This window comes from Hetaerina americana, unplaced genomic scaffold (genome assembly GCF_022747635.1).
Source record: "Hetaerina americana unplaced genomic scaffold, ioHetAmer1.1.p SCAF_20, whole genome shotgun sequence".
Classification (NCBI taxonomy): domain Eukaryota; kingdom Metazoa; phylum Arthropoda; class Insecta; order Odonata; family Calopterygidae; genus Hetaerina; species Hetaerina americana.
The window spans coordinates 7,500,908-7,618,548 of NW_027286764.1; the positions used below are offsets into that span (position 1 = coordinate 7,500,908).

A 117,641-nucleotide genomic window follows, 5' to 3' on the forward strand; every position below is an offset into this window, starting at 1 on the left:
AATCTACTGGAATCTACTCTACCTCTGCAACTTTCCTTGAAGGTTTTTACCAATGTTGATTCAAGTAAAGTGAAAACAGTTGTAAATACATCACACATCTCTGATCACTTTCTGTCGCTTTCCTCAATCGTCACTGTTTCTTAACATAAATTCAATATTCATCAATATAAGGAATTCTTATCCAATGCAAACATAAGTAATTTTAGTGAGCTTCTGAATTCCCATGACTAGTCCAAAGTTTAATGCTCATGCATCTTTGATGGCACTTTTAATTGATTTAATAATGCCTGACTATATTATTTCAAAGCTTGTTTTCCCACTGTGCTCAGGAAAATTAAAATAATAATCCAAACCACTCAAGTGTAAGCACTGAGTTTCAGATGACACTGGGCATTATAAAGACTGATGAAAAATGAGCTGCATATTAATCAAAACAAACAAGACCCTTCCAATCTGCAGGAATTATCTACATCTACATCTACTTAATACCCCGCAAGCCACCGCAAGGGCGTGTGGCGGGGGGTGTTAGGACACCACCCGTAATTTAGAAAGGGAAAAAAAACCGCATGCAAGAACCACAAAATCATATATCCACAAAAAAACATGCCATTCATTCATGCAAGAACACTTACACCCCACACACATGCAAACACTCAATCTACATCTTACATACACATGCACCTGAAAGTATACCTACAGCTTTGCAGTGTTTAACTTTGCTCCGACTAGTAAATTCAGTGTTTTCAATATTTCTAAAGTTACTTCGGTTTCTTACTATTGTGATTTCTGATTGTTCGGGGAAAGAATGAGTATTTGTACCTATCTGTCCTGGAATCTATCTCCCTTAGTTTATCTTTGTGGTCTGATCTACCTAAGTAGTGTGGGGCCATTATAATTCCTTCAGTGTCATGGTTAAACTCGTTTGTTCTGAACCTTTCTAAAAGTCTAAGCCTCGCTTGTTCTCTCCGTACTTCAAGTGGTTCCCAGCCTAAATCCCCTAAGAGACCTGTCACCCTTGTGTTCTTATCATAACAATTTTTAACGAATCTAGCGGATTTTCTCTGGACTTTATCTAATTCTTTTTGCCAAATTTTCTCCCACTTTTTTCCCACAATTTTCTCCCAATTATGATCAATCAAAAGCGACTAAAGATGTGCCCGACTAAATGCAGAAAAAGTATTCAGAAATCGGAGAATTTTGAATGCAGACAACAAAACTAAAGAAATATGAATCATTATTATTAATCAACAAACAAAGTATTACGAAAGTTTGAAATCTGATTTCAAAGTAACGGATGTGAATGGTAATACTATTACTGATGATTTACAAATGGCTCCTACCTTGAGTGACTTTAATCTTACCATACAAGCATATCGTGATTCTAGGTCTAATAAATGACATTTTACTTCATAGACGAGCAGTTCATCATTTCTTTATCCCTACAGTGATCTAGAATTGAAGGACATCATTCATAAATTGGTTAAAAGTTCACCTCTGGTCTGAATGACCAATCTTAGTCATAAAAAAAATCTTTTAATCCGGTTGAGCTCCCTCCGCTTTTCTTAATTAATGAATCTCACAGATTTTGCAAGTTTCCTTCTCCACTCTAAATAGCTCAAGTCTTACCGATGAGGAGAGCGTGTAGGACACTGTCCCACACCTCAGGGTAGGGGGGGACAGTTCCTTTCCCTGAGCCAGCTAAGGTTTCCCAGGAAGACCTGGGACCTGAAAATTCACAAAGCTTGGGTAGAGCAGAGGGTTCCCAGATAGGCTTGCCCGGGAACTGAACCCGGGCCCTCCAAACCAGGTCAGCAGTCCAATGCTCTACCACTGGACTACCGTGACCCCACCATTGCATAGAAATAATAATAATCATTATTTGTAAACCTCAACATAAGTTTAAAGTTTCTCAAATAAAAACACCTTTTCTTCCATAATTATTATTATGTTTGTGAATTCTCAGGGTTTTTCCCTCCTCCATGAAGCCCTAAATGCCTCTTGCCAATTCTATACGCTCACCTTCCATTTCATCTTCCTAAAGCATTCAATCCATCTGAATATCCTCCTTCTTCATCACTTATTTTCAAAGCAGCTTTCTCTTTTCACTCATACCTCACTATTATTTAATTGACAATCCATTTTTCCATAATTCTACCATGATAAATATTCCTAAAAGAATCAAAGACAAGTTAATAGCCAATTCAAATTTATCTACTTTTCCCTCCTTTTCTCTCCACATAGTGGACTAATTTCTCTACCCAGCTAAATTGGCCATCACCCTTCCATTTTCTAATAAATCTCTGATATAGAAGCAATTTTTACTCGTACACTTGTCATGTTCTTCTCAAATTCTTGGGAAGAAGCTGTTCTTCAAATTAGTACTGTAGTAAGACTGCTCAACAGCATATTACAAAAAATTCTTTTCCCTGGACGAAATTGATTCCATTATATACCCATGTCCATTTAAGCAATTGCCTTGAAAACTATATTATATAATTTATGTTTAGAAAAGGAGAAGTAATACAATTAACATTACAGTTTAAAGGTAACATATGTTTTGGCAAATGCATCAGTTCAAGCTTAAAGTAAATATCTTTTGATTTAATTTTAAATACTTATCTTTAATTAATTTTATTAAAAAAATTCGTTTCATCGAAAGAAACAAACTGGAATATTTTTCACTTCTTTGCGAGCGAGTTGGGCGTGGGCGAGTTACCGATTAGAGGAAAGAAATTCAAAATATTGATGCATAGAAGTCATAAAGAATAAAAGTGCCTTGCAGGATTAAAACTGCTCCTGTGGGATGAGATAATTGGGGGCAAAGATCATACACTATTAAGTAAAAGTGGGAGATAAAGGCTATAGGAATGTTAATTATGCAAGGTGTACTAATGCCAGCTGCCCCTTGACTGAGAAAGCTGAAGAAACTAGATTTGGATGCCATGGCTATGTATTGAGAAAATATGAAAACTATGAAGTAGTGTAGAGTAAAGAGTGCCCAAGGTCAGAAAGATTACAGGAAGAGCAAGAAAGAACAGGTTAAAATGCATGAGAAATGATATGGAAGAGTGAAGAGTAAAGAAAGAAAAAACCCAGCAGGGAAGAAGTAATTCCAGCATACTAACCCCCAGTGAAGTTGGGATGGAGCCAGGAAGAAGATAATGGTCAGAGAAACTTAAATAGGAAGGCAGCGGGTTTATTTTTCAGATTGCTACTTGAAATTAATTTACATAGGAATGTAAAATATGCAGGAACAATCAGAACAACTGAAAATCAAGTTCTGCTGAAAGGCAAAGGAGACAACATTACGTTTTCCTCTCTTGAAGAGGTGACATGATGTTGGAATAAAACTCACCTAATATCATTGTGGTTTTTTATAGGCATTTGAAATCAATTTAGAGAATATAGCCTTATATTTTTGAAAGAAATGACACCAAAATAACATTATTTAATGTTCATTTATAGTCAAGCTGCTTGGAAAATGTCATAGTGCTGGTTTTATAAATATATGCATGGGAATGAACTGCTTCTTTCTGTACCAGAATTCATCCTGCTCCCAACGTGGAAGTGAGGGCTCATGAGTCATCATACATTCTCACCCTCTAGGCCTAACAACCCCCAGGGCTTGACAAAATACACCTGAATTTTACATCTACCCCCACCACACCCTTTCTCCTACTCCATCAATCCTTTTCCTTCGTTCAACCTCAATTTTTATTCTGTTGTCAAATTTCACCACAAAATCAGTCCAACTTTGATAGTGCTAGTATTCTTATCTGTACACTGAGAGAATAGATCATATCAACCATTGATAAGAGAGATATCAGGGAGATTGGAGTGCAAGAATGCTTGTTTTTTACTTCTGGATCCTCAAGAGGGATGTCAAAGATGTTAAACACCGAAGAAAATCAACAATTCTCAATTTTAGATAGGACAAATAGCATAATGTGTCTAACAAAACAGGAAATTTCTTTCACATTTAACCTGGATGTCAAAAAAAAGCACGTGGGGTGAAGAAGAATTGACAGATTTTGCAAATTCTTATCAAGGCTGAGTTGAGCATGATATGGCCACCGTGGGAGGTAAACGTGTTGAAGGGGATGAGAGTGACCAAAGGGTCAAATGGAAAGGAGAGACACTAATACATGACAGGGCCATGATGGTCTTGAATTGCATCCCACGGTGCCATAACATAGCTGCAGACAAAAGGAGGTGTATAGCCTAGTCTACCACTAAATCACATGTTTGGGGTTACCATCAACACTCGCACACAGCCACTATCCTAGATCCTGCAGGGACAGCACTAAGAAAAAACACAGATTCTTATGGTACCGCAATGATTCAATGTGCAGTGCTCTCCACCTTGGCAAGAACCGTGAATTTTGTGATAACTAAGGGCACTCATATGACTCATATCCCCATTTATCAGATAGAAATCAAATTGTTGATGACCTGCTGATGATGTGATGAAATCAGAAAATAGGTTAGTGCATGCCCTTGAAAAACACCACAATTCACTTCTTGGCTTTTGTGAGATTCATTGGTATTTTGGAGAGTAAATGAGGGAAGGAATTTCTGAAAAATAGTAAAAAAAACCACTCTTTAAATAATATTTCATATTTTTCTATACTTTTGTTACAAATTCTCAAGATTCTTTTACCACTTAAAACCTTAGCTCATGCACAATGGAATTGTGTGAGCAAAAGTAGAAAGACGGGAAATTTACAATTTTGCATCTCAGAAGAGGAAGGACAGGTCTCCACATCCCCTCATAGTTTTGACATCATATTCAAAAACTACAATTATTATTTATCTTCACTTAGGATTGTCACAGCTGACGCAGAACACGCTTGGAAATACTAATTATTATATGTATGTACCTTCAATATAAATCCATTAATATTCCTACTTTTAGACACTTTATAACACACAGACAAACATTGTAAGTTTTGCTGTTTTTCACTTGCACTTACAATAACTTACTTAAGCATACAGACTTTCCTGTTTTGAAAACTTAGCCAGAATATTTTTGCAGATACTGCAAAAAAATAGATATCATGATGAGGCAGCTAACACCGAGTTTAATGGTATCATAATTAACTTCCGTATGGCCCTTCAAGATGTGTAAAGGAAATAATTCCATAACTACATCAATTTACATGAAGACACTGGAAATGATAACAAATGTTAACTCCAAGGCGGAGACAGTCCATCAAATTAAGAAAATCATGCTCTCCATGTGTTGCATTTGAAAAGTCAGCAGTCTTAAAAAAGATTGATACTTTGCTCATCACATCTCATTCCTGCAAAGAAACTAGTGTCCACCTTTAAAGAGCCAACTCTACCAAGTCCTGTTTCAAGAAATTTTACACTGAATATAATTAAGACAAAGAGCATACTTATCACATAAAAAGCCTACACAGTCAAATATGCAAATGAAGTTGTAAATCCTTTTTAAAGTGCTTCTGTCACCAGCGTGTTTCAAATAGTTTTACATTTTTATGCATTCACCCCTACATTTTGCCATTCCACCAAAATATAATTTTCACATTTCCTTCAGACATATCAACCATTTCTAGAAAAATCAAAACAGTAGTAACACGACAGGCATTCATTCATAGGTAAACATCTTGTCAACTAGTTCATGGTGGTTATTCCTCAACAGATAGAAAAAAAATGAGGTTGATTGGTTTGGCTAGATTTAAACGGTGAAAAATGTCACGGTCAGTCACCAACTGCGGCAGAACCATAATTCAACATGCTGGAAACATAATAAAACACATCACAAATGGTTCCTTAATTACAGTTTAACGCATTGGCTACATCAAAGCTCTCACTAGAAACACATCAGGCACAGAGCAAGGAGTGTGCACTAGGTCACCAGAATGGACTAATATCTATGAATTAACAGCTGATCACATTACAATACACATTAACGACTCTCTTCTAAACAATACGACTTAAGTCTCTTTCTCATCATATGATACCTTTTTCCTTATTTATGTATATATATATAATTATATGTATTTATATATAATTTTTTTGATAGCAGTCCAAACTTCACCATCTTCTCTCTCTCTCTCTTTCGCTTCCCATTTACTCAGAACATATAAAAATATTTATATCTTACAAAAAACTCATCTGCCTTTTTATAAATTACTTCATTTGTACAAGGCACCAATATAAAAAAATTTACTCATGTGCAATCATTTATGGAATTACAATACACATATGGATATACATACATGCACAATCGCATATATGCATATACATAAATATATTTCTTTCCTTTCTCACATTTTTCCTTCTCTTGACAATTGGAATTCTCTCCCACCGCTCTCTTGGCACATTCAAAAAACACAAGCTGTGAGCACTACATTCAACGCACCATACTAGTTCGCGTGACACCTAATAATAACAAAAGGAAAACATTGAGGATGTAGAGAAAACTTACAACAATGCTGATTGTTGGATAAGGCAAATGCAATTTCCAAAATCCCTCACAGAGGGAACTCTCCAGCAATGGGGACATTTTAAGATTTACGCAATCCATGATTCAGGACATTTATCTTGCTTTTCCCAGCGCATTCTCGAGAATGGAAGTTCAAAACATTAAAATGCTGCTGAATGGAAAGGGGCGTGGCTCAACCCTTAGGGTTAATGGTAAAAGAAGCTTCAACACCTTTGCGTAGTGCTGCTTCAACATTACACATAGCCATTTGATTTCATTGCAAAAGCAGTAACGGTGGCATCTTTATTTGAAAGTGATTCAAATGGCCCAAATATTTGGAGCTAATACAGCCCATTTGGGTGCATTTCTTTGGCGTGTCTCCGATAAACACCTGTATCACAAGATATTTGGATTTACACTCCTTAATTTTCACCCACTTTATTTGGATTCTTGAAGGAAACAAAAATATCTCATCCTGATGAAGTCAGGAAATTAAATGCAAACAAATTATTAGCTATTCATGACAGCAACAGAGGCAGCCAAAGCAAATGCAACCCTTGAAGAGACAGAAACTTGGATTTAAGGGGTAGCAGGAAGGATGTCATTGATGCAGTTGATTTAGATTGAAAACTCATAGGATGGCACAATTGAGAGGTGCTCTTCAGGAGTGAGTGTGAATGTGCCAAGCATTTTTTCAGGGACAGGTTTTAATTTTTGAGTCAACCAAACAATCACAATTCTGAGATCTCATTACACCCATTGCTTTCCCTCCCCCACTCTCTCCCTCCCTCCCTCCCTACCATACCTTCACCCCCTACACACTAAAGTCATACGTACTCACTGCATTCAGCCTGTAAATGCATGTTCAATGGTTGAATGCTCAAACAAAAAAAATCAAAGCTCCCAAACTGGAGCTGGAAAAATTTGTTTAATGGTTTAAAGAGTAATATACAATCCAACAGAGAACTATGAGCATCTGCCCAAGGCAGCAGCTACACACACTTCTTTTCTGAGGAGAAGAATCACATCATGCCGGAGCATCAAAAGAAATGTTCAAGAAAAACATTTAAAAAAAAAAGTAACAAAAAAGAAGAGCAATAAGGCTCCTAGGAAAGCATTAGTAAAAACAATAACAATGATATAAAAATAATAGGATTTGAGTTTGCAATAGAAATCAAAGAAGAGGAAAGCTTGGAAGGATGGCTTTGATTCACCAAGCTAAGGCCAAGGTGAAACCTCTTGCCAACAGTCTTTAAAAAAGCCATGCATGCGCCCTGCAATACAGACAGAAAGATTTGAATGGATACCTGAGTCCTTTACTTCTTAAGCAAAATATTTCAAATTTTCTTGCCAGTCTCTAAAGCAAAAAATTCTTTTTATTTTCCCGAATAGAAGAATTTCTTTCATTTTGCTTCTCTGAAATGTCTATTTATATATTAATATCATTTTATATTAATATTATCTTTTTATATATATATATATATATCTTTTTTTTACTTTTATACATACATATGTATGAATTCCATTTGAGTAGGCAATGGCTTGAACAGTAAGGGATTTAGAGGTCATCCGAAAAGACCCATGGGAAATATTCGTACCAAGACCAAATTAAGGAGTGAACAGAAGAGTTGAATTACAGAGAGAGAGCAGTAGTTACTCAAGGTCAATGACACAGGAGCGGGGTCAGGGTGGGGGGGGGGTGCACAAGCTGGGAAAGGATGCTGGGGGCAATAAGGCTCTCACAGACCACTGACTGTGCCTCTTCTAGACATCACCACCCTGTTCAGGACAATGTGGCCTTCAACAGTTTGAGTGCACGGCACGTTTGATGCCAGTTACAATTGCTCACACACATGGACATTTAACAGCCAGATTGTTTGAAGAAGAGTCCTGGAGTGGTGGCCTTCTGATTAAAGGATTGATTACAGTTAAAATGACCAAATGGTGGAATTTAAATGCTGTTTATCTTTATGATATACAGACCAATTTATTACATATGATTACTTCAAGTCTCAAAATGAATATGCTTTCTTTTTTCAGCCATTTGGGAAAATCTGATAGCACAATGGCAGTCGCTTTCTCATATTATCTTCTGCAATTAATTATAATCAAATTTGAATAGGGTTCACATTCTGAAGAAGAGAATAGCCAACAAAGGAAGACTATCTGTTTTTAACTTGGAGAATTTCATGCTTTTATTTAAATTTGGAATTCCAAATTTAGAAAATCTTAGATGGACAAGGCTTTTTCACGTAAATGTTCAAGTGGGGATGTACATGGACGGGGCTTGGGTTGAGGACTGTGAAAAGACAAGAAAGCCATTAACTCTAGGACACTTGAAGGGGGATCGTCCTTGCGTGAGCATGTGTGTGTGTGTGTACATATGAATGTACTTATCATTATGTGCCAACACCCATTCTCCACACCCTGGCACTCAAATCTTCTGAAGACTGACAATACACTCTGAACAATGGTTATCCATTGGGCTCTCAATGGCACAACAAGCTGCCTAATTATGCATCACGGAAGGGCTGAGATCACTGATGCTAAGATGAAGCTGGTCGCTCTGTTGCTCCCTCGGGTGTGGAGTGCACCGCGGCGCTGTGTGGGTCGAGGCGTTGCTGCTGTCTCCCGGCTGATTCCATCGCGGGTGCTTCTTCCCCCCCCGCGCTGCCTCCCTCCTGCTCCCCCCAACTTCCTCCCTCCTGCTCCGGTTGCTCCTTGGCCCCAGCCCTCGTGGCCCCCCACTGGAACTCTGGGAAGGTGTGCGTGGGGGGGTAGTCTTCCTCGGAGACCAAGTCGTCACCCTTGGTGGGCTGCTTCATTTTTGCGATGCGGGCCTGGACGATCTTGAGGTGCCGCAGGACGTAGTCTTCGCCCGGGGCAAGGCGGTGCGCCTGCTGGAGGCAGGACTCTGCACGCTGAAGGTTCCCCCGCTCCACGTACACCACGCAGAGGTTGTGGAGGCCCTGCACATTGTGGGGGTCTTGTTGGAGGATGCGCTTGTAGCACTGTGGAAGGCAGAGAGAGATGAGGCTCAGATATGGTTGGGTGCGGGCATCTGGAATTACTGGAGGGGGTTGATTTGATTTCCATAAATGCTAATGATACATGAAGCCAGATTACAATTGCTCTTTGAAATGAATCAGACGATATTTAATTGAGCTGAAGGAGGTCAAAAATGATTTCTCAACTGAAACTGAGGTTGCACAATTAGCTACTTACTCCCTGGTCTTGACTCTTGAAATACCGTTCTCGACAGATTTGTGCAACAATGTATAAAATTACACTTCAGGGTGATACAATGCCAGAATATTCTCCTCCTTTGGTTGTAGGCTTCACTTTGTGGAATTATTTGATTTGAGGTTCCCTGATGATGCCACGAGTCAATGAAATGCATTTATTATTATTATTAGGTAATCTACCGGTCAAGGTAGGTTTTCGGATGGACAAAGCTACTAAATAAAACATTTTGTGACTCCTAACAAAACACAAAATCCAGCATCCTACTCTATATCAGGTCCCTCTTCATCTCTGTGAAATGCATTAAGTATCTTAAATTAAAGTCTCTGGAAAAATACAAAATCTATTCATAGGGATACCAGATTATCAAGTTAATAATTTTTCTCCCTTCTATTGCTGCTTGTATACACGAAAAATGTTCCAATAATTTTGAATTTTCTTTCCTCAAGCCTGTTTAAAACAAGGACATTATATGCTGTCATATTTTTGCATTAAATCATTTTACAGTGATGAATGTTGGTGTTTGCTGTGGTTATATAAACATTCTAGTCATTAATGTGTTATGATTCATCAATGAGTCCTTAAAAGAGTGTGAATTCAAACCACCATGTGGCTCGGTTAATTATAAAGTAGGATTCTGTGAGAATACAAGGTCTATTCAAAAAGTATAGCAAATTTATGAATTTTCGCACGTTATGTATATTTGATTTTCGATCTTTTGGTGGCGTTATGTTTGTACTTATACCTTTCACTTATGCCAAAAAGTTTGGCCATTTTGAATGTTCTGTTAATCGTTGACAGATGATTTGCTTGAACATGTTTTGGCTTGTCTTCGATTTTGCCTGTTCCAAAGAATGGATCAAAGAATCAGTATCAAATTTTGTGTGCAAAACGAAATTAAATGCGCGGACGCATTTCGAATGTTGACTGTGGAGACTATGGAGAAGCTACCTTGGACCGAAGCAACGTTTATCGGTGGTACAAAATGTTCTCAGAGGGCCGAGAGGATGTGAACGACGAAGAGCATGCCGGATGCCTAAGCATGTCAACAACAGACGAAAACATTGATGAAGTGAAGAAAATAGTATTGGCCAATCTTTGAATCACCGTGAGAGAAGTTGCCGAGGACCTAAACATATCGATTGGCTCGTGCCATTCAATTTTTACCAATGATTTGGGTATGACACGGGTCGCTGCGAAATTCTTATCAAAATTACTCAATTTCTATCAAAAACAGCAATGCATTAACACTGCTAATGACCCCGCCTGGGACAACCCAAATTTGCTCCAGAAGATCATAACTGGTGTCTAATCATGGGTTTATGGTTATGATGTGGAAACTAAAGCTCAATCATCCCAATGGAAGCTGCAGCACGAGACAAGATGAAAAAAAGCTCTCAAAGTTCGGTCGAATGTGAAAGTTTTGCTTACAGTTTTCTTTGATTGCAGAGGCATGGGGCCTTATGAGTTCTTGCCAGGAGGTATAATGGTAAATACGGAATATTACCTGTAAGTTATGCACAATTTGCACTTGGCAATCCGCCACAAATGCCAGGATTTGTGGAAGAACAAAAATTGGCCTTTGCACCATGACAATGGCCCTGTTCACACATTGTTACTTGTGCATGAATTTTTGGCTAAAAACAACACACTAATGATGCTGCAGCCACCGTATTCCCCAGATCTGGCCCCCGGAGACTTTTTCTTGTTCCCGAAACTGAAGAGGACCATGAAAGGACGACGCTACACTATGATTGACGAGATAAAGATTTCATCGAAGGAGGAGCCGAACAAGATCACAAAAAATGAATTTTTCGAGGATTGGAAAAAATGTTGGCACAAGTGTATAATATCTAATGGCGATTACTTTGAAGGGGACGAAATAGATATACATGAATAAATAAATAACTTTGGGAAAAATACAAAAGCCGTGATACTTTTTGAACAGACGTTGTATGTTGTGAAGTTATTTGTACATTGATTTATAAAGTATCCCATGTGTTTTGTGTAAGAATTTACACAAAATGAACAGCAGAAATTCCTTAATAATGAAGAAATGAATGATTTTATGAAGTGTTAAGTAACTGCTAAATAAATTAACAACTCTTTAAGCTTCACTACTTGCATTAGAATTTCAACTTCCTGTAGTAGGCGAAACCTGGGTTTGCATGCTTTCCTGGTCAGTAAGTTTGTTCAAAATTCTGGGTGTCTTTGAAAACTTGCTCTCTAGAGTCCATTGATGTCATGGTGGAAATGAATATAAGATACTCATGTGGCCAGCACATTACTTGTGCCATATTGTTCTTAATGAAAGAGACAAGGAGAGCTATAAAAACTGACAGCAATGCATTCCATTACTCAGGGAATGTATGGGCATTTGCACTAATTCCCACCATACAGGGTTCGTCCGGAAAATAAGTGTACTGACTCCTGGGCTGGGCGCGCCGCTCCAGGCGCGCCCAGCACCGCTCTGACGGGCTGCGATTGGAGGGGGGTATGTTGGCAAGCGACGCTGAAAAAGGCAGTCGGCTCTGGGCTGTGGTGTAGTGAGGAGCTCTGTTAACGCGAACCTCCACGCTCGACCCACGTCACGGAACGCGATGCCGAAGTTTTTGGAGCAGCGTTATTCCATCAAATTTGTGGTAAAGCTTGGGAAATCGTCTACCGAAACTGTCGGTATGATTAACCAGGCTTACGGGGAGTCAGCCATGTCCAGAAACATGATCTTTCGGTGGCACAAGATGTTCGTGGAGGGCAGAGAAGAGGTCGACGATGAGTCTTTGAGAGGTTCCCGATGATGCCTTCGCGGGAGCGTTCCAGGAATGGGAACGCCGCTGGAACAAGTGCATCGACTCACAAGGGTCCTATTTTGAGGAATATTAGCTTAAGATATGTAAAAGTGTAATAAATTTTTTTTCCTGAGCTCAGTACACTTATTTTCCGGACGAACCCTGTATTATCTGAGTTCTCTGTTGGAGAGCAAACGTTGAGAACTTTTCAGTTTTCTGGGTAGTCCTGAGTTCCAAGTTTGGCAGACACAAACAGATGGGTGTGGCATCTCGTGCATATGCAAAACACTTACGCTTTCCGCTGCATCAAGGTCCTTTATGTTGTTGATGTAAATCTCGCCGAGTAGAATGAGGCCCTTGACGTGATCTGGGTGGAACTTGACGAGGGTATTGAGGAAGGGTGCGGCCTGCAGGGGGCGGTGGTCATCTGCCAGTAGCAGGGCCAGGTTGAAGAGGGCACTGCGGAAGTCCTCCTTGAGCTCAACCGCACGCCGGAACCAGTGCTCAGCACCCTCGACATCTCGGTCATCCATCGCCAGCATCCCCAGGTTGAAGTGCACCCGCTCATTCTGGGCATCCTTCTGCAGGAGCTTGAGCAGCCGCTCGCGAGCGACCTTCCGCAGCTCCACCCTCCCGAGCTCCTGCAGCAGGATGGCTGAGTTGAAGAGCGCCTGCTCATGCTCGGGGTCAAACTCGAGCGCCTTGTCCAAGTAGGCCAGTGCCTGCGATGCTTTTCCCTGCTCCAGGAACACCACTCCAAGCTGCAGGGACAATTATATTTAAAAAACTGCATTAGGAAAAGTTATGGGATTGAATTTATGAAAAATACTTGGATCAGATGAAAAGGATCAAATTATTTTGATCTTAACAATTAAAATGAAGAAAACTGAATTTACAATTTTACATTTTACAATAAAAAATAAGCAGTTACATATACATACGGACACCTACCTGTATGCCAATGTTTATTCATTATATAATTACAGAAATTTGACAGTGCTGGACCGAAATGTCTTTAAGCTGCCTTGCTTTCATGTTCCGAAGCATAATTCATGAATTCAAGTTTAAAAGCAATACTGTTCAATGACAATCATCTCTCTTAAGATCCTGTTACCACTTTAACTTTTTATGGGACACATTGAAATGAAATAAATAACTTTGTAATTCCATAAATACTTTATTTAGAACAGGACCTAGGCTTTGACATCATCTTCAATTTGTCCTTCGTCATTACTTCATTTCAATATGTTTGGTAAATTCCATAAAGTTATGCCAAACAACAAATTTTTATGTGATGTTAATAGTCTGTTATTAATATGATATTGTCATAATTTGTGCTAAACGCAACCATTTACTGTGGCTTTACAACAGTCTCATACTACTTCAGGTTGAATGCATGCAGACTCCCAGTTTATCGTGAGAGATGTTTGTACAACATGTACGTATGTATTAGCAGAGGGGCAACATCCCCATTGACCCAATAAGTGTTAAGTTTTGCAGCAGCACCACATCTGAGATCAAACTAAACACACTGCAGTGTATATACTTAAGATTTATTCATGATTTTTTTAGGAAGTACTTTCAATGAAATATTAAAACTCTGTTGCTTCCTACTGACTCAAAACAGTGATACTATCTAAATACTTAAAGAATGAGTATTTTTCTGGTGAATTGGCTTACGCTCATATGCCGAAGTTATACCAGCATACCCATAAGAGGCAGGCGGAGTTTAGAGCACATTTGGAGTAAAGAAAGAGCGTCTTATGGGTCCAGAAATATGGTGTCTGAAAGTGATGTGGTAGAATGGAATGCAAATCTCTAATTTGACACCCACAACATGGTCTGGACTCATGTTTTGGGAATCCTAAGGCAGCTTTTTCTGATTTAAGATTGATTTAAAGAATATGCACTCCAAAAAGCAGCAGAAATTATATTCATTTACGTGAACTGCACCTTGCAAAATGCAGGATAGTGTACCAGATTTATATCCATCCGAAAACGAACCTTATCATGAAAATTAAACATGAATGCACGTACATCACTGTCAGCTGTCGTATGACATTCCTCAACAACCTCAATGCATAAAAGGTGACCTCTCCAGCTTTGGAAAGCAGAAGTAATGTGAAACATATTTAGGCTTTAATATAAAAATAAGTGATGAATCTATTCACTTCTTTTGCCCCAGGTTCCACCAGTTTTGATTTTAAAAGGTGAATTGAAACGAACAACATCAATTCCAGAACTGATATTTATACAAAGTTCTGCAGTTTTCACTCAGTTTAACTTCCAATAAAATTGTAATATCCAATATACATAGAAATAAAGATGACGTGAAATACTTTCAGACGGAAGTATTATAACATGCGACCCTTGCACCCATGCTCGGGTTATATATAATAGTTTGAAAAATAATAGGAATAATATAGCAGCTCCCGCTTATGCTGTAGTTGCATGAGTGGCACTTTATGACGTGAAGAAATATGATGTAAAAGCTGCAAGACACACTCTAATGGATGAAGTTTTAACATGGCACATGACATACAACTCGATACATTTTAAACTATCTAGATTCATAAAGGGAACTTTGGTGAAATCTGCCAAATTAATAGTTTAGGGGAAGTTTCATATCATCTTAAAGATAAAAGGCATAATTAAGATGCTTAAGTTTAAAAAATATATAATAAAAGATTAAATGCTAAGTAAATAGAATAAAAGCTGAATGGCAAAACATTTTCTGGAAGAGCAGCTCCTTTTGTGCAATTTTTTCCATTTTGATAAGTTAATTAGTTTAACAGAATGTGTATTCTCTTAATTTTCACATTGGAATTTAGAAACATGGTTAAAGGAAGTCAAGAAGTTCAATTTCATAATGCAATTAAAATCTTTAAACCATTGTAATGTGCCTAACAGCTAGCCAATGTATTTCTTCACACTGTAAGACATCATTCATGTAGCTGCTGACATAATAAGCAGGAGTGAAACATTATTCCTCATATTTATAAAAACATTTAAAAACTACTGGCTGGGTTAGGTGCTCCCTTGCCAACCCAAAATCTGTGGGTTCAACTCCTGCCTCAGACAAGAATTATGTGTCGATCAACTCTGGTGGCCCAGCCTCTGGGAAATCTGGTGACAAGCCTACACGAGGGTCAACAGAGTCCCTAAGGGCATACTGACCACCAGAGGTATCTGGAGAGTAAAAAGAGCTTGAACTACAATAGAATCTGACTAATCATACAAAATGAAGGACTACATATATGCACAATAGATTAAAAAGGGAAATATAGTAGTTGAACCAGTTAATAAAACTTCTGGTTAGAAAACTCCTCACATTCAAAATGTTGATATTAAGCATAGAAACCAGCTCTGAATGCCAATGAAGTCCACACATCCACACCAACATATATTGAGATGAATAAGATGAACCAAAATAAAGATAGTTCAAAACTATATCAAGTAAAATTAGCTTCTGCTTATTTGTTTTTCAGAAGCTCCCTTCTAAGATTCCTAATTATTTAAGTGCCCATCCAAGATGTGCTTTTATTATTGAAACAAATTCATTGCACACTGGAAAAATGAATTGGCTTTTATGAATCATGTTTTCAAGGGCTTACTTCTTATTCAAATTCCAAAGAAACTGCGGGAGATGCCGCAACATTCTGAAATTGTTGCATTGGCTTACTTCTTCTCCAAATCCAATGAATCAATAGTTTTGTGAGATACGCTTTTTCCAGGGCATCCTCATTCATCCACATCCAGGATTATCATTTATCTACTCGATATACATATTAAGGGTAACATAATATATTACTTTGAGCTAAAAGTGTTTGAAGGGATACTAATTACTCTGCGGCAGACATTATGAGCTTATACGATGTTTTACCCTAGCGTGTTCCCCTAGCACATGACCAAACTTAGTGTAAATAGCAGTTCTGGAGCCTAAGTTTTTCAATTGATTCTGATTTCAGTCTCAGGAACTGGTGGAATAAGGAAGTGATTAAATACACACATCAATAATTTAACAAATTACACGGAGAAATATCACATAAATTTGGAACCAAAATAGGCCAAATTTTCACTTACATTGTAGTATATGTCAGGGTTATTACTGTCATAGAAGAGAGCTCTTTCATAAACCTCCTGGGCCTCCTTTGTCCTGTAAGTAAATAGAAAAAAGTCCAACTGCCATCAAAATACACAGATGAAATAGAACATAACACATGGTACTTTATGGGCTTTTGGGAGCTTCATTTAAGCATAATAATTACATAAAGAAATAAAATTACATGCAGTATTTATGCCAAGTCTTAAATCACCGAGGAGGTGAAATAACTTCACAATGATAAAAAATACAATCTTGGTTATGCTTGTTTTACACTTTGTCGATTGCGATGACTTAGTTAAAGAGGACACAACCCTTGGCCAAGCAGTGGCCAGCTTAGACTATGGACAGAGGTAGTAAGTATTACGTCAATTGTGACCACATCAATTGACTCTATTAATAACTACAATATTTTTATTGCCCACTGACCATACATATCATGTAGATATAAGAGTAGTTAAATACAAAGAAAAGCACAAAATACAGGTAGATTTCGACACTACGAACATGCTTAAAAAAGAGCATATAAATTAAAGTATGTAATTGAACACAATGCATTACAACTGCTCATCATTTAAAAATGCATTCAATGAATAATAACCCTCCATTGGAAGGAAGTTCTTGAGTTTCAATTTGAAACTTCAAAATTTATCACTCGTTTTCAGTGGGTGTGTTAATGTGCCATAAATTCTGACACCCATTGCTATTAGGCTTTTATTTGAAAATTTGGATTTATGTTAACTTTGATTATCCCAGTCAAGTACAATAAAAAACAGAGTTGCAACCCAAATTACATATACAAGTAATAATGTTAATAATATAAACCTGAATTTCCATAGAATTCTCCGAGCACATTGTGCATGTGAACATGTACATCCTACATCTTGGATGTCACACCATAAGTGATACATCTTTTAATATTTATCAAAATGATTTTTTCCCCCTCATTCATCATTAAATTTGTATCAACTGTACACTAACAGGATAGCATTAGACAAAATGGAATGAGGAATATTTTGCTCACGCTAAATGAGAATGGTTTTTTGACATGTTGCAAGGAGCAGTATATAATTGATGATGAAGTTAAGAGGTTCACTTACGAAATGCTCTCATAAATGCCAATTAATCTTATGCTTGCTCCTTCGCCTTTAATTTGAGAATTCATGTCACTTGTAGTTTAAACCTTAACTAAGAGAATCTCTTATTTACCTTTCAATACCAGAAGAATACTTCTATTATATACCTGTGCCGTTGTAATGTTGACACATAACCTGGCACTGCTACCCCAGCCCAACTGAACTCAAGTGAATCAATAATACAATTGGAGATCGTGCTAGCATAGTGGCTAGTGTACTGGCTTTCTATCCAGAGGGCTAGGGTTCAGTTCCCAGTGGCAGTAGGAATTTTCGGCAATAACCCAATCTCTACTTGGGATGCTAAGTGGAGAACCATCAGATGGGACATTAAATTGCAGACCCCTTTGCCTTCCATTGAGTGGCCGGCTGATGCTAAAATGGGTGCTCCCCACCCTCCTCCCCCAGTCCCTAATTCGCCCACCTCTACTCTAAAATAAGTACCAAACTAACAACCCAATGGCACAAATTACCTTAACTGTTTGTCGCCTTTGCTAATAACTAAAAAATACTCAATAATGAAATTACTTTTGCTTACTCACAGGATAAAAATGGGTCTACAGCATAAGGCTAGGTACACTTATACTTCAGTAGCAAGCTTAAAGCAGCTTGCTTGATTATGGGCAAAGGTGCCCCATCCCTACCAGCAGATGATATATGCATCGGCAGGAGATCGCGTGGTATTTTCTACCTCAATGGAGCCAGATGGTGAGGGAAATATTGAGACAAGATTGCTTACCATACTATATGCCGGTTGCAATGTCTACGGGCTTGGAAATTGGAGTACCATTGAAATTAAGGAAAGGTGGCTGTTGCCGGTCTGGACTGTTGTTTGTCCGTTTTTTAATGACATTCAATGCAGCTTAAGAGAGGTTATATGATGAAAAGTCATATTGATTATAATTATCTTCCTTAAGTCCTTCATTATCACTTTTGATTGACTCAGGGGTACTTTATATTATTCATGAAGGGATGAATTGGAAAATTTACATTGTGAGCATAGCCCCCTCCTACTCTCGCACCTATATTTATCAGCTCAGGATTGAATCTGACATTCTTCTTTCCACAATATGATTTTATGGTTTTTACAGGAAAAAGATGAGTAAAAAGTATTAAGAACTTCATCAAATGAAAGTGAGAGAGCACTTATTCCAGATGTATTTGGTTTGCAGCAAATGACCTGATGGTGCAGTGCCACGGTGAAGTGCATTTGTACCAAACCAAATAAATTCTACACAAAAAGTGTGTTCTCACTTTCATTTGATGGACATGAAAAAACTTTCATGAAGGGAAGCCTGACCCTGTTAGGTTTATTAACAACCTGTTAAGGGAAGTGTTGAATTTAGCGTCAACATTGAGAACATTATCATGTTCTATTCAGATTTCTCGAGCCAAACTACTGAGAAATTCACCATCTGTTGGCACTATAAACATATTTGGTTGCATAACAATGCTCAATGGAATGAGAGCCATTAAATTTCATCTCGATATCAATCACAGATTGATCAGATTGGCTTAATATAGTTTCACACGATAATCATTTGTTTGGTAGGTTGGATACAACAAAATCTAGGAGAGTAGAGGAGTGAGGGGTTACTCTTGCGGGAATATTATTGATTGCTACTAAGACCAAACGAATGAAATGAGACACCTAATTCCATAAACTGAGATGGTGACGCCACCTCCTCTTCCGTCCGTTCAACAAAATGATATGGCTAGGTCCAAGTCGATGACTGCATGACATTTGATTTCATCACACAATGGCCAGAGTTTAGTTAATATGAGATTGTCACTTTGCTTTTCTTGGAGAATTACCTTTAAGTCAAAAACCTTGTTCGTTAAAGATTGAACGTTAAAATAAAGGAACCTGAGCAAAATTCCACTTACTCCTAGTCACTTGGTTTGAGATCTGGTGTTGCATAAATCAGTTTTCACAGAGCCGTGATGAGTATTTGCATTTTCAATACTTGCACTAGTATTATCTTGAGGGTAACATTGAGTGAGGAGGGCTTACCAACACTCGATGTTGAATTAGTTAACAGTGGAGTGACCTTTTGCCAAGTTTACTTAAAACAGTCTCTTAGGAGGACCAAATTAACCTTTGTCAAAGTTTTCCAGCCAAGATTGGGCATTGGAAAGTTCTTTGGATCTGGGTTCTTTTCTTTGGAGGATTAAAAAGTTAGTTAAAGAGGGTATTAACTTTAAAGAGTTACTAGTATTACCCTGACCTAACAAGATGATAGTAAAAACCCCCACTAGAGAATTTATCAGCTAAGTAGTCCTCTATATCCACTGAAGTTCTTGAGGCTGTATTAACATGAACACCACCCACACATACAGTTGATGAATTCATGTCTCTTTCTCTAGGTAAATGATTTTCTTCATAAATAACTCTACGAAATTACTCTTGTTACTACTCCAGATTGCTTTTGGTTTATGCTCTGTACGCTTCCTTATATTTTTGTTTTGAGATAAACGCTGACTCTGTAATATCCACTCTTGTGATGTCTGCAAAGAATATGAGCAGAAAATGTGACGTGTTCTGTATTGTTACAAACATGTCCAACAGGAACCAATAAACACAATTATAATAATTTAGTTGGATATGATGTGGTGTACCAGCAAATTTGCTCTTCTTAGTAGACTGTGAATCACTGCCTAATACCACTTTTCGATTCTTCCTGTCTCTCCTATGCCAAACTTCTTGGTGACCATTGGCATCAGTTAGGCATTCTCCATGGTACATAATTTGGGTTGCTTGGAGTTGGAGAAAATTGGCACAGAAACTAACTTTGCTTCTGCCATTGTCATCATAGGCTTCACACACACACACACGTGATTAGGCAAGCTAAGAGAGACCAGGTTTCATGGCATTTTTATGACTTTCAACTTTGAGAACATATGTATATACACATATATGCGTACATTTAAACCATAAACATAGTAATAAACCCAAAGGCTGGTTTGGTATGTGATGGCAGAGTTCATCAAGTACTAAGCCCTAAACGGTATAAGAAATTCACTCACCAGAGTAATAAGGAGGATTAGATCCCGTCGCTGTGCCGACTACGGTTTTCCAGCAAGTTCTGGTACCCAAAAAGATCACACAGCTTGGGTAGAGCTGAGTGTGTTTAGATAGTATTGCCTAGGAGTCGAACCTGGCCCTCCATTCAGTTGTCCAATCTCAAATATACATTAATTTCCTAATCTCAATAATACATAACTCAGAAAATCAATTTATTTGTTCGAGGATCAATCTGGCCAAGATGCTATGGAGTATGGGTTTTCAAATTCTTAACCATGGTAAAAATTCACAAATAGGCTAGGTCCAATATGGATACACTTTTTCGGGAAATTTCTGAGATTGAAAAAATCAAATAAAATTTTTGTTAAAAAAACATCTTAAACTCAGAATTAAGATTTCCATTCATTCACTAAAATGAAGAGCAAAAATTAAATTGTTGCATCATTTATCTAGCTATTACGTCATATACAAAAAAGTATATCATTGAGAGAAGAAGTGGTGAATATGCAAGGTGTCTTTGACGGCTGTCAGACAGACGATCCTCTGATAGTAGACTAACGAAGGGTGATTAAGCTCTCATTGCATGCATTATGTAAAGAGAGCTTAATCTATTACATTGAGGCCACAGTGGCGTTAAGTCCTCGCCTGCCAACCAGTTGCAGGTTCGATTCCCACCTAGGCGGGTTTCTCTCCATCTAGGGCTTCGGTGTTGGTAATTGTTTATATTGTTATACCATTGTAAAAAGGTCTGAGTAAAGGCCAAAGTGTTGTTTCCGGATTAATGTGAAAAAACATAAACTCACCTGTTCAACTTGAGCAATATGTCACCTCGGTTGATGTAGGCCTGTGTGTAATCAGCCCTCATGCTGATTGCCTGCCTGTACAGGAGGTCCGCTTCCTCCAGCCTCGTCTCGTTGCGAGCAATCAGATTTGCCAAGTTGAGGAAGACGTGAAGGTGGTTGGGGGCAATTCTCGCTTGGTATGACTCCCCAGGCTTAACTTTTGGAAGAAGGGATTTTGCCTACGGCAAGAAAGGTGGAGGAGGAGAAGTGGTCTCATTAATAATCAAGGAATTAAAAGGATAAAAATCAGACAAATCAAAAATCCTTACTTAGAATAGTGAATACTGAAATATGAACAGTACTAGAACATGTTACAGCACACACCATTCCACATAGATACATGCGCTGCAACAAACACCTCTTGCTGCTGAAATATTGATGCCAACTCAGTATCTACCTTGCCAATGGATTGGTGTATTTCTTCTACATATTGCCATTAATTAAGAGAGTATTCAATAAAGTTTTTCAAAGAATGGTAGAAATCACCAAGAAAGTTACAGAGCACATAATCGTCCCGGGAAAAGCGAATGATTATTACATTGTGGTGTTCCCCACATGTTGATGCACATCAGAAAATGACTCCATCGAAGTAATTGTCCCGATATTTCCCACAGTTCTTTCAATTTGTCAAAGGGAAACACCTATTTGAAAAATTATGTGAAAAGGGAAAAACCTATTGGCTTAAACCCCATGGACTTTGGAACAATTAGCATTGCTACACTACTTTGCGAAATTGTATACGTACCATGATTTGTTGCAGCACCATGTTCCTTTAAATTTATGTAAAAAAATACCTAAAACTTTCTGAAATAAATTACCCCGATCTGACCCCACTCCCACCGACTCAAGTCAAGCTTAAGTGCTGTAAACCAATCATTTCAAGTGGTACAATATTTGATAGTACATAGCTTCTCCTTTTGTTAAAAACATTTTAGTTGCACATAATTTTGACGATTCATGCCTCGTGTTGTATCACCTCCTCCCAGGCATCCTAAAGGTGGCCTTTGAGTTAACAGATCTGTGTACAAGGACACCTTAGTTGCTAAATTGGTTAAAGCACTCAAATGAAGTTTTGTTTTAAATAGATGAGAGTATAACTTCAGAAAAACAACACTAGTTTTAATGGGTACTCCAGAATTGAAATGATGGGAGAAACATGGAGGGAGAAAATATATACATATATATATATTAGTAATAAACAAGGTGAGATGGAAGGATTGTGAGGAGGACCGGAGTGATATTTATAGAGTAATATACAGCGGAGGGGACAACAGCCCTCAAGGAATGGCAATAATATTGAATAAAATGGTAGCAAGAAGTGTAGTAAACACAGAACAAGTGACTGATGGCATACTACGAGGGTCATCCGGAAAGTAGTACCCGTTCGTGAAATAGACACAAAAGTAAATATTAACAAACATAAAAAATTTTATTTGAAAGAGGATACTTTAAACTACTTCTCAACATAATCTCCAAGCAAATTAAGGCATTTGTCATAACGTGTGACAAGTTTCTGTATTCCTGCTGCATAGTCCTTCGCCGCCAGCTCATTGAGATACGCGAGGGACCCATCTTGCACAAATTTTTGCATAATGCAGATGGTGTTTAACAATTTCATGAACAATTGTTCGAGAAACATTGGGAAAATGCTCACAGATGTCATCAATTGTGACGCGCCGATCGTTCCTCACGAATTCGTCAACTGAGCTCACCAGTTGGTCTGTAATGACAGACGGTCTCCCCGAACGCTCATCGTCGTGTGTGTTCCCCCTCCCCATGTTGAAGTTGCGACACCACCGCCGAACAGACGACTCGTCCATTACATTGTCTCCATACACCTCCTTTAATTGGCGATGAATATCACATGGGCGAACGTTTCTTGCATTGAGGAATTTAATCACTGCCCTCACTTCACAACTGGCGGCGTTCTCAATTTTTTTAAACATTGTAAACAATCACAGAAACAACACAGGCAATGCTAGCGTCACGCAACTTGGCTCAGAGAAGGCAGACAAGCCACTGAAGCTATCTGACCTCGTCCAGCGGCTACTCGCGTCGTCAGCACTTCATGCGGCACGAACGGGTACTACTTTCCGGATGACCCTCGTATTAGTAGAAATAAAAGCTGAACCAATGAACTTTGACATTGTTCAGGTATACACACCACCAAGCAATCATGAGGAGGAAGAAGTCCATATTGATGGGGGATTGGAACACGTTGGTAGGCAAAGGAAGAGATATTAGTGAGGTTGAAGACTAAAGTTTAGGAAAAAGAAATGACCATGGGGAGAAAGCCATTGAGTTCTGCAAAAGACAGGGGTTTATCATAATAAACACTTGGTTTAGACACAACATAAGGCATAAGCATACATGGAAAATGCCCAAGTTTCAAGAAGCTATCAGTTTATATTATGGTTAGGCACAGATATAGGAATTGGTTTATTAAAGCGAACAGTTTCCCGGGAGTAGGTGCAGATTCAGATGATAATCTAAGACTAATGAGGTAAAACATCAGATTAAATAAGATAAAATAGGGAAGAAAGTTGAGGAAATGGAATGTATATGAATTAACATGAACGATAAGAATGGAGAATCAGCAGGATGTAGAGAAAATAATGAATGAGGAAAGTGAAATGAATACAAGAGAAGAAAAATGGAAACATACTAGAGAAGGGTTAGTCAAAGCAGCAAACAGAACTAAAGGAAAAGCAAATTAGATAAGGGCAAGAAAACCATGGATTACACACAAGGCTATTAGAAATATAGGCGAGAAAAGGAAATGGAAGAATAAACTCTATGTACACAGAGTTCAGTAGATGAAAGGGTGAAAGACTGAATAATAACATGAGATGGGAGACTAATAATGCAAAAGAAATGGGATAGAAGATGAAGTTTGAGGACATGGAAAACTTACAAGAGTATGGCAAAATTGATGCACTGCAAGGAAGTAAGAAGGGAAAATCTAGGCATATTATCAAAGGTAAACCAGGAAAATTATTGACTAAAACAGGAAGGATTCAAGAGAGATGGAAAAATATGTATAACATTTTTATGGCATAGAATTTAGGCCAGCTTGCTAAGAAATAGAAAGAAAATATATATAGAAGGAAAATAAACATAGAAAGAAAAGAGACATAGATATAGATGATAATAGCTCGGGCCCAGCTATATTTGATGGCAAGATAGAAAGGGCAGTTAAGGACTTGAAATAAGGCCATGGGGGTAAATAACACTGCCAAGTAACTACTAAAGGGTCTAGGAAAACACGGAAAGAAGAGTTTTCATGCGTTACTTCACAGCATTTATGAGATAGGAATATGGCTGGGAGATTTTATTAGGTCAGTGTTAGCTCCCATTCCTAAAAAGAAAAAGGCAGGAAAAGATTAGGGCTATAGTACAATTAAGTTTGTTTTTGAACACAGATAATAAGGTACATAGGCGCATTGATAAGAGGATGAAGAGCAGGGCAAACCATTAGTTGGGAGATGATTAGATTGGAATCATAAAGGGGAGAGGGACATGTGATGCCAAAGCAGTCATTGGGCAAGCAGGGAAGGGATAGGAGTGGAATAGGCATGTTGAACAGAATTAAGTGAGGAAAGAAGCATACAGAATTGAACAAATGTTTATCAGTCTCAGATGTCAGGTTGTGCTTTGCCGGGAAAGGAAAGGAAATGTATTATTGTGCCATTTTGTAGGCTTTTGTGTCCATTGAAAACATACCTGAACTGGTAAAATACAAATAATAATAATCCCTCAGACTGAAGGAGATCCCTCTAAGAGTTGCCAAAGGGCTTGTTAGATACATTGCTTTTTTCTTGATTACATGTATATTTAGTGAGTTGGTTTTAGAAGGCATTGTCCCCCAGGACTGGAAGATATAGAATGCCTTACTTAATTTTCAAGGTAGATATAAACAAGACCCTATCAATTTTCCTTACATTAATTACAGTCTATTCAATGCATGAATCACACAAATATGCCTCTGCATTGGTTCTCATTCATGACTTTGTCAATTGAAACATAAAATCTCTTGAACCGCACTATATTTTAACAGCCAAAAAGCGAAAATTAACCATTAAACTCAATGAAATTGATCGTAAGCATGTTAACTTCGTTGTTTTCATAATTATAAACAAAAAATAGCATTTTAAAATTGTGAAACATTTCAACCACGTTATAATGATGCATTTACCTTATAACCAGCCAGACCACTACATTAACTTGCCTGGCACATTAAAAATTGTTTATATTTATTTTTTTAACTTAATTCATTAACTTAAATTTATTTCAACATATTCCAAAGGGTCCTCCCCGGACTACAACCTTGACCTAGTGGAAGGGCTTGTGCGTTCCGCTGACCCCTAGAGCTGTACTGGCGGGAGTAATAATATTTGCTCCTGGTAGGGTCACCCATGCCAGATAGGTCGAAAGGTTAGGAGCCAGACTAAAGGTAGTCCACGCAGCGTCTGTTCCTCAGTGAGGCGGTTGCAAAGACCCCAGAGGGGCGCCCGTCTGACCCCAGAGGGGCGGCCAATAAGTGATGGTGTCACTTTAAAAACACTATTGAGGAAGGCAATGGGAAACCACCTCAATTATCATTCCCAAGATAAATATGATGGTCACTACAGAGATTTTGAGTCCTGGCAACTAAGGGGCTAGGCCCAATCCGCCGCGTGTCGTGCCCAGCAGTGGGGGGAGGCAAGGCTTCCGCAGTTGTCATCCTATGAAACCCTTGAAGGGGAAAACCAGCAGCAGCAAGACAGAAGATGCAGGTAAAGAAGACCAAATTAGTTAGAATAGGTAGGCGAAGGAAGAGATGGTGACGAGGTCGGGGACTACGGTTTAGGCACGAGGAATGACCGCGGGGAGAAAGCAGTTGAGTTCTGCAGGAGACAAGGGTTAGTCATCACCAACACTTGGTTTAGACACCACAAAAGATGCAGGTATACATGGAAAATGCTAGGTGACTCAGAGAGTTATCAGCTAGATTATATTCTGGTTAGACACAGGTTTAGGAACAATGTGAAAAATCGCACAGCTTCCCGGGAGCGGATGCGGACTCTGACCACAATTAAGTTGTTATGAAATGCAGCATCCGTTTCAAAAAGATAAGGCAGGGGCGGTGGGTTAGAAAATGGAATGTAAAAGCATTAAATGAATCAAAAAGGAAGGAGTACCAACAGGGTGTAGAGGAAATTATGGAGGATGGTAAAGGGCAAAGAACTATTGAAGAAAAATGTGAAAATATCAAGAAAGGATTATCTAAAGCCGCAAAAGACACAATTGGAACCGTTAACACAAAAAGGACTTGGAAACCATGGATCACGGATGAGATGATTACAAAGATGGATGAGCGGCGAAAATGGAAGAATATAAATACAGCATTAGGCAAAATGAAGTACAAAGAATTGAACAATAAATTGAGGCGGGCAACAAATAAAGCAAAAGAAGCATGGTGGAAGACGTTGTGTGAGGATATGGAAAGTTTGCAGAGAAAGGGCAAAATTGGTGCACTATACACCATTCATTTCACCTTCTCCATTCTTCTCCACACCCACATTTCAAAAGCCTCCAATCTACGTCCATCCTCCTGCTTCAATGACCACGTTTCCCCACTGTACATAGCTACGCTCCATATCAAAGTTTTTACAAGTCTTTTCTTAACATCCTTACTCAAAGTCCCTGTCATCAACTCCCTCCTCCTTGTGAAAGCCTCTTTGCCTAGTGCAATTCTTCTCCTTACGTCCCTACTACTTTGACTGTGTTGATCCAAAACACTACCGAGATACGTAAACTGTTCTACCTGCTCTAGTTTTTCCCCTCCTATTTTAATGTTAAGCTTGGCCTTTTTCTTTCTAGAAAATCGCATAACCTTTGTTTTATTAATATTGATTCTCATCCCATACCTGTCGCACTGAATTTCCAATTCACTCAGCAATGCTTGCAACCCCTTGCTTGACTGACAAACTAAAGCTTGGTCATCAGCAAACCTAACTGATTTTATGTATTCCCCGCCCACTTTCATTCCTACCTCGAGTTCTTCCCATGCCTCTTTGATCATTTCCTCTGCATACAGGTTGAACAGCAACGGTGATAATGGGCAACCCTGCCTTACACCCATTCCTAACACTGCCCATCCTGACTCCCCGTTTCCCACCCGCACCTAAGCAGTCTGAGACATGTACAGGTTGCGGATTAGCCTCCTTTCCCGCCAATCTATTCCTATTTCTGCAGAATACTCATTAGTTTTTCCCAATTCACTCTATCAAACGCTTTTTCGAAATCTATGAAACAGGCAAATACCTCCTGGTTGTGTTCTATATTCCTCTCGATTAATAATCTCAATACTACGATGGCATCACGCGTACCTCTCCCCTTCCTAAACCCCAACTGATCATCCCCTAAGTAATCATTTGCCCTACTCTCTATCCTTTTGTTTATGATCCTGAGAACAACTTTAGCTGCGTGGGATATCAAACTAATTGTCCTATAGTCCTCACATGACGTGGCCTTTACCTTTTTCGGAATAGGAACTAAAACTGATCTCACAAAGTCTTCCGGCCAGATTCCCTCCTCATAAATGCTACGGATCAGCCCATATAGCCTCTTCCTCCCACATTTTCCTGAGCATTTTCAAAGTTCCACGGGAATGTTATCTACCCCCACGGCCTTATTTAGTTTCATCTCCCTTAATGCCCTTTCTATCTCATATGCCTGGATCTAAGCTATCTTCCTCCACGTCATATTCTTTTTCAATGTCTAACTTTGTTGGTCTAAGATCTTTACTATACAGTTCTTCTATATACTCTTTCCATCTCTCTTGGATCTTTCCTGCGTCAACTATTACCTTACCCGCCTTATCTCTAACTGTTAGCATAGCTCTTCCTTTCTTACTTCCCGATAACGATTTAACTTTGCTGTACAGCGCACCGATTTCACCCTTCCTCTGCAGACTTTCCATATCCTCGCACTGCGTCTTCCACCATGCTTCCTTTGCTTTATTTGTTGCCCGCCTCAATTTATTGTTCAATTCTTTGTACTTCATTTTGTCTAATTCTGTATTGACATTCTTCCATTTTCGCCGCTCATCCATCTTTGTAATCATCTCATCCGTGATCCATGGTTTCCTAGTCCTTTTAGTGTTAACGGTTCCAATAGAGTCTTTTGCGGCTTTAGACAACCCCTTCTTGATCATTTCCCATTTTTCTTCGATAGTACTAAGCCCTTTACCATCCTCCATGATTTCCTCTGCCGCCGGTTTGTATTCCTTCCTTTTCAATTCAATTAATGCTTCTAAATTCCATTTTCTAACTTGCAGGCCCTTGCCTTATCTTTTTGAAACGTACGCTACATTTCATTACAACTAAATTGTGGTCTGAGTCCGCATCCGCTCCCGGGAAGCTGTGGGAATTTATCACACCGTTCCTAAACCTGTGTCTCACCAGGATATAATCTAGCTGATATCTTCCTGAGTCACCTGGCATTTTCGATGTATACCTGCGTCTTTTGTGGTGTCTAAACCAAGTGTTGGTGATGACTAACCCCTGTCTCCTGCAGAACTCAACTGCTTTCTCCCCGCGGTCATTCCTCGTGCCTAAACCGTAGTCCCCGACCTCATCAACATCTCTTCCTTCGCCTACCGTCGCATTCCAATCCCCCATCACTATCAAATGTTTCCCTGCAGGAACACACGCGATCATGTCCTCTAACTGATCGTATATCCTATCGACCTCTTCTTCCTTATGGTTGCTCGGTGGCATGTATACCTGAATAATAACCAAGTTCGTCGGTTCTGCTTTTATCTCCACTAGAAGTATTCTATCCGTTACCTGCTCTATGTTGACTACGCTTCTTCCTACCTCTTCATTTAATACCATGGCAACCCCTCGTTGGCTCTCGTCCCCACCGCTGTATATTATTCTATACTTATCACTCCAGTAATCCCTGCTATCTTTCCATCTCACCTCGCATAGACCTAAAATATCTATATTTCCCCTTTCCATCTCTCGCTTAACATTCTCCAATTTCCCTGTCCTCATCATTGTCCTAACATTCCACGTTCCTATTCTAACTAATGTGGTCTTCTTCTCCTGCGTCTTCTGTCCTGCTGCTGCTGGTTTTCCCTTGCAAGGGTTTCGCGGGATGACGACCGTGGAAGCCTTGCCTCCCCCGCTCCCGGGCACGACACACAGCCGATTGGGCCAAGCCCCGTGGTTGCCAGGACTCAAAATATCTCTATTGTCCATCATATTTTTCTTGGGAATGATAATTGAGGTGGTTTCCCCATTTCCTTCCTCAATAGTGTTTTGAACGTGACACCATCACTCAATGACAGTCCCACTAGGGTCAGACGCCATTGCAGCCGCCTCACTGAGGAACAGACGCTGCGTGGACTACCTTTCGTCTGGCTCCTAAACTTTGACCTATCTGGCATGGGTGACCCTACCAGCAGCAATAATTGTTACTCCTGCCAGTACAGCTCTAGGGGTCATCGGAACGCACAAGCCCTTCCACCACGTCAAGGTTGTAGTCCGGGGAGGGAATTTTATTAAATCTAAAGGAAATCTGCCCTTAAAATGCTTAGCATTATAAAGTTTGATAATTTTATTTTACCTTAAGGTATGCCTCTTCTGCTTCCTTGTAAAGTTTCAAGTGGTTGAATGTCCTCCCAACATTTATGTGTGCGCCAATGTCATCTTCTTGTACTCTGCAAATATTGAAGGAAAGAATTGTTGAAGAGGAGAAAAGAAGCACTAATGGAAAACAAAATGAATGTGGGCCATTCAATAACTCCTCGTAAAATCCAAGACATAGTATTGGACAAGGTTTGCTTTGTTAAGCCTTATCTCTCACGGGAGTGTTGTTAAAGTTTCAAACATATACATCAGGTGGTTTCATTTAACGAGTGTATTGAGGGAAAAAGCTTTTGATTACTTAGAAAAATGAAAAAAAATGAGTTTCGGTCGGTGATTAAACATTTCTATTCAAATAGCATCGCATTGAAAGCGATCAAAGCCGAGATGGTTAAAGTTCATGGCACATCTGTACCTGTGTTCGCAACTGTTTACAACTGGGTAGATGGATTTAAACTTGCCTGTGCATCCACAAATGATGAGCATTGTTCGGCATGTTCCGTGGAAGTGACTTTCTTAGAAACTACTGACAAAATCCACAATATTGCTTTCAATGATTTACAAATCAAAGTTCTCAAAACAAATGAGGCCACAGGCATATCACAGGGTAGAGCGGTTTCAATTTTGCACAAAAAATTGGATGTGAAAAGAATCTTAGCACAATATGTACCTGCCTACAAGAAAGGATTCATTTACATTGCTTACAAAGAGGACAAATGATAAATGGAGAGCACATATTATGCATTGCTATTGCACCAGTTGACCAAGGATCTCAAGAGAAACCAATGAGTTTTCATGGTGAAAATTATAGAATTAAAGTTTGAATTATGCATTAAACCACGGTATTTACCAGAATTGCCCCCCAATGACTTTCCTTTACTTGCAAACCAGAAAAAATGGCTGGGCAAAAAATGATTACCCCCAAACAGGGAGGTCACCACTAACACAGATGCCTATTTTTGAGGACCTTGCCAAACCCTACTTTTTTGGATGGCTTGGAAAAGTATAACAAGCTCAAAGAAAATTACGTTGAAAAAATAAGAATAAATCTGCTCAGAGTAAATTGTTATTCAATGTTTTCCTAAGGTCTTATTGAATGACCAATGTAATATATGTCAGGGGACAATGGGCAGGCTCATTTATATGGACTCACCTTACGGCTTTTTGAAAGTAATCCAGGGCTTCTGGGAACCTCCCCTCTTTTTCCAGAGCATGGCCAACATTGTTGAAAAGCTTGGCGTTCCTCTGGTTTACTTTCAGTCCAGACATGAATATGGTGTACTCAGACTCCCAATCCAAATTTCTCAAATAAGTTTTACTCCCATGGACTATTAAAAGAAATCCAATACCTAACCATGCAAACTTTCTGAATCTGTAAGAGAAACAAAATTTAATAATTAAGATTTCTTTGTGATTATAACTTACAAAAAAAAATACTAAAATGGGCTTTTCATAGTATTCCATTCTATTCCCTCTCTTATAACAGTCATTCATGCTCATGTGAGTCCTGTGAAACCTATTAGTGGTGCCCTTCAGGGAAAAATATTCAGCTCATGATATGTGAACACCAGATAAATAGTCTTTTCTCAATAGTGATTCAGAATAGGGATCACTCACTACAACCTGAGTACACTATGAAAGTACTGCTTAGGTTTGAATAGGTGAAGTACATATGTTGCTCTGGGGTAGAAGCATATTATTTCACAGAGAAATCTTCAATTACCAACCTCTTCTCCGCTAAAAGATTCCATCCATATGCAACAAGCATGCACCAACCCATCGATGGCATGTAAAGGACCCTCTCTGCTACGACAAATCCAACAGGGAAAAACAAGTTGGAAGCTGGCAGGAATGGCAATACCATGAATGCAAGGCTCTGAAATATAAAATTCACATTTGTTATCGATGGCCCATACAATTATTTCCTAATGTGTGTAATTTCATGGATTATTATTTTAACTGTACACTCTTTGGACTGTACCATATATCACTAAATTAATGAATAGTGAAAAAGGGTATAGCTGAAAGCAAACAGTTCCTCAATGAATGCAGTTGAATTTTAATTCTAAATATACCGATTAACGTTAGATACAGATCTAAATCATTTATTGGCACTACAAATGAATTCTCAAGCAAACATGTTCAACAGTGCTAACATTTCAATTGTTCAATACTGGAGTTAAATCATTTAAACTTGTAAAATATTTGAAAATACACACTAAGCTAACAATATAACATAAAATTAATTTTTGCACAAAAAATTATTCAAATAAATAAATATAGGACTCTTCATTGACCAGTCCTCGCACATAAAATGTAATATCGCTGATAATGTAAGAATATTAATGAAGTCAGTATCAATGGTATTTCTAACCTTTCTCACACTCTTTCTCACTCTATTTTGTATTGTGTTCCATAATTTTGTTTAGTATTGTGTATTGTGTCGTAGAAGATGAAACAGTTCTGTATCGCGTCAAAGAAGATCAAACAAACATTTCTCCCAGCTATTTTTCTTGAATTCCCTTACCTTCCCAGGTCTCCAAATTAATGCCATGATTTTTCCATTGGGCCAGATAGGTGGCAACAGCCCTACCCACTAATGCCTTCCACACTAACACGCACATTCACTTCAATATTTCTTCCACCCTTCACATATTCACTAATGGTTTCATACAAGCTCTTGTTCTTTATAAAGTGCCTCACCTTGAGTCACCCCAACCACACTCACCTCGACATTTGCTTTGATCTCCACCCCTTCCTTTCACATTCACTATCCTTTCATATGTCTGTTGATGTTATTTTTCAATGAAAAATTATGAAAATTTTCATGACCATTTTTAATTTTGTATACAACGGTATGGTAAAACATGGCTCATATTTATGTAATATTCTAAACTCATGAGGGAAGACAATTTATGTTGTTCTGCTGATTGGTATGTTTGCGATACATATTATTTTCGAATGGAACAATAGTGAAAACGGTCAAGATGATTACTAACGAGTTATTCAAGATGAGTCATAAATCTGCATTGTCACGGTTATTCACTTTTGTAAAAACAGCATGTCTAATTAAAACAATTGAAGATTTTTGCAATTGATAAGGATTACAAGGAAATTTATTCCAATAATTTCGTTAATGCACAAGAAGTTTGGCTCATATCCCATAATGTATGTGGCCATGAAGTGGATTTTATAAGATTTAACTTAATTATGTGCATGAGACAAGTAGTGAATATCGCATTTGATCTATATTTAAAATTCAAACCACAAAATAGAATTTCTGAGGACGCTCCATTTTATTTCCATTTGCAGTTTTTCGAGATCAGATGTTTTGGACGCAATGCTGAAATCGCACCCTTTGTGATGCTTGATAAGGTGATTATGAGATGGAGCCAAATGACAGAGGGGAGAGAAGAATGGCGAACACTAAACAGTGAGCCAATCATGTTTATTTTACAATGAATTTTGGCCAATTGCTTTTGATTTAGTTTTATAAAACAATACTGGATGCAGGTGGTTTAGGAGAATACAATGGACTGACATTTAGGGTGTCCTAGTTATCATGGTTTACTCGTTAGTCCATCCATTGCGATGGATCCTGGTCCTAATATATGTAAATAACTAAGGTCAGCATGTTTTGGTCACATCTTTTGTATGTTTGGCAAAAGATCACAAATTTGTTCGTACCGAGACAAGGGTGCAATGCATATCCTTAAAGCTTTAGTAAAAAGTTCCTTGCATAAAATGATTAAACCTAACAATATTTCTTTAAGCAAAGAGTTATAACAAATTTAGCTAAAAGGAATAATCATGAGCATAATTTCCTATTTTGTTTTCCATGATGTCAAATCAACATACATTCAAAGAAATGTTTGTTTTGGAATTCTGGAAGCCGTGCTATCATTAAAGTGCATAAGTGGACGTGCTGTGTTTTGCTGTAATATCAACCAGGGCGAAATGTGCTTCATCCCCTTTACATCAGCTCTCCCACTCTCCTTGAATTTTTGGACAAGAAAAAATCACCATTTTAATTATTTGAGTTGAACTTCTTATTTGGTGATGTAAAACGTAATCAGCAAATTGAATATTTACACTTACTGATTGCTTTAATTGGCTATTATTGTAGTGCAAGCATGTAACCCCTGCAGAATTACTTCAGGGTACTTTAGGATAAACAAGGTAGGAAACTCCAAAGAAACTGCGGGAGATGCCGCAACAGTAACTTTTAACGGAGTCATCCGCTAATGTGCATTTCAATGCAACAATTTCAGAGTGTAAAAATCATTCGCCTTGACTGGGATTCGAACCCAGATCCCTCAATATCTGGTCGAGTGCTTTAGCCACTTAAGCTACCGAGGCGTCCTCTTAAACTCTGAAATTTTGGGGCTTTTAAAGGAACAAGATGTTGTGACGAAATACCGTACATACAATGTCACAGGCATTCGTACAAAATTCGCACAAAATTTCAGAGTTTTAGAGGACGCCTCGGTAGCTTAAGTGGCTAATGCACTCGACCGGATATTGAGGGATCTGGGTTCGAATCCCAGTCAAGGCGAATGATTTTTACACTCTGAAATTGTTGCATTGAAGGTAGGAAACATTGCATTTTCAGTCAGAGCAAGTAAGTAAGGTTTGTAAACTTCCTTCAATCAATATTCATTCTTATAAAAAAAAGGTGAATATAGGACAATAAGTTCGATTTTGTATGCAGCCAAGTTGGTATGTACCGCTGCAATAGAATCATCAACAAAAGATGAAGAAGAAGGATAATGATTAATAAGGGGAGAACCAATTCGCGTTTATAAAGGTTTGGGGTACAGTTGATAAATAGAAGCAAAAAAATTTAACATACAAGCAGGATGCATGAAGTCTCGTCAATAATGAGTGATCATAACATATTTATTCGCAACATTTATTGTGCAAGTAGCAGTAGTAGTAGTATTTAGGGGAGACGACCGACAGCTGAGGTCATTTGCGCCATTAGGGATGGACAGGAAAGGACGAAGGGTGGAGAGAAACCTGGTGTCGGCATTAGCCTACTCCCGACGAAAGGTGCCAAGGGGTCAGAAGTTCAACGTCCCATCCGACGCACGGAGTATTCACTTAAAGTGCCCTCCACAAAGCACCTCAAGTATGGATTGAGATACCTATGAAAAATATTCAACACTGCCGGGATTTGAACCCGGGCCCTCAGGGTGGAAGCCAGTACGATAGCCACCGCACCATCTCGATCCCCTTATTGTGCAAGAATGTAATTTCACCTCGTGTCGTTAGTTTAATGCGTGATGTGCATTCAGTAAAAGTTTAATTGATTTGACTCCAGTTTTGCAGCAGCAGCTGTTTAGAGTTTCACAAATTCGCAAATGCCTCCTTCTAATGATGAAAAATGATGACTTTCACAAAGGCTTCAGGCTTCAGGCTATGAAACAGGAAAGGAATAATATAAGGGGCTAGCTCTGGACACTAGGGAAGATGAGGATAACACTTCACGCTGATTTTTGTGAGATGATCGTCACTTCACCTGGTGTTTCATGGGACCCACCAGGGACAAACACATCTCATGTATGGTTTTATAGTAGTCGACGTCTTCCTCCACAAGATGGGTATTTACGTAAGAGATGACCTCCTCGTCCGATGAATACCACTCTCCTCCAAGCGAAACATTTATTTATCTATTTTATTCATTTATCGACTTAATATGGTGATATTGAGACTTATAGTCCTTTCTTCCACTTAACGCTTCCACATTACATGGAAGAGAATAGCATACGCCCAAGCCGCGGGTGGAGGAAAATCCACCCAGGTGGGAATCGAACCTGCGACCTCTGGGTTGGCAGGCAAGGACATTATCCCACTGCCACTGACCGGAAACATTGTGGTTATGGTTACAGAGGAAAAAGCCGCTGGGGGTTAGATCTGGTGAATACGACCCGTGTTACAATTCATGAATTTTAGCAATGGTGTACGCTGAGCCGTGAGAAGGGCACTGTCCATATTAACAAAATCATGGACCAATTCAATTAGTGTACAGGGTTCGTCCGGAAAATAAGTGTACTGATTTTTTCCCGCCGCTCCAGGCGCGCCCAGCACCGCTCTGACGGGCTGCGATTGGAGGGAGGTATGTTGGCAAGCGACGCTGGAAAAGGCAGTCGGCTCTGAGCTGTGGTGTAGTGAGGAGCTCTGTTAACGCGAACCTCCACGCTCGACCCACGTCACGGAACACGATGCCGAAGCAGCGTTATTCCATCAAATTTGCGGTAAAGCTTGGGAAATCGTCTACCGAAACTGTCGGTATGATTAACCAGGCTTACGGGGAGTCAGCCATGTCCAGAAACATGATCTTTCGGTGGCACAAGATGTTCGTGGAGGGCAGAGAAGAGGTCGACGACGAACCACGGCCTGGACGCCCATCAACGACACTCACCGACGAAAATGTGCGAAAAGTTCGCGATGTACTGAACTCTGATCGTCGTCTTAGTGTTCGGATGATAGCAGAGCAGTGTAATGTGCCAAAAACAATAGTGCACGAGTCGCCCGCGTCCGGCCAGCGATCAAAAACATCTGGCGGCTGCATCACGACAATGCGCCGTCTCACACCGCGCTTGTCGTGTCGGACTTCTTGGCCAAGCACGGCGTGGCAACGCTGCCGCACCCGCCCTACAGCCCGGACTTGGCACCACCGGACTTCTTTCTGTTCCCGAAGATAAAGAGGAGTTTGAAAGGAACGCGATACGGGACTTTGGACGCCGTCAAAGAGGCCGTGACGACGTGTCTTCGAGAGGTTCCCGATGATGCCTTCGCGGGAGCGTTGCAGGAATGGGAACACCGCTGGAACAAGTGTATCGACTCACAAGGGTCCTATTTTGAGGAATATTAGCTTAAGATATGTAAAAGTGTAATAATTTTTTTTTCCTGAGCTCAGTACACTTATTTTCCGGACGAACCCTGTATTCTCCCATCGATAATGCACACCTTATGTCTAACGCGCATCCAGAACTTTGAAGTTACCATGAATTTAGATATTTATCGTAGATACTGCGAGCCCAGGGCTTCATAGTTATCTTGAACGTGTATAGAGGCCGCGCATCTGTATGTGTATGCATGTAAAAATTATACATAGTGTGTGTAAAAATACATCTATAGCAGATGTGTTTGTGTTAAAATACTTCTATGTTTGGATTTTTAAAATTTTCATCACATAATTTGCATTTTCATTTTTTCGATCATCTGAACATTTTTGTATAGATAACGCACGTGTTATTGATGGGAAAATATGGTAAATTCTGATTCCATAATCATGCACTTAATTTCTCTTTGTCAACGTATTGTCAGTGCCAAAGGGCTGCACATGAAACTGTTGGAAAACAAGAATGTGATGGCACTTATAATCTTGCATAGGAGAAGAAATGCATTAAAATTTAAGAATGGACGTTTCATAAAAGTCAGTAATAATAAATGAATGTGAATATGATTCAACTTTAAGATTTACATTCAATTACCTATAAATCATTGATATAGACTTTTAATTTACAATTACAAGAGAGAGGGATTGCAACTGATATGTCATGAACATGGGGGCGTTATAATAGATCTGTAGAAAAAATACAAAAACATTATTTTAGGTGGAGGTGTTTTTTTCTTCATTTTTTAACATGATCTCCTTTTAGTTTATTACTCTTTTCCCAGCATTTATCCAAATTTGAAATGAAATGAAATTATTGACTTTGAAATTCCACACACACAATTGTGTGTAAAATGCAAATTCCATAAAGTTACACCAGGGACAACAAATTTTTTCAAATTGTTGTAGCCATCCAAGGAGTAATAATTAGGGAGGTCCTCAAAATAGGCATCTGCGTAGGTGATTACGATCTCCTCGTACTCGTAACTACTCGTTTGATGTGAATCATTTTCCACTGAACCATTTCTTTAAATAAAGAAATAAAAAAAGTCAATAGGGGTCAAATCTGGTGATTACAGTGGATGTCGCAATAGTTCTAACTTTAAATCAATAATTTTCACCTTCGAAACTGAGCAGGTGTGCAACAGGGCATTTTCTTGACGGAAGAGAATTTTTTCTTTGCCAAATGAGAACCTTTTTCTTCGTTCCTTTGCTCAACTGGTGTAACAACGACACTTAATATGCACTTTGCATTTATAATTTGCCCGTTGTTATAGCAATCGATTGAGATGACTTGGCGAGCATCCTGAAAAACCATGGCAACACCTTGCCAGATGATTTCACTGCTTTCGCATTCTTTGGAGCTGGAATTGTCTTAGAAATCCCGACTGTTCCTTTGCTCCTGGAATGTAGCAGTGTCTCCATGAGCTGTCCACAGTTATGTATCGATGCGGGAACTCGTCAGGATTGCGATGGAAAAGCATCAAACTAACCTCAGTGTTGACCATATGATTGGGTTTATTCTCCACCGAGAGCAAACATATCACTTATCTTGCCAAGATATTTTTCGCAGCCAATTTTTCACACAAAACTGAAAACATTGTGCCTTATGATATGCCTGTGGCCTCAACTATTTTGCCTACTTTTAATCGTCAATCACTCAAAACACTATTGTAGATTTTGCCAATCTATTCCAAAGAAGTCCCTTCCACTGAAAGCCCTCAATGATGTTCATCATTTGTGGATGTACAGCTAAGTTTAAAGTCATTTACCCAATTGGAAACAATTGCAAACACAGGAATAGAAGTGCCATGAATTTCATTCCACTTGGATTTGATCTCTTTTGGTTCTCAGTCTTTTATATAGAAATGTTTAATCACCACATGAAACTCATGCCATTTTCTAAATAAGGAAGCTTGTTGCCTCAATCAACTGTGATAGTGAAACCACTCCACGGGTATTACTGAAACTTTTATCAGCATCCTAGTGAATGATGAGGCTTACCAAAAGCAATCATTTTCCAATACTATGTTAAAAGAAGTCTTGATTTTCCCATTACTGAGGTTGGATTACTATGACACCACAATTAGCATATACATTTACTCATGAAGATATATGTATGGCACTGATCTGTATTGTAAGGAGTTGTGACATACAGGGTGAGGCTCTTAAATCCAGACAAGCACGCATTTCCTCGAATGAGGTTCCCTCTCCGAGTTTGCGAAACCTTCCTTACACTTCTCCAAAGCATTATACTCAGCCAAAATGTCGTAAACAGTTGATCTGGGGAACCAGAAGAATCAAACTATTTCGAAATACAACGCCCATGGGGAACACTTTTGATAATAGCAGCTCTTGTACTCCGCACTTGTGCATTAAATCTTGGCCATTTTGAGGTTTGCGACTGTTTACTAGATGCCTCTAGTTTTCAATAACGCCAATCGCGACCGCCAGTGGGACTACGATATGGTGGGAATTCAAATTGAAACTTGTCTGGATTTGAGTGCTGCACCCTGTATGTATGTGGTTTACCTATGTTAATTCATACAATGGGAGAAGGAAGGAAGTCTTGTACTCATCACTGCAGAGAGCCAAGCACTCCAAGGGAGAATCATCCTTACCATGAAAATCACAGTTGCTTGCCTCCGGTTACCAGAGCATAGTGCCACAAAGCACAGTATTAATAAGGACATAACTGTGACTATAGTCGCCAGGTTTCGGGGATCAAGGAATGTTTCGACTAGGGGAACAGTGCCCATTGTCCAATCACAACAGAGGTCACAGGGGAAGAGGAGTAGCCACAGGTTGACCCCAACCAAGTAGCTGTATGTCATCTGGCGAGTGGGGCTTGGTGCCACTGATGCTGGGTTGTCAAACCTGCAGGAGGGAAGAGAAATTTCAATTAGGCCACCTTTTCTAGGCAATTTTTAGAAGAAATACATTTCCAATTATTCCTATCTGCTAAAAAAATATATTTGCCAAATGGTAACTAGAGAATAATACCAAAAATATATTATTTTTGAGAGAAGTTTTAGTGTGGTCCACTTTAAACATTTACAACAACTCATAATGGTGCTCATTATCATTCGGAAATGCCATTCACAAGTGCATTAGAATACTCGTCTTACATTAGACATAGCATTTGTATATATGTATATATTGTACAAATGTACAATAATATACAAGTCAATACAATATGTAAAAAGGTTTTGGGATTGTAATAAAAGTATTGTCTTAAAAGAGCTTAGTGAAGAAAAATTCAAATTAGAAAAAGGCATGGACAGCATGCCATTTCTTTTTATTAAATTGAGGATGGAGAAAGTACCATCAATTTTAAAAGTGGATCATGCATTTTTTTCACTTTTTGGCCTGACACCAATCGACTATTCAGCTCTAAAAATGAAGCAAAATGAAAGAATTAATACTTTGGTTTCCATGAAAAATTTTTAGCATGGCAATCAAATTTTTGTGAGATTTCAGATTTACTGAAATTACTCCTTATACCCAAATGTTTATGTTGTTGCTGTAAAATGGTGAAATTTATTTTTCATAGCTCATGGAAGTCTCACATGTTACAGACTTCTCTCAACTGCTACTGATGTAAGAACTTTTAAATGGACCACTTTCACCAATCAATTTAAAATGCTATTTAGCATGTTTATTTAATTTGCATCAGTCCAAAGCAGCACTTTGACCTTTACATTGGGACTTTGAACATTGATATAACAACTTGACAATTACATAAACCCAATTATCCTAACCCTCGGTATCAATAAAAATGTAACCTTAATATCCACAACAAAATCACAAGCAATATCCAAATTTGAAGGAATTCTTTCAAGATATGGAAAAACAGTGCCCCAACGTAAGTGAGCGAACATGAAAATAAGTCATCTGGACTGTGATCAGTTCCCACAGCAAAAGAAGTGCTTATCCACTGAAATGTGAAACTTACTTCCACGGAATCATTTCTGTTCTCACGACATGGGATAATATCTTAAAAATAAATTCACTAAAAAAATCACCTTCTGCAAAATATTACAAAAAAACCTCAAGTGGCTATGTCAGGTATTTAAAGAAGCATGGTGGGATTTTCCAATGATGCAATTCATCACTAATTGCAAATTGACACTATGGTTCGACTGCCAAATCAAACGAGTGTCAGTAAGAGTACATACCATATATCATGCGGACAAGATAATGCAAGGAGATGGCACATTGGATGGAAGTGATGGAGGGATGAGGAGGGGAAGCAATTCCAGAAACTGAAGAGGACAATGATGAGGGAAGAAGTTTTGAGGCTAGAGCGCATATCTCTTTACCATTGTGGAATAAATCAGCCGTTCGATAAAAACGAATTTTACAAATTAACAACATTGCTTTCGTTCACTCAAGACGTTCAGTTAACCTTGTTTCCAAGAAGTCAAAGAATCAGACTATTGCCAGAAGAATCGGAACCCATGGGGTTTGCCACACATTCACCAAAAGTCATTTCATTATGTCCGTATTTTTTCCATTTTAGTCGTTCGCCATTTATCAATGTTCTTGCGCAATGGCCGAGTTGAAGACATGGCGCTCCAGAATGCAGCACAGCCGCTACAGAATACACAGTTACAGCCGCATAAAATGGCGCTAGTAGAATATTGAAGATTGCCTTCTGTTGCATGTTTAACAAAGGCAAATAATGAAACAGGAGATATAACAAAATAATGAACATTCCTAAGAGATTAATGTGACAACCAATAATGAACCATTTTTGGAATTGTTGAGGAGATAACAATATACAAGAACAATGAAAATCAATTACACGGTCAATCAGCTTAACATTGATTTTTACCGTAATCATCATCTGCTCTCCGTTCATGTGATAGTTCTCTCGGTCAACTTGCCTTTGAAGTCGATAATGTTTGCACAATAGTCAGGGTTTGGCAAATACACACGCATAGAGGAGGGATTCATGGTTGCGGACCCTTTTGCCGCGGCCACCGTGGCAAATGAGGGTAGTAGGGGATGCTGGGAAAAGTGATCAAGGGATCAAAGAAATGTCGACATGAAAGAAGAGCAAGGGGTCTTTCATTCACGCAAGCCTACTCAATTTGAACTCCGACCCCCTTCCCACCCCCCGGTGGTCCTTTTAAAACCCCCTCCTCGCGACCACCGACGGAACCACCCCGAAAGGGCTCATTCCACAGGGAATTTTCCCCCAAAACTCTCTCTCTCTCACTTTTTCATATTTCTTATTTATATTAATGACCTCGGCATGGGCGCTGACGTTGACGGCGGCCGCCCGCCCGCGTGCGTGCGACGCACCCTCGTTGCACGCAAGGCGGCCGTGTGCGTCTCCACTTGAGAGTGCGTGTGTTTGTTGTGAAGGGCATGATCGATAAAAAGGGAAAGAGAGGAGAAAATAAACCGAACTCGGCTAGCGATCTCTCAAGGACATTCGATCGACGCGCGACAAAGCTGCGACTGAATTACACGTCACCGCCGACGGCCATCCATTTTGATTTTTTCCACCAAAGGAATTTCCGCCATTGTTCGCCGAGGGAGTTTTGGCAGGGGAAAACGCGGCTTTGGGTCGAAGGAATCTGGCATACAGCTATCCTAAATAAAAAAAGCTAGGAGTAGTTTGCTCGTTTTTTCCCTCGGAAGAAAAAACAAAATAAGCATTTCGGAGTTACAGGAAAAATAAAGAATTCCACCGGGAAAGTTCACGTGACAGTTGCGATGAGAAACAGAAATATTGAGAAAGTAGTACGTGTATATTACATTGAAAAAAAGGCCTTTCAGAGTTATGAAGGGAAGGGAATGAAAAATATGCAATGACGAATGAGAAATACGGGGATTGAATCAAGCAATATGTGGATACATCATCAGCGGCTTGGGAGGCATTAAAAACGGCGCCGACCGATCCAAGGAAAGGGCCTCCGCTGGGGCCCTCGCCCGCGGCCCTTAATATTCGCACCGAACGCAGCGAACCAAACTCCGAGGAGTGCTACAGCGCTGGGCATGAGAGATAGATAAAGAGAGAATGAGAGCGGGGCCCCAAATTGAGATTCCTTGCCGGTGCTTTCGGGCCACGCCTCGGAAAGGGAGTCCATCTGGACGGAGAGAAAAGGAGACGGGAGAGGACATTTTGCCTTTAATACGGATGGGTCCGAGAATACATACACATGCAATTTGGAAGAGTAATTTGCCACAAAAATCCCTTTGAAATCCCATGCAGAAGCAATTCTCTTCTCCATCCGAGGACGAATGTGGGGGCGGCAGTGGACAAGGGAGGGGGAGGGAGGAGAGGGGGGAAGGGAGAGGGAGAGAGAGGGAGGGAGGGAGGGGGAGACGACGGTTGCGCTTTGATTGAGGCCTCACGGCGAGATGACGTCACGCGTTAAGGCGACTCGATTCGCCGCCGCTTTCCACTCCGGAAGAATGGCGCTGCTCTATGGAAAATAATATATTTCCTCAACCCCCCTCCTTTATATTACAGGAGTCTCCTCATGTGACTCAGGGAATTTATAATGAGTATCCTTCACGACTCATTGATATTTAAAAAAATGAATGACAACTATTGGCTACTCCCGGTAGGGTCACCCATGCCAGATAGGTCGAAGGTTAGGATCCAGACGAAAGGTGGCCCACGCAGCGTTTGTTCCTCAGTGAGGCGGCTGCAAAGGCGCCTGGCCCCAGTGGGGCGGCCATTGAGTGATGGTGTCAAGTTAAAAACACTATGGAGGAAGGCAACGAGAAACTGCCTCAATTATCATTCCCAAGAATTTATAATGACACGGAAGATGGAAGTTTATCCATCTTGGAAGTGTTATGGACCAAGATCGTCTAAGTAGTAGGGACATAAGGAGGAAAATCGCGCACACCAAAGAAGCTTTCCGAAGAAAGGAGTTGACAGGAGGGGTATCGAGTTTTGGAGTAAAACAAAATATTATTGAAAACATTGGTACGGAGCGTGGTTTGGGAAGGCGCGTAGTCGGTAACTGAAGTTAAGACGTTAACCGTAGATTGAATTGAGACGGTTGGGGGTGTGTAGGGGATAGAAAAAGGAAAATGGACGGAAAGGCAAACACACGAAGAGGTACAAGTGATCGCGGGGGAGGAGAGAGGTTTTTTGGGAAAAAATCCAGTGGAATCAGGAAAGCTGGATTGGAGTATTTTGATTAGCGATGGAACGTTGACTTCTGTGACAGGCAAGCGGAGGAGGGGGGAGGAAAAGGGAAAGGACGGAATGAAGGGAGGAAGTACACATGCGGAATTGGACATTGGTTTATCGCAGTGTGCGTCGGGAGGCTCCGTCGAGGCTAAGAAATGTGGGGGTGGTGTGAAACATATGTGCCCATCCAAAACCTACTATAAACGATAGACTACCAAATAATAATTACGGCTAATGAAAAACATTGCTCAGCCAATTTTGACAGCTGACTCTAGCTATTAACACCCGACTCGTAATAAATGATAATGATAGAAAAATCCCCTCCCTCCGTCTTAATGAACTCGGACATGTAATTGTTTTTAGAACCACCACCAGGGTGTGTAATACATACCAAACTAGGTCGGACAATATTATTCAGATCCTTTATCGTTCGTGGAAAAAATGACGTCTTTATTGTAATGATCGCTCCTGCTGTAAACAAAGGGGTCAATATTAAATTTTCTACATCATCGCTAAAGAGACATTCTTACAATTAGTGAAACAAATATAAGATATAATTTAACCTTCTCTCAGTGGGTGATTCCCAGCCCAGCTGCTCTGATACGAGTATTTTGGATACGCTACTAAGTTTATCATGACAACCATTTACAAATCTAGCTCCTCTACCCTGTTCGCGATCCTATTCGGTAATTAATCCAACTTCGTGAGGATCCCATATACTAAGGCATATTCTAAATGAGGCCTAACCAACGACAGATACATCGATCTTTTTATCACATTTTCCCCACACTCTTCAAATAAATCGCTATATTTTGTTAGCTTGTCCACATATTCCCCGTATATGTTTCACCCAGGAGAGATCGTGAGTGAGGGTAACGCCGAAGTATTTAATTGAGTCCACACGTTCCGTGTTCCCAATGCAGTAGGCGTTCGGGTGTGAAGTGCTCTTTTTCCAAAAATTCATCACTGCGCATCTTTCTAAGTTTAATTCTAATTGCCAAGTGTTGCACCAGCGTTGCATAGCATTAAGGTCATCTGATAAAGCTGATGTGTCCTCAGGATCACGAATGTCACGGTAAACCACTGCATCGTCGGCAAATAAACATATCTTACTAGTGACTACGGAGTTAATGTCGTTCACGTCAAGTAGGAATGAAAGAGCGATAACACATAGCTGAAGTGACTTCTACAGTATTAGAGCGAACTCCAGGGTCTATGACTACTCTTCGTACCCGGCCATTCAAAAAGTCATTTCATTCAACTCCGGATATTTCTATCTATGCCACATGCTTCTAGGAGTAGCTTTGTGAACAGTTTACTATGAGGTACTTTGTCGAAAGCTTTCTTAAAATCTAGAAAAACCGCGTCCACTGGAGCATTGCTCCCTCCCGACATAAGATTATCATGAACAACACCCTTTCGGATACCGTGGTGATTTTTCATCAACAACTCAAGACTTCTCAGTGTCTCACGGTCGAACTAGCACCTACATGTTCCATAACCTTGCACAAAATGGATGTGAGGAAAATAGGTCCGTAATTGCTCGGTTCCTCCCGGTCTCCATTTTATAAATATTGGTGTTATGTTAGCCGCTTTCCAATCGATGGGAACCTCGTGATCTACGAGCGACTTCTTAAATATGATTTCTAGATAAGGTGCAATTTTCGACGTTGGTCCTTAAATATACGAGCGGGTATTACATCGGGTCTGGAGGATTCATATTTTTCAGGAAACGTTCTATTCCATTGCGCGAGATTTCAATTTTGGGCATCGGTTGACCGGCAGGATTTGGTAAGCTATGGGAAGCATTGGGGAAGACCCTTTGAAAGAAGGAATTTAATTAGTTGGCCTTTTCCAAACTGCTGGTTTCTCTTTCGCATCCATCGTTTTTGAGTGAATTATCTGATGGCTTATTTCACTAAAACTCACTGACGTAGGACCAAAATGCTATATGTTCTACTATTTCAAATTGTCTGCTAATCTTTTCCTTTTGAATTCGCTTAACACATTCCGAAATTCCTTCTTGGTGTATGCCCTAAATATCTAATAATTCAAAGTGATCTCACTATTTTTGTCGCTAGAGATATCATCCCTAATATTTTTCATCTTGGCGTGACATAGCCTTGGAGGTCGTAATGCCTTTCTAAAATCCGCGTTGTACCATCTAGGTTCAGTGTTACCTTTTATAAATTTACTGGGAATGAACTTGTTGACCGCTGATCACGTGATTTCAAAGAAACGATTTCACGTATCCTCGGTAATTGGGTGATTACTATCGTCATTAAAATTTGCTAATTGATTCTGTCATGTGGAGGATAATATTTAACGTGAGTTATTTGCTTTCAATTACATCGGATAGGCCACATGTAAAGCTTAGTCGAGTCCACCGAATAAAGATTAAGTTAATACATTTACAGATCGGATCACAAAATAAAAGTTTTAGGAAATCCACATTTTCCGCGAACAATTTAATGCCCGGTAGTAGCAACGAATACGGGAAATGCTGACCCCCCGCCTTTCAATTGTCAATGTATTTTTAATGTTGTTTGTAAGATAGACTTTAATGGTGTTCGTCTGATTGCCCGTAAATCGGATTTAATCTACACTATTGCACACGTGATGATGTAGAAGACTATTAGGTTTCCGTATAATCAAATATCCCGAGTACTTCTTGCATGCATATATATTGCAAAAGGGACAACAGTTGTTGGGTGGGGGCTATAGGGGCCAGTGGTTGGGCTTAAGGCTCCGTGCTGATTGAGTGATGACATCTACACCCGACATATATTCGCCAATACTTTTTCCGCAATATCTTACCCTTATTAATTTATCCAAGTTAACAGGGACCCTCATCTCTATGGGTGGATTAATACACCTCCTTGGTTCACAATTTTGACTGAAGATGCTGTGAAACTGGGCAGTCAAATGAAAACCGAACACCCGCCATACACCCGCAACGTGCGAGAAAGGTGGCAGCACTGTTGTTACGTATCGATACTGCCATCGATATGGTGGGAGAGCTGCATATTCGACCAACACAACAGGCGGATGCAGTCGTTGTCGGGTTATAATAATGCCCTTATTGGTGCGCGGAATGGTCAAGTGTGTTCGCCCGTTAGGTTTTCATTGGACTGCCCCTAATACTTCTATCTAATAGCAAAAAAAGACTAAATAACTTGGCACTTCATCTTCATTTCCCAACGAAACACTCGTGCCTTGACAGTTGGCAGTCAATACTAATTGAATATTAACAAGGGCACTGAATTGGGAGCTTGGGAAGTGGGCCCCGTGGTTCGCCGGACCAAGCCCCCACCACCAACGGCGGGACCTCCGTGTGAGCGGGGGGGGGCGCCGACAGTGAGGGGAGGAAAAGAGACTCAGTGGAACACAAAACAAGGTCAACGTTGCTCGCGACGCCTATTATTTATATTATTAAATCGGTTAAACGACTGAACCTGAAAAATTAAAAAAAAAAATGATCCTAATTACTTGATAACATTGCAGACTAATAAGTTCAGAGTGAAATAAAGCGTTATCCGAAAATTGCCGACGAAGTAGCAGCTACGGTGTGGCGTTTTATGTTGACAGCAATGCGTGCGGAGCTTAAACGTGGGGACGGGCGTCGGCGGTGGCTTCACTTCCCCTCGAATGGAGTGAGATGTCCTCCGGTCTCCTCTTGACCCCCCCGACCCTCTTAATGTCAACGACGTCCTACCACGAAAGCGAGCCTGTCCGTTAATTACGGGGAGGGGGCGTGAGTAACTAAAAACGGCACGTCGAAACACTGGAGCAGATAATCGCCCGGACTGAGAGCCATTTAAATGGTCAACGTTTCGCCGACCAGCGATGAAGAAAGTTGGGCAACAGGGTGGCGACATCCGAAGCGGAATCTTAGTTGCCCGAGAAGTGCGACTCCTGAAAATTTTCGGCCATAAATTTGAACAAATGTTTTCCTCCAAGTGTGCAGAACCGCGAAGAGCCTTCGTTCGGAACAAGAACTTTAATCGGTGAAAAAGGTTGGCCACAAACAGTCTTCATTTAATTTAGAAACGCAGTTGAGGAAGAAATAGGTAGACGAATTGAATTAGGTAATCTACCGGTTAAGGTAGGCTTTTGGATGGACACAACTACCAAACAAACATTTTGTTACTCCTAACAAAACACAAAATCCATCATCCTACTCTATATCAGGTCCCTCTTCATCTCTGAGTACTACGTTTCCGCGCCGTACATACCTACGCTCCATTTCAAAGTTTTTACGAGTCCTTTCTTAATGTCCTTACTCAACGTCCATGTCATCAACTGCCTCCTCCTTGTGAAAGTCTCTTTGCCTAGCGCAATTCTTCTCCTTACGTCCCTACTACTTTGACCGTATTGGTCCAAAACACTACCGAGATACGTAAACTGTTCTACCAGCTCTAGTTTTTGCCCTCCTACTTTAATGTTAAGCTTAGCCTTTTTCTTTCTAGAAAATCGCATAACCTTTGCTTTATTAATATTGATTCTCATCCCATACCTGTCTCACTGAATTTCAAATTCACTCAGCAATGCTTGCAGGCCCTTGTCTGAGTGACAAACTAAAGCTTGGTCATCAGCAACCTAACTGATTTTACGAATTCCCCGCCAACTTTCATTCCTACCTACGGGTCTTCCCATGCCTCTTTGATCATTTCCTCTGCATACAGGTTGAACAGAAACGGTGATAATGGGCAACCCTGCCCATTCTAACTCTCCGCCCCTGCCTTATCTTTTTGAAAATTACGCTACATTTCATAACAACTAAATTATGGTCAGAGTACGCATCCGTTCCCGGGAAGCTGTGCAAATTTATCACACTATTCCTAAACCTGTGTCTAACCAGGATATAATCTAGCTGATACCTTCCTGAGTCACCTGGCATTTTCCTTGTATACCTGCGTCTTTTGTGGTGTCTAAACCAAGTGTTGGTGATGACTAACACCTGTCTCCTGCAGAACTCAACTGCTTCCTCCCCTCGGTCATTCCTCGCGCCTAAACCGTAGTCCCCGACCTCGTCACCATCTCTTCCTTCGCCTACCGTCGCATTCCAGTCCCCCATCACTGTCAAATGTTTCCCTGCGGGAACACACGCGATTATGTCCTCTAACTGATCGTATATCCTATCAACCTCTTCTTCCTTATGGTTGCTCGGTGGCATGTATACCTGAATAATAACCAAGTTCGTCGGGTCTGCTTTTATCTCTACTAGTAATAATCTATCCGTTACCTGCTCTATATTGACTACGCTTCTTCCTATCTCTTCATTTAATACTATGGCAACCCCTCGTTGGCTCTCGTTCCCGCCGCTGTATATTATTCTATACTTATCACTCCAGTATTCCCCGCTATCTTTCCATCTCACCTCGCATAGACCTAAAATATCTATATTTCCCCTTTCCATCTCTCGCTTAACATTCTCCAATTTCCCTGTCCTCATCATTGTCCTAACATTCCACGATCCTATTCTAACTAATTTGGTCTTCTTCTCATACGTCTTCTGTCCAGCTGCTGCCGGTTTTCCCTTGCAAGGGTTTGGTGGAATGACGACCGCGGAAGCCTTGCCTCCCCCGCTGCCGGGCACGACACACGGCCGAGCCCCGTAGTTGCCAGGACTCAAAATCTCTTTAGTGAGCATCTTAGCAGGGTAACTTCGTTTTATGGCACATTTGGAATCGGCGGTGAGTATTTGGGATATACTACCTTGATCAAAAAGTTCCCGGAATAACCACCGTGTGGCGCTCCCATCGTTCCGATTTGAGTTCTGTTTTTTTTGTTAAATTGGTACATCTGTTGTTGATATTCCCTTTAAATCTTAGTGTCATAACTTGACATTTGCAAAAGTTACGTAGCCAAGAGTACATCTATCTCTGTGTGTGTTGGCGATTTTTTACAATTGCAGAAATGGATTTAAATTTGCAACAACGAACTTGTATTAAATTTTGCGTAAAAAACGGATTTAGTGGCGCACGGACGTTGGAAATGTTGGAAAAGTGTTTCGGCAACGATTCTCTAAAAAAAACGGTCGTTTACCAGTGGCACGAGCGGTTCAGAAGTGGTCGTGAGTCAATCGAAGATGATGAACGCAGTGGCAGACCATCGACATCGAAAGTCGGTGAAAAAATTGATAAAGTAAAAGAAATGTTGGTCAATAACCGCAAATTAACCATCAGAGAAATAGCGGAGGACTTGAACATTGCCTATGGATCCGCCCAAGACATTGTGTTTAATGATTTGGGTTTCCGTCGTGTAGCAGCAAAGTTGGTTCCAAAAGACCTCAATTTCATGCAAAAAAAGAGACCGTGTTGACGTCGCAAAAGACATGATTTGCGAGGCTGAATCCGATCCCACATTCATCAAAAGGATCATCACTGGAGACGAGACGTGGGTTTATGAGTACGACACGCAATCCAGACATCAGGCAAGTGAATGGCGTTCACCAAATGAGCCGAGACCAAAAAAACCACGTCGTTTTCAGTCAAAAAATAAGGCAATGCTGACGGTTTTCATGGATTACAACGGTGTAGTGCATCATGAATTTTTGCCAGAAGGCCAGACAGTAAACAAAGAGTATTATTTGGGCGTTATGAGACGTTTGCGTGAAGCAATTCGCCGAAAGAGACCAGAAATGTGGGCAGAAAACTCGTGGATTTTGCACCATGATAACGCACCGTCGCACAGTGCTATCATTATTCGTAATTTTTTGACGAAAAATGCAACAAATACCATCCAACAGCCACCGAATTCACCTGATTTGGCTCCCTGTGACTTCTTTCTGTTCAATCGAGTTAAAAAACCATTACGGGGAACGCGTTTTAGCAGCCGAGAGGAAGTAATGGAAAAATCGCAGGAAGCACTGATGGACATACCGAAAACCGACCGTAACTTTTGCAAATGTCAAGTTATGACACTAAGATTTAAAGGGAACATCAACAACAGATGTCCCAATTTAACAAAAAAAACAGAACTCAAATCGGAACGATGGGAGCGCCACACGGTGGTTATTCCGGGAACTTTTTGATCAAGGTAGTATGGAAGAAAATCACTATTTCGGGATTTGGAAATGATAAAGAGAAAATCCGTTAGGTTTGTCGAATATTACAGCGAGGAGAGAGGCGGAAAGCGTCGGGGGGGGGGGGGGGGGTGCCGGGGGAGGAATTGGCTTGCTCGGAGCCTCACGGATACGCTGGGGGATTTAGCCTGGGAGGCTCTTGATTCTGGGAGAGATCAGGTAAGACTCGAAACTTGCAGCACACCCGAGTTTTCTCGCTACACAGGGAATTGCTACGGCACGCAATCATTACATTATCGTACTCAAGAGGCCAGAAAAATTAGATTAACTTAAAAATAATATGAAATGAACTAGTCAAACACAACGAACAGTTAGATTTAAGATGTCATTTTTTCCACGAACGATAAAGGATCAGAATAACATTGTCCGACCGCGGCAGGGGTCATATTCGGGTGAAAATTAGTCTGGTGTGTACTCACCCCCTACCACACACCCTAGCGGTGACTTGTAGGTAACTTGAATGCATAAAATTTTTAAATATCTAACAATTAATGTGTGTACACATGCATGTGGACGGGCCTTTTGTATCTGAGTTAACATTTGTACATTCAAATGAATGTCCAGACTAATAATAGCCCCGCCACCTGCTCTTACGGTGGCATGACGGGCATTGTATAGATGTAGATTTATTTCATAGCCGATTTCTTTATTTAAAATTTTCAACGTTGTGATAAAAGTTAATTTCTTCAACATTCGTCTTTGAATGCACCGCCCCTCAAATAATGAAATTTTATTCATTTTAAATTCGTTTTCGAGAGATGGCTATTAAGAGACTGGTTTGGACATTTACGCTTTGTCTGGCCTCGCCGACTGGAAACCAAAATGATCTCCTGAAAGGGATTCCATATTAAATGAGTTAGTAATTTTCCACAGAGTTAAAAATCCTGAAAAGGAGGAAGGATTACGTCTTAAACGATGTCCGCATTCGTTAAAAAACGTCTTCAGCTTTGATTAGTGCCGTCGGTGAGGCGAGGGGATTTCCCGTAACGCAATTATTTATGCAAATAATTTCCATTGTGAGAAAAACAAATTTCCACTTTTCCACAATTTTTTTTGTAACGTACATCGCGTTTCAGTTCATCGAACGATCTTCAGGTACATGACAAGATTCAAATTGTGATATGTTATATTTACTCTTTTTACCTCTCCATTTCTTTAGTTTCTCTGTTTATTTGGGTTTCCCATATTTCCCCTCTTTGTCCCCGTCTACCTCACTCTTTTCTTCCCTCCCCCCCTTCCTCAAAAAGGTATAAACATGATGTATCACCATTTGAATCTTGTCTTGTACCTGAAGATGGTTCGATTAACTGAAACACGTTGTATGTCACAAATAAATCTGTGCAAAAGTGCAAATTTGTTTTCCTCATTATGGCGAATTTCCACTACATCTCGCCTGAATCTGTTAGAAAATAATTCCCATTTTAATCACCGAATTCCTGAATTCGGCAAAAGTGCGGGGTGTAGCGCGAAATGTTAGAGAGTCCCATACTCTGATTGAGGTGAAATAGTTCTCCCTTGGAGGAGGAGAGCCTCCTAGCCGAATGTGTGTCCCAATTCACGAGACATCAGTGACTTGCCGCCGTGGAAGAGATTATCGCGTCCTGCCGTGTTGGAACTCCTAATATAAATAGACAATAAGTCTTCCTCACAACGCATCAAAATGAGAAACTTCTAAAATAAGAACATGAACACAGTAATAAACAAAACTTCGCACGTATACTAGGTTTGTATAAAAAGTATCGGTAACAATATTTCCTGACGTGTGCGTGGAGTGCTTAATTCAGAAAGTCGGTTGTTAAGTGTGCGCATGATCGCAGATATCGTATTATTGGCGTCGATAAGATGGTGCACACACCATTATCACTGAACATTTGGCAATGTGAAAGATGTGCACTAACTTCGTCTTCCCGAAGGTCTCTGGTCGGGCGACCAAAAGAGCAGAGGCGAGTGTGTCTGCTTGCGAAGACCTTCTGCAACGTCATCGCGACGATTCCCCATCCCCCTTACAGTCCTGACTTGGCACCCCATCAAGCTATTTCCTCCTATCCCCAAAAGTGAAGTCCTCTCTCAAAGGACACCATAATGGGACCCTAAGTCAAGCCGTAAAAAGAGCTTGGACGCGTACCTTTAAGGACCTTCCGGAATCCGCCCTCCAGGGAGCCTTCGAGTCGTGGGAAAGCCGCTCTGGCAAAAGTGTCTTCATGCTCGTGGGATGCACTTTGGTCTCGATGCTCAAAGAATGTACTTTAAGGAACTTCGAGGCATTCTAGCAATATCTGAATTGAATCTATTATACGTAAATATTCCCGATACTTTCTATACAAACCGTTTATACGACTGCCTCCTATGAATATTTCCACCCGTTTCTTCACACTATTTTTCTCGTGAGATTGTCAAAATATTATCCCTTTGGCGAGACAAAGAATGTGCCTTCGATGGTGAATAAAACGAGACATTCGTTAAACAGGTATACATACATCTATATGTCCGTTAATGATTTTGAATACACAATTTAATGCCGTCCAATATCACCAGTACAAACTCACATTTTAGTACTTAAGTGTAACGCTTATTACTACTAACTGACTAGATACTGGAAACTGACGATCGCTAGGTAAAAGATGACGCGTAAGGGGGGCAACGGGCGCCCCTTCCCCCGCTCTTGCTCTATTCCTTCCTCTCAAACCATTTACGTAGTCTTATCTCATTTATACGAGTTTCTACGGCGTTTTTCCCGAGCAGGAAGCGAAATTTAACCGTTCATCGTTTAATCTGTTCAATTAAATCCGCCATGAAGAAAAACAAGAATCGAGCGAAACCGCGCTGACAAAACGAACTGTTTGGACTGAAGGCAACCGGTGACGACAACAATGCCTGCGCAGAACTCGTCACGAGTTGCGCTATGCTCACCTAGCGGAATAAATGCGTACTACGTAAGGTCTGCCAACTGAAGCACTATTCCGGCTATTTTAGGGTGCGTAGGTGTAGAAAATGACTCATTTTGCCAGTCAACGAGCACCATTATTTCGTACTTCTCTCGCTGTTGTATTGCCTTCAAGACTCAACACATTCTTTCATGACCCACTCGTGTATATAAACACTTCTGGATTGCGTTACAATTGAGAGAATTTAGTCAACATCAAACTTACCTGGAAAAACCAAGTCTCATGTCCATCCATGAATTGGTTACGAGTGCACTTTGGTCAAACATTTACGAGTTCCCAGCAAGAGCATTCATTTCTTCTGGAGAGCTATAAACCAATGCGCCAGGACCCGCAATCCACTTAATCCTTGCAGATATGATTATTCAGTAATTTCACCCTTTGCAGTGGGCTTTTCGAAAGCATTTCCGCAGTACTTAAACACCTTTGGTCATACAGGGTTCGTCCGGAAAATAAGTGTACTGACTCCTGGGCTGGGCGCCCAGCACCGCTCTGACGGGCTGCGATTGGAGGGGGGTATGTTGGCAAGCGACGCTGAAAAAGGCAGTCGGCTCTGAGCTGTGGTATAGTGAGGAGCTCTGTTACGCGAACCTCCACGCTCGACCCACGTCACGGAACGCGATGCCGAAGCAGCGTTATTCCATCAAATTTGCGGTAAAGCTCGGGAAATCGTCTACCGAAACTGTCGGTATGATTAACCAGGCTTACGGGGAGTCAGCCATGTCCAGAAACATGATCTTTCGGTGGCACAAGATGTTCGTGGAGGGCAGAGAAGACGTCGACGACGAGTCTTCGAGAGGTTCCCGATGATGCCTTCGCGGGAGCGTTCCAGGAATGGGAACGCCGCTGGAACAAGTGTATCGACTCACAAGGGTCCTATTTTGAGGAATATTAGCTTAAGATATGTAAAAGTGTAATAAATTTTTTTTCCTGAGCTCAGTACACTTATTTTCCGGACGAACCCTGTATATGTAGCATCAGCTACTGAAGTTACTTCCTCACTTGAAAGATTTTAACGTTGATAATTAATGAATACTTACATCTGCAAATTATTGAAGCTGAAAGTTTTATCAAAAATCATCTATTCCTTAATAATTGGGAAGAAAGATTTCCAAGTCGCAATTTAAGGCTATAAATTATTCAACGGAATAAGTCGGTGCCACTTAGATTGATATCAGTGGATGTACGTAGAAGGAGAACGAAAGGAGGCGAAAATCTGTATTTTTGTAGAATATTTCATTCTATCGACATATCTCAACTTCCGTATACCTATACCAAAAATCATGTCACACGAGTCGTTAAGTCGCGCACGTAACTAAGTGGAAGCTTTCCATATTGGAAAAGGAACAGAGAGAAGACTGTCACCACCAGTTAGTCTAAGTGAGTTCGGAGCTTGGAGAGAGGGGAGGGGGACTGATTCTCACTGATGATTGTCCTTGGCTTCTCCAGCGGTCTTTGTTCCTTTGGACGTACTCATCCGGTGTTGGCGCTCGCGTGGCTGGCCCCCGAGGGTCCGAATGAGGCACTGATGGGAAACCAATGAAAACAGTGGGAAAGTTTGCGCGAGAAGCCCTCGCTCATGCCTAGGGCTGCGTTGCCAATCGCATGCGGCACTATTTCGTAATTCTCGAGTGCGTCCAGTTTTCAACCTTCCTATTTAGTAAACAGGTTAATTTGAGAGAAATAGCATTCCAGGAGATAACCTCTCCACTCTAGAGAAAAATATAATGAACGCCAAAGAAAAAAAATCCGGAAAAGCGGAGTCTGCATTTACTGCATTGTGACGACTACCAATCACAGTACATAGGAAGAAGAAGTCTCGTCATCTGAATCAATGAATGCAGAAAATACTACAGGGAAATGTATTCAAGTATGTGTGCATTGCATCTGCCGTGGAAACTCCATAAAGGTGCTCTTCAACCATGCTGCATACATTTAATTCAAACGATTTCTTATAAGAATTCCAAACGATTCAAAATTCAACCAATCCTATCGCAAATGAACGCCACCGAGGACGATTTTAAATGAATTCACACTGCATTCAAACACAGATTCTTCCGATATTTCTTTTTCGTCGCTCGTTTCTCCGCGAGATGTAATGGGACCCAAGGGTGTGCTCGATCGTAAAACTTTCATCTTTCCCGACATCGTCGCAGTGTACAGTTCAAAACGAGTGGTCGCATTCACATCCATTCATTCATTTCCGTTCTCCAAGTTTCAACAAACGGAGAAGTGAAACATGCGACCAAGGGAAGACATTGATGGATAAGGGAGGCGAATCACAGCAGAAGTGATTCACTGCCGCGTCTCTTTTAATATTTCATCTTTATGTGCATTATGAGGAGGTCTCAATTGAGAGAAAGCACTCTTTCCGTCCTCCCCCAACCCAAGAAGGGAAGGAGAGCGAGAGATCGATATCGCGAATCCCAACCCCCCTCCCCATCCACTTCCCCTTCTCGCGCGGAAAAACCTCGTGACTGACTTGAGCGCGCCCGAGATTCGTGCGACTCCCGACTGCAAAGGGGATGCGGGGGGGATGACCACGGCCTGGGACCCCACCCCCCCTCACTTGGAGCTGAAATCCCCAGAGGCGGTGGACTTTTTCCAGTGGTATTCTCCTTATGCCTTTGCAGGCGATCCCCACTTAATGCGCGCGCTGGGCAACGGGTCCGAAACCTTCGAACGTATACGACAAGCGAATGAAAGGGACCACCGCCAACACAATACCTCGCAAGGCCGTGTGGAATGGACATTTTAGAAAAATACCAAAAAGCTGCGCGGAAGTGCATAAGGAGTTGGACTACGGATCGAGATTCAACACCTCTTACCTAACCCTACCCACGATACGTTTTGGGTAGGACTTTGCTTGTTTTGAGGTGAGCCCTACCCTCACCTGTTTTAACTAAACCTTCGTCAAATGATTAGCCCTAGAGCTGCCGAGAGATCTTTGGCAGGGCGTGTTACGTCAACAGAAATTACAGTAATGAAAGGAATGATGAATTAATTCATTCTGGAACTGTGGTATGTTATGTTTTTAATTTGATGTGGTCTCGAAATAGGTGAGGGGAAAAATGATTCCTTCTATCGGTCGGCAAGGCAAGGGGATTCCTTTATCTCCACGTTGTCTCTCGCACATCAGTGTAATGCGGCACTAAAATCATTCCCTTTTCGTCAAACAAATTCGTATGATTTGGGTTTGTCTTAATGTTTAACTCGTGCACCTAATCTTCCTGCTCCCAGTGTTTCTCAACGCAGGCGATGAAATAAAGAGTTGACGCTTTCTATTCGTTCGCAACGATTCTTCTCGACACGGGCAGTTCCCCTCCACATCCGCTTTAATGTCGAAGTTGAGTCTTCCCGCAAAAGGGTTGGTTCTACGCACTCGGTGAGAATTCGAGGTGAGGTCTACCCTCACGAAAATTAAAACCGTTCCTACGATTTTTCATTCCAATATTTTCTCGTTTGAACAACGTTATTTTCCTTAAAAAAGCCCCGGAAACCCTTCGGAAGTTCAATTTACTAGGCCGAGGGTCGATGCCGGAGATATCGCACGACCATACGCCGAGGTCTATTGGCTGCAATATTATGTGCACGCGTCGAGGAACAATGAGAGTGTTGCGTTTGTTAGTGAGAACACGACTTTAAAGATGAGAAGTTTTTCGAACACGTACGTGCACTTCGGGAAGAAAGCCAGAGAATCGGCACTGGGAGTCTCGGGAGGGGGCGAAGAGGGTTGTAACCTGTCCGCCTGTTAGTCACGTACCTCATGGGGGCACCGTATTCATCCACACCCGGCCCGAGAGGGAAGGGGGGGGGGAGTAAGGGGTGAGGGTCACTGCACGCTACTGACCTAGACGCACTGTGTCGCGATTGTGCCCTTATCCCCCGCCCGCCCGTTTTCGCGACGCCGGAGGGTGCAGAGCGGGGGTGGGAAGGGTTGTCGGAAGCGGGGGGGGGGAGGGGGAGGGAGGGCCGTGGGCCGGTCACTCGACGGGGGAGTGTCACGTCACCTTCTCGCTCGTCGACGGCCGAACGCTCGGGAGAGACATCTCGCGGACACGAAATGAAAAGAGAAAAAAAAAACGATTCCCGAGAAAGAAATCTTTAGGGTGGACAAAACGTCCACATTAAGGAGACGCAAAATAAAATTCCCCTTTCTTATAAAACACTTCACTCCGTTTACCAACGTCGTCCTCAGAGTACGGCACTTCGTCTCCCAGAACACTGGAAGGCAATTTCTTCGTCCAAACGCGCTGTTCTTCTGTCAGCATGCTCCAATTGCATGTACGCCAAATTCGCTCCGCCCAAACAAAATCTTAAAACGCTTCAAACCGCGAGAGGTTTACTGGAAAGGATCGAAGGGCGTGTCTGCACTGACCGCGCTCTGACGGCAGGGAGGGAGCACTAACTGCGATGAATCTTTCTCGCCGAGAGACAGTTCGCTTTGGTGTTGACACTATACATCTCTTGAGAGCTTCGGTCACTTCTCTCACCAGTGTCCACGCTCGCATCAGGGCGAGGGACAGTTCGGAAGTCGAGTGGCCAGTCGCCAAGGGCTGCATCTTCGGTACGGAGCGGATCGTTGCCCCCGCCAGTACGTCACCATTTGCAAAAGTCAGTCAGGTCAGCAGTGAGCGGCTCACGGAGAATTGCGGAACGGTGAAAACGTTCGCTACGTGGTTCATTCAGGGATTGGCAGGCACTCCGACTTCTCAGAGCGACGTAAAACGTCATTCCGGGGAAATATTAAGTCATAGAGAAAAGACACCACCGATAAAGGATTCAAATACTAATTGACTAATACAAAACTACCAAAGATACATACATGGTTTGTATAAATAGTATTTGGAAAAATTTGGGAAAAATAGCTTTGTTTTACGTATCGCTACAATGCCTCAAAACTATTACAAGTTCATCCCTATAGCGTCGACACACTTTGCCAGGGGCTTTAACACGACCCGAAGGTTCCCTGGCGGGGGATTCTGGAAGGTCCTTCAGGATACGCGAGCAAGCTTCTTTGAAATCAGTTAGCGTCCCATGTTGGTGTCCTTTGAGGGGGGAATTAAATTTTGGGAATAGGAAATAGTCCGCTGGTGCCAAGTGGGGACTATAAGGGGGTGGGGAATCGCCGCGATACCGTTGCAGAAGATCTTCGTTAGCAGACACTCGACTCAGCTCTTTTGGTCGTACGTCCGAAGACATTAGGGACGACTTTAGCGCAGATATTTCGCATCGCCAAATTTTCAGTGATAACGATGTGCACTGTCATTTTATCAATTCCAATACGATCTGCGATCATGCGAACACTTAGCAAACGACGGTGTGAATTCAGAACTCTACGCACACGCCAGATAAAACATGTTAACGATTATTTTTATACAAACTTTGTAATCACGACAAACCTTCATTATTTGTGCAGATGCACCCTCCACGCCACCTCGCGATAGCTTGTGGGGTATCGTGGAGATGCAGAACAAAATTACACATAACCACTCCCACATTCATAATTAAAAGAATGAAATAATAAACTCGAACAGACCCGTTATCTGGCATGTATGTGCATTAGTGAACATGCGTTTATTGTGCGAAATATACAATTATATTTATGCATCAATTGATATTTATACATAGAAGGCTGGTGACCTGTTACCCCCGCCACACACCCTGCGGCGGGTCTCCGAGGTGTCCGCCAATGTAAAATTAGAAAACGCAGCCCAAGTTCCAACCAGTCAATGGCACCAGCAAAACAAACATCCTCACTGTCCCCCAAGCATCACTGATTGCCTGCATACTTACGAGAACGCTGCGCGCAAAACCATTCCACTACTTTGCGCTACTTTGTGGTGTGCTGCGTTTGGGCCTGGTAAGCTTACCACGCTGCTGCACGTACAGACAAACCGAGCGAACTAATTACAATGATTTTATCCTCATCGATTTGAAACGGTGAGCCTTTGTCCATCTTCTTTTGTCTTAACTTAGTGCCTAAGATATTCACAATAGGTCATTGGGAGGGCCCACTCTGGAATGCCGGGCATGGGATTACCCATTGCCAATAATCCTAGCGGCGTCCTTCATGGTACAACACAATGAGGCGAAGCAGTCGGACTTCAAGTGACCTTTACCCAATTCCTGAACTTTCTTCGGCAGTTAGGCAAAAACGAAACTACCTGCTGACAAAGACAGTATTTACGAACAGAACCAATGAGTCGCTTTCTGTCTCTCCACGTGCCATGCGGATAGAAATGTTACTGAAGGCGAAACATGAAGGGAAAACGATGGGCACCGGCCGAATGCCATGGTACGCGAGTTCTCCTTTCCATCGCAGTCTTCAGCACTCCATCGGCAATGGGAATGCACTGCAGGCATCACTTTCTTTGGATTTCTTCCAACAACCCTCTCTCTTGGCACTTTCTTCTACTTACCTCCGTGTCTACATTCTTCCATTTTCTTATCCCGTCTTTCTCCTTATCTATTCGTCCGTATTCCATGGTTCCTTGTCCTTTTTCTTTTAACTGTTCCTATACGTGGTTCCGTTTGGCCCATTCGATGCTACCATTTTTCTCCTTCCTTTTCGTTCTGATTCATGCTTCTACAGAACCCCACCAATCGTCCCCGTTTTATCCTCTTGAATCTGACATTACACTTATTAGCACTATACTATTATGGCCTGAATCAGCATCCGCTACCGGGTAAACATGCAAATTCAGCCCGCCGTTTCTAAATCCGTGCCTAAGCGCATGAGATCTGGTATATCTCTGAATACCTGGGCATTTCCCACGGATATTTAAGTTAATTGTGGTCAAGTCAATAGGTTTTATTCATTATAAAACCCCATCTCCCGTAGAACTCTTTGCTTTCTCTCCACCATCACTACTAGTTCTTCTTAAACCTTAGTACCTTAACTCACCCCATCTCTTTCTTCGCCCACCGCTGCAAATCACCCATAACTATCAAATGTTTCCATCCAGGGACAACCTAAATCGTTTCCTTATATTGATTAAGTACCCTGTCGACTTTCCTCTCCCTATGGTTATTTGTTGAACGTAGGGAACAATAATAAACAATTCGTTACTTCAGCTTTTATTTCTCCTAATAATATTCCATCAGTCACTTGCTCTATGTTTACAATGCTTCTTCCTACCATTCTGTTAATTAATGTTGTCACGTCTCGCTAGCTCTCCCCTCCGCCGCACATTATTACTCTATTAACAATCGCTCCAAGAATCCCCGCTATCCTTCCATCTCACCTCGCACAGCCCTAAAATATCCACGTATATTTATTTTGTCACCCCACCCACACCTTATATTTCACAATTTCCCCGTCCTCAATATCCGTCTGCGATATCGGAATTGAAAACGATTTCGTTCCGACGCGCGCTCTGACGATCAAATAAACAGATCGGTCAATCGCCATGACACGGATCACGAAAGCGGCAAACCACTTAGCACAGCTCGAAGGGACAGCAGCGTTAAAGTGACATCGTCTCTTTAAAAGTGAAGTGTTTCGAGCCATGCTTTTCACATTTAGAAGCTGATTTTACCACGCCTGCACAGCGCAATGGTCGTTAGATATTTTAGCAAATGAATCGTTACCTCAGCGTTCTCTCAAAAGGCTTTTTTTTTACAAGTTGTAAAGGACTGCAGTGGAGCCGAAGCGATGTGGTGGTACTATTACGTTAAAGTTGTCAATCGCAACCGCCGGTTTGAAAAATAAAATGTTCCGGTGGAAGCGGCATTTCTAGATTTTTATAAAAATATTTTAAGACTAAATATCTAATTGTTAACTACTCACGGCCTATAGCATAAATAAAAATATCCTGTGAAGGAGTGAAGACGCTTTAAATGGTCGCATACGAAGGGGTGTCGTAAATTGTGTTCATTCTAAAAGCAGAAGTCGCTAAATATGTTCCTCAAGGGAAGTGCTATCTTTTGTTCTTTCTTCACGTTAGCGAATTAACACCCGAGGTCAAAAGTAAGCAGGCGACGCGATGGTTTACAGAGGTATCAGAAGTCCTCAGGACTAAGTAGCAAAATGCAATAGACTTCAGTGCGATAAAAGGCAATTAGAATGACACCGTCACAGGACGATGCACGAGTCGAGCATCGAAACTTCGGCCAATATGGAACCCCTGACCCAAGTGGAAGACCCGAGGAAACTTCATCAAGCATATACGCCGGGAAAGCACCAGATCTTAGCTTCTGCTAATTTGGTTCGGCAGGCCTCATTGTATTTTAATGGTCAACTTCGAATGCAAAAATGTATTATCAAAGCTAATATCTGTTTCACTTAATATGTTTGGATAAAATAACACAATATTGAAGGTTCTTCAATCGCTGATTTGATAATTCAGTCGAAAAAGATTTTGTCCGACGTCAACCATGGGAAAAGGGCAAGTGATGTCTACAGATGAACTGCCGTCCCTCTTCTGCCTTTCGAAACTAAATTAAAAACAATCTAGAGGAATCTGCCACCTTCAGTCTTTCCCCATTTATGCAAATTATGAAAGACCAAGTAACGCCCGAAACAGTGTCTCACTTGAAATTAAAGTAATTTTACACACCACCAAACAAGCTGCCATTATAATGTCACAATATTTCTTCCTACTCTTGAAGGGCTTTTCTGTTACGAGAGAAGTGATTCTTCCATCACCTAGCTCATCAAAACACATCGAATTCACCTCAACACAAGCCACACTTCCCTTCAAAACATGCCCCATCGTCAATTGCAATATCAATTACATACCACCTTCCTACTTCTATAAACTTTATTCATCGAATATGTAGATGGACTTTCAAGTATATTTCCTCTCATACATAGAGGGAGAAACGACAGTAAACAGGAGGAGGTTTATCTGCGAGAAATCGCTGAAATTCTCTTTGACGATTTCGGTGGAATAAGCTGGGTTTGTTTGAAAGAAGTACATACAAGGTCTATCACAAAAGTAGTAGGACTGAGTGGATTAAAAATATTTATTACCAGAATTGAAACATTTACTCAAAAGTCTTCGAAGAAGCCCCCTTGTGCGTCCAAACACCGCTGCCAACGGGTTTTCCACGCCCCGTACGTCTTTTGGACAGCGGCGACCGGAATGCTGATAAGCTCCCTCGTCACGGTCGGTTGTAACGCTTCCACCGAGCCGTGGTGACGTCCTTTCAGCATGAATTTGAGGCGGGGGAAGAGGAAGAAGTCTGGTGGGGTAACTTCAGGGCTGTAGGGTGGCTGAGACATGGTCGAGAAACCCTTGGCAGATCTGCGTGCAAGTTTACTTTTGTTCATTCGAGAGTACTCGCGGTACCAACTTCGCACACGCCTTTCTCATTTCCATGGTTTCAGTCCAAAGTCGATGCACATAATTTATAGGGATACCAAGTTCATCAGAAACCATGCGAACACTCAATCTACGATCCCTGTCCAACAAAGCCTTCACTTTTGCAAGATTTTCGTCACTTTTTGAGGTCGAATGGCATCCTGAACGTTCGGCGTCTTCAACATCTTCTCTACCCTCCCGAAACAACTTGTGCCACTCAAAAACACCCGATCTGCCCATGCCGTTATCGTCATAAGCTGCCTCGAGAATGTCATGGGTCTCTTTCCCGGTTTAGCCCAGTTTCACGCAAAATGTAATTATCGGAGCGCTGTCCAAAAACCGGTTGCAGTGCGCAAAGTCACATTTAAGAAGTTTCGCAAACGAACAATCAGCGCTCCGCAAAGACTGGGAGGCAACTGCCACCGGTCTCCAGCCTTACCTGAGACTCCCCTTCCTCGAACCCAGCCAGAGAAACCACCGCCCGTCCGTCCGGGAAAAATAAGTCATACTACTTGACCTTGTGGTCCACTCATCTGACGAGGGATAGAGTCACATCATTACTGGTCCAACCAATTTTGTAATAAGAAAATACGACAATAGTTTCGACAACGACCCCCGTAGGGGTAATTACGGCCCTCGTAGAGAGGAAGAATCAGTTAGAGAGAAGCGAGAGAAGTTAGGGCACCCATCCGTCTCTCCATAAGCCACAGCCTCACGAATTACATGCCAATTCGTTCAATGGATTAGAATAATCGTTTTTTATTACATGCAGTAGCGACTATTTCACCTATAAAATTTGATATTTTCGTTTTCGTATAGATGGCGCAGTCGATATAGTTATCACCTTTTCGTGCTATTAATTTTATTTTCAAGTGCAGTCATTGTAGGATCGTATGCTCTCATATCGTGTGAAAGTGAAAAAATATGATTTTTTCTGTTAAAGCCATTGAAACCCTATATGCACGAGGCCTTGATTGCTTTCCTTTCCTTTCAGGGACGCATCGAGCGTAGTCGAGTGAGGGATGAATGCCAAAGAAAAGACCGGAAGTAATATACATGCGCTAAATGGGTATCCCCCACTAGAGCTCCATGCCACGTATTCCAATTTTGTTATTGGATGGCCCATTGACTCCTCATAACACTTGATCGATTCTTGCGTTTGTTCATGTATCCTGGAAAAGTGTCCTGCAAATGCCCTTGCTACCGGACACGTTGATACAACCAATCAAGGCAATACTTTCGCTACCCAACACGTAAAATTCGACAAATTAGGCATTGGTAAAATGCGCGAATTTAACTGCAAACATGTTAATGATGCTTTGTTGTTGGCATGCAAAATTCGGAACGCAACTTTCGGCCAGTGAGTGGTGACCAGGGCACTCGATCGTGAGGTGTCGACGGAGGCTGTGTACACTTCTTCAACCGGACAATCTGCCCAGCGGTCAATTCAACTCAAATATGGAAGAAAACCCGCCGAAAAATTGCCATGAATTCTCACAATGGATATAAGACTCATTTTATCCTTTACCTAGGTTAGTTTTAAATTGCGGAATACTACGCGTTATGCAGTTTAAGTCCAGGTGCCACAGAGGGTAATTGAACTAAATATCGGTGGAGAGCGAACTTAAGTTGTGCCATGCATGGGTAACCAACGATTGTTTTAATATTCGAAAATAAGTTCGCTAGAAATATTTCAGTTATTCCCAATTTTTGCGTTTATTTTTTCGCTCTTCTAAATTTAAATGGCAATTCTACAAAAGAACGCTTTGAAAACCTAGTTTCAAAGCAGTCGAGAAGCATTTTGTTCCTGCCACGATTCTCTCGACAACACACTTCATATTGTACGTAAGCCATGGTGTTCCCGCACATCGAGGGGTTATAGAAACGCAGCTGCAATTACGATGCTCTGATGCTCCAAGGTCATGGGGGCCGCTCACATCTCGTCTTTACTCTTCCCGAATTTTGCCTTCTTTCGACAAATATCTCTTTTTCTACCGAGTTTTAGAATCTGATGAGGTGTCTATAAGTAATAATCCCTAATTGCTGCGCGTGCCACTGCAGTCACCGAATCCCAACCAACGACTTCGCTAATATAGTTTGTTTGTCAGTTATGGAATTTGACAGCACATGGTCCCCACCTAACTGGAATTTATTTCAAGGATTTCAGGGTGAAGACGATGGCAGAGTTAGCTATCGAAACGTCGGTGTACTGCAACCTAACCTGGTGGGAAACCCGGGAGAACTTCTTGAATGGAATTTATTAATTATTTATTTAAGAATTACGTTGCAATCGGGTCATTGTCCTGGTATTGATCTCGCAACTGAACACAACCCAACGGAACATCGTTCTCGTAGGGGTTTGGCGAACCTCATATCATTTTTATAGACATTTTAGAACCCCGCAAGCCAGCGTGAATACATACCAGACTAATTTTGGCCCGAGTACGACCCTACCGCGGTCGGACAATGTTATTCTGATCCCTTGTCGTTCGTGGAAAAATGACACATTAAATCTATCTGTTCTACACCTAATCTCTCTAATTTTATGGACATTATCTCTCCTATCGTAGCACGACGGGGACGACAATATATATTTATAACAACACCGCTAGAGAGACATCGTTTCACTACATGCAAGAGATTTACGCTGCAATTTAACCGTCGCTATGTATTTCCGACAAAATAAATCAGACCATTTCCCCGCTGTTTTCTATTTTTGAATAAGTTGAGTAAATCTCGACTTTGTCAAGATAATTACCTTACTCGGATATTTAGTTACATATCAATGAAATGAAACGTAAATAAGGTCATCTGCCACGGCAGTCAACGAACATTTCGCCTCTAATGGCCCTGAAAATAGCTGACATTTATGACGGAATAAAATCCTTACTGGTAAAAGTTTTGGATATTTAACCAAATTTGTTGGTTTTCCTAATCTTAAAATTAAACTTTTAAAAGAATAAACATGATATTTATTTTTCCTCAGATTCTTGGCCACATGATGAGGTATGCTGGTCGCCATTAGAGGTTATTCCGAGATTGGTAATGCTGTTTCATTCCCTCGAATCAATTTTCAAATAAAAAAGACAGTACTACAGTTTTGCACCACATACACAACCAATGCTGTAGAGGAAAACTTATGAGGAAATGTTATCAGAAGAGTCATACAGGGTTCGTCCGGAAAATAAGTGTACTGACCACTGATTTTTTTCCCGCCGCTCCAGGCGCGCCCAGCACCGCTCTGGCGGGCTGCGATTGGAGGGGGGTATGTTGGCAAGCGACGCTGAAAAAGGCAGTCGGCTCTGAGCTGTGGTGTAGTGAGGAGCTCTGTTAACGCGAACAACCACGCTCGACCCACGTCACGGAACGCGATGCCGAAGTTTTTGGAGCAGTGTTATTCCATCAAATTTGCGGTAAAGCTTGGGAAATCGTCTACCGAAACTGTCGGTATGATTAACCAGGCTTACGGGGAGTCAGCCATGTCCAGAAACATGATCTTTCGGTGGCACAAGATGTCCGTGGAGGGCAGAGAAAACGTCGACGACGAGTCTTCGAGAGGTTCCCGATGATGCCTTCGCGGGAGCGTTTCAGGAATGGGAACGCCGCTGGAACAAGTGTATCGACTCACAAGGGTCCTATTTTGAGGAATATTAGCTTAAGATATGTAAAAGTGTAATAAATTTTTTTTCCTGAGCTCAGTTCACTTATTTTCCGGACGAACCCTGTAGCTAACTTCGCCATAATTTCATCACGCTAATTCTTAATCTTCAATTTGATGCAAACAATTTCAGCATTTCAATTGTTACATTTATGAAATTTAACGGTTTGCAGTGAACAATATGCTCTCTCAACATGGAAGTCCATACAATAATCGAAACTCTGCTTTGAGTTACTGCAGTCGAACAATGAGATGACCCAGGCATTCGTGGGCTATGGCATGTCCGCACGCAACCATGCGGCCACGCACAATACCACGGGGGCGTCGGGCCACACTTCGCACGCCGCGGTGTCCCACACGCAGCATCAGCAACAGAGTTCGGAATTGTGCGACATAAACGTCGCATGAGAAGAGCTTTTCAGTGGACACCATTAATAATCCTCAAATACGCGTTTTGTACACACGCTTTCCTTGGCCTGAGCTGGAAGCACACGCTCTGAGCTACGCAAACACTTCGAGAAACAGAGAGGGAGTCCAACACAACGGGCATTTTCTACCCTCTCCCATTCGGCCGTTTAATATGCCATACTAAATGTGCCATTTTCCTTTTGGTTTTCCTAATGCATTTTTACATAAATAATTCACTCCCGCAGCCACTGTGCTTCCCAACATTCCCTTTTCCTGTACACCGCTCATCCCTGCCACTTCCGCGCCACGAACTGTCGACTCCATTCAAAAAACCCACCCCCGAGGCACTGCTGCCGTCCCCCGCCCCCCTCCTCGCCCACCCACCCTTTCCAACGCCAAATAACCCCCAGCACGACTTCTAGCGATGGCCTTCCACTGTTCCAAGCATTTTTTCTGGCTCAATTTCTTTACTATATCCGGCTGGTACTTTTTAAATGAAAGAGTAGTTAGTATATTCCAGTTACTTAAGATCCATCAACCATTTCTCATAATTTTCATCAAATAACTTTACTATGTAAAAAGTTTGTATATTAGTATCGGGAAAAGTTTCGGAAAAATAGAATTATTTCAAGATTTCAGGCTTTTCCACGACTCGACGGCTTCATGGTAGGCGTATTCCGGAAGGTCCTTACGCGTGCAGACTTCTTTGAAATCACTTAGCGCCCCATGAGGGTGTCCTTTGAGGAAGGATTTCGCTTTTGGGACTAGGTGGAAATAGTCTTGTGGTACCAGGTCGGGACTGTACGGGGATGGGGAGTCATCGCGATGCCGTTGCAAAAGGTCTTCGCAAGCAGACACTCGACTTTGTTCTTAAACTTAAAGAGCATTCCGATTCATAGGTTAACTAACACAGTATAATTCACATAAACACGATATTTTAATAATTCAACCTATTGCGAGAAATAAACTCAAAAGCAGCAGAGGTTTGCGAGTGATTTTTTTACGTACAAGGGAGACACATACAGTATTTAATACCTAATCATGATGACACTTTGGCATTGGTGTCCGAATTTCGAGAAATTTATGTTTTAAGAAATTAATGCCAATAATAAACCCAACAAAGCTGTCACAATAATGCAAGTATTTTAATGTTCAACGTGGGCTTTAACCTCTGCCCACGGTGGGCAACATTCATGGCGGAATGGAAGTCCATTATGTAACTGGTAACACAGAAACGTTAATTGCCATTTGCATCCAGTTATGCACAAAACTTGCCATCACAATAGTAATGTCTTAATGTAGTGTAATATAAAAAGTTATTTACGCACTACTATTAATAAACACACTAATTTACACACTAAATTAATAAAGGAATTAATACCAGTAACAAGCAAGCCAAATATGACTCTCTAATAAGCTATGAACCGTTCTAGACGGATAATTGAATTTAGTTACTTTGGAAAACGGACCATTTTTTTCAAACTTCCCTAGGAGGCCTTGCTTGAAATTTTCATTTGATATGGCAAAAGAATACATATAAAAGTGGACGCAGGAACAACAATATCTTAAGATGCTTTGTGCATGTCTACTAATGCCATAATCTAAGAGTATTGTAATGAAACGAGTAGTTAAAGGCTCATTTCTACGAGGAATCAAGTGAAACAATACGTCATATATTGCATTTATATTGAGTAAAGACTCGTAAAAACTTTGATATGGAGCGTTGCTAGGTACGGTGAGAAAACGTGGTCATCGAAGCAGGAGGATAGACGTAGATTGGAGGCTTTTGAAATGTGGGTGTGAAGATGAATGGAGGAGGTGAAATGGACAGAGAAGAAAACAAATTAAGTACTTGGTATGGTGGGCGAAGAGAGGGGTTTGTTGGGAGATATCCTATGGAGGCAGGAAAAGTGGATGAAGGGGGTATTGACCCCTTCATCCACTTTTGGGAGAATGTTAGGCAAACGAGGAAAGGGAAGGAACAGGATAGGGATGCTGGACGGGATGAAGGGAGGAAGAAAGTACTCAGAGATGAAGAGGGACCTGGTATAGAGTAGGATGATGGATTTTGTATTTTTTTAAGAGCCACAAAATTTTTATTTGGTAGTTGTGCCCATTCCAAAACCTACCTTAACCGGTAGATTACCTTATAATAATAATATTGTATTTATTATAGTGGCATACCTTCTAAGGTAAGTTTTTCATGCATTTCTTCGCCTCGCCAAACAAGATAAATTGACACCCCAAACTACAATAAACTCTTCTTCAATTCCGCATACAATCTATCTTCCTTCATTCAGCCCAACGTCCTATCCTTTTCCTACGCCTATCTCGCATGCCTAATGTCCCTCCCCTCCATCACAGCCTTCCATCGCCAGTCAAAACCCTCTGCATCCATCTCTCTCCCGCCTCCTTTGGATTTCTCCAAACTGAAACTCCAGTGAAATCTTTGCCTAAGGCAATTCTTCGTCTAACATCGAATCTATTACTGTGGCCATCATGGTCGAAAACACTTCCGAGATACGTTAACTGCTCCATCTTCTCTCGGTTATGCCTTCATATTTTGACGTTAACTTATCTTTCCTCTTTCGCGAACACTTCGCCATCTTTCTCTCGCTTACATACAGGTAGAGCCAATTCTCCGCTCAGAGCAAGGGCTGGTTTAATTTTTAAACATCACCATACAATGCATTTTAATAATGTTTCGGGAGAAACTCCTATCAGCAACTTATTGTTTCTATTTCATGGTGTGCGTCATCTTTTCCTGCGATTAATTGATAACGGACATACTTAGCTGTTTTCTAAGGGGTTAATTTATCATATTTTTTCATCTAAATAGGATGTTACATAGATAAAAGTTTTAAAGTTGAAGTAAATATTACATCTTGATAGTAAAAATCGTAACTAGTTACTTATAAATGTACTTGAAGCGTGTCAAGTCAATCATAAAATATGGTCACTCATACAATATGGCGTTTGGAACCCGTAAAGATACTAAGTATTTGCCATTTGCAGAGCACGCCATCCCTTTCCCCCGGGTTGCTCGTGCAATTACTGTGTCTGGTACTAATTTTGGTCCTTGAGGACGTTTTCACGCGTGACGGACTAGAATGAACACGCAGTGTCCCGTTAACTCAAAAGAAATATCGTATTTAACAGACATTCTCGAATATAATACTTTCAGAGGTATCTCGATCCCTACTTGAGGTGCTTTGTGGAGGGCACTTTGAGTGAGTACGCCGTCCGTCGGATGGGACGTTAAACTGCGGACCCCTTGGCGCCTTTCGTAAAGAGTAGGCTAATGCCGACGCCCGGTTTCTCTCTACCCTTCATCCTTTCCTGTCCATCCCCTATGGCGCAAATGATCTTAGCTGTCGGTCGCCTCCCCTCAATACTACTACTACTCGAATATAATACGTACACTAAACTAATTACCGAAAGTACACACTTTGTGTGCAGGGCCATTTACCAACAGTCTGGAGAAATTGGGTCCAGTCCCTGATCGCATTCCCCGATTCGCCCCTCCGCGCGGCCATCGTGCACTGATTGGGTTCAATCGATACGATCGGATTGTGTCAGAGATCCATTAGAGTGAGTACCTTCGGCGGCGAAGAGAGAACAGCCCTGGTGGGAATATTGTAATCAGACGCATACGTCACCAGATTCCCCCCCGCCATGTACATATTACGTGCGCGAGATATGTTATTCAAACCCACACTCCATTGGTAGAATTGAGCACACCGATGATGACGGAGACATTCGTCGAGCCAAAGTGATATTTTTTGACATATGCTTGTCATTCCCACGCACCGGTATCGATTACAGCAAGAGCAAGGTCAAACACGCCAACATTCGTAAAGGGTATACTAGTATCTTGATTTCATCATCTCTGGTTACTCTATCCTAACGCCTTATGATATAAATTCGCAACTGCATGCATTTTTGAGACATGCTGTCTTATGGGGCAGACGACAGATGACGTGCGAACAGCGTTGCTGATGATATGTACCATGTTAAACAGTAATAACGCCAGTATTTTTCGGAAGGAGAACGCTCTCAAAAGCACAGTAGTGCAGAGGGGTGGGGGAACGAAGCAGCTGTGGCGGGCACAGGGCTACACACTTCGGTTTCCCTACTCTTTTCCAGGGCTGCAAGTCGTGGCAGTCGCACCGGTCGGGTGCCGGAGGAGCGGTGAATTTAATGATACGCTGAGGTGCGCCGTCATGCGAATGCTCTCAATCCGCCTTCGATTTCGGGGCCTGCAGAGCGTGGCGAGAGTCGCCCTCGCCTCCAGGAAGTAGAGCAAACAGTCAACCCGTAGAACTCGCCTTTCGCCCGGGCGTACACGTCCCATTTCATCCAATCATAATATTTTTCAATTTCTGCGGTTCCATTGCTATCATGGCGCACATCAAATGGACGTATACATTCGAAAACCATCTCTCTGTTAACTGTTAACAAAAGTTATTCGATGTATTTAATCAGTGCAAGTGGGAAAAATTTCAACGTTTCAATTTTCATACATAACAGTTTCAGGCTAAACTTTGTCGAATTCCTTCATGATGAAAAAAAGGTAGAAAAAGAAACTTGGCACTTCCAAATAAAGATTTAATACTTCACACGACCATGGTTTCGATGCTGCGCATCATCGAAAGTTTCTTGTTCTAACATAATTTAAGTTTTCACTCACGTACCTAAAGTAGCTAGAAGGAAGCCGGGTGCTACGATATTGCCGGCGTGAAATGGTGCTCGTTTTTCATTTCCCTTATTAGCCAGCGATTTCAAAGCGCTGTCGGCACACTTGCAACGTATTTCTGAGAAAACTTAAGAAGAGATAAGATAGGTTGCTTAAGTTGCTTTTGGCGAAAACACCCATTTTTATATCAGCATACGACACGAGAGGAGAAGAGATTTTATACGTAATGTGCTTTATATGGAGAGAAATGAAATACATAATTCACCTCAGCTCCGTGATCGATTCCCAATCTGGTTCTTGATCCGCAATCTTGATCAGTTTATCATAAGACAGTTTCACAAAGCTAGCTCCACTACGCTGCACGCGATCTAATTCGGCAATCAAACCAGCTTCACATCAACTTCCAGGATCCCATACTATACTGGCAGCATACTCTAAATGATGGCTAACTAGCGAACCATAGAATCTCCCTTTAAGCCTCTTGTAACATTTCCCCAATACTCTTCTGATAAATCCTAATTGTTTTTAGCGCGCCAACATATTCCCCACACACATATGTTCCACCCATGAAAGGTCGCAAGGGTAACGTGGAAGCATTCAATGGAGTCAAATACATTAGCTATTCCGGTATTATTGATTCTCTAAGCCCTCGGGAGAGAATTACACCTTTTCTAAAATAAAAACATAATTACATGCTTCTTTTATTCAAAAGCCAATGCGTCGCAATGATTATGTATAGCAACGTTCTCTGCTAATGCTACTTTATCATCCGAACGACAGATATTTCTATAAACCACTGCATCGGCAAATAAACGAATTTTACTATTAATCACGGTGTTGACGTAAACTTACTAATTAGTTTTTTATACATCGAAACTGCATCAATGTCAAAGGAAGTGGTATCGCGGCTCTATTTAGCTGAAAAGCACCGTCGGGAAGCAAGGTTGGTTGCATGAGATGATTGCCGTTACTAATGCACAAAGGACTTACACTTTACGCGAGACAGAATTGAGCTACAGAACAGTATTGAACATGATAGTCACGTGGTCATACGCTCCACCCCCCCTCCCCCCTCCAGAGCAAGGAAAAAGGAAGGAAGGAAGGCGTGCAGGCAAAACGTCGAGAGGACAAAAATAACCCCACATTTCTCGTTTAGGCTCGATTTTGGTCTTTTCTGACGTTGATGTAACGTTGATGCGTTGCATATAACAGACCTGATGTTAGTGCCCACATTAATTGACATTTTCGGCCGTTTAGTGAGATACGGTTTCGTGAGAAGGCAGACGAATTCATAAACTACAACCCTACCATCTAGTTATCTTTACAATATCATAGGGAGTGTAATCAGTACGTTAGTTGGAGAAATCTTTACCCCTAAAATGTGATGCCCTAGTACGTTATCAATTAATATACAAAATGCCTCAAGGGATCTCTTTCGGGAGGCTTTTAAATGGTCACATCCATGACCTTCTGTAAGGCATGTTATTAGAAAGCAGCTCACTCACTGAAATGAAAAAATCTCTCCATTGAGACTCAGTGGGTCCAGATTGTTGCAGTATTCATAGAACCGAAGACTGGAAGTATGAGACAACGACATCATGGGAATGAAGGGGTTTTTGAATGCTTCATATGCCTTGTGTTTTCACTGATGATGCTAATTGAATTGAAGACAACCTCTTTAAACCAAGCCACCTGGCACAAGAGAAAAATTATCCCATCCTCATTCAAAAGTGGAATTTGTGAATTTATCTAAATTATGGGTACATCCAACCATCATAATAAAGTACATATCATGTTGAGATTTGTTTGGGACTTTCCTTTCGTTGTTTGAGGAAAGATTTTGCAAAGCAGCTTTTTTTTCAAATGCTATAGTAGAGGCATCATCACTTTAAAAGGAGGGTGCATTCAATACTCAAGATTGAAAAAGTACTTCAGTTAAAACAAAGATAAGCATTGAATAAAACAAGATGGCATTTTTACTATTTTAGAACGCATATTGTTGCATTGACAGCAGATACTTTTAAACTCCAACGGGCAACTTATTGCTGATTCAATTTCTTGTACATCTAGGTATTTCATTTTATGGGGCATTGATTTTTATTTTGTTTATCAAAAATGAATACCTACTGTTAGAAGCAACTTCCTTCCGAATGACATGTTGATCACCATTTTAAAATTGATTTGGTTAATTATTTGATCCTTGATTACAATTGCAGTAGAATCAATATGAAGCACCCAACACCACCACATCAAATAAACATGAAAATGAGGCGATACTTGTGCAAAAATGAAAAAAAAAACATGCTTCATTTTGTACTAACAGTAATAAAGAGAGCCTGTACTTAAATGGAGTGCAAAAAGGCATTCGGATCAGTCAACAGTGCATGAATTTATACGCACAAGGTTTAAGTTTCATCCCCAGGAGCATGGGCTTTTTTTGGTGTACTGTCGTACGTAGTACTGCTGGAGTCATTTCAAGTTTTCGAGGCTAATGATTGGAGCATCAAAGTGAAGTCTTTCCCATCCCTCGCTTAATTAGCAGGCTGATCATGGCTGCACCCTTAATTCCTAACTTTACAGTGCCCTGGAACTTATTCGTTCATAATTAGTCACAGGTTATAACAAATACTAAAATTACGATTCCTCCACAACTAACAAAAGTATTACTTGAAGTGATTACCACAGAAAAATAAATTTAAACGAAATGTCACATATGCCACTGATTGCTATAAAGCTGACATCACCTTTCCAGCGACTAACGGAAGAGATCTGATTTCACCCAACCAATATGTCCAACCATACTCCGATGATTTCGGCTCACAACCTACTCAATATTTTTTTAAATATTCCACGTGTACACACCAACCACACAGTAGTATAAAGGAAAAACGATAGGTAAGGTTTCGACCAATATACATATTTGAAATATCTCAGAAAGCACTTTGAGAAAATTTAAATTGCCGACTTCCTTGTACACAGCAAAGTCCTAACATTATGAAGTAGATGATACTGGAAAACTTAAGACCTTAGTAATCCCAGAGCAAGCCAGGAGCACTCCTTCCCAGGCCTAATCAGCTAAATGTCACACAGTTATTTAACAGGAAAAGAAACTTGATCAATAAAACAAAACAAACTACATTAAGTTTCATCGCATCATCATCGCCACAGGCATCTGGAGAGCCAATAAAAATATCAATACATAAATATCCATCTTATTTTCATTATTACTATTCTAACAGTTATGGCAGGTTTTCGATGGCGGCAGCCTATACAGTGATACCATGAAAATGCCCTTGTCTCCCCTAGCAAAACATTGAAATTGGGCACCACAGTATGTCTCTCCCTTGTCTCCCCGAGCAAAACATTGAAATTGGGCACCACAGTATGTCTCTCTTCATCTCCCTATACTTCCTTCCTCCCTTCATTCTGTCCAGCATCCCTATTCTATTTCTGCCCTTTCCTCGTGAACCTAACACGCCCATCAATATGCTTTTTCATCCATTTTTCCTGCCTCCCTCTTCTCCCCCACTTCATTTGTACTCCTTTCTGCCCACTTCATCCTTCTCCAAATTCACAATTCAAAAATCTCCAATCAACATCAATCATCCTGCTTCAATGCCCACCTTCCTGCACCGTAAATTACTACGTTCCACATCGAAGTTTTAATGAGCCTTTTTTTAAGCACCCTTACTCAACAACCCTGTCATCCTCCTCCTTGTAAAATCTTCTTGCCTAACTCAGTTCTTCTCTTCATGTCCCCACTACTTTGACCATCTTGGTCCAAAACAGTAACTGTCATTCACTCACTTTCATTTATGAGCGCCTATTTTAATATTTAACTTAGTTTTTTTCTTTCTTGAAAACTGCATAAGCTTTGCTTGTACTTATCCTCATCCCATAACTATCACACTGACTGTTTACTGAATTATGCATGACTATATACGTACACACACTCGGTACTGATTGATTTCGATTTAACACAGCCTTAATTAATTTTCAGGCATGACTGAATTGGTTTTTAAAATGATTTTGGCTCGTATGCCACAGCTATTTAAAACACCAATTTTTATGCTGCCCCCAGAGCCCCAATACACGAATGACAAGCTGGGCTAGCTATTATTTAACAGTTTGAGGGAGAGAAAAGGAAGAAACAGGTAACTTCTGATCCAAGTGGGTTGCAATCAGGATGAACAGGAATGGAGAATAAAAGAGTATAATCACTTGATTGTTAGCCATCAGTAATGCACCTAAAAAAATTGAACCAGGAATAAGAAACAAGAGAACTGATGGAAGATAAAGAGAGGCGGAAGGCAATTTCAGAGTAATTGCTTCTTCAGAGTTGTTCCTAGATCACAATCTCTCTCCTGCAGTCTCAACATGGCCATAGCCTGATTGCATATCCATTTACAACGATTCATCAATAAAATTTGATGGTATCAAAACTCTCCCTCGAGAGAATAATTTTTTATCAGCTTCCACATCCAATTCCAAAGATACGAATTCCACTGTCAAAATACTGTCTGTTGTTTATTATTTGATAAATACTAGTGAGTCCAGGCTTCCCTTAAAAGCATTAATCAATCTCTCAACACCTTCAATGAGCAACGGCTCATCTCCAGGTACATCTTCTTCCGTCTATTTTTAATAGTGGATTGATTGTTTCACCCCCTTCATATTTTGCATTTTCAATTTCTTGTGAGCGACACGGGTTTTGGTTGCCAAACTCAAGCTATGTCTGCTGCAACCTTTGCTTAAACACAGATGATATTGTGACGACTAGACTTGTAGTAAACAATGGGGCATTTTCCTTGAATTCACACAGTTCTGGTCAACGAAATGTCAAGACAAATTTGACATCTTAAAGCTGCAAGACACTAGAATTTTATCTCACCAAATCAGACCCTCATGGAGTTCTTGAAAACTCCACAGCTGTATTAAATATTGATCTAATAACTTTAGTATAATGAAATATATGAGAAGAAAGGAAAAGTTAAGAATGTTTTGGTATATTTCCAATTCGTCCCATGATGCAAATGCATGAAATACACACATATGTCAGTATCAGTATAGTTGAATATGCTTCCACAGAGAGTGATTGGCTATCAAGCTCAGCTGAGCCTGTAAAAACTGCTCATGATCTTTCTTCTGCTAGTGGTATCCCTGCGCTTAACAGTCACAAGAAAGCAGTGCATTTGCTTAAGGCTTTCGAATCTCTAAGATTGTTTAGCCACCTGAAATGGAGTCAAAATTCAAAAAGTATAGCTGGAAAAATGAGCATGAAATGTGAGGAAATAGCATGGAAATTTGGAAGTGCCAAAGAGGTTTGATCATGAGAAATCCTGTACTCATGTCACAAGATGAATGGGAAGGAATAAGTTCACCAGAAATACAATGAAAAATCATGAAGCATTGAAATGGCCTATGGCCAATGGCCTGATTTGTAGAACAAAGAGATATGGAAAGTAGAAAAACGGTCATATATTCCTAGAAAAAATACATCATAAGTGTTAAAAATATGAACTAGTGCTCCGTGAGGACATCTAAGAATTAGGAAAAAAGCAATGAGAATATATGAAAACATTTTGTCACATTAGGTGAGTATTCTTGAAAGCATAGGATTCAGTGTAAGAAAGTGTTGATTTGAGAATTTTTTGATGGGACTCAAATCTTCTCAACTTGAAGATTGTTGTTGATGGGCCTGATCATTTCAATTCAAAGGGGTTTCCTGATAATTTTATGGATTCAATTAAATAGAAGGGTTTCCCACGGCAGAGAGTCCAATAGTCCTGATGAGAAAGGACTGATTTAGTGAAAATACCAATGTGCTCAAGAATGGCACATGCTCAATACAGAGATCAGGTAGCCGTGAAGAGACAATGCAAAATCAGAGAATACATTAACATAGAGGAAGGAGTAAGGCAGGGCTGGCTTTTTGCAATTGATATTTCATGTGTGAATTGAGAAGTTAATTAATAACCTGTAGGAAAAAATAAAGAGGGGCTCTATGAATTCAAGGAGGGTGATAAATATGTTGGAATTCAACTTGCAGATGACGGTGGAGAAGAAAGAAGACTTGGCAAGGATACCAGCAAATTAGAGAAAGGAATGAAAAAGGACAATCAGGATAAACAGATTAAGGTAATGGTCTACAGTTGAATTAGAGGAGATTATCTCCAAGTAAGACAGGGGGAAGAATTGCTGGAACAAACCAAAGAGTTTGAATACACGGAAGGCAAGGTCATTAGCAATGGAAGAAGCAGAAGGGATATAGCTAGCAGAAAATGAATAGCCATGAAGGCCTTCTATCACAAGAAACAATGACTGACAAAGAGTAATTGCCATACCATAATGGTCCATATAACCAAATAATGGCCTTTACTATAGATAAATCGAAAATGTTTAAAATGAAAAAGTCATGAACTGGTTTTGTGACTCGTGAGCATTTAATTTTTATAAAAAATTTTCCCAAATACTTTCCACACAATTAGATATTGGGTATTTCAAATTTATGCATACAGTTTATACATTATCTTTTAAAATTTGTTCATTGCTAACCCTGATATCTGGAAGTAATATCCTTTGGTCTCTAGAGTTTTGAAATAGGTATATTTTACCGTCCATATTTTTCACCTCATATTTTGTCAAGACTTGTACCTGAAGATGGTTCGATGAACTGAAACACATTGTGTGTTACAATAAATCTGTGGAAAAGTGCAAATTTGTTTCCCATAATGACGAACTTCCACTACATCTCGCCTGAATCTGTTGAATATATTCAATGGTTTCTAAAAATTCCTTTGTCCTGGACATGTAAAATTATTGGAATACAATCATACTTATAAACAGATCCTACCAAATTTATGGCAAAATTAGATTTGCTGTTTATTTACTTAAAACATATTTTATGTTTGATTGCACTAAGGGTAAATTCCCTTCCCACTTGTCAAGCATAAATTCAATTAGTTTCACTTCATTTTAACATACATAAAACACCATCTCCCCTCACTTTGACAGCCCAGGTTTCAATTCCAGTGCTTGCACAATCTTTCAGGGATATCCTAATCCATCCTTGGGGTGCTACGTGAAGAGCACTTTGAATATGCCAATTGCCAGATGGGATGCTAAATTATGGTGTCAATCATTAAAAGTAGGCCAATGCAGATTATTAACTTTTCTCGGCCTTCCTCCCATTCCCTGGCTTTCCTACCACTACCACAAACTATATCCCCTCACCTATATTTATTGGCGGAAATGCCCTGTTTTTGGTTACCTCCCCTAATAACTTCTGACAAACTACTTTTCTCTACTACACCTATCTTTTTTTGATATCCTGTACCAGTTGTAACCAATGCCAACCCTTTTTTTCAATGTCAGCTTTTAAAACTTATCCAAGGAGTAAAAGCTAACATTGAAATAGTCTCTTGGTATATGTCATGCCATTGTATAAGCAGGGTCCCCCAAAAGGGGCAACTTGCTCCACTTGTTTGGAGTCTATCAGTGGGTCTACTGAAGGCATGCCAAGACGTGATGGCATTTTGCCAAAGAATTGTTTGAATATGATAGAACATTAACAGTTATGCATGTCTTTGTGTTGGTCAGTTCTCTATGAAGGTCAAAATCATTTAAGTGGTGCTGCGGCTAATCTGTTAAGCATTGCTTGTGTGGCAGCTGAATTGTGGATGCAGTGAACGGAGGCATGAGCGATTTTAAAATCAGAGAATGCCTCGATGACAGTAAAGTAAAGAGAGTGAACATGCTGTCAGCAACTAACGAGACCATAGTCCAATCATCACAATAGTTCATAAGTTACTGGGCATGCATCTCCTTGCCAAGATAAATTTAACAAGCTGGTATTGATACTAATTGAGATATTAGCTCGTAATTCATGTGATAATCGTAAATGCTACAATTGGCAGTCTACCAGTTAAGATAGGTTTTGAACAAACACCGCTTATGCTATTGAACAACAATACATTATCCTCCCAAAATAAAAAAACACAACTTGACATCTGACAGCACAATATGACCATCTTCAATTCTGCATACTTCCTTCCGCCCTTCATTCTGTCCAACATGCCACTCCCATTCATTCACCTTCCTCGTTTGCCTAATGCTCCCCCTCCTCATTCACAGTCATCAACATCCCACTGCCAATCAAAATGCTCTGCATCCATCCTTCCTGTCTCCTAAACATTTCTTCAACAATCTTCTCTTCTCCCCACCATACCTATTCCACCCTGGAGGTACCTGTTCACTTCACCTCTTCATCCTTCTCCACACCCACAATTCAAAAACCTACAACCTATGCCTATCACTCTGCTTCAATGACCATGTTTCCGCACCATACATAACTATGCTTCATATCAAGGTTTTAATGAGTTTTTCTTAACATCCTTAATCTATGTCCCTGTCATCATTTCTCTTCTCCTCGCGGAAGCTTCTTTGCCTAATGCAATTCTTCTCCCTAGGTCCCTACTACTTTGACCATTTTGGTTTACAACACTTCCGAGATACGCAAACGTTTTCACCTGCTCTAGTTTATCAACTCCTATTTTGGTTAAAAAAGAGATGTTTCAGGCATGATACGGTGGAATATCGAGATTAATTAAAAATTGGCAATTTTCCACAAAACAAAATTTAATATGACCGTTTCAATTTTACTACATCATCATCAGGTGTTGATGTAGTAACATTGAAACCGCTCGTATAAAATTTTATTTTGGGGAAAATTGCCAATTTTTAATCAATCCTATTTTGGTATTTAAGTTAGTTTTTCCCTTTCTGAAAAACCTCATAATCTTTCTTTTATGTACATTTATCCTCATCCCATATCCATCGCACTGAATTTCCAATTCAGTCAGCAATGCTTGCAACCCCTTGATGACTGACAAAATATAAATTGATCATCATCAAAGCTAACTGATATTATGAATTCCCCACACAGACTTTCACTCCCATCTCAAGTTCTTCCCATGCCTCTTCAATTATTTCCTCCACATATATGTTGAACATTACAGGTGATTATGGATAACCCTGCCTTACACCTCTTCCTAACACTGTCCATTCAGACTCTCCGTCCCCCACTCGCACCTGAGCTGTCTGACACATGTACAGGTTGCGGATTAGCATCCTATCCCTACAATCTATTTACATTTAGTTTTAATCTTCCCGCATAGTGCATCAATTTATACCTTCCTTAATAAACTTTCCCAATCCTTGCATTATGTCTTCTACGATGCTGGCTTCACTGCTTGTTTCCCACCTGGGTTTATTATTTACCTCTTTATACTTCCTTCTAACCCTGTGTTTACATTCTTCCATTTCCTTCTTTCATTTATCTTTAACAATCGCATCTGTGACCCATGGTGTCCTTGTCATCTTCCTATTTACTGCTCCTATAGTTTCATTTTTGGCTCTCAACATCCTTTTTCTGATTTTCCATTTGTCGTATCTAGTACCCAGCCCTCTTTCTTCATTCATCATTTTCTCCAAGCCTGCTGATACTCTGCTGGTAAAAAGAGTGATGGGTAAATGTGACAAAAAAGTGAAGGAACGATGTTTTCTTGCCCTAGTCAGGCCCCACCTAGAGTATGCTGCCAGTGTATGGGATCCTCAAGAGATAAATTTAATTTCGGAATTGGAAGGAGTTCAGCGGAGGGGGGCTAGATTTGTCCAAAATTGCTATGACTAACGCAGTAGCGTGACTACTTTGCTAGGAAATTTAGGCAGGGATTCCCTTACAAAGCAGTGGCAACAATATAGATTAAACTTATTAAAAACATTTACAGATGGGTCCTGTTCCGATGACATCAACAACATAATACGAACCCCAACGTATTTGGGGCGGAGGGATCATGAATATAAGATTAGAGAGATTGACTACATTTTTTCCAAGAACAATAAGAGACCAGAATGCTTGTAATCGAAATACCCCAGGAAACGGCTCGACATTATAAGTATTAACCTACAAGGTAGCGACTGCACATGGGAAAACGATTATATTTATACATTTTTTTTGCAGGTTCCCCTTACCTTTCCCCATCCATTTGAAAAACCCTAACCCCCTCATGCCGAACCCTTTCCTCCTGGTGCTGCACCCCCTGCCACACACCTTTTTGGTGGCTTGCAGGGTATTGATGTAGATGTAGATGCTCTTGTCATTGCCATTAATACTTCCAAATTCTAATTCCTAAACTACCTAACCTATTTCATCTTTTTATATCAGACAATACCCTTCATTTAACTAAATTATAGTGTGAACACATTGCCACTCCTGGGATCAGGCTGTTCCTAAATCTATGCCTATCCCATAGTATAGTCCAACTGATATCTTCCTGAATCCCTGGGCATTTTCCACGTATACACACGACTTTGTGGTGTCCATGTAAACAAGTGTTCATTATGATTAACCCCTTTCTCCACCAGGACATAATTGCTTTCTCCCCGTGGTCATTCCATGTTCTTTAACCATAGTTCCCTGCCTCATTACATCTCTTCCTTTGCCTACCATCACATTACAATCCCTCATCATTATCCAAAATTTCCTTTTAGGAACATACACAACTATATCCCCTTATTGATTGCATACCCTGTTGCCTTCCTCCACCCTGTGATTACTTGGGGCCATGCATACTGAAAAATGACTAAGTTCTTTGGTCCAGCTTTTACTTCTACTAGTAATATTCCATCAGTCACTCACTAAATATTTATTATGTCTCTTCCTACCTTTTTATATTATATTATAGTCACACCTCACTGACTCTTGTCCCTTCCACTTTATATTAGTCTATAACTATCACTTCAGCAATATCCCCACTCTCCTTTCATTTCACCTCACACACATCTAAAATATCTTTATTTCCTCTCTTAATCTCTTGCTTTCTATTTTACCTGCCCTGAGCGTCATCCTAAGATTCCAAGTCCTTATCCGAACTAATTCATTCCTCTACATCATTGCTGTCTCTTTCGCTATACAAAGATTTTGTGGGATGACAGTCTTGGATGACTTGCCTCCCCTGCTGCCAGGTACAACACAGTCACTGGGGGAGTCTTTTCCTCCTTAGTGCTCATCATGTAGTTCTAGGGATGAAGATATTGAGGTCTTTCCCCGTTGCCTACCTCAGAAGTGTGTTTGATGTGACACCATTACTCAATGGTCACCCCCTGGGGTCAAATGCCTTTGCAGCCGCCTCACTGAGGTACAGATACTGCCCTGACTACCTTTCGTCTGGCTCCTAACCTCCTAACCTAACGTCTGGCTCCTGGCTCGACCTAGGCATGGGTGACCCTATCAATGAGTAAATATAATTGTTCTTGCCAGCACAGCTCTAGGGGTCATTGGAACACACAAGCCCTCGTACCATGTCAAGATTGTAGCCTATGGAGAGGGATTCTTATCAGTAATCATCGACAAAAAAAACACAGACCTTTGAAGACCAATCAAAGCCATTATCTTTTAACATCTACAATCAATTCAAGAGTTCTTTTCAATAATGGCAAACAAAAATTTACTAGTATTTGGGCAACCATGAGGTGCCGTGCGGTGATGTTTTTCCAAGCTCTTGAGAGGGTTCCAGTTAATTCACAAACTACTTTCTAGCCCGTTATTATTTCGCACAGCTGTTTCCTACAACGTGAAATGTGATTATAAAATTCTGATTCCTGTTATTGCAGACCAGGAAAATTATTTTACAATACATTTTATACGAAATTATGATACTGTTCTTGTTATTGTCCTCATGCCATAATAACAATGCTCAATAATCAACCCAGAGGATGTTTAGATAAGTGAGGTTAAAGCTTGCCACTTACTGTACAGTATTGCCTCACCTGGCATGTGAAATTCATAAATTAGGAAAGGGGGGGGGTTGACCCTCTTTCCCAGTGTGACCTGAGGTTTCCCAAGAAAACGTGATGCCTGAAAAACGCACCGCTCATGTGAAACTTAGGGCGCCACGAGGCACCACCCAGAATCAAACTTGGCATCCTGTTCAGCACTCAACCAACTGGACTATCGCGCCCCCTTTGTACGTAAAGTTTTTGCAAAATTTGAAAGGGAACACTAGCTCAAAGTATACAACCATTTCACAGCTTATTATGATATATACACATTCAATCCGTCTACAAAATCTGTAGATGGTGACTGAATGTTGCGTTAGAAGTTGTTTTGGTTGGTGGGATGGCTTTAATTTATTCATCACCATTAAGAGGCTTTTCAATGTTATAAAGCGCACAAATCTAGGTATTATAATACCAGGATGATTTTGCCTCAAAATTTTACATTCATATTATGAATTGTTATTGCCACTGCTACTAGTAGAGGTTGATTTCTCTGTCTCTGTTTTTACCTCACTTGAGATTTAGATTGTGTGCAGGAGCTAGATTTGTAAAACATTGCCGTGATAAACTGAGAAATGTATTAAAATTATTAGAGGACCTTGGATGAGAATCACTCACAGAGTGAAGTGTTCATTAGCGATTTAATCTGTTGCATAAATTGGAAGGATATCTCTTCAGAGATGATGTTAAAAATATTTTATTAGCCCTATTGTAATGCAGTGGGAAAGATTATGTAAATATAATGAGAGAGATGAAGGGTAGAATGGATAGATTATAAGGTGCCAATTTTGTCACGAATGATAAGGGATGAGAAAAAAGTTATCCGATCGTGCTAAGTATTTTCTGTCAACTGTAGTCTGGTGCGTACTCACCCCCCACCAAACACCCTAATGGTGGCTTGCAGGGTAATATGTAATAAATAAATCAAAATGCCATTCCTTCTATTACATCATCTATGAATGACTAGGATCTGCAGGGAATGCTATAAGGAGTGAAAATGCATCTGTGCCCCTTAAAGAATCTCAACTGAGAAGGAAAATATTTGGAAAGAAGTTTAAAACATGAATTATGAGGAAAACATAAACTTTCTTCTGCCTTTTTAGAGCAAAAATTCCATATAGCACAGGGCTTCTATTTTCTTGTTACCGTCACATGATATATTTAGGACTTTTGATTATTGTTTCACTTTGATGAGAAATATGTTTCACTTATGCCAAGAAGGATTAATTACACATTATGCCTTCATATTTGCGATTGAAGTTGACATCAAATGGTTTCTGAAACTAGATACCCGAGTAAGAATATCACCGGAGTGTTGGGGGATTACACCATGGGGGAATACAGACCCCTGTTCGAAAAATGCCGGCTAATCATGCCGAAAAGAAAACTGAAGTATAAGTCGCAAAACTCATGGGGCAATGGCTAATGAGAATGCATGAATGGGCATTTGAGGCAGTCAGGTTTCTCTACTCACCGAGTGAAGACTGGTAGCCTTGCTCCCATGATGTGCACTCGCAGGAGGAGGAGGGCCAGCGTTGTTGCCCCCAGGACCCCAAGTCTCTTGGCCACATCTGGTGTCCACCAATTTGGTGCCCACACTTTTCCACCAATGGCAGATCGTATAAAGTGCTGCACATCACCCAGGCGAAGCTGCGGGGGGATCAGATGATATTTACATTAGTCTTCAGAGTCGTCATGGGAAAAGTTTAAGAATAATTTTTGGCAATATCAATTTAGAGGTAAAAAATCATTGGAGTGTTACGTAATTTACATAATCTAGAAAAATGGTACGTACAGGGAGCGGCAACATAACTACCCTTTTTTCAAACACAAACCATTTTCAAAATAGGAAGTCGTGTTTATGTTAAGAAATACCTAGCATATTTCAATATGAAGAATACAATATTTACTCTCATGTTCGGCAGTGTTTATGAGTGAAGCAGCCCGGAGCCCATTAAAAATTTACCTTCATTGGTAATATACTTTTAATTTAATAATAATCGTATTAGAATCATAATCGAGGAAAGGTGATCACTCACAGTTTCCAAAAATGCATCCCACTTGACTTATTTTAGCAAATGTTCATTCAACCAGAACAGCTTATTGAGAGTTATGCTCCAAATTTACACTAACGATAAAACATAGGGCCTCAGAAATACTGCACAGATACCCTCTCATGCCTTAATTAAGAAAAATATCTCACTTTTGGATTGTTTTCTTAAGGAGTGTTTACTTGGGGCTTTTTAAGGAGAATAGAACTATGAACATTTCTGAATACTTTAAATTTTCTATTATTGAGATTTAAAGGTTCTGCATCTACACGTGTAGGCCCCACAAACTTGAGCATTGCCAAGGGTTTTTGGGTGCTGGAGAAAAAAGAAGACCCAATGGTAAAGGAGTACCAGTAACATTGAAAATTACTGATTCAAAACAAGAACCGGAGTACTGTCAATCTATACAGAAATGAATAGGATTTAAGCAGCACAAATTAGACAGTGGACAGTGGATCAAGAAATTGAGTCATTTTCTTTAAAAACATTAGGTCCAAAAATGAACATTTTAAACCATGCTGTGAAACAGGAGATTCATATATTTTAATCATTCATGGAAATGACATAATTGTGCAATTAAAAATATACTTCCATAGTTAGCGTCAAAATATCATTCATATTAAATAGGCGAAGGTACAAAAGATGACTTTCAAAGCGGCTCCCAATATTTCCTATTCTTTCAATTCAAAGATACTACTTGGCTTGGTCTATGTACTGTTTTGTACCTTCTTCACAATATTAATTAAAAATAGCAATTTTCCACAAAAATAAAGTTTAATGCAACCGGTTTCAATGTTACTACATCATCATCAGGTGATCTGATGATGTAGTAACATTGAAACCGGTCGCATTAAACTTTATTTTTGTGGAAAATTGCTATTTTTAATTAATCATGATATTCCACCATATCACGCCTGAAACGTCTCTTTTTATTCTTCACAATAGCTAATTCTGATATGAATTATGCCAACAATTTAATTCTGCATTAAATGTACTCATAACTCCAATAAGGATTACTATTCACAATAATGCAACCCTGGATGATAACTAGTAGTAGTTCCTGTGACATTGTATGCACGGTATTTCGTCACAACATCTTGTTCCTTTAAAAGCCCCAAAATTTCAGAGGTTAAGAGGCCGCCTCGGTAGCTTAAGTGGCTAAAGCACTCGACTGGATATTGAGGGATGTGGGTTCGAATCCCAGTCAAGGCAAATGATTTTTACACTCTGAAATTGTTGCATTGACTAGTAGTAGTATTGAGGGGAGGCGACCGACAGCTAAGGTCATTTGCCCCATAGGGGATGGACTGGAAAGGATGAAGGGTGGAGAGAAACCCAGCGTCGGCATTAGCCTACTCATTACGAAAGGCACCAAGGGGTTCGCAGCTTAACGTCCCATCCGACAGATGGCGTGCTCACTAAAAGTGCCCTCCACCAAGCACCTCGAGTAGGGATCGAGATACCTCTGAAAAATATTCAACACCACTGGGATTTGAACCCGGGCCCTCTGGGTGGGAAGGCAGTACGTTATCCCCCGCATCTCGATCCCCCTGGGTGATAACTTTAAGAGAAACATTGATGCAAGAGTTAAAATGTGAATTAATGCAACTTGCCGGCATTTCTCTGCCATTTGTCATTACACAATATTATTCAATGGTGAAGATTCACCAACCATAATGCACAGTGATCTCATGAAGGACCAACGGGGTAAATAATCAGGCAGAGCTTTCTGTTATTAACAAAAGATTGCCTTATGGAGTTTTGGTCTTTTTTGGTTTAATCAATGGCACTGCCCGATGAAACTTACACCACTTGCATACTTTCTCCATATAATACTGTGAATGGAAATTGGAGTCTAATATTTATGGCAATTTCAATTAATCATGCATTGTTTTCAAAACTGTAATTTAAAATTATTAGTATTTACAGCTTGAAGTTTAAAAAAATCTACGCTAGCAGAGAATGCACCTAAATGGTCTGCTGAAGAGTTTGCGATGAGTACCGAGAGAGATTGGCGATTCAAGTTCATGACTGCCTGGAACTGCAGACTTAACAACTTTCTTCACACCTACTCTGACATTTAGCAATTCAATTTAGCACTTATGTCTTGGTAAAGAGATTGATAGCCATAATGTAGTTCTACCTGAGGCATAGGAGAGATAATTGAACTATCCATGCATTCACATCATAAGCCTTCAAGATTTCAGCTCGAAGGCTGTGAAGTCAGTGAATATATGAAAGATGAATGAATTTCTTTTAAATAGCACATGTTCCTTGCATGACTCCTTTTGAATAGATTATAATTAACAGAGCTAATAAAAATCAACTTAAGACAGTGAGCAAGGTACTATCAGCTTTAATGATATTTAACCCTTGACAATAATGATTAAACCTCAGAAACATTATCCTACAAGTACAATTAGAACAAAGGGTCCTTTTTCGAAGACTGAAAAAAGATATTATAGCTACATTCCAACAGTTTACTATTCTGTCACTTTAAACATAATGATAACATCGACAATGCACAATTTATTACCCATAGAAGGATCTGATATGCTAATGTCCTTTTAACTCTAGGAATTTTTAACATAATTACTGTGTCGATGGTTAACTGCCTTCTACAGGGTAAAATCGGAGAATTGTAAATATTTTGCATCTCCTCTTTCAAATTCCCTGGTGCTATAGTCCAATACTCTCTTTGAAGAAAATTGTCAATACTTTCAAAGTTTGGAATAAATATTAATTAACGTCAATTTATAGTGAATATAATGTTTTTAGAAGAAAGACCATTCACCAAGATTGGTAACTTAATCTTTAATAATCGCATATGCTTATGCAACGTCCATAACTTTACATTGAAATCTCCTCGAACGTCTGTTATGGCTGAGGAATGCTGTATTCCCGATCAAAGCATATAGTGCCCACGTATATAATAGCATGACATATTTTAATTGTAAGAAATGTTCACTTTTCATTAAATAGGGTGACATCGCTTCGTAAAATGTTAGCAACTATAAAAGCAATCTGATAACATGAATTCTTTCTCTATCCAATGTGAAAGTAATGATGGACTCATAAGATGAAAAAAAGGCCCTTCACTTAACCCAAACTCAGTGAAATAAATATGATTAATCCATTAAGCAGCAGACTAAGCGGTGTATTGAAGTATTACGACACTGCAAATGGCAAAATAAGGCCCCAAAACCCAGCTAATAAGGGAACCAGATTAACGGCGAGCTCGCCGGGGGCTTAACTACTGTCCTGTTTACTACTGTGAATTGTAATGCTGGAAACTGGAAACATTCGCTGGGCAATACATTCTAAGAGAACACAAAGACACCAGTACGAATGGCAATGAAGCCGTCCATATAAAGCCTTACCTTTTGGGCAACAAACAGCTCGTACACGACACACACTCCTGTTATTGTAATTCCTTGTTCTTTGCAAAACATTGCGGTAGCCACCGATATCATGGAAAATGCCAAATACCTCCAACCTACGGGAATAAAAATTAGATTAATGCTATGGAAATACTGGCCCTAATTTTCATTCCCATTCCATTTGTTTTAACATTCGGCGAATACACATACTCGTTTCTTTTCGCTTCTTGGCTGCCTTCGTGTAAAATATTAGTGCTGCCAAGAAGAATACCGAAGATAAGGTCTCAGCTCTCCCAACTACCCCAGTAACCTGAAATAATGACATATATTAACACACTTAGAAAGAACAGGAGGAAACCTCGAACGCCAAATCGCACAAATGTTCACCGGTACATGGAAATTCGCAAAAAACTACCTTTCCCAATGGCACACCGCACTAGGGTATACACGATAAAAGCTGCGCGACTCCCATTCCGACGATATTTGCATTTTCCGCAGCTCCGGTCAACACGTTCCTGTATTTCACTCACGTTAAACCAGCTCAGGCGAGCGCACAGGTTCTTCCGTGTCTTTTAGGGGAGATTTAAGGTTAGGAAAGCGTCTGAGACTAACGGCGAAAAGGGCTTCCCACGATTTACCGGCAGACTCGATTCTCATCCATGCTCTAAATACCACACCAACATTTAATAATTTTAACATCGCTTGACGGTTGGATTTAGTATTCGCACACGCCTAACAGCTTTACTGTTACACGCCTAACTTATATCAATTCCCCGTTGATTACCGACTCGAGATCACTCGATTCCGTGCATATTTCTTTGGGGCGGAAGATGTCGGGGGGAATGGATAGGCCCCCGGCCCGACGGAGTTCTCCCGGCGAACACCCGGAATGTAATACTTAATCAGCCAACAAACACATTTCGCTAAGAAACGAAATATGAGGGCATGTATTAAGGGAAATGGTATGAGTCGTATTTTCCATCAAAACGAAAAAAGGACACGTAATCAATAGGAATGTAACTTGATGGTAAAACTGAAGTTTGCTTCCGCACGAGGAGCTGTAGAATTTCTCTCCCATGCATAATACAGCTGCCGTGCTGAGCAATCAATGTTATTGCACCCTTTAATCTTTACATTGCTGCCACCTCCAATGCCCAACCCGGCGGAGGGATGAGTTCTGCGCCACAAATACTGGTGTGTAATTAGAAATCTCATAAAAACCGATATTTAATATGGCCCGCTCGAGAGACCGTGCGTGCGAAACGGAAGGCAAATTTACGGAGATCTCACTTTGGGTAAACTGGGAGTTTAATTTAGTATTCGATAATTCATGAAGTCGGGAACTGGAACTTAATCGGACATCACCATGGAAGTAAATATATTGCCATGAAATTAAATGAAAATCCAGAAGGAATGGGAAAACAAATCTATTTTTATATCTCAGGCCCTACTCCCACGGCGCGTTATGACTGTACCCTGATTTCAAGGTATCCGACGCAGCGAGGAATCAGCATTTAAATATCCTCCCACTTCCGAACTAGTGCTTAGTATTAGGTATTAGAGAGACTAATCAGTATCGGCATGATCTGAGGGTCAACGCTGAATACTTACGGCCTCTGTGTGGATCGGATGGACGGCAAAGAGCATTGCTGCTACGAAACTCGAAATTTCGGGTAGAAACATGGAACACATTCTGAAAGGATTCAGGAAAAAGTTCAGGTGAGACAAAATTAAACATACTAGTTGGTTTCAAAATACGATATATTATAAACGCCGCCCTAAACATTGTTAATCGTCTTTAAAAAAATTATGCTCACCTGAAATACATCAGGCAAACAACACCATGCAACAGCATGTTCACGAGATGGTAACCCATCGGCTCCAGCTGATGAAGGTAGTAATTCCATCGGAAAGTCAGAACGCAAAGGGGCCTGTACGATTTGTGGCTTTGCTCCTGGGAAATAAAAATGTGTCGTGTAGTGCAAATACTATAACTCGATTGAGTAGCGAAAAAAACCATGCACCATAGAGATTGAAAACCCACCTTTTGCATAGGTGTACCCCAGAAGTCATTCAGGAATAAATTTTTTAAGGGTGTATGAGGCCGGAGATCTCTGTTATCCTTGATAGCACTGATATCGTCGAAAGCAAATCCACAGTAACAGCTATTGTAATAGCAAATAACACACGTGAGGAATACAACCGTGGACAAGGCATGTTGAATAGCCATGTTTCTGAAATCGGAATCGCAAACAAAATCAAAACTCAAATTTCATGAGGAAATTCGAAAAAAATTACACTGTAATTTCAACAATTTCGGTCACAATGAATTCATCGAATCTTGAAAACAACACCCACAGAGCCACGCCGTTGGGATTTCCGCGGCAACCAAATTTTCCCGACAGAACTATTATTGACGAAGATTTTCAATAGTACTTTGAAGAAACATCATTGTCAAATCCTTCATCACACACACTGTATTTCAGCTAAACAGCGTATTATTGACGCAGGATGGGCGAAACACGTCCTCCGTGCAATCAACTGATGTAATATTTCGGGCCATGAACAGGACAAACTCTTCTATCCAACTGCACCAACTCCGTGTTTACGGAAATTCTCGGCGAAACAGGCATACGTTTCCCATTTCCACCAAAACGATGCATAACACTTCCGTGTTCATATCCAATATTCCTTACCTGACGTATTGTGTTATCCAAAGGTGGTTCGGATGTTCACTTAACACTAAAGTGACATTTCGTCACTAAGCACTTCACATCAAGCACTACACCTTAGTCGAAATCGTCCAAACTAAACAACACGTCTTCCGTCGTTGAAATGGTAAAGGCTCGCTTCCGCATACATTTGAAGTTTATAGACTCTTGAGAAAAACTAGGTTTACATTGTTGATCTCGTGATGTAGGAAAACTTCTTAGGCACAGCTGTATGTGTACCTGAGCACATCTTGTCACTACAATGGTGAGAGATGTATTCCTTTAGCGTTGTTATATTGGAACTACTCCAGCGACCACAGCTGCCATACTGCAACCTGGATCACGTGACACTCGACCCCCTCAGTCCTGCAACGCCATCTCTCCTGGCGAATGGCGAACTAACCACAATGCGGCCTTCCTAAGAATTAATTGATAATACGAAAAAGGAGACGGGCTTGGTAACTTATTGCATCGTCTTGTCTGTTTAAATAAATTTGACGCCATATATTTACTAGAATACGATAATAATAAGCTCATATCGACGTTTAGTTATAGTCTCCAGTGCGCAGATGCAGAAATTCCGGTAAAAAATGAGGAGAAGGGAGGAAGGTGGGGGAGGGAAGATAGGGCTCGGGAAAGGAAGCCAATCGCTTGCGACAGTAGAGCGACCGCTGTGGCGGAGGAGGAACTCTTCGGTAATTGTAATCGCTCTGCATGAGCTCCCGTATTGCCATCTCTCGCGTTCCTCATTTGTCTTTCATTCTCTCGCCACCTATTCTTGATTTCATTTTATACTTCGAGCAAGTGTTTCGAATTTTCGTTTCACGCGAGAAAGGATAATATAAAATTGGCTCATCGCTTTTCGTCTGCTTGAAGTTTGTATATAATTTCATGAGCCGAGTCATCGCGTGTTAAACGTCCTTCGAGCGGAGCGAAATTAAATCAGTATGGGGCTTACTCAGTTAACTCATTCGGAAAAGGTTTGAGAGCTGGAGAGATCTAATTAATTCCATTTGGTGTTCTTTTTTGGAGGGATATAGTATTTCAGGGAACGGCAGCGGGGTGCTAGGAAGTCCATTTTCAAAGAGTGCGGGAGATGGATGATATCACTCGGCGTTCGGGTCGATCGATCCCGGTCAGGCGGTCGGCCGCCTATAAAGCCTACATTTGAACTTTCCTTTTTAAGACGATTGGGGTGGTTGGATGTTGGTCAGCGCCCTCCTTCCCACTTCTCTTAAATGCCCATTCCGAGATTGGGCGGCGGGTTTCGGGCGGTGGATCTGGCGGGGGAAGGCCACAACCCAAGGGAAGTCGGACCGCAACCGAAGAACCTGCGGGGATTCTGTTCCCTACCGCGTGCGGGGATTCTCTCTTCTGAAGACGCCGGGAGAGTCCTTTTCGAAGATGTGTTGCATCGAAGCCGTCGCGCGCATACGACGCTTTTCGGTGTCTTTTCACATTCCATAGAGCAAATAAAATATGGAAAATGGTGAATCGACACGATTGAGACTTCTGTAGGTGAATGACGGCATGAGATTGAAATCAATCCCATCATTCACCTTGATCTTTTTTTGCAACCTGCCGCGGGTCTAACTCACAAGCATCATTTTCGGGGTAAGATATATCGCGAGTTACAAGCATAATGGTTTATATTTGCATTCGCAAACTGAGCGAATAGAGTGATACCTCTATATTGCGTGTTTGCAGAAAGATTTCAATTTCTCATCTCTTTACTCATTCGCTGTCGACTATTCACTCTGCGCGAGACACGGTGCCCCGTGACGGGGGTGACTTCTTCGCCCTAATGACGGTTGTGGTTGGTTTCAGGGTCTCCCGGGCCTCAAGCTGCCGTTGGGTCTCGGAGCGATCTACTCGGCGAGGGAGGGGGGAGGGAGAGCCGGCGACGGGTCCCCCCCCCCCCCCCCGGAGGACGGGTTGCGAGGGCAGGGCAGCGGGATGGCAGGCCACGGGCCTAGTCTAAATTCGTGTTTCACAATCGTGTTCTCCACGAAAGTATTCACAGTGAAACGAAAAGCAATGTCTTTGAGTCGCGTTTCGGTTTCGGAATGGTCTTGGCGGGTTCATCTAGAAAACACGCATTTTAATTAGACCCCTTTTTTTGACATCGCAGGTACGTTCCTAAATAAGCGAACGTGGTTAATTTGATCGTGGCGTGGTAGCCCAGAGGGTAAGATTTATTTGAATACGGACCCGAGGGGACCGGGTTCAAGTCCGGGTGACCCCCATAGTCTCGCCCGCGTTGCGTAGAGCAAATGCTCATGGGAAATAGTCGATGACGTAGGGATTGACCTCGTCTTCCCCTTCCCTCATGTTATTGCCCCGTGCATGTGAAAGGCCGTAGAGATCTGAGTGCTTGGCGAACCCACCCGAACTTCAGGTTTATTGCACGGGATTGTGATCGCCTCGTCCTCAATCACGCAGATTGGATTGTTTTCCTCGCCGAAACGGCGGACGAGATGATGCACGATCTAAAACAGTCATTCACCATGCACGCATAACCGTTTGCTCTTAATGAGAGAGTGCTGTGTGAATGAGCCAAAGCTGTATTTGGAACGGAAATTATCAATACTCTGCGCTATGACTTCTGATGTCAATGAAAAATGGAATTCTGTTCCTTTTTACAGACGTGACCGTTGGCTTCACCAGGGTTTTATCGTTTCGAGGGCTCAGGCGATAGGCTCGTGGGTCGCGGGGATCGTGGGCGGGGATGTAGGGGCACGCCATTGGCGTGGAGGTCTCGAACAAACGCGTCGCGCCGTCCGACGCGGAATTCTCGGTCTTGTGCGCGGGTGGGAACGGATTCGTGGGTCGGGGAAGGGCTGGCTCCGCCACCGGGAGGAGTGAGTGGCTCATTATTGCATTTCATGAACGATGAATTCAAACGGCATCCAATGTAGCGAACTTGATGGGATATGAAGTTATCCTCAACGCTCATGCTCACCGCTTTCGTCGGCGAGATATAGTATATGGAAAATAAAAAAAAGAATGCTAATTGATGGCACGTGGACAGACGTCCCGGGCTTCTTAAAAATGCATGAAGATAAAATTCAGTTCTGTTAACTCGACTTAAGTTGATATATTCCGAATAAATGGTTACATATCGATTAGTGTTTCTGAAAATCTTCAATGCTCATGATGAGAAAGATGATGCCCCACATTTCCTTCAAAACCCTTTCAAGTACGAAGAAAAACTTTCATCTAACATATTCCCTTTTTGACTACTATTATCGGCGTGCTCAGTTATTCTTTTAAGGCCTTCAAAGTATCTTCCTTGAAATAACCCTTGTCTTTAGACATTACGACCGTTAAGAAATTAACTGTACATGTATGTAGGTGTATATATATATATATATATATATATATATATATATATATATATATACTACCTTGATCAAAAAGTTCCCGGAATAACCACCGTGTGGCGCTCCCATCGTTCCGATTTGAGTTCTGTTTTTTTTGTTAAATTGGTACATCTGTTGTTGATATTCCCTTTAAATCTTAGTGTCATAACTTGACATTTGCAAAAGTTACGTAGCCAAGAGTACATCTATCTCTGTGTGTGTTGGCGATTTTTTACAATTGCAGAAATGGATTTAAATTTGCAACAACGAACTTGTATTAAATTTTGCGTAAAAAACGGATTTAGTGGCGCACGGACGTTGGAAATGTTGGAAAAGTGTTTCGGCAACGATTCTCTAAAAAAAACGGTCGTTTACCAGTGGCACGAGCGGTTCAGAAGTGGTCGTGAGTCAACCGAAGATGATGAACGCAGTGGCAGACCATCGACATCGAAAGTCGGTGAAAAAATTGATAAAGTAAAAGAAATGTTGGTCAATAACCGCAAATTAACCATCAGAGAAATAGCGGAGGACTTGAACATTGCCTATGGATCCGCCCAAGACATTGTGGTTAATGATTTGGGTTTCCGTCGTGTAGCAGCAAAGTTGGTGCCAAAAGACCTCAATTTCATGCAAAAAAGAGACCGTGTTGACGTCGCAAAAGACATGATTTGCGAGGCTGAATCCGATCCCACATTCATCAAAAGGATCATTACTGGAGACGAGACGTGGGTTTATGAGTACGACACGCAATCCAGACATCAGGCAAGTGAATGGCGTTCACCAAATGAGCCGAGACCAAAAAAACCACGTCGTTTTCAGTCAAAAAAGAAGGCAATGCTGACGGTTTTCATGGATTACAACGGTGTAGTGCATCATGAATTTTTGCCAGAAGGCCAGACAGTAAACAAAGAGTATTATTTGGGCGTTATGAGACGTTTGCGTGAAGCAATTCGCCGAAAGAGACCAGAAATGTGGGCAGAAAACTCGTGGATTTTGCACCATGTGTGACGCGGTATTTAATTTATAGATAAATTTTCCCCGATACCGCGAGACAAGGGAGGCCGCGACTCTACTTGTTTTGAGGGCGCCAGGCTAGCCGCATGGCTAGCCGCAGAGTCACGCCGCTGACTGTCACCTGGCCCATCACACTCCTCGTCCCAGGGGAGGGCTCGCTCACCTTTTATGTGCCCCGGGGTGGGCAGCGGCTCTTCAGCTGAAATCACGAGGGGCGCAAGGAGGCGCATAAAAATGGACTCCGACGAGTAAACTTCATAAGAACTATTTATTATCACAAGAAAAGGTGTGGGCGCTCCCAAGCAAACATGACGCGCGGTGCCGACGCCTGCTGGGCCACGATGTTGGGTGGCCGCTCGGCTGCAGCCGAAGATGGCCGCCTCGCTGTCGACTGCTGGCTCCCGATGTTCCGGTCGGGGCCTGCGGGGGGCCCACACGGCGAGGTCGGTTGCTGGCACGCGCACCCCCGGTGTTCGCAGGCTGTCGGTGACTCGACGATGATAGCACACGACCTTCTCTCTCGGACATCTCACAACGAACTCTCCTTACCACGTGTTGGCCGGCACTCTCCGCGCGCGGCGCGCCCCGCTCTTCTTTTTTCTTACATACATTGTCGGCGCCAACAGATAGCGCCCCGTCGTTCTACGGCTCGCGAGAGAGGCGCGCGTATTCGAACTGGGCAAGTGACGCTGCGCCAAGCACAACGTCACACATGATAACGCACCGTCGCACAGTGCTATCATTATTCGTAATTTTTTGACGAAAAATGCAACAAATACCATCCAAAAGCCACCGAATTCACCTGATTTGGCTCCCTGTGACTTCTTTCTGTTCAATCGAGTTAAAAAACCATTACGGGGAACGCGTTTTAGCAGCCGAGAGGAAGTAATGGAAAAATCGCAGGAAGCACTGATGGACATACCGAAAACCGAATATAAAAAATGTTTCGAGGATTGGACCAAGCGCTGGCATAAGTGTGTTGCAGTCGATGGGGATTACTTTGAAGGGGACAATATAGATTTAGATGAATAAACTTGTATTTTTAATTTTCTGAATAAATTCCGGGAAATTTTTGATCAAGGTAGTATATATATATGTATATATATATGTATATATATATATATATATGTATATATATTCCTCCAACCTTCTCCCCAATTGCCCCTCTGTCACCTTCAAACGTCCCGCCAACCTAGCAGATATCCTCAAATCCACCAGGCCACTCTCAAAATCCCCTCACACACCCAGAGCCATACCCACTCCATGTCATCGAGCAAGATGCAAAACCTGCCCTATTTTCACCACTCCACCCCACTCCATCCCACCATTCAACTCTCTCCCGCCCTTCCCCTATTCCTCTTGCACTTCCAAGAATGTTGTTTATCTTCTTACCTGTAAACTCTGCCCGTCCTTTTACATAGGCCAATGTTCCACACCACTTAACATTAGGATTAACAACCACCGCGCCTCGTGCAATCCCTCCTCCCCGTCCGCGGGTCTCCCCATCCCTAAACATGCTTCCCATCACAATACCCCCTTCAACCAGTGTTACAATGTTTCCGTCCTAGCGTCCCTTCCCACATCCGATAACCCAATAGAATTAAAAACCCTTGAATTGGCTTTCATTTACATCTGTATGGCCTATCAGCATCCGGGCCTCAATGTCGTTCACTGATGGGAGTGGCCTAAAACTGTTACTTCCACCCCTTCCCTCTCCCTTTCCTCTCCCCAACCATTCCTTTCACCCCTCCTTCGCCTCCCGTTCTCCCCTTCCCCTGGCCCCCTTCCCTTTCTCTCGCACCCCTCACCTCAACAATTCCAGCAGTCATTACTTCTACATCTTCAGAGGAAGACGGATTGTTTCCGTCGAAATATCAAGAAAATACGTGTGAGTGTTCTCTTTTTTTGTGTTTCTATATTATGTGTTACTGTGTATTGTACTATTCGGCACTTCCGTGTTACGTCTATGAAAGCATATACTATATATATAGTATATATATATATATATATATATATATATATATATATATATATATATATATATATATATATATATATATATATATATATATATATATATGATCTCGTCGAAGAAACACGGAAGTGTTGAATAACAAACTTGGACAGCTACAAACAATATAAGAGCACATAAAAAGATCACTCACACGTTATTTCTTGATCATTTCGACGGAATTAGCTCCTTCTTCATCGGAAGAGATATAAGTTATGACTATATATAAATATAAATATATATATATATATTATTAGGTAATCTACCGGTTAAGGTAGGTTTTTGGATGGACATAATTACTAATTAAATAATTTGCGACCCCTAGCATAACACAACATCCTACTCTACATCAGGTCCCTCTTCAGCCCTGAGTACTTTCTTCCTCCCTTCATCCCGTCCAACATCCCTATCCTGTTCCTTCCCTTTCCTCGTTTGCCTGCCATTCTCCCTCAATTACAGACTTCAACATCCCACTTCCGGTCAATACCCTCTTCATCCACTTTTCCTGCCTCCAGAGGATTGCTCCCAACAAACCCGTCTCTTCGCCCACCATACCAAGTACTTCCTCGTTTGTTTTCTTCTCGGTCCATTTCACATTCTCCATTCTTCTCCACACCCACATTTCAAAAGCCTCCAGTCTACGTCTATTCTCCTGCTTCAATGACCACGTTTCCGCGCCGTACATAGCTACGCTCCATATCAAGGTTTTTGCGAGTCTTTTCTCAACATCCTTACTCCACGTCCCCGTCATCAACTCCCTCCTCCTCCTCAACTCTTGAATGGGCAGTGTTAGGAAGAGGTGTAAGGCAGGGTTGCCCATTATCACCGTTGCTGTTCAACCTGTATACAGAGGAAATGATCAAAGAGGCATGGGAAGAACTCGAGGTAGGAATGAAAGAGGGTGGAGAATTCGTAAAATCAGTTAGGTTTGCTGATGACCAAGCTTTAGTTTGTTAGTCAGACAAGGGGTATCAAGCATTGCTTAGTGCATCGGAAATTCAGTGCGACCGGTATGGGATGAGAATCAATATTAATTAAACAAAGGTTATGAGATTTTCTAGAAAGAAAAAGGATAAGCTAAACATTAAAATAGGAGGGCAAAAACTAGAGCAGGTAGAACAGTTTACGTATCTCGGTAGTGTTTTGGACCAACACGGTCAAAGTAGTAAGGACGTAAGGAGAAGAATTGCACTAGGCAAAGAGGCTTTCACAAGGAGGAGGGAGTTGATGACAGGGACTTTGAGTAAGGATGTTGAGAAAAGACTCGTAAAAACTTTGATATGGAGCATAGCTATGTGCGGCGCGGAAACGTGGTCATTGAAGCAGGAGGATGGACTTGGACCGGAGGCTTTTGAAATGTGGGTGTGGGGAAGAATGGAGAAGGTGAAATGGACCGAGAAGAAAACAAACGAGGAAGTACTTGGTACTTGGTGGGCGAAGAGATGGGTTTGTTGGGAGCAATCCTCTGGAGGCAGGAAAAGTGGATGAAGGGGGTATTGACCGGCAGTGGGATGTTGAAGACTGTGATAGAGGGGCGAATGTCAGGCAAACGTGTAAAGGGAAGGTACAGGATAGGCATTTTGGATGGGATGAAGGGAGGAAGAAAGTACTCAGAGCTGAAGAGAGGCCTGATGTTGAGTAGGATTTAGTGTTTTGCAATGGGTCACAAATTAGTTAATTAGTAATTATGTCCATCCAAAAACCTACCTTAACCGGTAGATTACCTAATAATATTTCCTTGTTTCCCTGGTGAAATTTGTTTTAAGTTATGATGTTCTCACGAGCGACGTAAATATACCTAAAATTGAGGAACCTAATTCATCTCAAGCAGCTTCCTGCAGGACGTTACAACTTGATGTATGAAAAAGCTGATTGAAGAAGCTGTCCGTGAATTTCGTCATTTCCGTCGAGGACGGAAATAGGACAAATTGCAGGAATCGCGACATCGCAATGGGACTGAGGGCCGCTTCTGTTTTGGAACCCGACACCTGCCCCTTCCCCTTATCTCCCCCCCGCCCCTCCCCAACCGCTCCTCCTCACGGTCCACTTTCATCGATCACCTCAGTCCGCCGCCGTCCTCCCCCCCCTGCTGCCATCCTCCCCACTCCCCCTTCCACTACCCTCCCCACCCCCCGCCGCGGCCCGCCCCGCTTAGAATACATCGGCGATCCAGCCGCGGCCACGCGCGGCGGAGATGGATTCCCCCCCGCCGTGCAAATGACCCGGGGCATATTTCAGTTGATTCGTGTCAACCTCTAACCTAATGAGTCGGTAAAAATAATGGGGACAAGGAAGTAGCAACTGAATAAGATACTAAATTGAAGGATAACTTCCGAGTGCAAATGCATCTGGACAAAGGATGGCAATCCGCCCATGTCCACCATGGACGTTGCTTTTGCGTTTTTTAGGTGTAGAGCAGCTTTATTTTAAGGCTCTCTTGCTGATGAAAACTCGCTCTCTGTCAAGTCTAGTGTCAACCCTCACTTTCAATATTCTCTCTGGTAGAGCCGGGGCCGGGACCCATTCGATTGCGAGCTACTCTCTAGAGACTCTGGCACAATATCGGACTGGTGTAAGGAATGGGAATTAGCACTTAACGGAGTTGAATGCGCAGTTTTGAAATTTTGGAACAAAGGAAGTGGCGAAAAGGGCATAAACTATGAAAGAGAGTGTTCAGTGCTAACTACAGCCGATCAAGGTAAATATTTGGGGGGGTAGTTCTAAAACCACGTCTTTCATAGATAGTACAAATCAGGGCAATATGCGGATCCGCTTTAAAGAAACTCGGCTTCATTAAACGGGTGGTGGGGAAATGTAATGGGAAAGTAAAAGAGAGGTGCTATATTGCTCTAGTTAGACCTCATGCGGAATATGCCGCAAGTATTTGGGATCCTTGGGAGAAAATTTGGCAAAAAGAATTAAATAAAGTCCTGAGAAAATTTGCCGGATTCGTTCAAAATATATATAATAAGAACACACGTATGACAGGTCTTTTAGGGGACTTAGGCTGGGAGCCACTTGAAGTACGAAGAGAACAAGCGAGACTTAGACTTTGAGAAATGTTCAGAAAAAACGAATTTAACAATGACACTAAAGGAATTATTATGGCCCAACACAATTCAGGTAGATCAGATCACGAAAATAAAATAAGAGAGACAGAATCCAGGACGGATAGATACAAGTACTCATAATCTCCTCGGACAATTAGGAATCATAATACTAAGAAATCAGAGTCACTAAAGAAATATTAAAGACATTCGATTTACGAATCAGGACGAGATTAAACGTTGCGTAGGCATAAGGTACGAGTATATTCTTAAGGACATATGTATGCCAGTTGATAGATTATGAATTTGCATGCATTTAAGTTAAACATACCTGTATTTTCGCGTTAATATCGCATTCGCCTCTGTGGGTGAAGATTAGCATGAACTTGTTGGTTTTGCTTGTAGTATTAAATTTTTTAGGGGTGATGATCTATCACCCTCCGCCACACGCCCTTGAGGCAGTTTGCGGGGTATTATGCATATGTAAGATATGGAAAGTCTGCAGAGGAAGGGTGAAATCGGTGCGCTGTACAGCAAAGTTAAATCTTTATCGGCAAGTAAGAAAGGGAGATCTATGCTAACAGTTAGAAATAAGGTGGGTAAGATAATAGCTGACACAGGAAAGATCCAAGAGAGATGGAAGGAGTATATAGAAGAACTATATAGTAAAGATCTTAGACCAACAAAGTTAGACATTGAAAAAGAATATGACGTGGAGGAAGATAGCTTAGGTCCAGGCATATGAGATAGAAAGGGCATTAAGGGAGATGAAACTAAATAAGGCCGTGGGGGTGGATAACATTCCCGCGGAACTATTGAAATTTTTAGGAAAATGTGGGAGGAAGAGGCTCCAATTTGCTGATTCGTAGTATTTATGAGGAAGGAATCTGGCCGGAAGACTTTGTGAGATCAGTTTTAGTTCCTATTCCGAAAAAGGTAGAGGCTACATCATGTGAGGACTATAGGACAATAATTTTGATATCCCACGCAGCTAAAGTTGTTCTAAGGATCATTAAAAAAAGTAGAGAGAGTAGGGCAAATGATTTCTTAGGGGATGATGAGTTTGGGTTTAGGAAGGGGAGAGGTACGCGTGATGCCATTGCAGTAATGATATTATTAATCGAGAGGAATATAGAACACGACCAGGAGGTGTTTGCCTGTTTCGTAGATTTCGAAAAAGCGTTTGATAGAGTGAATTGGGAAAACTAATGAGTATAATGCAGAAAATAGGAATAGATTGGAGGGAAAGGAGGCTAATCCGCAACTTGTACATGTCTCAGACTGCTCAGGTGCGAGTGGGGAACGGGGAGTCCGGTTGGGCAGTGTTAGGAAGAGGTGTAAGGCAGGGTTGCCGATTATCACCGTTGCTGTTCAACCTGTATGGAGAGGTAATGATTAAAGAGGCATGGGAAGGACTGGAGGTAGGAATGAACGTGGGCGGGGAATTCGTAAAATCAGTTAGGTTTGCTGATGACCAAGCTTTAGTTTGTCAGTCAGACAAGGGGTTGCAAGCATTGCTGAGTGAATTGGAAATTCAGTGCGACAGGTATGGGGTGAGAATAAATATTGATAAAACAAAGGTTATGCGATTTTCTAGAAAGAAAAAGGCTAAGCTAAAATTTAAAATAGGAGGGCAAAAACTAGAGCAGGTAGAACAGTTTACGTATCTCGGTAGTGTTTTGGACCAACACGGTCAAAGTAGTAGGGACGTGAGGAGAAGAATTGCGCTAGGCAAAGAGGCTTTCACAAGGAGGAGGGAGTTGATGACGGGGACGTGGGGTAAGAATTTTAAGAAAAGACTCGTAAAAATTTTGATATGGAGCGTAGCTCTGTACGGCGCGGAAACGTGGTAATTGAAGCAGGAGGATAGGCGTAGACTGGAGGCTTTTAAAATGTGGGTGTGGAGAAGAATGGAGAAGGTCAAATGGACCGAGAAGAAAAAAAACGAGGAAGTACTTGGTATGGTGGGCAAAGAGAGGGTTTTGTTGGGAGAAATCCTATGGAGGCAGGAAAAGTAGATGAAGGGGGTATTGACCGGCAGCGGGATGTTGAAGACTGTAATTGAGGGGCGAATGTCAGGCAAACGTGGAAAGGGAAGGGACAGGATAGGGATGTTGGACAGGATGAAGGAAGGAAGAAAGTACTCAGAGATGAAGAGGGCCCTGATGTAGAGGGGGGTGTAGTGTTTTGCTATGGGTCACAAATTATTTAATTAGTAATTATGTCCATCCAAAAACCTACCTTAACCGGTAGATTACCTAATAATATAATGTATATGTAACGTCTTTTCTGAATTTTGATCTCAAAGTCCCTTAATGCCTGGTGTCCTGACACATTCTGTCACGCACCTCTGTTGTGCGTGACTTGCAGCGTGCTATCGTATGTACTTATATAACCAAGAGAGGGAATTAACCGGTGGAAAGTTGACTTCGGCTGACCCCTTTTTTCCTCCATTTCAACTTCGTAGACGTCCGGAATATTGCACCATCCCATTTCTTCCTCGGTCGCCCAAGGCCCACCCGCACGCCCTGGACCAGTGGCCGGCAAACCGCGGTTCTTTGGTCCTTCCCTTGAGTGTGGCGGCTCTTCCACACAATTCCACGTGCGGGCACGTACGCACGGTGCGATTGAAACCTCGGGGCCAATACGAAGGAGTCGAAGTTGACGCGTCTTTATCTTAAGGAGATTGCTCTGAATTGACTTGTTGGGAAAACATTTCCAGAAAGATAAAATGCTTACGCGTATCGTCAAGTCGTATCGTGTTGTGCAATCCGAGCGCGTGTCCCCGCAACATTCGTACAAAATTGGCCTAACCAATCTTTCCAAGGAGATGCAAGGCTTGTCAGTCATCGTAATGGTTTCAATATATGGATACCTTACAATTTAATTTTATCAATAAATAATATCGATATGAAGTATAACATAAAGTTTTATTCAACGTACGTAGTTTAACTAAGGCTTGAAACTTTAAGTAAGTTTATTAAGTTAATTTTAAGGAAGTGAAAATGAAAGATGATGTTGTGTCGAGGATCGAGAATGGTGTGTTGAGACGACTCTTGCAGATACAACTGTGTAGAGAGGATGTGTGAAAAGAAACAAGATGAAACAAATATACAAGACGAGTGTGGATGGGCGAGTTGGAAGGGAAGTCGACCTCAGTTAACGTGCGTCGATCAGTTTTAGCGAATTGCATCTCTGAGTGCCCTAATTAAGTTAATAACAATCCACCTGCCCATATAGTTTAAGTTAACAAAATGTGGCTATCAAAAAAATTTCGATCTTTTTACTGTTGATAGTTGGCTCTGTTGACGAATGAGTTTGCCGACTACTGTCTTAGACAAACTGCTCATTCTCTTCCCTTCCCCTTCGTCCACCCACGTGACTCACACCCTTCGGCATCCCAGCAACCCTTACCTAACCTCCATTCACCCCTTCTCCCTTCCTCGAATCTGCTGGCACTAACTACGTCCCCGCCGTCTGTCTGGAAGCACTCCGGCGCACGCGACAGCATCGCGTGAGGTTTCCATTCGGTCTTTCAACAGCTTTTTTCAAATATATAGAAATAAACAGCGGGGAAACGAAGTTTATTTCATCTAAATCCTTTTCTTTTCGGAAATATGTAAATTCAAAAGAAAAGTACTTTGGATCTTAAGCCTTGTTAAACGGTAAACAAATCAAACTGCAGAAATATCCCACCGAAGAAAAAGGTTTGTTTAGAATGCTCTCTACATCTCTAGAAGATCCAATCTACGTATTAATCCGCGAAATACCTTTCGTTTTTTTCGTGTTCCATGTTTCAAAGGGTTTCGGGGATTCGGAACAACTCGATTTTTATGAAACATGACTGCGCTGATATTTTCCGCCATACGAAGGGTCAGCTTTTGGATGTTTCAATGTAAATTCAACATGTCTCCCTATTCTCTCTCTATTTTTCTCCTTCTCTCTCGCTCCATCCAGCTTATTCTTTGCTTCACTTCTTAAAGCCACCACGTCTGCAAAAGCTTCAATGATGTACCGCCACACCATCAAGTCTAACACATCAAGTCTAACGCTTTAAGCCACGCAGTCGTACGGCATGCATATTAGTGTTCACCTATTCACTCATTAGCAGAGTTGAGGTCATTATTTTATCATATTTATGGGAATAACTCCCGTTAAATATTTCAAGCCTAATGCTATTAATATCTACACCCTTTTTTGCTAAAAAAAACACTGCAAAAGTGGAGGAATTGATGCTTGGACTAATTTTATCTTCTTACATGACCTTAGAGGGTTTAAATTGGCTTTCCTTTGATTCATTGGCCGATCATAAAAGTCTGGCGTTGGAAGATGAATGCGATTGTCATGAAGATGACACAGGACCAAAGATATTAAGAAGTGAAGCGGAGAAGGCGATCCGACATCTCAAGGAAAAAAAAGAATCGGAGTGTGATGGAATGCGTGCCATCGGAGGCTTTGAAAGCATTTCAATCAAATGCAATATCTAGATTGACCGGTTTAGCATATAGAGTCTATGAATCAGGGGAAAATTATGACTCATTTCGCACACCGCTCAGATGAGAGTCTTAAGCAGAAAGGTAGGCGAGAACCATCGCATTCAGCCATACGGGTGCCATAAAATCATGACATTGAAACACTGAACAATTAGCGTTGCTGATATTGTCAATATGGAAGATAATTGGTAATTTTATGTCGACATAGAGGGGGGATTGTGTTGGATCAAAGTCAACTGACGCATCGATATCGTCAATAAGGGAGACGATTCTGACTAAAAACAGTGCAATTCGTAGAAGACATGCAAATATACATTGATCAGTAACATTGAGATGGTCGGGAGAGGGGACAAGTATTAATTTACATTGGTTGATCGTTGATTTACATTGATGAGTGGAAAAACTATTAAATATACACTCCTATTTATCAACAAAATTACATTTTTTCGTAAAACGGATGTCACTGATAAATTGTAAAATTAAGAATTATTTGAGATGGCGGGGTAGGAGATGTAGGATTTCGTTTTAATAGATGGCAAATCAATTGACTTCATTGATCGGATGGCCGGTGATGGAGGTAATGGCTGAAGGATTTCGTCGTACTATTTTAAGGTTTTGTTCTTTTCAAGATAAACTACCAATACGGATATGGATATCACCAGAAGTTATTGATTTTCCATTGGATTTCCTTAAATTTAGAATGGTTAATACAGTTAAAATTGATATTATTTATTGTTCTTTAATTATTTGATACTGAGCACTTTTTATAATAATGCAACATTATACACTTATTATGCCTTTCAATTATGCATACGAAACGACCGAAAGTGCGTTGCTACACCCTGTTTGAGCTATCTATAATAAAAAATGGGCTAATAATAATGGATGGGTGGGGATCGAGATGGTGTGGTGGCTATCGTACTGGCTTCCCATCCAGAGGGCCCGGGTTCAAACCCCGACGGTGTTGAATATTTTTCAGAGGTATCTCGATCCCTACTTGAGGTGCTTTGTGGAGGGGACTTTGAGTGACTTTTGAGTGGTCACCTCTGGTGACTACTAGTCGGGAAATACAAATTGTAAATGGCTTTGCGAGGGATAATGTCTTCTCAGCTCAGTGCCCCCATACCTAATACCAGCCCCAGGAGCCTGCCTTGCGACGTAAACATCATGATTTTTATTCATACGTGAGCAACGAGAGGAACATATATCGAGTCAGTACCCATATCCGATGATTTCTAATGTTTTGATCGTAAATTATGCGAGTGAAACGTGATTACGTATACTTCATCCCTCCCCATAGACTACAAACTTGACTTGATGGAAGGGCTCGTGTCTTGTGAAGACCTCGCGGGTTGTCCTGACGGGAGTAAGATAACTGCTCCTGGTAGGGTCATTCATGTCAGATAGGTCAAAAAGTAAGAGCTGGACGAAAGGCATATGTAGTCCGCGCAGCTTTTGTTCGCTACGGATACGATGGCAAAAGCTTCAGACCCATAATTCCACAGATGTGTCATGTTGCAGACGTCATTTAGGAAGGTAACTGGAAACTCCCTCAGTTGTTCACCCCAAGATAATACGATGGACAAAATTGTAAGAATGAGTGGCCGTGCGTCTTGTCCGTCGGTGGGAAAGGCAAGACTTCCCCGGGTTGTCACCACGAGAAACGGAATCGAGAGCGCAGAAAACTAGATCAGTTTGAACACAGGCGTGGAGACAAAGTAGTAGATATGTAAAAGATAATTTAATTGAATCAATCAAAGGAGCTTTCATTAAGAGGAAGGAGTTGATGACATTGAATATGAATGCTAAGAAACGGCTCGTCAAAACTTTGGCATGAAGCGTTGATTTGTCTGGAGGTCAAACTTGGAAAATGAAGTAACAGGATGAGTTTAGATTGAAGGCTTTTGAGAGGTGGGTGCGGAGGAGGATGGAAAGATGAAATGGGCGGCACTCTGCGTGGTGGAAGGAGAGGCAATTGATTGGTAGAAATTCAAACACACGACAATTGTATCCAGGGCATACTGAGAGGACATGAGATACCGAAGAAGATAAAATACAGGGTCCGTCTCGCAAATAAGTAGAATGGTTTTTTGCCACCCATGCAGATGGCTGGTGTTGCGTGGTTTGTGGTGGCAAAGGTATGGGAGATCTTTGGAAAGCAACGCGACCCACGTCAATCAACCGTGGGCATTAGCAGTGTTTTGGATTGCTGATAGACTGGACCCCTGTTCAGCGGTCATGTCACTAATTCAAGATACTATTTCTCATGGGGCAATGCCATGCGATTTAATTGTGTATTAAGCTTGGAAAATTGGGTTCGGAGACTATGACCATGGATAAGGACGCTTATGAAGATGGATAAATGTCCCAATTGTTGGTTTTCTGTTTGCTCAAGATGTTCTGGGAGATAAACGAGGAGGTTGACGATGAGGAATGCCCTCACTTGCATGTTTTTATCACCTTGGGTTGCCAAGGTGATAAAAACACGCAAAAAGTGAGACACATTCTCAATTCTGACTGACCGCCAAATGTCAAGATGTTAGCAGAAGATTGTAATATTCAGAAAACCACAGTGAATTGTATTCTTATAGAAGATTTATCTATGAGAAAGGTGTGCCAAGATGGTCCCCAAAGTGCTGTCGGAAGACTGCTTGTGTGACAATCTCGCCTTGGACCACTTTGAAAATGACCCGAATATTTTGGAATAGGTGCTTACTGGTGGAGAGACATGGTGAGTCTTTGAGTGTGAACCAATTATAACTCCTTTGAGAACCAGTTTTGACCACTGGGTTATGTCAAAGAGGACATGACGAGGTGCCTGAACTAGGGTCCGGTTGACGCCTTACAGGAAGTGTACCACAACTAGTGGAGGTACAGGCATTGTTGTGTCGATACATAAAGGTACTGCCTCGAAGAATTTTGGTAATTTGTACCTTGACCTTGAATACATTTTGGACCCAAATTATTCTACTTTTGGGACAGACCTAGTAGAAGAGAATGTTGGAAATCATTGCAGAGGGTGGAATAGTATGGTAATTGTGTACTTCGATGACTAGGAAGTCGTATTCAGAGCTAAACGAGTTGTGATATGTCGCACGAATTTGAAGGATGTGTTTCGTCGACTTGGGACGTATTAGTTCAAAAGTGTTTTGTGCTCGGGTCCATCAATTACTCACCCGAATACGGTTGACTACTGCAAAAATTATATTGGCCTCTTTGATGAACAACCCCCAATATATTGTTGGGGTCTGACATAATGTGCAGCTAGAATGGTTCCCAAACTTCAGCATGAAACTCACGCAATTTGTATTCATGGAGTAGGTTCCCGCGGAGGTAGTCTCATGTGCTTCCAGGGGCTCCCTGCCTTGAATCTCATAATCATACGACGCTTCCGGCTCACTCTTGGGTATCATAAATGAAACATGGTATTATCATCTCTTATTTAGTCAGCGCTAAGTTGATTCGTGGTGTATTCGGACACGTTGTCACTGGTCCGTAATTCCTAGCCAGCTGCCGTGTGTGTGCCTGAAAATCATTTCAAAATCAACAATGCTAACTTATAACCTCCTTTATACATTCCTGAAAGGGTTAGGACTTTCAGGTTTCGGAGCCATTTTGGCAGAAGTAAGGTTGTCTTTTGCCACGCTTAAAATACTAGCTCCAACGATTGCTTATGAATGAAAATGGTCCCCTGAGAGTTTTCGTAATATCTGCTATGATGGTGGTAAAATGTTTTTACATACATTTGTTTTTAAGGTGGACGTAATTTTTAATCAGAGTAACATCTGTTTGCGATAACGGAAGAATATATAATCATCTGAATAATTAAACGTTATTAAAAACACGCTTCTACTATGAAAATAAATAGAAAAAAGGACGATATTGAAATGGCATTTGAGAAACTACGACCACATCATCTGGTCAGCTGGAATTCTCTCTGCTTTAAAGCTGCTTATCAGATATTTTGATTCTAATTTAACTCTAGGTGCGATTTATCCTCGTAAATAGTTGCTCAAATATATAGCCGCTATTGCAAGGGGATAACTTGCAGATATTTCAGTTGTTCACTTCTCTGTCTTATTCGCTTCTGAAAATATCTTGTCCTCGGACACTCTATATTCCACCTCACAATCGTCTTCCATTGCACCACGTAGCCAATATGCTCCGTCAGTGTTCCCCTTCTGCATTCCATTGTCGACATCTTCACAGCAGTTTCCAATCCAATCTCTCTTTGTATTTCTTTCCTCAAATAACTTGGTTCCGTAACACATTGATGGCAAATTCACACCTTCATATCTTATCTTCTTCTGTTTTCCCATTTATCCGATAAATTCTCTCATTTGCCCAGTTATCACCGGGTTTCAGCTCTCTCATACCTCAAGGAATTCATTTTCTATTGATTCACAATTGCATTCTATTCCTTATTATCTGCCTTCATCCCTTCAATACTCTTCTCTTCTCCCATGATTCTATAATTCGTTAATAGCCTTGCTGAATCTTTCTCTGGAGTTTTTCCCCTGAAATTGTGCTGTTTCATCTTATTCCGTGTTTTATCTTCTTCATCATTTTATATGTAGAACAGGCGGCTTTTCACGGCAGCTAGTTTATGATATCTCTGTACGAGTTCTGTCCCAGAAGTAGCAGGATTGAGTCGATTAAATAAAAATTATTGCCGGAATTGATGCATTCACCCAAGAGTCTTAGAAGTAGCTCCCTTGTGCGTACACATTACCGCTGCCAGCGGGTTTTTCTATTCCTGTTGTAACGCTTCAACCGAACCGTGGTGACGTCCTTTCGGAACGAATTTAAGGCTGGGGAAGAGGAAGAAGTCTGGTGGGGCAGCGTCAGGGCTCGAGAAACGTATGAGTTTCCTTATGTTCGTACCTTAACCCTTCTTCTCCATTTTTTCTTCAGCATGCTACCTCCTTGTAGTCTCCCGAGTACACCCTCCGTATCCATAGTTCCAGAAGTCATCTGTCTCAGCCCATTTTATTTCGCTGATACCGAAAATATTTCTTAATATGAGATGTATCCGAAAAATATCCGACCTGCGTTCTTATCTCCGCATTGGTCATATCTTAGTAATCCGGGCCGTGGCATCCTTCGAAGTAGTCCCCATTTGATTGAACCACACGCTCCCAGCGGTGCTTCCGCATCTTAAAGCAGTCCTCGAACGCAGATTTTGGAATAGCGTTCTGCTCGCGCGCCGAATTACTCTGAATCATCTCGATGCCGTTAAACCGCTTTCCTTTGAGCGCCATTTTCAATTTTGGGAACATCCAAAAGTCGCTGGGAGCTATATGGGTGCAACAGTTTCAGAGTGTAAAAATCATTCGCCTTGACTGGGATTCGAACCCAGATCCCTCAATATCCGGTCGAGTGCTTTAGCCAGTTAAGTTATCGAGGCGTTCTCTTAAACTCTGAAATTTCCCATTGCTAAATTCCAAAGAAAACGCAGTTTCTTTGGAATTTAGCTATGTCGGTACTGTGCGGAGGCTGGCGAAGCTGTAAAATCTTGTGTTTCGCCAAAAATTGCTGCACAAGGTTCGATGAATTCGCTGGCGCGTTATCGTGGTGAAGAAGTGGCCAGTCACCGCTTGACCAGAGACGCGGCCGCTTTATTCTCACGGCATCGCGCAAGAACTTCAACGTTACATTCTTTGTTGTTCGTCTGACCTTTCGGAGCAAATTCGTAGTGCACAACACCCTCACAATAAAAAAAAATAATTACAAAAAACGCAGGTCAGATACTTTTGGGACCTGCCTCGTATATATGTGACTGCGCACACACTCACACCCAGACTTGCACACCTAAACTAGCCTTCATTTGTTCACCTGATCATGACATTTTACTGCAACAATGTCAGAGTGTGAAAATCATTACCCTTGCCCGGGATTCGAACCCGGATCCCTCAATGTCCAGTCGAGTGCTTTAGTCACTTAAGCTACCGAGGCGCCCTCTTAAACTCTGAAATTTTGGGGCTTTTAAAGGAACAAGATGTTGTGACGAAATACCGTACATACAATGTCACCGGCATTCGTAGTCGCGCGCGATGCGCCGCAGTCCACGAGGTTAAAGCCAACTTTTAAACACTTGGCCTGTTTTAAATGCACATTAGCGGATGACTCGGTCAAAAGTTACTGTTGCGGTATCTCCCGCAGCTTCTTTGGAATGACATTTTACGCCAGAAATCGGGTCATACCCAAAAAAAGGTATTTTGGAATGACTAAATGTTTGCGTTTCAATTCAATGTGAGTAATTACATTAATTTACGCCTTAGACGAAGACTCTCAACAAATCATTTATAAATTATTTACTTATGTTAGCTAAAATTTGTTTGTTGAGATGCACGTGGGCTGCTATGCGCTGCTGACAAGCTCCTTGGTAACAGGATACGCCACGGAAACACGCGAATATATGCTGTAGGGCCTGGGCATTTATTTAATCCTACGTTACCACTTTTGAAATTAGCATCGAAGTATATTTTAGGTCGAATTACGAGCACTGTTTGCAGAAGTTTTTTACGTTGGCATTCTATTCAGTTGAAGGCCACCACCGCTCTATGAGCACATTTAGGGCCTCAAGTACAGGGGGTGGTCGGTAATAAACTGTTGTGTACTGCATGTTTCTTGTCATTTGTGATCATTCGTACGCCGCGGGAACTCGTCCCGTTGGTTAAGGGAGCGGCACCATTGGAACGAGGCGGGGATGCTCGCTCGGTGTTGCACCACCCTCTGACCCTCCGCATATCTACGGGGGCAGCCGAACGGTTGGCTGCGATAATCCACATCCATTGGCCGCGTGATGCCTCATTTATTCCAAGATGATCGATTGCAAAATATTTGTTCAGAAACTAGCTTGAATATTTCACAGTTAACTATATTTTCGCCCTAATTACTTAGAGTGCACGTTTTTTCATGAGAAGCACGATTGAATGTTTCCGGAATGCATTCGTGCAAATCGGGACGATTCCGGAAATAAAATTCATGCAACCGTATTTCATACTGAGTGCAACCCAATTTTTCATATCCAGGAAGCTATATTGAGTCGTGCACATAATTATTACTCTGTTTTTTTTCAAATCAGATGATGCAAAACCATTGACTTCTTATGATGTTGATCTTTTGAGGAAGTCGTCGGCCAATTATGAAAGCCCGGCTGTTGTAGAGGAGGAACAGTGCACTATTCCTCTTGAAATCGTGAGAATTATTGAAAACATTTGAATATCTTTCGGAGCCCTAGATTAACACACGCCCGAGAAAAACGCACAGACTTTGAATCGAAACTTAGTGATTAAATTGGAAAGAATCCCAGATCGACTTGGAAGGCGTCGATAATTAAAAAAAATATTGAAGGTTGAAAATAGTGGAGTACCGCATCGTCACATTACGGTAATGAAACAACAATCATAGAATGCCACGAGCCATCGCATGTATTTTTTAATCGGACATTTGTTTTGAGTAATTAATGTTTGGCCATTAAAATATATTTCCTATAGTAGACGGCAAAGCATTCTATTTGATTTTTTTTCAGTACATGCCAATGATATCAAAGCGTGTCATTAGAGTTGAAGCAACACAATTCTAGTCTCCATTGAGTCACAGGAAGTAGGCAACCGAGGTGCTGCTTTCGAAATCAATTACTATCGAATTTTAATTATAATATAAAATTTAGCTATATGAAATTTTCTTCGTTTTAAACTGTAACGTAATTAGCACCTTTAATTTATTCTTGAAATACTTTAATTTTCGTCAAATTAAAAACTCCACATCGACGTAGAATAATTCAAGCCCTGAGGTACATCAACAGATCTCGCATTTATAACGTCACCCGAGAGATGTTAATTCGAACGGATACATTCAGGGATTTGTTTTCTCTCCCAATCAAGATTCACGATCAAGAGACGCAAACGGGGAGATACTATGCACACTCATTACGTATGTCAGCGTGTCCCTGCCGTGACCTCTCGTTTAATGGCTGTCGTCCCTTTGCCTATCGCCCTTCCTGCCGGCTTGCCGGTCACCGCGTTGCTCTCAATGCACGCGCACTGTGCAGGTCGATCGTTCACCCACACACTGGTGGGACGCTGTCACGCTGGCCAAGGAAAGTCAGTGTTCGCGGAGCAAGCCTTCATTTGGTACTACTTAGTACAGTTCAATGTATTCCCAGAGTCATTCAGTCAAAACTCTCTGGGATATGGTTTTTCTTAAATGCATTAGTGAATAAATATTCAATTGTTTTCTAATAGGCTACACAAACACGGTATAGAAATGCTCTGGTTCACTAAACAGCGGAATCAATATTCTCTGCTACAACGTGAGTAATATCCCTCCGTTTTAGTATTTGTTTAGGGAACCTTAAAAAAATGCAATCTTAATAGATTTGTTAAGGAATTCAGATTTTATAGAGAATTCATTTCAAATCCAGGTTAATTTACCTCTTATGTAGTTTCATATGATTTGGGACTTAATTTTTAAGGTCAAGTGACTCATTACTTTAAATTATTAGAGAAATATATATATCAATTACACTGTCGTTGCCTTTATAAAATTTCTTAAATTGGACGTACATTCAAAACATGTTAAAAAAAAGGTAAAAGTATCCAGTTAAAGCAAGGAAAAAAATAAAAATTAAAGTATAAACCATTTGTCTTGGCTTTTGGGACGTATTTCCTACATTTGACTTTAATATTTTTGAAGGTGGGTCATTTGTGTCACCACAAATTCGATGCATAACTTTCGCGTAAATTCAAACTTATGCGCTGAAGTAAGCAGACGGATTGATCAAATTAAATAAACATTTCTTCATCACCATCCATCATCTTCACGGGTGTGTCAATCCGACAGTTTGTTCATAGCACCTCTCGAAACTTTCACCCGCCCATCTAATCGCGCACTCATGGCTCCGGCGATTCCCCATCACCTGCCTCTCGTACTTCATCCTTGGCCTTGATTCCTCCCCCTTCTTATTCTGACCCCTCTTTTCTTCAACGATGGCCATCAATAAGCTTGGGTACTTCAGGAGATATCCGATTAGTTTCCCACTCATTCCTTCAAGTGTCCTCCATTGGTTTTTCTCTTCGAACACTCTTCGAAATTCATTATTATTCATTACTCTTATCTTTCCCCTTTGTTTTCGGGATTCCACTCCAACACTATTTCCATCGCGACTAATCTTGTTTTTCCCTCATTATATATTGAGAACGTCTCATACCTGTAGAAAAGTGGACTTTATATCTGATATTATCCAGTATTCCTTCATCATCATCATCACTGGCCGTTCAATCCTAAGATTGGTTGACTTCAGCCCTCCATCCTACCCTATCCGATGCTAATTGGCTTACTTCCGGGTGTTTTTTATTGCAATGTACTTTCTTCTTTATTGGTCCCATGTGTTTATTCTTGGCCTTCCTCTTGGGACTTTTTCCTTTATTTTCCCTTCTATTACATTCTTCACGAATCCATTCTGCCTCAGGGTGAGGTGCCAATCCATCTGCTTCTTCTTTTCTCTACGTTGTTCCATAAGGTCCCTTCTTCTTCAATTATTCTGTATGACTCTTCATTTTTTATTTTACCCGTACATTTTCTCTTCAGCATCCTCCTTCAGCATCAGGATTCGAAGGCTTTTAGACTTTTCTGGTCTACTTCTGCGATGGTCCACGCGTCTCATCCGTAGACTGCCGCGCTCCATACGAATGTTTTCACTTATTGTTTCCTCGTCTTTAGTTCTATCTTCTTTGAACACATCAGCTATCTTTTCATTGTGAATGCTCTCTTATGGTAGCTTGAGCTATTCTTCGCTCGATGCCTGCAGTACCTCTTCCGTCCCATGTGATGGTACTTTCGAGATAGGTGAAGGTATCCATTTGCTCTCATTTTTGTCCTTTCAGTAGGACCACTGTGTTCCGCTTCTCTCTTCCACATACTAGGATTTTAGTCTTCGTCTTGTTTATGCTCATGTGGTATCTATGGAGAACTTGATCAAATACGTTAGACCTTTGAAGATCCTCCTGGGTTTCCCGGACCCCGGTGGCGGTGGGGTAACGTCCATGTCTGCCATTCCACGGGTCGCGGGTTCGATTCCCGCCTGGGTGAGTTTTCCTCCACCTAGGGCTTGGGTGTTTGTAAATGTGACCATTGTTATCGTTGTTAATAGTTCGATGCAAAGGCCAAAATGTGCTGTTTTCGGACTAATACTGAATAAATAAATAAATGTTGAACAGTGCAGGCGAGAGGTTGTATCCTTGTCGAACTCCTTTGCTAATTTTAGCCTCCATATGGTTTCCATCTCTCATTCGCATCGTGGCCACTTGCTCCCTGTATAGCTGATAGATTATCTTCTGCCGTTGTAATCTATTTCGAGTTTTCCCAGCAGTCCAAACACCTTGTTCCATTCCACATTGTCGAAGACTTTCTCCAAGTTCACCAATGCCACCTACAGCTGCTTGTTCACATGGATTGTTTTCTCTCCTTAATATATATAATAATAATATTCCTTTAACTGTTATAATTTTTGACATTCTATCAATTTGGTAGGCATTGAACAGGGTGAACTTCAACGCTCTGTTAACTACAACCGGGTAGGAGGTTTGACAATGCCGACATTAGGTTTCCCTCCTCGCTTCCTCCTCTCCCTCAAAATCCTTTCTGTTCACATTTGCTCACCTGATCAGTCCTCGCCTCCCATTACGACTAATACCATCAAATTGATGACGAAATACATTTTGATTGCCTCTCTCTTACCGTGTTCGTATCTTCTATGAGCAGCATCCGGGCGGGTGACAGTCGGAACGAGGAAATCTGACAACAAACATATGAACAGACTCCTCCACCACACTTCCATTCACAGACATTCTACGGATGATCAAGTTCGTCAATCATAGCATTTTGGAACTGATTGCAGACTTATACCCCTTCTCCATCACTTTGATCTCATCAATGCGATGATTAGAGTGATCGCGTCCGTAATATTTTATATGACCAAAAAGTGACTGAGCTTTGACATAAGATGCCTTTATATTCGGATGTATCATGAATTTGCGATATAAAATATAAATATAAAATATTATCGATATCTCTCCATTTCTCTTGGCAAGTAATTTCCACTTTCCATGCCTGTTAATTTAATATTAACGAGTGACGGTTCCCTTTTGACAGATTCAAGTTTTCGTGACTGCTCAATTACGGGGCTACTCATTGCTCTTACCAAACTAATTACTTCATTTTGCCCCCTCTGAATTGGTCTTGATTGCTCCAAAACGCACTGCAAAAATTTGCTTTCATCTTGGGAATGATTGGTTGCATCGGAAGTCCCCACGTCTGCTCTAGCAATCGCTACTTTTTACGTTTCG

General features: G+C 41.1%; 1 protein-coding gene across 1 annotated transcript; it reads right to left on the bottom strand.

Annotated features, from left to right (window-relative positions):
* Positions 1-8,997: 8,997 nt before the first annotated feature.
* Tmtc3 (Transmembrane O-mannosyltransferase targeting cadherins 3) lies at positions 8,998-92,670 on the bottom strand. Its single transcript, XM_071586123.1, has 15 exons — positions 92,011-92,670; positions 91,697-91,886; positions 91,470-91,606; positions 91,264-91,345; positions 89,863-89,962; positions 89,653-89,768; positions 85,696-85,871; positions 39,744-39,999; positions 31,949-32,097; positions 31,375-31,593; positions 30,202-30,295; positions 21,547-21,764; positions 16,567-16,639; positions 12,777-13,244; positions 8,998-9,462 (listed from the first exon to the last, which is right to left on the bottom strand). The coding sequence occupies exons 2-15, from the start codon at positions 91,880-91,882 to the stop codon at positions 8,998-9,000; spliced, it is 2,739 nt and encodes a 912-aa protein (XP_071442224.1). The 5' UTR covers positions 91,883-91,886; positions 92,011-92,670.
* Between the last annotated feature and the right edge of the window lie 24,971 nt (positions 92,671-117,641).

Bases quoted from the DNA above. Each gene is read 5' to 3' on its own strand.
- Tmtc3 (XM_071586123.1), bottom strand. From the start codon at position 91,882: ATGGCTATTCAACATGCCTTGTCCACGGTTGTATTCCTCACGTGTGTT. The intron at 91,346-91,469 runs GTGAGCATAATT...GAATCCTTTCAG, and splicing joins GTTTGCCTGATGTATTTCAG to AATGTGTTCCATGTTTCTAC. The intron at 21,765-30,201 runs GTAAAATAAAAT...TTCTTGCCGTAG, and splicing joins CAGAAGAGGCATACCTTAAG to GCAAAATCCCTTCTTCCAAA.